The sequence below is a fragment of the Cannabis sativa genome, chromosome 6 (genome assembly GCF_029168945.1).
Source record: "Cannabis sativa cultivar Pink pepper isolate KNU-18-1 chromosome 6, ASM2916894v1, whole genome shotgun sequence".
Classification (NCBI taxonomy): Eukaryota; Viridiplantae; Streptophyta; class Magnoliopsida; order Rosales; family Cannabaceae; genus Cannabis; species Cannabis sativa.
Window position 1 is genome coordinate 1,976,753 of NC_083606.1, and position 134,157 is coordinate 2,110,909.

At 31.1% G+C, this 134,157-nt stretch overlaps 16 protein-coding genes and 2 non-coding genes across 21 annotated transcripts; 8 read left to right on the forward strand and 10 right to left on the reverse strand.

Moving 5' to 3' along the window:
• Positions 1–269: 269 nt before the first annotated feature.
• Positions 270–2,873, reverse strand: LOC115725247 (two-pore potassium channel 1). 2 transcript variants are annotated; one of them, XM_030654697.2, is made up of 3 exons: positions 2,725–2,873; positions 693–1,616; positions 270–575 (listed from the first exon to the last, which is right to left on the reverse strand). In XM_030654697.2, exons 2-3 carry the CDS (start codon positions 1,604–1,606, stop codon positions 401–403), a joined length of 1,089 nt encoding a protein of 362 aa, XP_030510557.2. In that variant the 5' UTR covers positions 1,607–1,616; positions 2,725–2,873; the 3' UTR covers positions 270–400. The 2 variants fall into 2 exon arrangements, with proteins under 2 accessions (XP_030510557.2, XP_060973724.1); XM_061117741.1 differs by having other exon boundaries at positions 693–1,655; positions 2,721–2,855.
• A 1,592-nt stretch (positions 2,874–4,465) lies between these two features.
• On the reverse strand, positions 4,466–10,062 carry LOC115725588 (two-pore potassium channel 1). The gene is made up of 3 exons (XM_030655164.2): positions 9,732–10,062; positions 7,853–8,791; positions 4,466–4,872 (listed from the first exon to the last, which is right to left on the reverse strand). The coding sequence occupies exons 2-3, from the start codon at positions 8,779–8,781 to the stop codon at positions 4,698–4,700; spliced, it is 1,104 nt and encodes a 367-aa protein (XP_030511024.2). The 5' UTR covers positions 8,782–8,791; positions 9,732–10,062; the 3' UTR covers positions 4,466–4,697.
• A 5,760-nt stretch (positions 10,063–15,822) lies between these two features.
• On the reverse strand, positions 15,823–20,315 carry LOC115725447 (uncharacterized). The gene is given in 7 exon segments (XM_030654974.2): positions 15,823–16,220; positions 16,700–16,898; positions 16,991–17,068; positions 17,167–18,511; positions 18,513–18,555; positions 19,504–19,607; positions 20,080–20,315. Coding segments are annotated over 5 exon segments (1,713 nt in total). The 5' UTR covers positions 18,533–18,555; positions 19,504–19,607; positions 20,080–20,315; the 3' UTR covers positions 15,823–16,149.
• Positions 20,316–21,295: 980 nt separating this feature from the next.
• Positions 21,296–24,663, forward strand: LOC115724758 (meiotic recombination protein SPO11-1). 2 transcript variants are annotated; one of them, XM_030654100.2, is made up of 15 exons: positions 21,296–21,488; positions 21,606–21,705; positions 21,813–21,886; positions 21,991–22,092; positions 22,288–22,361; positions 22,587–22,603; positions 22,924–22,993; positions 23,084–23,120; positions 23,225–23,272; positions 23,360–23,418; positions 23,494–23,525; positions 23,620–23,725; positions 23,825–23,945; positions 24,022–24,085; positions 24,173–24,663. In XM_030654100.2, exons 1-15 carry the CDS (start codon positions 21,410–21,412, stop codon positions 24,297–24,299), a joined length of 1,110 nt encoding a protein of 369 aa, XP_030509960.2. In that variant the 5' UTR covers positions 21,296–21,409; the 3' UTR covers positions 24,300–24,663. The 2 variants fall into 2 exon arrangements, with proteins under 2 accessions (XP_030509960.2, XP_060972810.1); XM_061116827.1 differs by having other exon boundaries at positions 24,155–24,306.
• Positions 24,664–30,451: 5,788 nt separating this feature from the next.
• LOC115694727 (uncharacterized) lies at positions 30,452–31,539 on the reverse strand. The gene has a single exon (XM_030621815.2). It carries the CDS (start codon positions 31,430–31,432, stop codon positions 30,632–30,634), a length of 801 nt encoding a protein of 266 aa, XP_030477675.2. The 5' UTR covers positions 31,433–31,539; the 3' UTR covers positions 30,452–30,631.
• A 9,046-nt stretch (positions 31,540–40,585) lies between these two features.
• Positions 40,586–41,017, reverse strand: LOC115725657 (uncharacterized). Its single transcript, XM_030655242.2, has one exon. It carries the CDS (start codon positions 40,948–40,950, stop codon positions 40,687–40,689), a length of 264 nt encoding a protein of 87 aa, XP_030511102.1. The 5' UTR covers positions 40,951–41,017; the 3' UTR covers positions 40,586–40,686.
• Positions 41,018–42,842: 1,825 nt separating this feature from the next.
• Positions 42,843–42,914, reverse strand: TRNAD-GUC (transfer RNA aspartic acid (anticodon GUC)). The gene has a single exon. It is a non-coding gene; the product is annotated as a tRNA-Asp (tRNA).
• Positions 42,915–44,250: 1,336 nt separating this feature from the next.
• On the reverse strand, positions 44,251–49,410 carry LOC115724624 (dnaJ protein ERDJ2A). 2 transcript variants are annotated; one of them, XM_030653953.2, is made up of 11 exons: positions 49,198–49,410; positions 48,802–49,008; positions 48,580–48,675; positions 47,730–47,850; positions 47,525–47,631; positions 47,180–47,397; positions 46,911–47,088; positions 46,710–46,829; positions 46,231–46,317; positions 45,908–46,018; positions 44,251–45,347 (listed from the first exon to the last, which is right to left on the reverse strand). In XM_030653953.2, the coding sequence occupies exons 2-11, from the start codon at positions 48,985–48,987 to the stop codon at positions 44,505–44,507; spliced, it is 2,067 nt and encodes a 688-aa protein (XP_030509813.1). In that variant the 5' UTR covers positions 48,988–49,008; positions 49,198–49,410; the 3' UTR covers positions 44,251–44,504. The 2 variants fall into 2 exon arrangements, with proteins under 2 accessions (XP_030509813.1, XP_030509814.1); XM_030653954.2 differs by having other exon boundaries at positions 48,802–49,059; positions 49,198–49,406.
• Positions 49,411–55,890: 6,480 nt separating this feature from the next.
• LOC115695167 (uncharacterized) lies at positions 55,891–57,081 on the reverse strand. Its single transcript, XM_030622258.2, has one exon. The coding sequence runs from the start codon at positions 57,079–57,081 to the stop codon at positions 55,891–55,893; it is 1,191 nt and encodes a 396-aa protein (XP_030478118.2).
• A 475-nt stretch (positions 57,082–57,556) lies between these two features.
• Positions 57,557–61,155, forward strand: LOC115694747 (mitochondrial import inner membrane translocase subunit TIM50). Its single transcript, XM_030621840.2, has 10 exons — positions 57,557–57,941; positions 58,413–58,504; positions 58,797–58,833; positions 59,091–59,152; positions 59,252–59,365; positions 59,609–59,713; positions 59,806–59,904; positions 60,127–60,283; positions 60,390–60,492; positions 60,711–61,155. The coding sequence occupies exons 1-10, from the start codon at positions 57,683–57,685 to the stop codon at positions 60,754–60,756; spliced, it is 1,074 nt and encodes a 357-aa protein (XP_030477700.1). The 5' UTR covers positions 57,557–57,682; the 3' UTR covers positions 60,757–61,155.
• Positions 61,156–66,135: 4,980 nt separating this feature from the next.
• On the forward strand, positions 66,136–68,783 carry LOC115695724 (zinc transporter 11). Its single transcript, XM_030622795.2, has 2 exons — positions 66,136–66,751; positions 68,075–68,783. The coding sequence occupies exons 1-2, from the start codon at positions 66,268–66,270 to the stop codon at positions 68,617–68,619; spliced, it is 1,029 nt and encodes a 342-aa protein (XP_030478655.2). The 5' UTR covers positions 66,136–66,267; the 3' UTR covers positions 68,620–68,783.
• A 2,252-nt stretch (positions 68,784–71,035) lies between these two features.
• LOC115725204 (zinc transporter 11-like) lies at positions 71,036–73,983 on the forward strand. Its single transcript, XM_061116828.1, has 3 exons — positions 71,036–72,604; positions 72,735–72,805; positions 73,264–73,983. The coding sequence occupies exons 1-3, from the start codon at positions 72,064–72,066 to the stop codon at positions 73,819–73,821; spliced, it is 1,170 nt and encodes a 389-aa protein (XP_060972811.1). The 5' UTR covers positions 71,036–72,063; the 3' UTR covers positions 73,822–73,983.
• A 7,344-nt stretch (positions 73,984–81,327) lies between these two features.
• LOC133038981 (mitogen-activated protein kinase kinase kinase 20-like) lies at positions 81,328–81,939 on the forward strand. The gene has a single exon (XM_061117710.1). The coding sequence runs from the start codon at positions 81,328–81,330 to the stop codon at positions 81,937–81,939; it is 612 nt and encodes a 203-aa protein (XP_060973693.1).
• A 7,416-nt stretch (positions 81,940–89,355) lies between these two features.
• On the forward strand, positions 89,356–92,654 carry LOC115725205 (receptor-like protein 35). The gene is made up of 2 exons (XM_030654643.2): positions 89,356–92,327; positions 92,431–92,654. Exon 1 carries the CDS (start codon positions 89,931–89,933, stop codon positions 92,277–92,279), a length of 2,349 nt encoding a protein of 782 aa, XP_030510503.2. The 5' UTR covers positions 89,356–89,930; the 3' UTR covers positions 92,280–92,327; positions 92,431–92,654.
• Positions 92,655–95,465: 2,811 nt separating this feature from the next.
• LOC115724614 (cytochrome P450 71D9) lies at positions 95,466–98,058 on the reverse strand. The gene is made up of 2 exons (XM_030653938.2): positions 97,068–98,058; positions 95,466–96,199 (listed from the first exon to the last, which is right to left on the reverse strand). The coding sequence occupies exons 1-2, from the start codon at positions 97,968–97,970 to the stop codon at positions 95,573–95,575; spliced, it is 1,530 nt and encodes a 509-aa protein (XP_030509798.2). The 5' UTR covers positions 97,971–98,058; the 3' UTR covers positions 95,466–95,572.
• Positions 98,059–109,931: 11,873 nt separating this feature from the next.
• Positions 109,932–110,935, forward strand: LOC133039034 (uncharacterized). The gene is made up of 2 exons (XM_061117848.1): positions 109,932–110,364; positions 110,471–110,935. The coding sequence occupies exons 1-2, from the start codon at positions 109,983–109,985 to the stop codon at positions 110,503–110,505; spliced, it is 417 nt and encodes a 138-aa protein (XP_060973831.1). The 5' UTR covers positions 109,932–109,982; the 3' UTR covers positions 110,506–110,935.
• A 2,754-nt stretch (positions 110,936–113,689) lies between these two features.
• Positions 113,690–113,796, reverse strand: LOC115715513 (small nucleolar RNA R71). Its single transcript, XR_004011381.2, has one exon. It is a non-coding gene; the product is annotated as a small nucleolar RNA R71 (small nucleolar RNA).
• Positions 113,797–126,704: 12,908 nt separating this feature from the next.
• Positions 126,705–130,337, forward strand: LOC115694719 (receptor-like protein 7). Its single transcript, XM_030621809.2, has 2 exons — positions 126,705–129,854; positions 129,961–130,337. The coding sequence occupies exon 1, from the start codon at positions 126,813–126,815 to the stop codon at positions 129,804–129,806; it is 2,994 nt and encodes a 997-aa protein (XP_030477669.2). The 5' UTR covers positions 126,705–126,812; the 3' UTR covers positions 129,807–129,854; positions 129,961–130,337.
• Positions 130,338–134,157: the final 3,820 nt, after the last annotated feature.

Sequence of the window (134,157 nt, forward strand, 5' to 3'; positions counted from 1 at the left end):
TATATGATTTTTTCTGTTATGTAATGTAATACTGTGATTACCTTAATACAAAAAGCATTATCTGTAGTAGTCTAGTAACCTAACAATAGTTTTCTCTTGTATTTGAGTTCATTGTTGACCAACAATAATAAAGATTTGTATATCATTCTTTTACTAATAAACCATTAGTGGGAATAATTCAGGCTTCTAAAGCTCCAAAAACACTTTAACAACTTACCACAATCTCAGCTTTAGAACACCAACATAACTATGGTACTGCAAAATAATTATAAATCTTAATTCAAAATTTATAACTTTAATGTACAAAACACTTGTCCTCATGTTACCACTCAATCAATATGTACATTATTATATAGATATATTGAGATTTTTAACAAATGAAGAATGAAATCAAAACAAGTTAATTGTTATTTGTGTGATGAGGTGGTGAGGATTGAGCTAGATTTATATCACAGGCTGACAAAGTTCCTGATTGATCAACATCAAGCTCATCAAACTCCTCCATTATTTGTGACACATCATCTTGACTGATCTTTCCCATCTCTTTCAATTTATATATCACAAACTCTGCAGCCCTGCAAGGAATATCAAACAATTTTGAGTTTGTAAGCAGCATAAACCCAATAATTTTATAACCGAACAAGAAGCTAAGAAAATGTCATACAAAAAGAGAACATCAGAGCTTAGCTTACCCGACGATACCATCATCATCAAGATCAGCAGCCTCTAAGTCTACATTAGTCATCCGACGAGTAAGAACCAAATGAACCAAAGCCCTCTGTCTACTCTCAGTGAAAAGTTCAGCAATGTATAGAAAAAACTGAGCCAAGCAAATGGTACTTATCAAGATCCAAAATATCGCGAACACACGCCCTCCTTTAGTTGAAAAGCTCTTATCTCCATACCCCAAAGTTGTAATGGTAGAACACACACAATAAAATGCATCCACAGGAGCCAATTTCTCAACAGTGATTAGAAAAACTGTTCCACAAGTCATAAGCACCAGAAGAGCTATAAACACCAGAATACATTTGTATTTCGTTCGGTTAGTCTGAGCCTCTTTTAGAACCTCAGCCTGATCTTTTCTTCTCATGTTCAATGTTTTCACAAGCAAAGTTTCTTGCTTTTCAACCAAATAGTCTGCTGCTTTACTAAGTGTCAAACCAACTAAAGCCATTCCAGTGAAAACAAACGCGCAAGCAAGTAGCTTTGCAGCATTGCTGCTCGGTACCAAGTCACCATATCCAACAGTGGTCATTGTGACAATGCAGAAGTAAACAGCATCAAGAACTCCATCAGTCTTCTTTCCATCGAGCTGGTTTCTCACGACGTAGAAGAAAATCGTTCCTACACCTAAGTAGAAACACAGGAAGATGATGACTTTGAAGAAACTTGGGGGTCCAATCAAGAACATGAAATTGGATTTTGGAATTGAGTCTGTTGTTGTGCCTAGCCTATCTAAGGGAACAAAATCCACCATAGGCGCGCTTTTACAACGCCTAAATCTTTTTCTCTTTGGTGTGTCTGTTCTCCTCCTTGATTGGGAATTAGGAATGGAATCAATTTGTTGTTGAAGCAAGGGTTCTTTTACATCATTACTAGCCATTTTGATGGTCCTAGAATTGAAGATCCGTTGTAAGAAAATATATATATTTCTAGTAAGTATCTATGGACTCTTCAATTCAACTACTTTGAATGATCAAAACACTAATCATGTATAGCTGTTTATGCAATTAACAAATCAATTGAAAGCCAATTCAACAAATAATTGAACACAAAGAGTTATTTGTATATGCATGTACACATAAAGTAAAATTTCACATAGTATTATACAAAAATTAGATATAAATCATAATTTAGTATTAATACTTATTGAGCCATATATAAGAACATGGGCTACTCCACTCATTGCCAATTGGTTTTGAGATGGAACCACATGATTCTCAATATGGTATCAGAGCCATATCCCTTGCGGGCAAGTGATTCCATTCGATCCGTACCTATACAGATAGTGACCATGCCACTCTGATACGGTTTAAGATTGGGTGAGCGAAAAAAATAGCCTGAGGGGGAATATTGAGCCATATATAAGAACATGGGCTACTCCACCCATTGCCAATTGGTTTTAAGATGGAACTTCGTGATTCTCAACAATACTATACAATACAATACAATACGAACTAATTCAATTCAGCTTACCAAACGAACCCAAAATTTCATCTTTTGATAACAAAACCATAACTCCCACCAATGATTATCTCATAATTCAAGATCTATGTCAATTTGAGCCCAAGTTTGGATCCAAAATCATCAAATTCCAAATTCTCATCTTAAATCTAAGAGAAAAAAACAATATTTTTATTTCTTCAGCCACCATAAAAACCATCATGGTCTCCAACTCCAAACTTCTTTATTTCTATTTTTGCTAAAATTCTTTCACTTAAAAAAAGATGGGTTTTATATATCAACTGAAATAACTGGATGTAATTCAACATATCATTAAATTTATTCACACATTAAAAAAACAAAAATAAAGTTTCAAACTTTAATTGAGTAATGAAACCATAAGAGTAAAAGAGAAAACCCCAGATGAGAAAAATGGTTAATAAAGCTGTAAATCGATTAGTATTAAAGTAAAAATTAAACTAAATCCATTAAAAAGAAAAAGTTGCAGAAAATTAAAGAGTGAGTTAGTGAGTGAGTGAGCGAGTTAGGTGTACTTACGAGTCAAAGCAGATTTGAATCTGAATAATTAAGAAGTGTAGAAAGAAAATTGAACAGAGAAAACTTGCAGGAAAAAATGAAATAATGAACTCGAATGATCCAAAAACTCATATGTAGCGTTGTCTTTTATATGATTACTCCAATAATTTATTATTATTATTATTAATGTTAAGGTAAAAAGTCAAGAGTTGGGTAAACAAAGCACAATTTCATTATGTGACACGTGTCAAAATGTCGGCCATGACAGTGTATTGGTATGGTTATATAACTGTTTTTCTATTATCTTAGAATATAATAATATTGTGGAAAGTGGGAACCCAAGTAAATCAGATTTGGTCAATTTTTTTTAATAAAAATATATTTTAGATAAGAATATTTCCAGCTAAATCTTCTTCTTTCACATATATTTTAATGTAAGAATGAAATCTTATTAATTCTGGGAAAAAAATGAGGCATTAATTATTTATTCCTCTTATTTTTTGTTAGAGTCTTACATTTGGACCTATTTTGCCTTATAATTGAGCTTAATAATATACATGAATTATTACACAAAAATATGACAAATTGACAATTATTAAAAACAATGAGAATAGTTTTTTTTTTGACAATTATTAAGAGAGAGAGAGAGAGAAAGAGAAATAAATTAGTAAGTGGTGGTGTATATTACTATTGGTGGGTTTCATGTAAGTATTTATGTTATTAATTAGTAATTGAACATAAATCACTATAAAAATATGATAATTAAAATTGATTAATTATGATGATTTGTTTTTTTTTTTTTTTCAAAATAAAAAATAACCATTTTATTAACCTTCAATTTCAATTAACAAATAAGGTAACAACTTAGTTGGAACATTTCTTAAATTAAAATTACGATCAGAAAGTAAATTAGAAGCTCTTGCGAAATCATGAGGAACTTTGTTCGTGGAACGTTTAATAAAGACTAAAGCAACATGCTTCAATTTAACAAGCAAAGAAATACAATCTTAAATAACTGAACCAAACATAGAATTCATTTGAAATGGGCTCCTAATAGCTTGTATAACCACCAAGCAATCAGATTCCAAGGTTGAGTTCTACCATCCATTCTCTTTGATCCAACTAAGGGCTTCTCGAACCCCTATTGCCTCAGCCAACTCCGGACGAACCACGCCATTAAAAAGCTTCAAGCGTCCCTCTATTAAAAGGTCACAATTGTCTCTTGAAACCAAACCAATCCCATATTTATGATCACTTCCAAACACCACTACATCTACGATAATCTTGATGCTACCACACGGGGGACGCATCACTGCTCAGCCCCATTCTCGGCCAACAAACCTGACTGAGATGACTCCAATTTGGAATTATGAACAGATTTCCAATGGCCAAGAAATGAAACAGCAAAAGCATAGATGTTTGATGCGATGGGAGTTTTATGATTCCAAATTAACTTTCTCATTTCGAGTACCGTATATTACCCAACAAAGAGTTGTGACCAAGCATCTTACTCTTTTAGCTAATCTAGACCTAATTTTGCTTATTTAAATTAGTGAACAAATCTTCTCTTTAAAACAAAACAAAAAAGAAGAAGAAGAAATTTAACATTAGAATTACTTATTTAAAAATAAAAACAAAAAAAAAAATCATAAAAAGCATCTTATGAGAAAAACAAAAATAAAAAAGCAAACCCCACAAATGACCCCACTTAATATGTTGTTATTTAAGGCAATATCATTAACATACTTAAGAGAAGATAAGATATGATGACTTTAGATGACTTAATAAATAATAATATTTATGTACATAATAAACTTTCAAAAAATATTAAAAAATCATCATTACTACTTAGTACAAAAATAAGATATCATATATTGAATTATTTCAAATATTTTAATTTAATATTTGAATAACCACTAACCACTCATAAAACATAACTAGTTCTTCTTTCTCTTTCTAATGTTACATTGTGAAAAAAACCCTAATTAATGATATTATTTTGGAATACAAGGGTGTGGAGGAGATAACTGAGCCAAAGTTATATCAGAATGTGTCAAAGTTCCATTTTGATCAATATCAAGATCATTAAATTCAACCATGATTAGTGATATATCTTCTGGACTTATCTTACCCATTTCTTTAAGCTTGTATAGTATAAACTCCGCAGCTCTGTACATGTAAAACAAGAAATATTAATAATAATAATAATAATAATAATAATAATAATAATAAAAGATTGTAAAAAATATCATCAATAATAGAATTATACCACTTTACTATTACCATCTAGTTTGCTTAAATAACTAATTATGACTAGTTAGACACCAATGATTGTTAATAATAAAAATTAGAATTATTTTATAAATACACAAAAATAATAAAAAAAAATATAAAAATACTGTTGTATGAAATATTTAATATTTTTATGATTTTTATGATTTTATTTACAGAAAATACAATCTTTTAATATATTTTATGTTATAACTAATTATGACTAGTTAGACACCAATGATTGTTAATAATAAAAATTAGAATTATTTTATAAATACACAAAAATAATAAAAAAAATTATAAAAATACTGTTGTATAAAATATTTAATATTTTTATGATTTTTATGATTTTATTTACAGAAAATACAATCTTTTAATATATTTTATGTTATACTCCTATAAATTTATTGTTAAATTTTTTATTATTTGTATGTTATTTTTTGTTATTGTTTGAATGTTATTTTCAATTACTTTGATGTAGTTTTTGATGTAGTTTTTTTTGTTGTTTTTATAGAACACTATAAAAATGTAAAAAAAAAAAAAAATTGAACATAAATGTAAAAATTTTATATAAAATAGTGTTTTATGTAATTATTCCTAAAATATAAGATGATTATTATTATGATAAAGCTAGCCCTAAATATTAAGGGTAATATGCAAAAAAAAAAAAAAGTGGTATTTTTATAAAAAATTTGTATACAAAATAATATTTTTGAAATTTAAGATTTTTTTGCTTGAAATTGAAAATGAAATTTTTATAAAATTTAGGGCCCTTTAAAGTGGGGACCCTAAGGATTGAATGATTGATACATGTGATAAACTATGCAACTTGTGTGGAAGAAAAATGAGAGGAAAGTCTCAATCATATATGATAAATAATTATATATATATAATTGGCAAACAACAAACATTTTACACTTTCATCTAATTTTAATATATTTTTACAAAAAGACCTCTGTATAAAATTCGAATAAACAGTTGAACCCTATTTAAAAAATTATTGTAATAACTTTAAAAAAAAAATCCAAATAATTATATCAAATTATTACTATCTTTACCTAACTAGAAGTTTTCTTTTCTTTTTTTCTTTTCACAAAAAATATATATATTTCTTATATTTTCTGTCACTATCATGTCCCCCACCTCATTCTAAATAATTAAAACTAAAATAATACAAGTGAGATAGATTAGAAATAATAAATAATTTTATTCTTCTTTTACACTAACTTGTGTTTATTTTAAGCTTAATTTTGAACATAACACCATTACCAAAATTAGGGGTGGGCATCATCCAATCCAATCCAATTGAACCGAACCGATCCAATCCAATCCAATTACAAAAAGTTGGATATCCAATTACAATTGGATTGGATTGGATGCTAAAAGTTGGATTCTAATTGGATTGGATCGGTTATTGGATATCAATCTCAAAATCCAATTAAAAACCGATCCAATCCAATTACATTTATATATATTAAAAAGTTATTTATATAATAAAACATATTGAAAAATGTAATAAATATTTATTATATTTTTATTAGATTTTTTTTGTATGTTGAATTAGTAACACTTGATTGTTTAGTGTATTTATTTTCATGATGTTTTGTTTTATTTCATTACTTAGAAATGTTGTTGTTTTATAATTATTTAAAATTTTTAGCTACAATACACTTGTAAGAATAGTATATTTATGAAGTATTAAACTTTAATAAAAAGTGATACTTATTTTGTTAAGTATTTTTCTTTATATTTTTAAGCTAATATTGAAATTTAAGTGTGTAATTGGATAAAACCGATCCAATCCAATTAGTAATTGGATTGGATTGGATTGGATTTTGAGGTCTAATTGGATTGGATCGGATGATGATTTTTCAAATCCAATTACTAATTGGATTGGATCGGATGAGGAAAAAAATGTTGGATTGGATCGGATGCCCACCCCTAACCAAAACACTCTCTAATAGAAATGATTTAGCTAATACCAACATTACATCAATGTTAGTTAAACTTTTTTTTTCTTTTTTCACCAAAATGTTATATATCAAGATTGAAAGAAAAGAAAAAACTTGAAACAAAAATGAAAACAAAATAACTCTTAATTTTTGTCTCAACATCATGTCCCACCTCTTTCTAAATAATTAAAACAACAATAATGTAAGTGAGATAGTCTAGATATAACAAATTCATACCAAAAACACTTTCTAGCTATACCAATATAACTTTCCCGCTTCAAACCTCTATTAAACACCTTACCACTAATTAATGACTCTTATACACGAGTACATCACTCTGCTATTTCTTGAAAAAATGACTAGAAGCAGCTAAAATAACGTACTTATACTGTACATAAGAGCTAGAAAGATACCCTTGAAACGGTTTCGTTACAACCAACTTATAAAACACATAAAAATTAGTGTAATCTTACCAAGTAAAGAATAGAAGTGATTTAGCTAATACCTACATTACTATGTTTGACATATCAATGTTAAATTATTCTTTAAGTTAGCTCATTTTTTTACCAAAATTTATGCTTATTTAAGATTTTGCTCTTTGAACTATGACATATGTATTACTATGCTCCTAAATTTTTTAGCCTGTTAAAAATGATTCCTAAACTATTTACAGTATTATAAATTGGTCATTCTGTTAAATTTTGTTGGCAAACAGAATAATGACATGACTATTTAAGCAATCGTCACCTCATAATTCAGGAACCAATTTACAATATTATAAATATTTCAACAACTATTTTTAACGGGCTAAAAAATTCGAAAAGCACAATAATACATAGTTTATAGTTCGGAGTGGAAAAACCATAATCAAGATAAAATGAAACAAAAATAACTCAAAAGCAAAGATTTTGGTTTGAATAACATACCCAACAGAGCCATCATCATCAAGATCAGCAGCTTCCAAGTCAAAATTAGTCATTGGACGATTAAGAACCATATCCACCAAAGCCTTTTGTCTAATCTCAGTGTTAAACTCAGCAATATAAAGAAAAAACTGAGCTAAACAAATAGTACTTATCAAAATCCAAAAGATTGCAAAAACTCTTCCACCTTGAGTTGAGAAGCTCACATCACCATACCCCAAAGTTGTAATTGTACAACAAACACAATAAAATGCATCAACAAAATCCATATTCTCAACACTTGTAAGAAACACAACACCAATAGTTATAATCACCAAAAGAACAATTGAGATCATAATGCATTTGTATTTTGTTCTGTTGTTCTTAGCTTCTTCTATGACTTGTAATTGGTTTGTGTTGTTTTTGCTCTTGTTTAATGCTTTCACTACCAACAATTCTTGCTTCTCAACAAGGTAATTTGCAGCCTTACTTAGTGTCAAACCGACTAGAGCCATCCCCGTGAAGACAAAGGCGCAAGCTAGTAATTTCGAGGCTTTGCTATTCGGTACTAAGTCACCATAACCAACTGTTGTCATTGTCACAATGCAGAAGTAAATTGCATCAAGAACACCATTTGTTTTCTTTCCTTTGAGTTGGTTTCTGAATAGGTAGAAACATGTTGTGCCTAAACCGAAATAGAATGTCAGGAATATAATCACTTTGCCAAAACTCGGGCGAATGCTTCTAATGATGGATTTGGTTGAGAATGGATTGTTTGATGATGTTGTTGTAGCAGAAGACTTTGCTGTCGACATAAGATTTTCGATTGGAACAAAGTCTTCTGTGTTTGGCGCGCTTCTGCAGCGTCGAAATCTCTTTTTTTGTGGAACATTTCGGGTTTTTGGAAGATCAGATAGCTCTGTAAAGAAGTTTTTGCTTGCTACCTTAGACATCAGATCAGTCCTGTGAAGGAGTGAAAAATCAGTTTGTGTAAGTGTTGGAAAAATCATTATTTTGATCAAAACTTTGTTAAAGGCATTGAAGACATAACAATTGAGAGTGGATTCAAGACAAATTTGGAAGAAAGTTTGTACTTTTTGATAATCAGATCTTTTTACCAATAACAAAAGTTTATCAAAGATTGTGTTCATGTTTCTTCATGTAAAGTTTCAAGTTTTTCTTCCTAAACCCATATGTTAGAAATAATTACCAATATGGAAATATATGAATCTTCTTTCTTTTTCAGCTAATTTAAGAAGTAGAAAAAAAAATTATATGGGGTTTTTACCTAACTTCTAAGAGTGAATGGAAACTTTAAGTAGCCAATGATACTATGATTGTGAGCAAGAAAACCCCAGCTAAAAAGTTAATTATATTTTGACATAATTATATTAAAGACAGAAAGGGGAAGAAAAAAAAAATTAAACTTTTTAGTAGCCAATGAAAACCATGAATGTGAACAAGAAAAACCCAGAAAAGAAAAAGCAGAAGAATATATAAAAATGCAAACTTTAAGTGGTTGATGAATCTATGATTATGAACAAGAAGACCCCAGCTAAAAAGAACACTATATTATACTTTGACATTTCTAATTAAAGACAGAAAAAGGGTAGAGGAAAAACTTGAACTTTTAGTAACCAATGAAAACCATGAATGTGAACAAGAGAATCCCAGAAAAGAAAAACTGAAGAATATCTAAAAATGCAAACTTTAAGTAGCTAATGAAATCATGAATGTGAATAAGAAAAACCCAGAAAAGAAAAAACAGAAGAATATGTAAAAATGCTAACTTTAAGTTGCTAATGAAACCATGAATGAAGCTCAAAAACACATCTTGCATAAGTGAAATTCAACTAAATAATAAAAAAAAAAAGTTATAGACTGTAAAAAATCAAACACTTACTTAAAAATATCAGTCTTTATGCTCCAAAAAAGTGTCTGAAATTGAAGAGAAAAATGAGACTGAAATTTTTTCAGGGAAAAATGATATATTTAGTCCAGAAAGATTTATAGAACCATATCTAGCTTTTGTATGCTCCCTATGTAAATAAATAAATAAAAATAGTGGTATTGTTCTATTCTTAGGTGAGTAGAGTAGATCTACTGCTACAACAATACTGTATTATATATAATAATAATATCACATAAATATGGTTCTCATTTTTTCTTTGCTTTTTTTAATATAAAGTATGGAGAATGGTGTTTGGAATGGAAAGGCAAACATGAATTTATATATGGCACGTGGTAGCCAGCCAGCTATGACAAAAATAAGGCAAACAAAGCACAAGGTGAAAGTGGTTCCCACTTGACCAAAACCCCATCAATGGAATATAATAGAAATGTAATCATGTAAATGGCTATGGCTTTCAAGTACTCACTACTCACCACAACCACACACCAAAACCGCCAAATTTGAAGTAAAATGTGATAGAAAAAAATCATGGTACGGATTTGGAACTCTCTTCATTTTCTTCTTCTCGGCTTCAACAATGGCGGATTGAGAGAGCTTCGTCTCTAGTTCGTTTGTATTCAATTTTGGAGTTTTGATTTTGTGTGAAATTTACTAAACTAAAAATGTGAAATAGTAAAAATTTATGGTCGTTTATGGTTGTAATTTTACTAGTAAAATTTTTACAACTTTAATTATATGAATGTGAACAAGGAAAACCCATGAAAAAGCAAGGTTTAAGTAGCCAATGAAAACCATGAATGTGGTCAAGAAAAGGCTAGCTAAACAAATAATAGAAAATAAACACGAGTGAATTAATGGAACTTAAAAACACATATGTAATGCATATTGAGATTGAGTAAAATTCTACTAGTTTAGTCTAGTCTAGTTTAGGGTAGTGTACACTACTAATTGGAATTTTGAAAAGAAAGACAAATAAGGCTGCTGCATGCACAAACAAAGCACAACGTGGTTCTTGCACCTAACTCTATAAATGGCTATGGTTCAACCATTCAAGTACTTACCACCACCACACATACCCACTTATTATAATATAGGGTACTTTTATTGTGTACCTCTAAAAGAAAAATGCTAAAAGACCAGGTCAAGTACCTTTTTACGTGTTAATATCGTTATTAGTCTAATTAAGTATCGGATCTCATACAATTTAATATAATAGCTTTTAGGGAGTATCACTAGCCAATCGCAAGGTGACACGTCTGAAAAGTCACTACAAGAAATGTCACTTTTGCCAGCACATTTTTGTGCTGGCAAAAGTTGGTATTGCGCTGGTAAAATAGAATTTACCTATGATGTGTTGGCAAAAGGGGGTTGGCAAATCAATGTTGGTATTAGAACTTTTGCCAACATAAAATGAAAAGCGCAGGCAAAAAAGACTTTTTCCAGTGCATAAATGTGCCGGTAAAAGTTAGATTTTAGCCACTGCAAATGTACGCTGGTAAAACTTTGATCTCTTTGCCAGCGCAGTTTGCGAAATGCGCTGGTAAAAGTTACTTTTACCAGCGCAGTAGCGAACTGTGCTGGTAAAAGTGACATTTCTTGTAGTGGGCGCTAGACACCACTGATGCCCAATAACAATCCTCTAAAATTAGGTACTTCTACAGTGCACATATACTGATGTACTCTCTTCGTGTTTTTGACATTCAGAATGTTTTAATCTTAGCTATTTTTATAGACTATGGACTTTGAAATATTTTAATTTTTACTTTTATTCTTGTGATTCATGAATATGAAATTTGATGAACATGTTGTTTGTTACTTGGATTGATTTTTGTACTTTGGTTTAAAATTTAAATTAATGTTTCTTTTCTTTTTTTAATTGAAAGAATAAGTTGTTATATTATAAGGTAAATACTATTTTGAATCTTGTATATTGCAAAAGTTATTAATTGGACTCTCTGTTTTGTTAAATGACAAAATAAACTCTATATTTTCCAAAATGGTAAAAATAGGACCCTGAACTCAATTTTCAATAATTTTATTTTTTAATATAACTAACTTTAAGATAATTTATACCACGAAAAGATACAATAAATATAACTAGATTTGTCATAATATTTATAAATGAGATTATTATTAAGTTTTATTTTGATAAAAAAAATTAATTCATGGACCTATTTGTACATTTTTGGAAAATACAAGATATATTTTGTCATTAAATAAAACAGATGGTCCAATTGGTAACTTTTACAAAATACAGGATTCAAAATAGTATTTACCCTATATTATAAATGCTTCATTTAATAAATAAATAAAGCAAAAGAAATAATTATTTGACCATATAAAATTTGATTTTTGTTAAGGAGTTAATTGGGTCAACCCCTGGACTTGGTCAACCCGGTAAACTTGTGACTTGTCAATTTGCCAACCCGACTTTATCTCGGATTCAGGTTCAGGTCCATTTTTTTTTACCTAAAATGCGCAAACCCAAAACCTATAAACTCGAAATTCAATCAACTTGCTTGATGTTCAGCCCTATAATTATGTAGGGATATGATTTTGTCCCGTGATGTACTTTCACGGAATGTATTCCGTGGTACATTAAATGGGTCTCAGGGTACATTAAATGAGTGTTAGGGTACGATTCTACTTTTAATCTTAATTACCCCTAGATCAATCTCAGCTGTCAGATCAAATAACTTCCTCATCTGACGGCTGTCGTACATCACGGATTACAATCCGTAAAAGTACAATAACGGGACAAAATCATATCCCTTTAAAGATAACAAAATCAATTTTAGTAACAAATATAGTATAATTTTTTTCATGGTGCTTTAAGAAAGATTTTTTAGATTTTTTTTAATAATATAAAATAAAGGAAGTTATTAGTTGAATGTAACTGAACTTTTAATACCGTTAATACATATTGCTTTATTAATAAGTGAGTGGGGTCATAATATTTTGTTTGTGGATGCAAATTTCAAGGATGCATTTAATGTCTGGTTAATTAAAGACAAATTATGTCAATGTTTTACAACTATAATTTGTATTTAATTTCAACAATGGTCTACTCTCACCTTAAAATATCTATATTTTCAACTTTTATAATAAAATTTATTGACTAAATTTGAACTTAGAATATTAAATATTTATAGTTTCAAATCCAAGTATCAGTTCAATATTATTAAAATATTAAATTAGAGGTGGTCTCAAAGCAAGATTATTAATAGAAAAAATCTTTTTAAGAGAGGTCAACATATTTTTGAATTTGTTTGTAAGAGCATAGACATACAAATAAATGATGTAAAAATAATATGTAGCCCGCTTTATTAAAAATTTATTTTGATAGTGTGTCAAATTGTGGTGCAAATATCTTACACAACAAAAAGTAATTTAAATTTAGATCACAATATAGCATGATGCAAAATTTGCATTACAATAAATGTTATGATTTTATATTTACCATTATCTCATTTTTAAAATTTTATTATTAAAATTTAGTTAATATACTCATTTATATTAAATAATTTTCATAATTATTATTTTATTATTAAATTTTATATTTATTATTGTATGATTATTATTATTTTATATTTTTAATAAATTATTAGATAAACAATAACTAACATATTAAATTTTATATCAAAATTTTCAATTATGTATTGGAGCATAATAGTAAAAATTAATGCAAAAATGTCACAAAATTATTATTTGTACCAAATATAAATAAAGTGATCAACTTTTGCATCTCCTATTGGAAATGGTTTAACATACAGGTAAGTGTGTCGTTTATTATTTTGTGAAAATTTATAACAAACTAAGGTGGCGTTTGGTAACACTTTTTTAATTAATTTTCTGTTTTTAAAAGTGAAAAAGTAAAAATATTTTTCAAAAACATGTTCTATAAAACTGTTTTTACTTTTCAATTTTATAATTAGAAATCAAAACTTTAAAAACAAAAAAAAAATCACTTTCAATATTTTTTTAAACAGTTTTTTTTTTCTTGATCAATCTTTTGGATAACGACAGACCCGGACCCAAATCCCCTCCCCACGGCCTTGGCGCTGAATCCGGCTTCTGACTTGAACCCGAATCCAACTCCGGACCTAGACCCGACTTAAATAAAATCAAAAAATAAAAATAAAAATGAACTTTATAGAACACACTTTTGTTTTCTGTTTTTAAAATTGAAAAACAAAAATGGTTACAGAACGCATTTTTATTTTTCAAAAATAAATTTTTTAAAAACAAAAATTTTACTTTCATTTTGTGATTAAAAAATTAAAAAACATAAGTGTTGCCAAACGGCACCTAAACTTTTAACAAATAAAATCATATTTTACCTCCAACTTAAAGTTTTATTCCAATTTCAATTAACCATATAGATATGCCTTTGAAAAAAAAAATTGAAAGGAAATAAGCTAAAGATGACATTTGAAGGTGCCATTCCATTCCAATAAGAATAAAACAAAACCTTCCATATCATGTTGTAGCTTTTTCACAATAATGAACTTGAATTGTTTCGACAAGAAAGAAAAGAATGATGTGAAGTGATCTTTTGAAATATCTTTAGAGGTGTGAAAAAAAAAACATAATTTTAGAATTATAGAACACAATATTTACCAGAATATACTCAAATGAAGTTGTAATAGTACCATAAAAATTAAGTTGAACATTAAGCAAGTGTGTGTGGGTTATAAAAATGGGATAATTTCACAAATGCACAAAAATAACAAAAAAAAAACAACAAAAATACGGTTTTACGGAATTTTAAATATTTTTACGATTTTTTTTTTATTTTATTTACATAAAAATACGGTCTTTTTATGTTAAAATTTTGTTCTGTTGTTAATTTTTTGTTATCTGTAGGTTATTTTTTGATATTTTTTTTGTTGTTATTTTGATGTTATTTTGATGTTACTTTTATGTTATTTTCTTGTTGATTTTATGTTGTTTTCATGTTATTTTTTAGAAAACTGTAAAAATGTAAAAAAAAATATTCTTTGAACGTAAAAATGTAAATATTTTACAAAAAATGGTATCTTATGTAATTATTTCTATAAAAATCTCAATTTTAAGGATAAAAGAAATACCCACCATATTATTTCTTACCAACAAGTTGATAATAAAGAGATATAATTTTAGGACTTGTTTGGAACGTATTGTATTGTATTATATTGAATTGGATTATATTAATTATTTCAGAAAAGAAAATCGACAAGGAAAGATAAGAGATACAACAATAATTCATACTCTAAATTTACTATAATTCTATAAATATAAATATATGCCAAGGTCGATTTTTAGGTGAGGAGAATCAAACTTTAGAAATTTTAAGAGCTCTAAAAGTGTTTAACACTTCACCGGAGTGCTAAAATTATCGTGTTAATAAAACTATGAATGTCAACAAGAAATAATAAAGAATATATAAAAAAAAAATGCAAACTTTAAAATATGAACAAGAAAAGACCATAAATGTAAAACCATAAATAAAAATTACAAAAATACAAGTATTAAGTAGTTCATGAAACCATGAATGTGGTCAAGATCGTTTTCTTATTTTTTTTTTTTTTTAAAAAATATTTTATATTTTATTTTAATATTAACAAACAACATTAACCTAAAATTTTTCTTATATACTTGAGTTTCTAATTTTTTTAAAATTTGATAAAACATAATAAAAAGTACTGTAAATTATTTTTATCAAATGCATATAAATTTATATTTAAAAAAAAATTAAAAATATATATAAAATAAGTTATTTTTGCATATAATTATAATAAACTAAATTATAATATTATCATTATCATTATCATAGATCTTAACAGCTTACAGTACATTAAAATTTATAATTTACTACACTCGGCTCAGTTTTTTTCCACAGCTTCACTATTGCTTTTTCTCACAAAGACAAATCAATCGTTTCTCACAAAGACTACAATCGTTTTTTCTCACAAGACAAATTTACAATCGTTTTTCCCACGTGCCAAACTGGCCCATAGTTTGATTTTATGCAGTTGTACAATATTTGTTTGGTTTTGAGGAGAACCCTTCTAATTCTCAAGCTTTTGTTCATATCAATATCTATACTTAAATAAATTATATCACTTTGCAAAAAGGATGTTGTCTGAACAATGTTGATTCAAAATACACTTTTGCTTGGACCACAAGGTAGAAAATATCACCCTAATTCAAAAAAGAACTGATGATTTACTCTCAAAATCCTTTTAACAAATGTGTAGCATCCTAATTTTGGAGATTATTAAAAGACCAAAAAAAACCTATGAACATTCAACAGCTCAAATTACTCAAATTCCAGATCAGTCTATCATTTACCAACTGTATAATGCTATTCACAGGTTCCCATATGAACTAACCTACCTCAAATCCTTTTATGAGGAAGATTCTCATCTCAACATGGTATGGTTACCTCATCCTTTCCGTAGATACGTTGAAGTTCCCGAGTCGCGGCTTGATATGATGCTGAGAGCAGAGAAGAAGAAACAATATAAGATATTTCTTAACCAGCATTAACAATAGAAAATGGTCTGGATATTCATTCATTTGGGTGTGTTTGGAACACCATCATATTGTATTGTATAGTATAATATTAAATTGTGTTTTATTATCATGTTTTTGTATAAGACTAAGAAATTTTGATTAACATCAAAAATACTATACAATTTAATACGGTTTGAACGGACTCTGCATTTGGTTAGAGGTAATGAAATGGAAAGGTAAAGAAACAATATTTATTTCATTTTTTTGTTTGATTGCATTTTGAATTATTGGTATGAAAGACTATTCTAATCTAAGATGATACAAAATTTAATAACTTTTTGATCATTTTTTTATTTTTTATATGTATTTTAAATTTTATTTCATTCCATTTCTATTCCTATTACAGTTTAACTAGTCACTGTATGAAAAGTCTAATTCCATCTAAGATCATAATTATGTACCTTTCCACACACGAAAATTCTTTTGATTAATAGGAGACCCTGTCACCTTTTGAATTGCATCAAACAGCATGTCTTGAGGAGTGTTCTTCAGCTCTTGAACTACTGCATAAATGGTCTTTCCATTGTTAAAGTAAATGTGATTATTAGGGTGTTTGGTCTTGCAACCAGCATGACGCTCAAACTCATATGCGTTGAGAGCCTGCATCACACAATTCAATTCCACCGCAACACATGAATCTCAAATCAAACATGACCTCGTCAATTAGTAAAGACAACACATAATGTGCTTACTTTTGCATCTTTTGTTTGGTTGCAGTCATTGCAGGAACATAAATACCCAGTTCCTCTTATAACTCCCTCGAGATTTTTCTGCCAAAATATTAGTAAGAAAATTGATCAGCTGAGCATACTGCATATACCTAATCGAAATTAATAGAGACAATGAGCATGTACGAAGAAAAACTTACCTCCCGTGACCACGAAACATACTTCACAGTAACCCCATCAAACATACCAGTTGATAACAGACTTTTCACATTTGAAGGAAAGTTGTTAGGAGGTGCCTTCTTAACAGTCTTTGGCTCCTTAATCTTTGGAATGGCATCAATTTGAGAATCAGCTTTTGGAATTCCATTTACATTTGAATCCACATTAGCCTCAACCGAAATCTTCTGCCCAGATACTTCCAAAGTCTGAGATGAGTTCTGATTACTCATCAACAAATCATAACTGCTAATGATACCACCAGAGGAATTAGTCCCAGGTTCATCATGAAAACCTCCAAAAGATATGGTAGTGCTTTCTCCCTTGTTGTAGTTCTGACCCATCGAGAGATTGCTAGAGTCTCCTTTATCGTAGCTAGGACCACCCATTGCTAGAACATTTGAATCAGACTTATAGGTTGGACAGTTTGATATCATACTATTATTATCCCTCATATAGGAGGGGGCCATTTGGATAAAATTATTGTTTGATTTACCATAGGTTGCACCAATGGAAATAAGATCTTCATGACCCTTGGTATAAGAGGTACCTAATGATATGATATTATTATCTCCTTTTTCATATGATTGGTTCATTGATATGAAATTTCCCTCCCTCTTGTCGTAGGGCTGACCCATCGATAGGAGACCATTATCACTTTTTCCGTAATTATGGCCCATTGATATGAAATTGCCATCCCCCTTCTGACCTACTGAAATGAAGTTCTCATCTCCTTTGCTGTAAGTAGGTCCAGCTGCGATACTGCCATCTTCATGATTATAAGTTGGACCTAGGGAAATGGCGTTTTCAACACTCTTGCTATAAGAGTTACCCATTGAATTGGTACTACTCTCTACCCTGGTGTATGAATTCCCCATAGATGTGGTCAATGTGTTGTCATGTTCCCTAACTTCATTGACTTTAACTTTACGAATCCCACCAAAATTGAGACATGATGAGGGATCGTCAATGGTATGAGACATTGACAAACCCACTGATGGACTGCTTCCATATTGATTATCAAAACTCTTTCTTCCCGAATTCATATTTCCATTACCAATAGATTGAATGTTCCTATCAACCAAATTTACATTCCGCATTTGTTCATATCCAAAGAGTCGGTCAGTAAATTGCCCTGGAACTGACTGAAAACCAGAAGTGTTATCCCAAGGAGAAACACTCATATGTGAAACTCCTGAAACAGGTCTACCGTTAACATCCTCCATTGCATGCTTCTTGTTGAAAACTTGTGGTCCATTGGCATCCATAAACCATTGACCCCGTTTTGGCTCAATTCTAGAAGGATTATCATAACCCATCTCGCCATCAACATCCAGCATCTCGATGCATACAAACGTTTTTAGGAAAAAAGACTGAAATAGAGTTTATCAGGAAAAGGTATTGACAATCTTAAACATGCAAATAGAAGTATTAAATCACCTCAGCCAAATTAATAGCATTTTTCAAAAATTAAATACTATATAAAAAAAACAATATTTTGGTTAATAATTATATATAAATGAGAATGAAACAAAATGTGCATATCAAACATCGAAAGCAACTAATGGTAAATAGAAATCAAAATGTGCATATCCAATTCAAAGTATATGTTACTTGTCTTGGGTTATAGGTAGGTATGATTCCCGATTCCATTAATGTGAAAATATCAAATACTATTGCATTTACCTCAACCACGAGTACCCATAGAAGAATATGAACTATCTCCAATAATATGATAGAACTTTAATTGATATCTAAACTTTTTAAATAAATTCATCTCAGTTTGCAGGATCCAATTCAAATGTTAAAAATTAATAGTTAAAAATCATAGGTAGGGTAAGAGTTGTTTCCAAAACTATCCTCAATGAAATGAATGACTATGCAGGAAGGTAGAAGGCATACTAAGGAAGCATAAAATTAAACAGTTTCTTTCTTCAACGAGGTATTCGTATTATTAAAATGACTTTTTTCATGGACTTGATGTCCATCTAACCACAAAAATCTATCACCGATAAATGTAGCTCCTTGCAAGCCACTGATATACCCACAGAACATGATTATAATCCAATGATAAATGTGTTCATGTTGTAAAAGCTAGCCGCTGATAACATGTATAAACATTTAAGTCGAAGCATTCACAATATCATCCACGGATAATCATGTACCAATAAATGTATTCATACTGTAAATGCTTCTACTAGCCACGATATGCATTTCAACTCAAACATTCTAGATTCTCAAATCATTTCATTTAAGTGAATTGAGAAAACAGATCAACCTAAAGGTATAAAGACTGCAACCTATTAAGAAGTTCAGCTCACCTTTTAAGTCGATAAAGTGATGTGAGCCAATTACTTAATCATCAGCTTTCTTCATGTAAAGCAAAGAGTGACTGTTACAACATTACCAGCTGAATCAACCTAATCTGATAAGAATTGAATCCATTCAGAACCAAAACTTTCTCTACAAACAAACATGAAACTTAATAAAAGAAAACCTTTCAATATTAGATCATTCCTTTCATTCAATAATCTCAGATAAAATCCATTTCTTTTTTCCTAATGAATAACTCAAAATGATGATATTAAGCAACACAATGAATCATCATCAAACAACAGAGAAAAATGAAAATTACAAAAAACTTCGCCTCAAGTTTCTTTATTTTTTCTACTTTCCAACAACATGCAACAAACAAAAATGTTCCAAAACTAGCTTTTCTATATCTTTTCAGTCTTTTTTTCTCAGGAAACAAACGCATTACCAGAAAAAAAAAAAAAAATCAGTGATCTCAAATTAAATATACTCAGTCAGCTCAAAACTCTAACATTTTGCTCAACTTTCTTCAATTTCCCAACACACACACATATATATATATAGAGAGAGAGAGAGAGAGATACCGGAAGGGGAAGACACCAAACTGAACGACGGCAAACGAAACCTTCACCTTGAGATAGCGGACATGGGAGTGGCCGAACTCGAAACACTAAAGGCAGGGCGAGCTAGAGAGGGCGATCGTTTGAAGGTGGATCGAGTTCGGGAGCAGAGTGGAGGGTGGATCGAGTTGCTATGCTACGATTTGGGGGTCGGGGGTTTTGGGTGAGGCTACTGTTTGCTTCTGTCTCTGTTTCATTTATGCTAAAAATATTACACTCAATAAATATTATTATATAAATTCTTATTATAATTATTTTTTAATTCTTGATTTTTTTTAATTTTTTTTTAATGGTGTGTTTATTATAGTTACAATATTATTTTTTAAAATTTTGAATTGTTTATAGTATTAATGAGACAAATTTTAATATGTACCGATAATATATAGTTGACAATTAGATTGTTGAATTTAAAGACTTCCATTTAATTTTATTAACTGTCTAACATGAATGAAAATTCAGAAAGTACGAGTTGGTCAAGTAATACATGTCAAAGTTTGAATAAAAAAAATACTAATTAGATTTTTTTTTCTTACATCTTGTAAAAAAAAAACCCTTAATCTATTTGATGATATAAATAGGATTTACCCTTAAATTATAAACTTTGTAGAGTTTTTTGCCCTATAAAATTTTTTATTGCAAAAATTTCTCCTAAAATATATAAATTGTTCCAAATATTTCCTTTTAGTTATTTTATGTTCATTTTTTTATTTAATTTGTTGATTTAACATTAACATGACAATACTATTAATAAATTAGGAATATGTGCATGCACTTATTAAAGCAATGTTTCTATGTTTAATTCTAATAAATTATATTTTGGGTAGTTTAATAAAATGTTAAGTTTTTATACTACAATTATTCTTGTGACACATGACCACATAAACAAATGGTTTCAAGAAGATAACTAAAAAGGATATTGCACCAAAAAATCTATAGAAGAATTTAAATGCAATAAAGTAAACTATATAAAGATTTTAATGTAATAAAGTGAATTATATAAAATATTTATGCTGTAAATATTTCACAATTTTATAATTTGAACAAATTTTAGCAACAAAATAATTAAAGTGGAAATGATATGAAATATGTTTTTCTTTCTCCTTCTACAAGTTTGATAAAATTAGAACTTTAATTTTGCGTATGATTTTTTCTATTTAATATTTTTAAGTAAATGGTCAGGCCACGTGTCAAAACGACTTAAAAGGGGCGGGAAGAGTCTCAAAACGACGTCGTATCACTGAAACACCAACCATTTCCGAACAAAGCTTTGGTTGGAAAATTCATAAACCCAAAAATGGAGGGAAAATATCGGAGAAGAAGAAGCTCACAACCAAAACCAGAACCAGGCGATTCGGTGAAGAACAATATCAAAGGTAATTCCTCTTCAGCTTTGAGCATTGAGTTCCAATCACCTCTAATTTCATTCATTCAATTCATTCCCTTCGATCAATTTGTATATATATATGTTTTATTTTTTTTGTCATCTCCAGAATTTACTCGAGCTATAGTTGAAGATCTTTGCAAAGGACGGTCTCCTGTAATTTCAATCGATCGTTTCAGTAGCTACTGCACCAATTCAGATTCTATCTGGTTCAGTTTTTCTCTCTCTCTAATGTTTTAGTTACCAAATAGGGTTAAGATTTAGTTGTTTTTGTTGTTTTTGGTAGTTATGGAGTGTTTAATATTGACAAATGCAGTTGTTGTAGCTCTGATTTTCCTAATGGGAGGGAAATTCTTACATTTAAGAGGGAAAACCAAGTGCATAGAATTGGTGGGTTGTGTTTATTTTTTTTATTTGAATCATTAAGACTTTGAATTGTGTTTATATATAATATGTTTGATGATTGGTATCTGCCTTTTTTGGTCCTCTTTCAGATGTTCTGCTGAGGGTTCTGTTGATTGTGCAGAAGCTTTTGCAAGAAAACAAACATGGTTCTAAAAGAGATATATATTACATGCACCCAGCTGTATTTTCAGGTGAGTTTTTTTCTTGAATTTCAGTTCAGATTTTGGTTATAAATGTATTCTTGATGTTTCATGTGATGATGTGAAATTCACACTTTTCAAAGTCTGAAAGCTGAATTTGTCTTCTTGGAAGATGTTGATTACTGTTTCCAATTGATGTTCACCGGGCTCTTAAAGTAATCCTCAATGCTAATTTTTGCAATACAGATCAGTCAGTTGTAGACCGGGCAATCAATGATATATGCATCCTTATGCAGTGCAGTAGACACAATTTAAATGTGGTGGGTACGCTTCATACATTTCATTTACAAACATGAGACAATTTATCAAGTTTCTGTGTCAAATAATAGAGGATTAATCAAGATAGTCAATCAAATGAAGAGACATTGTCTTTTTTTCTGTAATTCAAATGTAGTTTCAGCGACACTTCTTAGGCTGCATGCATGAGCTGCTTTTTTAAGCTACATTCAGCTTCTGAGATTCTTCACTTTCCATCATTATTGCAGGTTTCTGTTGGAAAGGGGTATGCACCTGAGCTCACGTCATGGCATAAGTTAATGTCTTCATTTTTAATCATATTCTAAATGGAAAATTTTGAATTTTGTTTTCGGATATGCAATTTTTGGTCTGTAATCTGATGTTTCCTTCTCATGTTAATTACCTTCATTGTAGCCATTAAAATGCATTGTGACCACATATCTAATGTTTTCACTTTCTTGGAGTGAAGCTAAATCGTAGAAGAAATAATGTTGTATCTTTTCCTCAGTTAATTTGCCATTACTATAGGCATGCATTAGGGGTAGTTACCCATCAGTCTTTAACTAGCTAACATTCTTGTTATAGGTTTGTGATGGGATGGCTAAGATTCTCAGAATCTGAAAAGATATTTGATTGCATAAATAGGCCAAGCACGGTAAGAATGGAGGATATACTTATGCTCTGGAATATATCTTCTTCTTTCCTCTGTATTTGAGTTCTATCTCTGCCTTTGGGTTACTTACAGGCTCACCCAATTCCTGTTCACGTTGAAGAAGTTAAAGGTATCTAGACCTTTGAGAAACATGATTTAGATAATAACTTAGTTCAATGTCTTTTGATAAAATTTGCTCAAAGAGATAGAAATTTCCTTTACTCTGTCTTGCAGATGTAGTTAGTATTGCCAAATACATTCTTGTTGTGGAGAAAGAATCAGGTACCTTAGTTGTTTAGCCATCCAAGTTGCTTGGATTACTAGATGCATTTCTATCAACTAAACTTGTATTGTTATATATTGGCCTAGTGTTCCAACGATTGGCAAATGACCAATTCTGCAACAAAAACCGTTGCATTGTTATCACGGTAAGAGTACCTGTCATATGAATCTTAAACATACTTTAGATATGTGGCCATTACACCTCTTTGTTTTCATTACAGGGACGAGGTTATCCTGATATTCCTACGAGAAGGTACCAATTCCATTCTTTTCTAAATAAGCTAAGATGAATATTTTTGTACTTTCAGCTATATTGATTTCTCCTAATCTGTAAAAACTTTGACCAGGTTTTTGCGTCTTCTTATTGATACTTTGCATCTCCCCGCATATTGTTTGGTAGATTGTGATCCTTACGGGTTTGACATTTTGTGTACATATCGATTTGGCTCTATGGTTAGGCATCTTGACACTGAATTATCTACTTTCCATGCTTGCTTGTACATAATTGTTAGTTTTCTCATCTAATCTAAACTCACTCTTCTGTTATTTAAGCAAATGGCATACGATTCAAAAAATTTAAGGGTCCCAGAAATAAAATGGATTGGAGTTTTTCCTTCAGATTTTGACAAGTATTGTATTCCAAACCAGTGTTTTCTTCCTTTGACACCAGAAGGTGAGAAATGGACTGGTCTTTAATAAATCTTAATCTTCCAGTTGTGATCTTAACCGATGAGTTATAACTTTTTCAGACAAAAGGAAAACTGAATCCATGTTACTCAGATGCTATTTACAAAGAGAGGTGCCGCAATGGAGGTAAACCTCCTTGTGCTTTTTCGATGCTAACCTTTTTTGGCTGGCTATGATTGGTATAATGTACAATAGTTTCTTTTAACTTGAAAGAGTGGAGCTAGAGGTGATGCTGCAAAGAGGAGTGAAGTTCGAGATAGAAGCATTATCTGTTCGCGCCTTATCTTTTTTATCAGAGGAGTACCTACCATCTAAAATTCAAGGTGGACTCTATATCTAATCTAATCTCTTGAAAAATGGCCTGTCTGCATAAGTGTTACATTAGCAAAGTTTAATGATTCAAATAACACTATTGGGAATCCGCCCAAGAGGCATGGAGTTTGAGTCTTTCCTTCTTAAATTCGAGTTTTAGAGATTTATAGGTATTAACAAAACAAAAAACAGGATTGGGAGCACTGTAATTAATCGAAAGTAAAATAAAACATTATGGTTATTATTTTCATTATTGTTAACATTAGATAATATGAGGTTTTGCCTCATCTATTGGAATAGTATCCACAGGCTCTCTATTGTAAATCTCACTGTAATTTAACATTGAAGAATCTATGATGTGTGGATTTAAAAATTTATTACTCTTCATGTTTCAATATTGCTCTGTTAATATTAAATAGCTTTTCACTTTAGATGGAAGCAACAATAGTTGGCTAACATAATAGAAATGCTCTTTATAGTTTTCAAACATATAGGAATGAAATTTTGTGTTTATATTCTAAAAGGTGATCGGTTTTAAAACTCCATTGATTTGGTTCTGAAAAATGTAGAACTGAAACTGTACATAGGCAAATCTATTTAAGTTTTAGATTTTGTTTGGTAGAAAGGAAAAGTTGGAGGAAAGAAAATAGAGAAGAGAAAAAGTGAAAGAAAATGGTAAAAATAGAAGGTGAAATATAGGGTGGGACCTACCAATATTAGGGATTCTACTAATCTTTGTTCAAATTAATCTCTTTTTTCAGGTGATTGCTTCCTAGATTGAATCAAGAGAGTTACTTAGATAGATAAACATACAATACAATTATTAAAACTTTATCAAAAATTGACTTGGCCATACCTCTCTTCATCTTAATGGTCAATTATAAGACAAGGAAATCTCACAATTATCATTTAAAAAAAAAAAAGAAAAACTTTCTTTGATTGATAATGTGGAATACCCTTAGCTAGTTTGATTTATAATTTAGCTTTGTATGAAAATAGTATGTGGAAAAAGTTACAAAACTAAAAGAAAAATGAATTTTTAAGAACATATGAAGAACTCAATAATGTATAATGACTATGATTAATCACTATCAATATACTCTATAAAAATTAATCATTGGAAGCTCTATTATAAATAATAAAGGAGCAAGTTCCTAGAAGAAACCACACTTTGAATAGTCTTAATCAAACTCATAGTATAATTAACAAAACAATAGAGTGATTATTTGGTGGATACCATAAGATTTATGAGATTGAAGATCTTTTTATTTTATAGGAGGTGGCAGATTTTTGGTCTCATAAAATGTTCATCAAGTTATTTGGTGTTTGTATTTTGTTGCTTTACAATTATGTATTTGATTATTATTTCATTCATAAATTGAGCATTCAAATCATATAGTGAAAAATTCCAAGATTGTTGTATACATTATGGGGTCCAAAACCAAATTATTAAAAAGCTTAAGTCTTTTTAATGATTTTATGTTCGTACAACTATTGTACATTTTATTTTATTCTCTTAATTGGCTAACCATAGAATGCATGTATACATATATATAATCTATATAAATACACTTATATATATATATATATATAGAGACCCCACTTCCCATTTGATTGCAAAAAACCACATTATTTTGAAGAATCCAAAAATGAATCCATGTTAGCTGCTTTCCTTATCGATCTCAAAGTATACAATCATTCAACTCATAATTATTTTTTTAAAAAAAACTCAATCATTCAGTCTTGGCCACGTGCACATACAAATGTTTTTGCTTGGAACAATCTTGTTCTCTTGTTCTTTGATCTCATCTTTATTATATAGATATAGATATAAATATATATATATATATATATATATATATACTTTAATATTGTGTCTGTGGTTATGTACAACCTCACTAATGATTTCTTCCACTTGAAGACATGAAGAATAAACATGGATTTATAAGTACATTGTAATTCTAATACTTAGAAATGATGTTTAGAAAGTAAGACTCGATTGGATATTGTTGAATTAATAATATTGTAAGTTAAGAAACATGGAGAAATAAATTAATTGATCATTTTTGCCAATAATAAATTAATAATATAGAGTTATAATTTTTTTTTTAATGAGATAAGAGATTTTTGTTTTTTGGAATGAAATGAATATAAGAGATTGGATGGGATAAAATTAAATTAAAATTTTGATCATATTATCAAATTTATTCAATCTAATCTTACATTACTCGATTTTATTATTAGAGAATTTGTTGTCGTGATCAATGGCGGAGCTAGACTGAAATTCAGGGAAAAGAAATATTTTTTTTTTTTATTATTTCTTACATATAATTTTAAAAAAAAAAATCAAAAAAATTTGGGAGACCATGGCATCCTCCAACTCCCTAGCTTCTTAGTGTTCGTGATATATGCATTTATTTATGAGCATTGTTTTTGGGCACAAGTGGTGTCTAGCACCTCTAGACATGTCATCTTGCGATTGAGTATCGATACTCCCTAAAAGTTATTATATTAAACTATATGAGACCCGATACTTAGTTGGACCATTAACGATATTGATACGTAAGAATGTGTTAGGCACTACTAGTGTCCTTTAACATTTTTCTTCATTTATTTATCGATTTTCTTTTCAGAAAAATAGGACAATCAATTAATAAAAATAGTTTAGATTTTAAATCAATCTAGTATGTTGACAAATTAAGAGAATTTGTGACAGACAAAGTTTAGTGATTCGTAAAGAGAAAGACTAGGTAAGTTGTGCAATCCTAGATCGTTTGAAAAAATAGGACAATCAATTAATAAATCAATCTAGTATGCTGACAAATTAAGAGAATTTGTGACAGTCAAAGTTTAGTAATTCGTAAAGAGAAAGACTAGGTAAGTTGTGTAATCCCACATCGTTTGAAAAATGTCAAGTGATGATTCTAAGACTGTATAAATATAGGATTACATAATCAAAGAAGACTTAAATGGATTGATGAGTACTACTTCCCTTAATAAGATATATTTTTTTTTTTTTGATAGCTCATTACTTAAGAACTTGTGCTTTTGAGAGACATATTTAATAATTGTGTTATATTTTGAATTTTCGACACGTTTAATAATCATTTCATGTCACAATCGTGGTGGCATGTTTAATAATCGTGTTAAGATGATAACATGAATAATTTATCATAGATTTCATAATTTTTTTCCTTTAATTATCCTATTTGTTTTGTACCATGACACATTAATCGTGTTATTGTGTCTATATTTGAGTTATTAATATGTTTCACAATTGTGTTACATTTGTATTTATCTTTGATATCGTGTATCATAATTGTGTTGACATAACAAAACTATAACACGAATTACTAACCCTATTGAATATCAATGGCATGAATTAGTAAAACTCTAGCATTTCTCTCCAATTAGTTTAAATATTAATACATGTAGACAGAAGCTAGCTAGGAGAACAAACAAATCTACTTAATTTATTGAGTGTGATTTTTCACTTTGAGGAGGACCCATTTCAGAGAGAATCATAAATATAATGTGAATCCATATGAAGAGAGAAAGTGAAAACGAAAGCTTATGATGTTTCAACCACATGAGTGTAAAGCTTTCCACTCATTTTTACTATCACAACATTACAATATTAAAAGTCCTTTTCACTAGAGAAAACCAAAGTTTCTATACTTTGTTTTCAACAATAGTAGATCCATATACATACATATATAGGTACATGATTTTGTCTCGTGATGTACTTTCACGGAATGTATTCCGTGATGTACGACAGCCATTAGATGGGGGAGTTATTTGATCTGAGGGCTGTGGTTTGTCTAGGGGTAATTAGGGTTAAAAAATGGTAACGTACTCTGAGACACATCTAATGTACCCTGAGACCCATCTAATGTACCACGGAATACATTCCATGAAAGTAGATCACGGGACAAAATCATGTCCTTACATATATATATATATATATATATATAAAAAAGATAGGGAACATATGCTCTTTTAGTATATTTCCTATTTTTACAATATATTATTTTGTATTGTACGTTTTCTATAATAGTTATCGAGTGTCAAAATTAAAGCAGAAGAAAATGATCTCGATATGCTGTAATTTAAATTATTTTTATTTTTACAGTATATCCTGATCTCGATATTATATGTAATATATTTAAATTACAGTATATATATTTAAGGTAATACTAAAAAAAATTACTACTTTAATAACAATTTTTTACTCACAATATAAATTTTTTTATGACTAAATGTAATTTTTAGTCACAATAAAAAATTACTTGTGACTAAAATATAGTATTTATATACAAGTTGTCACTAATTTAATTTTATTCACAACAAATATTGTGACTAAAAATACATTAAGAATTGTAACTAAAAATATACTTAATCACAATAAATTGCAATTTTTGTGACGGGACCTTTTCGTAACAACATAAGAATAATGATTTATAATTAGTTACAACTTTTTTACTTTTAGATACAAGTTTTGTTGGGACTAAAAGTAAATTTTTTGTGGTGTAACATATTATATGATCTAAATATTGGAGATCAGATTATTATTTTATACAGACTTAAATTATAAAAAACCGCAACAATCGTTATTAACATAATATATTAGAATTATACATTGTTGTAAACATAAGAAACCAAATATATTAATAAAATACCTAAAAAGACATGTAATTTACTCTCAACTAATAGCTCAATACAATAGAAGAATAGGAGAGCAAAGTATTTATTTATTGTTTTTTTTTTTCAAGTAGAAAGGAGAATTAGTCATTGAATGAATATTCCATATGTGATCACTAAAATGAAATTTGTCAGTTTTTATTATTTTTATTCCAAATAAAAGTTAGTGATGAATTTGATTCCATAGGGATCTTTCTGATTTAATTAATGTATTGCTGTTTTTGGGTGAAGTGCTGTTTCAAACAAGTGAAATTCTTGTCACATCTAGCTATATTATCTCATATTTGCTCCCCACTATATATGGATGAGAATATATATCTACATCTATATAAATATATTTATATATTATATATTTATGCATGCATGTAGAGAGGTGTATTTTTTTTAATATATCACTATATAATAATAATAATGTTTACTTTCTAGTTTATAAATTCTATTTCTAATTTTAATATGTGATTTGATTTCATTCATTATTAAATAAATTTTGATCTAATAATGTAATTTAAAAATAAAAAAAAAAACTACAAAAATATGTATATTTTTTATAATATGTTATTATATTAAACAGAGAGTACTTATAATATAATAGATATTAGAGGTGGTGGTAATATAAACAATCAATGTTTACCGAAAGAACATATTTAACTAACATGTGGGGAGCAGTATTCGTAAATTTATAAACATGAGAAATTTGCACTCTAAAGAAATTAGACACTAAAAAAGAAATATCTACTAACAAACAATGAAAATTCGAGACAGTCTTATTGAATATAAAAAGTGTAATCTAGTTAGATTTTTTATTTACATAATTATATAGCCATGAATTAATTAACTTATATCTATCTAAAAATTAGGTAGATTTTCATAGTGAATGAGTTCATCAGGGTCAGTAACTCATGGGGTGGCATACCCACATGCACTTTTGTTATGTTTTGAAATTGAATTATATAATATATATAATAATTCCAACCCTTTATTAAATTATTATAAATCAATCAATATTAGCTCCATATACCAAACAAATGAAGTTATTATAATCAATTTTTGTCATAGCACACAATTGTAGGTCCATCTACCACATTTAGATTCATTTTAATAAGCATCATTTTCATGTATGGGGACTCCTCATTATATGTCCATGTTACAATCATTGATAATTACTATCTCTCTATTTCATAATTTTATTATATAACTATTAAGTACTTAATTTCTAATTGGTTGACTTGATATTAGAGTCATCAGATTTTCCAATCAACTAACCTCTCACTATATAGTTTTACTATTTTGATGTTCTCATGAATTGTACGGACACCAATTGTTTTTCATGCCTTAGCACAATCCAAATCATTTGAAGTGAAAGTATCATCATCATCATCATCATAATTATATACCAAAAGGTCTAAAATAAGAAGAAGAAGAATATAATATATATATTTATATATATATATATATATACTATAATTATTAAGAGATTATACATTAATTACACAACTTTATAATTTACTCATCAAAATTACAAGGCTAGAAGTAGAAAATTCCTAGAGCTCATAACAAAGACATAATAATAAATATGAACACTATGAGAGAAAAGACTACTTGATTATATATCTACTCTTAATTACTACACTACTTTTACATATTTATATATATAAAAACTTAAACCATAATCAAGTGTTGTTGTGCTTCAATTCTTAACTCTTCTTTCATTCTTCTAATAAACTCATCAAACTTCTTGTTTAGTTCTTCTGTGCTAAGCTTTCCATTTCCCAATTCTTCTTCTTCTTCATCATCTTCATCTTCTGACCAACTAAATTCTTCTTCTTTTTCTTGAACTTGTACTAGTGAAGTTTCTTCTTCTTCTTCTTCTTTTTGATTATTCGAAACGGGGAATTCGCTTTCTTGTTCTTCATTCTTATGATCTTCCAAGATAGTTTTCACCTCTTCTTTGATGACAACATTCTCATCTTCATGATCATGATGATCATCCTTAATAGTCTCCAAAACCACAAGTACTTCTTTTGTTGGTGATGATGATGATGATGACATCAAATGAGATTGATCATCATGATGATGAGAATAAACATTATGATTATTCTTGGAATAATAACAAGATTGATCATGACCATCATGATCTTGAGGAGTATTGTTATTAGACAAAGACAAAGTTTTGATCAAGCCAGAATATTTGGCAAGAAAAACCAAGAGTCCATTGCATAGTAGAAAGATGCAATTTTTATCAATGGTATGAGTGAAAAGTTGGTAAGGAAATGTTGAAAGGTAGAAATTGAGAGAGTGAAGAAAAGAGAAGAAAGATGATTTAGAAAAGAAAAAAGAGAAGAGTAAAGAGAGTGAGATAATATTAACCATCTTTATTAGAGATTGAACATCTCTTAACTTTGCCAAGCTATGCATCTTATTTTGGCCCTTATTAATAATATTAGTACTAATTCTCTCCATTTTTTTTGGCTCTTAAGTGAAGAAAAAAGGGTATGAAATAGAAAAGAGTTTCAAGAGAGCTTTGAAGGGTTGTTTAACTTGTTTGTTGAGCATATATTAAACTATATGAAGAGCTTCACACACTTATATAGTACACCAAATTGAAAGACATGTAATGATGTGTATTGGGGTTTGGTTGTTTTTACCAAACTATCCTTGACCAACATGCAATAATATAATATATATGTATAATAAATATTAAAAAAGGAGAAAAGGGTATCTATTAAATATACTTAATAAATGGTGTTCCATTGATATACGTAGTGGGCTTTTGGGAATCTTTGTGATAAAGTCAAGTTTGCCCATTTGAGTAGAATTAATAGAAGAGAAGTATAGTAATAGTATGACATTGCCTTATTGACTATGTTGTACTTTAGAGCTGTCTTTTTATTTTTATTTTTTTTTGAAATATTAGGTAATAGTTATCTTAATGTGTGTGTTATATCAATTTGAGGTTGATTGTTCTTCTTTTGGCTTTATATGTATAATTGATACGTGGCAATTTCTTATGACATTGCTCTAAAGAAGAGGGACTTTAAAGGGTATATAGTAGTAGAGAAGTTCCATAATTGACCAATAATATATAGACTTTATAGTATAAATATGTGAGTTTCAATGGATATATATACATACATATCTACCATATATAATTTGGTCTTAAGATCTCATAATTAGGATTTATGTTCTTTTTAAGTGATGAGCTGTGACCCCTTTTAAGTTTTAAGAACTACATATGTTTTTACATGTAAAGTTTTTGTTATTTGTACTTTAGTCCTTATAAATTTAAATATTTTTCAATGATCTTTATTTTTGCCTCCCCTTTGTCCCTTGTTGCTGGCTCTTTCATATTTTAAAAAATATGTTGAGATTACACAATTTTTATGGGTAGGTAAAAGATATGCCATATCTCATATGTATGTGAGGATTTTGTGTATAAAAGCATGTGTTTTTATTATATAATAAAATTCTTAATTTTTCATATTATATAATAATGACTTCTCTAATTGATCACATAAATAAAAATTCAAAATTTAAAACCGGCCATGTGATATTTGTCAAACACTATATATTTCCCCACAAGTTAATATATTTATACATAGTAATTAATCATAGTAGGCATAAAATGGTGTTAGATTAAGTGATATAATGATTTGGTGTGTTATCATATAATTGGTTGTAGTTATTATAGGTAGCCGACTAATTTTGTGTTAAGCATTCCATGTGGCAAAATCCAAACCACAAAATTGACTACTTAATAATAAGACTACTTAACAATAACCTATCATATGAAACATAATTTGAATTTAGTGAAGAGCATTTTATAGTTTTGGACTAAAACATAACAAAAAAAAGAAAAATTAAAGGAGAAAGTCAATAATTCATTTTTCCCATACAATATTTTTTTTTTGGTAATTTTAAAAAATCTTCAAAAAAAAAAAATAGTTTACTGCTATATTTTAACACAATTCAAAAAATAAATAGCATACTAATAATGTTCTAAAAAGTAATAAGTCAATTTTGATACATTTTAAAAGTTATGTCTAGCTTTTTATAAAATATATAACAAGTTAAATTTTACACTAGGGGTGAACATTCAGGCAGGTATTGAGTTTCAAGAATGTTTGGGTTTAGGTCAGGCCCATTCCTGGGTTAAGGCGTGTTAAGCCCGTGTTTAGGGCCCACTCAAACCCAATATTCAAAATTTTTATACAGTATATTTTTTTGCATTGAAAAAAATAGTATTTTTTATAATTTTTTGTAAAAAGAGGCTCAATAATACTCACATTTTACTTTAGATAAAACATACACTCAACAAATTTTTTGAGCCCATTATTACTCAGGGTCGGCCCTGGTTCAGGTATTTGATTTCAGGCATGGGAAAAGCATTATCGAATCTTGCGGATGGAACTTGGACATGCGAAACTCGGATGGGTATGGAGCACGCCCAGACATGGCCTAAATTCAACACTCAAACCCGATCATATATGTAACCAAGTACACCCAAACCTACCCTTTTATTTTGCCTTTGTTTTTTTTTCTCTGAGTTTCTCGAAGCGGGTGCTAGGGTTGGGCAGATATAACGAGTTTCGGGCAATATGTGTAGTCCTATTTTACATTTCATCAAGAAAAGAATTAAAACATTTTGTTTATAATACATATCACGAATTATTGTAAATTCCACATTTATTTTACTATATTGTTAATGCCGATTTTGAAAAATAGTGGGTCATAAGAGAAAAGATATTTGTAGACCCTTATTTAGAGAAAAATATAGTATTTTTCAAAATTAATAAAAAAAAATGTATAATTTTAAAAGAAAATTTTTTATAGGCCCCTGAACTAGGTGGACTCTAGACACAAGCCTAACTCGCCTAAACATTGCCATTGCCATAATTGTACTTATCATTTAGTATAATTTATTTATATTAAATGAATATTAATAAATATTAGAGTTAGGCACAAGCCTAGTTCGTCTATCATTTAATATTAATAAATATTAAATGAATATTATAATTGTTATTAACTTTTGATTTTGTACTTATATATAGATTGGAGCACAAATTCAACTACAATTTACACCATTGATTGAAAATAATCTTACTCTATATATGTCACTTGGCAAAACGTATACAAAATCTCAACTGAAAAAATAACCACTTCATTTCCAATACCTTATTTTACTCAACAAACACAAAGCATGAAACATTACATTCACGGAAGGTTATACACAAAACATGTCACATATTTTCTCTTCAAAATTTTCAAATTTAAATCTATATATAATAAGATCATTAACCAAACCAAAATTTAAGTACCACATTTTCATATAAACCATTCTAGCTATCAAATTAATGAAGATGACAATGAAGAAAGTTTCACAAACACTACACTTAGCATTGCTCATTTTGGCCATAGCCAACATTATGGCCTCATTAGAGGGCATCAAGAGTTGTGACATGACAAGTTTCCAACCATGTGCCCTAGAGATTATGGGCATGATACTCTCTAATGCACCAATAAGCTCATCTTGTTGTGAAGCCATGATTGGCATGGTTAATACCACTTGTGATACCATTGTTCCTTCTAATTGGTTTGCTCAAGCCCTACAATTTTGCTCTAGCGCCCCAATAGTGCCACCGTTCCCACCGTTGCCACCATCCTCACACCATCCTTCTGGCGATTGTCGTAGAGGAATAGTTCATCTCTTTCCTTGTTATAGGCAAATCGAGGCTAATTTTCATGGATTAGGTCAGATAAGCTCGAGTTGTTGTCATACTATTGTTCGAGTGTCTCAAGCATGTAACACTACAATATCTTCATCTTCATCATCTTCGTCTTCACATTCTTATATTGATCGTCTTGTTAAGTATTGTAAGACTTAATAGTAACTATTATGTTATAATTTTTAGGTTGGTAATTTTTTGTTATATTATTTTATAATATAATAATAAAGTAGATTAAAATGTGATAAATATATGTGAATAATATATATTAAGTGTATGGTAAATAAATGTGTAAACTATGATTTTATAACCTACACTTTTGTAACCTACATGTTGTAACTTGGAGAGGAGTTACAATTTGTTGTCACTTGTAACTCATGTGTTGATCACACATTATTAGTGTAATAAAAGGGTTGTTACACAATTTGATGATAGGATTCAAATGGTATGAAATATAGTTGTTACAAACTATATTAATACTCATTTATATGAGAGAAATGAGTGTTGTGTATTTTGAATTCTAAGTGATCACCTATACATTATAAAAAGAGGTCTTTGGTGCTCATTTGTAAGATATGTCAAGTTTTCTATCAAGAAAGCACTTTGCTAGAAAACCTTAAGGCTTGATAATTCCCAAAGCTATTTCCTAGAGAGTTCCCTTAGTGCTTAGAGATAGGGGGAAATAAGCTTTTGGACAAAGGTGTAATACCTTGTTCAAGTCATGGTGATCCCCACTAATCTACACTCAAGGTTGTGAGTGAGTATTTATATATATACATATATTATTCTCTTGTTATATATATATTATATTACATGTGTTGTAATCTTCTCTTCTACCTTTTATATATATGTGATATATATAGTGTATATATATGTATTGTAACATATATTTAATCAATCTCTTATTTTAGTCCTTGTATTATTTTACAATAGAGTTGTAATAAATCTTGATTTTCTTCCATTGTTATAAAAGCTCTAATAATCAAAAGCTTATTTCTTTTCAATGGAAGAGGTGATAAATCAAGATTGTGAGAATACAAGGATAAGAGATTTTTATGTTGTATATTATGTGATTTACTATATTTTATATGATAGTAATATATATAATATATATGAGTTATATATATGTGACATATATGAGATATAATATAATATACATATATATTGCGAGATTAAATATGTAGAAATACTTATTTTCTATGTATTTATATGAGATATTATATATATTATATATTATGTGTATATAATATATATCATGCATGTATATTAAAGTGTATATATGTTATATATGTGTGAGGTATGTAACATATATAGTTGTGTAATTAATGTATATATTATGTGTGTATGATATATATGTATATTATAGTATATATGTTATATATATATGAGATATGTAACATATATATTGTGAATTTAATATTGATCTCATGTGTATGTTACATATAAGATGTTGATTAGTAACATACATATTATATTAATGTATGAGTTATATAGTATGATAATAATGTTGATAGTAATAATATAATATTGTTTATTGCTATTGATGTGGAAATTATTATCATCTATTTTGTGAATAAAGAATATTTTAAATTCTTTTTCAATTTGATAGTGAACATCTCACTTTATGATATAATAAAAGATGGCTTTTGAGAAGTTACATCTTTTATTCGGTTATAAGAGATAAGCATCTCATATTTGAGATAAGAAAAAGTGGACTATGAGAGTTACACTTTTATTGGACTTGCATTGTCATAAGCAAGAACAAATGGATTAAAAGTGAATCCAAACTTGTGAAATGAGCCATAAATTGGAAGAGCAATTTTGGACTCAAAAGTAAATGAATCAATGTGGATTCAAAAATAGTGAAAAGATAACAAAATTGGAGAAGCAATTTTGAATCTTAAATGATCAAAGTTGTGAACAAAATTGATGAGAATTTTGTTAATTTTGGTATAATTTTGGGCTAATGTCAATAAGGAGATAACCTTAAAATTATGAGTAAAAATAATCACATTATTTTATGAGTAGTAATGTGAGTTTGATATTTTAATTTTGTTGAGAAAACTAAAAATATCAAATGGTATTTTTAAAGTGGCCTTAAAGAGTCATTTGAAGAGGAAAATACACAAAAGTGATATTTTATATACACTTTATGGTAAAAATGTGGGGGTGAGCCACAAATTTAATCAAAATGTGTTGAGACATTATTGATTAATTTATTTGATTTTGAATTCAAATTCTAAATCAAATTTGGCTATGTGCATATGTAAAATTTTGACATATTTTGGTGTCAAAATTTAGTGAAAATAATTTCAAGAAGGAAATTAATTAAAAGAGTTATAGAGACAAAGTGGTCTTCTATATTTTAAAATCAAGATATTATCTTGATAAGTCAAATGTGAAAGTGTGGGGGTGCACACTCCAATATGAGAATTTGAGACATGCTTGATGTCTTTAAATAAAGTGCAATTTAGACATGTTTGGTGTCTAAATTAGTGTTTAATATTGATATGTTTGGTATCAAAATTATTGAGAATTTGAGTTGTGTGAAAATTAATCTTTTATGATTGAATTTTCAAAGCTTAAGTACTTAAGGAGAAAAGTGGTCACAAAGTGAACACTATATTTTGGCATGCATGATTCACATGGAATCAATAGTGAGAGGTTATAACAAATCGCTTAATCTCCGTACAAGATTAAAGCATGAATTTTCGAGGGATGGGACCTAAACTCCCTTAGTGTTTCTCTCATTGATGGTAACCTATCTTAACACTAGTAAACATCTAGTCTTAAGTTCAATAGGTAATAACAAGTCAATAGAGTGAATATTGTACTCAATTGTCCCATCTATGGATGAGTACATGTTGTGAAAATTGAGGGTTAAAACCGAAAGGTTTTTTAATGGAGCTTAAGCTTAAGAAAACTCACTTAAGCTTAAGAAGTGTCTAACGAGTGGTGAGACACTAAAAATCCACCTATATGGACTAGAGGTGGTGCCGCCTCTTATGAGAATTGGGAGTATTCTCTAGAGAGTCCATGAATTGGAATTTTGCACATGGCCATTAACGGTGCAAGAGCGAGACATGCGGTCTCAAGTGAGCATTAGCGAGGGTGTGTGTGTTATCACCGGTTTGTATTAAAGGGATAGTGGTTCAATGCTACGGCAACCAAAATTTCATCAAACTTTGTGGTAACTACACTAAGGTAAAATTCAAGTCGAAAGACATTTTACCTAATGCACCTAAGCAAGACTTCTTTAAAAGTGTATATTTATTCAATCAAAGTGGGGGAATGTTATATTTTGATATAATATTTTGATTGATTAAATAAATGTTACAAGTGTGTTACAAGTGTGTCACACATTTTAATCTAGTGGGGGATTGTTATATTATTTTATAATATAATAATAAAGTAGATTAAAATGTGATAAATATATGTGAATAATATATATTAAGTGTATGGTAAATAAATGTGTAAACTATGATTTTATAACCTACACTTTTGTAACCTACATGTTGTAACTTGGAGAGGAGTTACAATTTGTTGTCACTTGTAACTCATGTGTTGATCACACATTATTAGTGTAATAAAAGGGTTGTTACACAATTTGATGATAGGATTCAAATGGTATGAAATATAGTTGTTACAAACTATATTAATACTCATTTATATGAGAGAAATGAGTGTTGTGTATTTTGAATTCTAAGTGATCACCTATACATTATAAAAAGAGGTCTTTGGTGCTCATTTGTAAGATATGTCAAGTTTTCTATCAAGAAAGCACTTTGCTAGAAAACCTTAAGGCTTGATAATTCCCAAAGCTATTTCCTAGAGAGTTCCCTTAGTGCTTAGAGATAGGGGGAAATAAGCTTTTGGACAAAGGTGTAATACCTTGTTCAAGTCATGTTGATCCCCACTAATCTACACTCAAGGTTGTGAGTGAGTATTTATATATATACATATATTATTCTCTTGTTATATATATATTATATTACATGTGTTGTAATCTTCTCTTCTACCTTTTATATATATGTGATATATATAGTGTATATATATGTATTGTAACATATATTTAATCAATCTCCTATTTTAGTCCTTGTATTATTTTACAATAGAGTTGTAATAAATCTTGATTTTCTTCTATTGTTATAAAATCTCTAACATTTTTTAGTATGGAATAAACTGTCCACAATGCTAGTGAGGCTTTTGTTTTTGTTTTTTTTTTTATAAATTTTTCTTTTATTAATGATGTTTCTAATTATTATTATCTTCAATCAATTACTCATTATGCTAATATATATATATCTATAATATTTTTTAATATTCCAAATAATTGATACTTAAGAATTATTTGGTATTATTGTCACAAATAGAAAATAATTACTTAAGCTTGAAAATTTTGCACTCCAAAAATTTTTAGCATTTTTTTTTTAATTTAGTGAAATCTTTATGCTTTTTTGATAACAAAATAGTTATGGTTTTTTTTTACACTCATATTATATTTATGAGAATTGTTATTGGGTATATCAGCTCAATAGCACTTTCTATAGATAGTGCCTTACGATTAGTTAGTGATATTTTCTAAAAGTTATTTTAATAATTTATATGTGACATGAATACTTAATTATACTAATAGTAATATGACACAGATGAAGGTATTAGATACCAGTAGTATCTTTTAGCATTTTTCTTATTGAGTATTATTATTAGACACTAATAGTACTCAACATTTTTTATAAGTAACAATCATTCACGATTAATTATGAAATGATATTCACTAGAACTCTAATAGAGTTATTGATTATAGTAAATAGTTATGTTTTAACTTATTAATTTTGTGATAATAAGATGCCACATGGCAAAATGTACATAAAAGCTAATATATAAGTCCTTGATATCTATGATCATTTTTAAGTTTACAGGTAATAAAACTAAAACTTTTTAAGTTTAATTATTAATCATCATGCACTAAAAGACTCCCTTTACCACGTAACATTTTTCATATATATAGACGATTCTAGAAAATTATAGAGATGATTTTGGTTTAGATTGTTTTTTCTTTATTGATTTATTTATCCTTTATTATTTTTATTCCTATTTTACTTTATAATATTCTTTATAAGATACCCTCAAAATTCAAACTTTTATGTAATACTATACTTTTAAGTGGGCACAACCTAAACTTTGTTTCTCTGATCAACAACAAACCATAAAAAAACTCTTAACACAATCAAAAAAAAAAAAAAAAAAACTCTTAAAAATTTCTTTTTCATATTCTTTTTTTCTTTCCAAATAAGAAATAATATTCTTCTTTTAACTCTCTTTTGAACAAACAATTGCTCATCACCAAATAAATAAAAGAAAAGAGAAAAAAATATAACAACAATAACGGTTATTTGCGGCAAATCCCCATATATTTTAATTTTTATATTTAACCTCTTATTTTTTAGTGGCAAAACTCCTTTGTATTTACCTTTTTCTACAAATTTGAATTGTTAGCTTATTATTACTTTTAAATATAAATTAAATTATTATTATATTGACTTCAAAATTTTATTTTAACTCATGTACATACTACACAATAGTTATCTATTTTGATATTCAATATTTAAGTATATAAAAATAAAAACATAAAAAAATTTACCTCAATTACTCAAACAATAATAATAATTATTTGAATTTTCAGATTGTTAAAGTAGTTCCAAGTCCAACCATATATATTGATAAAAATTATTTATAAAAAATAAAATAAAAAAAAAAGTCTAAAAGGATGCTTGAAAATTAAATAAAGCACAAAGATTAATAAATTTTATATATAAAAAATCATAATTAAATGAAAAAAATAAAATAAAATAGAAATCATATAAACAAAAAATCTAGAACAAAAAACTTATTAGAATAACTTTTATTTTATTTATTCTAATAAACAAGAGTAATACATGCATAATTACATGCTTAAAGAAGATTATTAGTGACAAAGTAACTAATTAATTAAAATTGATGTGGCCATAAGAAAGCTCCCATAGCAAAGTTTCTCTTATCATCAAGAGAACCCTTAAGAGTGATACCATATTCTTTTAAGAGCAAATCCAATCTCCATTCTTCCATTTTCTCATAATCTTCTTTCTTGTAATTTGGATAGTGAAGAGGCAATTGGAACCCATTTGGGTATTCTTCTTTACTATTTAATACCACTTCTGGACTTTTTCCCATCACTTGTGTAAATCCAAAATTCAATAACCACTTTAGTGGCATTTTTTCTAAAGAAAGAAAAGAAGAAGAAGAAGAAATGAATTTTTTTTATTTTGTATAAGGAAAGCTATTGTGGTATACAAGTATATTTATAGGGTTTCAATATGTGTAATTTAATGTTGTATGAAAATATCTTTGTATCATGTTGGTTGGGGGGTTTTAAATGTTGTTTGTTGTTAGTCATTTTTTGATAGTTGAAATATAACTAGTTTGCATTAAATTAAGTTGGATAGTTGGATCATCCTCATTTGTTTGGCTCTTAATTGAACACTTGTTCTTTCAAAAACAAAACAAAAAAAGAAAGTTAGTTGGAGTTGGAGAGATTTTTGTTTTTGTTTTCTTTCCATCGAGTAATTAGAATTGAGTTTAAGAATCATTAGGGATTTTTACAAAAATACTAGATTTTGGGTAAAAATTTACAATTTTACTGTCATACAGAATTTTTATAAAAATACTATCTTTTTATAAAACAACCGTAAAACAACAAAACAGAACAATTAAAACAACAGTAGAACAACTAAAACATAACCGTGAAACAACCGTAAAAACTTAACATAGTACACAGCATAAAACTTGCACAATATTTTTGAAAACAAATTTACTCCACAGTAAAAAAATAAAAAGATTAAAAATTTCAGTATGTAATGTAAAAACCCCTTAAATTTAATGTGTTTGTTTAACTAATGTGGCGTTCGATAATACTTTTGTTTTTAAATTTTTTAATCACAAAAATAAAAGTAAAATTTTTGTTTTTAATAAAATTTTATTTTTGAAAAAACAAAAATGTATTCTATGACCATTTTTGTTTTTCAATTTTAAAAACAAAGAATAAAAATGTGTTCTGTAAATTTCATTTTTATTTTTATTTGTTAATTTTATATAAGTTGAGATATGGGGCCGGGTCCGAGAATTTACAGGGAGTGTTCCCCCGCCCCCATCCCTATTAAGGATTTTAATCTCTATTCTCATCTCATTCCGGTTATTCCGTATTAGGGACGGCGCGAAATTCCCTAATGGGACAAGAATAGGGCGAAAAATCCCTTAGTGTAAAAAAAAAATATTTTAAAAAATTTAAATGTATAAAATTATTAAATTATATAAAAATTAAAATATTACACATTATTTATTGTTAAATATACTAATTATTATAGAAAAAAAAAACACAACTTTAAAAGTTATAAAAATAACACTAATATACTAAAAGAATTACAAACACATATTATAAATTATAAAATACTAATAAAAATATAATTAATAAATTAAACAGGTCTGTCAGGGTGGAGAGTGTCATCTCCGTTCCCGCCTCGTTTAATATTCAGAGACAAAAATAATTTTCGTCCCCATTCCATTTAAGGAGAATCCCTGCTGGTCCCAACTCCATGAAAAAAAATAAGAAAATTTACATGGTATACTAACTTTTGCTAATTTTTTACAAAAATACTGCCAGGCGATATTTTTTACTTTTTTAATTTTTTTTTTATAAGTTTCATACTGCAGTATACTGTATTAAATTTTTATTGCTGTTCTACTGGTGTTTTGTAGTTGTTCTACTGCTGTTTTGAGTTGTTCTGTTTTGTGTTCTAATGGTGTTTTATAAAAACACAGTATTTTTAAAAAAGATTTCCGTGTGACAGTATTTTTGTAAAAATTAACTTAAATTCCAGTATTTTTGTAAGTTTCCTAAAAAATAAGCAATGCTATGTAAACTTATTCAATATATTACGGTAAATAAATATATGTAATTTTGCCTATTGGGGATTATTTATCTGGCTAAGAAAAGAAACTCAGAATAAAAATGCACCTTATTTTTTGGTAAATATATTCTATTAACCACAAGATGAGTTAAATAATTGAAATAATAATAAAAAGAAGAAAATGAAAAACCACAAAAAATTCGCCGTTGCCGGGGATCGAACCCGGGTCACCCGCGTGACAGGCGGGAATACTTACCACTATACTACAACGACCTTCTTGTTAAGGTTCCCCTATTATTATTCCATATACTAAAATAAAGATCTTATACATATTAATTAATTAATACCTTCATCAATTTTATGGATTTTTTTATAGATATGATATATATTGCATTATTGACCTTTTGTTTCATTTTATGTTCTACTATTTAATTTTGTACATTCAAATAATAGCTGTAACATGTAATTTTCATCATTTATTCCATTTAATACAGAAATATTTTAAGGCTAATTAGTAATTTTTCTCCCTGAACTTTGACATGTACTAAATCGTGCCCCTGAACTTTTTTGGCCGTTAAAAATTCCTCCTGAACTATTGAGATTGTTAAATTTAAGGACTTTTATCTAATTTTAGTAAAAAAATTCTAACATGGATGAAAGTTCAAGGGACATGATTTAGTACATATCAAAGTTTGAGGGACATGATTTGGTAGATATCAAAGTCTGGGGAGCATGGTTTAGTACATGAAACAGTAAAATTGAATGAAATTGGACAAAAGTCCTTAAATTTAACAATTTCAATAGTTCGGAAGGAATTTTTAACGGCCAAAAAAGTTCAGGGGGCACGATTTACTACATGTCAAAGTTCAGGGGGAAAAATTACTAATTAGTCATATTTTAATAATTTGTGACATAAATACTTAAGTTTAATTTTTAATTATTTTTTCTCAGAAAAAAAAACTTTCGATTATAAATAAATACTAAATTTAATTTTGGCGTTAATAATACTTAAGTTATATTTCTGGAACTTCCATAAATACTTGAACGTCAAATATTATCAGTATCCACGTGTTATTTTCTTATTAGTCTATTTAAACTAATTATTTTTTAAAAAATAAAAATTTAATAATCTAAACCAATCAATAATTGTCACGTCTCAATTTATTTAACAATTTACATCTAAGTACATACAGAAGTTTCAAAATTATAACTTAAGTATTAACAAATTACACTATATACTTTTATAAAAGTTGAACATATATATATATATGTATTAAATTTTTCTTTAATTTTAACAAAATTTTCATCATTGGAAAAGGATGGCATTAAAGTTGAACAAATATATATAAAAATATAGTTTTTTTCTTTTAAAAATACTAAGAATATAATAAGATGTTGGTGATATATTTGAGTTGTTCCTTTAAAGCAAAGCACATATATAACAAAGAGGCTAGTTTAGTAAATTGATCTGTTTCCCCTCTAATATGTCATCTTCCTTTCATACAATATAACCATAATCTTGACATAATTTTTAGGTAAAAACCTTTTTTGATTTGATATTGTGAATTGTGTGATAATGGTTTAGTCTGTCCCATAACACATATGACACTATTAGCAATGTTAAATTTGTTTATTATAATCCAAATTCTCACCCTTCAAATTGAATTAAGGAAAATTCAATCTAACTATCAAACATTTTTCTAATTGGCTTAAAGTAGAATCACCTCCAAAAATAAACCTTTTTTTTTCAGTACCTTGACTAGTAAAATGAGAAAATCCTATGAAACATTCTTTCTTGTGTTGTGGTTTCCTATTTTTGTTTCTTTTTCACCCGAATAAGAGGTTTCTGATTGTTTGTGTTCATCACTCCTCGTCTGAGCCTGAACTTTCTGAGCTCGATCCTTGTTTTTGGGAAGTTCCATTGGCAGCGGGGCCTTTGTTCTTCTTCGTATCTTTTTGTTGCTCGTCGGCCTCATCTTCACTGTACTCGCTCTCATAGTCATCATCGTATTCTTCCTCTTCATTTTCTTCTTCCTCTTCAATCCCATCTTCTGTAAATGGTCCCTCTTCGGTTACAATACTACCCCTAGTGCCAGCTCGAGTGCGCTTCAAAACCTTTACCTTCAAGGCTGTCTTTGTGTCACAACCGATCCAAGAATCGCACAAGCAATAACAAGTCAAGTTATAGTTTCCTTCAGCTGGTGCCTGGAACTTGCCCATTACCAATCTTGACCCGCTTTTCACTTTCTCAACTGCTTCTCTAACTGCAGCACCAGTCTCCTTAACATTTGCTCCCGAACCCTCCTTTGTCTCCTCGATGGCCTTAGAAGCACCAGCGATAGCTGCAGCTTCATCCATGAAACTAACCTTTTGAGAAAACCATACGCTATTGGAGACAGTGTCGGCCAGCAAAAACCAGAAGTTTTCTTCCTTGTGAAATGGGAAGTAGGGTGCATGTGGAAGGGCACCGATAAGGCCATTAGCACGTTTTTGTGATATCCAAGATTGGATTGTGACAATGTCGCCTTCTTGAATACCATCTTCACCTTCAGTCTCGCAGTTCACTTCGACTGTTACAGAAGGCATCATTTCTAAAACCATCTCAACATCTTGTACTTCTGCTGATGAGAAACCAGCGATTTGAGTAAGCAGGTCGGCTCGTTCTTGCATGGTCATATCTTGAAGTTCTTGGAATGTTCTCACCTTCTACAAAAATGAAGAAACAAATAGTGGTTAAACAAAAATCGCTTCATTTTACTTTCGGTCGCAGAGTTGAAATCCAACCACTAATCATATATCCAGCCATAACGACTAAGCAAGTCAATATTCATTGTGTTTATAATTTTGCAAAACCATTTTCAACAAATATACAAGCTTGTGTAAGCTTTCATAAAAATATATGATTTCAAATCAAATCCAATAGGGAAAGAAAAATGGCAATAACAATATTTGTTACAACCTAGGCAATATGAAAGGCCGCTCATTCTAAGACATTGCATACAGCAGAAGACGAAAAAACCCTCCTAGAAAACTCTAAGATGACATCTAGGAAGTATAAAGGCTGCTCATTCTAAGGCATTGTATAAACCATATGAAACAAAAACACCTTCCCAGAAAACTATTACAACTACAAGTACCAATCACTTGTAGGGCCCGAGGAGACAATATAATTCTGGCAAGTTATTTAGTTGAGACTTCAGAGACAGCAATATAGCTCACAAACTACACTTAGAAAGGATCCCAGAAATATAATTTTATTGAAGTACCTTGCGAGATATTTTCTTTATGACAGATTCACTAAAATGTGGTAGCTGCAGGAATGGTGCAATTCCTTCACTCGATCCTCCAATAGATTTCCTTGCACTAAGAGGAACAGCCTGCATAACAGTTATTGTATAAAATAGTGTTTTAAAATTATTAAGAAAATGAATGAGAGCAAAAAAAAACCAAGTTTGAAAGCAATATCAACTGGAACAAGAATATCGTGTTTACCAATTTTTAGGATGTAAAATAAAAGCTTTAACACATCCAACTCTTAACTTAAAAGCATATGCATTAATCGAGCACTTAAAATTAAAATTTGCATAACCTGAATGATACACTGAGAAAGCTCAACAACTCCGATTGCAGGCCTTAGCCACCCATGCCCCTGAGTGGTGCGTGGTATGATTGCCATCTAGATGAGTTACAGACAAAATTAGCGGAATGACTTAGAAACATGAATCACAGTAGATGATAGACAAAACATGCAACAAGTTAAACAACATCCAAACAGCAAAGAAAATTCACTGAACATTGATGAATAACCATGCCTAAAAGAAAGCTGACAAGAAATGATATATGATGGACAGTCACAATAAACAATCTGAAAGAAAATATGGATTTAATAAGGGACTTTGTAGATACTGTTTAGAAATCAAGCAGTTACTGGATTAAAAGCATGCTAGAATGAATTGAACCTCGATTCAGACTGCCAATTACAGGCATAAAATACTTCATTCTATTTGTACAACATCAACAACAGATATAGAGATAAAAAGTAAGAATGCATAGAATTATAGAGATCACCTTCATTAGCTCTTCAAGGAGGCGAGGTGCAAGTTCTAGCACATGTCTGAAATCGGCATGCAAAGATGGAGATAAAGAAGCTGATTCCCGAGTCAAATGAGCTTGAATCAACAATTCCGTCTGAATTACAAAAGCACAAGATAATTGTCACGAAGGAAAATACTCTTGCAATGATTTAATCAAAATCACGAGATAAACTACCTTAACAAGAGCTGGGTGTTGCTTCCAAAACTTTGCCTGCTCTTGCTTGATGTTCTTCAGGTCCAAATTTAACTCACTTCGAACTAGCATAAAAATCTTCTGAAGGGGCTCATTATCGGTTCTACGAACTGGAATTTCCATATATTCAGCAGCCTTTATGAATACATCCATAACTTTGCTGAACGGGCGATAATCTCAAAAGTATCAGAAAACAATTAAAACAAAGACAGCTTATGCGTGATAAAAAGGATATCTAAGAAACTGAATACCTTGGAGCCAATGAAGGTTTCATGAAGTAATAATAAGTAGATAATGTATGATGCATCACGTAATTGCCAGTATATTTTGACGATTGTGAAAGATACACAACTGCTACCACCAAAGGCAAGAGAATACAAAGACCAACGATCCAGAGTAAAAGTATTCCACCAGAAGATCCATCTATGTCTAGCAGGAATTGTGGGAGAGCTATGCCCATTTGAAAACCCTGTACGAAAAATAAAACAACCATAGCTTACACAACACGAGTGGCCAATATAGTTTACGGAATTTCCCACTACATAAGAAAACATGTATGGAGCTACTTCCTACTCATTCCGAGCATTGTACATTACCTGTCTGCCATCTGGATGGCCATATTTTTCATAGTTTTCGCGAGACGTTGGATCAGTTAGAGCCTGATAAGCTTTGGATATGTACTCCACAAAATATTTGTGAGCCTCTACAATATTAAAAACAATGGAAGAGCATTAGAAAACGCATATTATCGATAAAGGCCACAGATAGAAGCTGCAAAAACTAAAAAAAAAAACCTTCAACCTGGATCTGGATTTTTATCAGGATGGTATTGAATAGAGAGTCTCCTATATGCCTTCTTTATTTCTGAATCTGTAACCCCAGGTTCCAATCCAAGAATACTGAATGGCTCAAAAACTTGAATCTGATACAAAAATCATTATAAGCTCATTATAAGGTTTCAACAAAAATATTCACATAGCAAGTAAATATGATCATTTAACATTCAAAGTATTGCAAAATGAGCACAAATTGCAACAATTATCGAGATGAAAATTCAACTATTCCTAAACTATTATGAATTTCGACAACAAGAATTGTGACTATTATAAAATCTCATTGTAAGGTTTCACAAAATAAGCTTCGCAAAGCAAGTAAATATGATCATTTAACAATCAAAACTACTGCAAAATGCCACAAATTTCGACTATTATCAAGCTGAAAATTCAACTATTTCTAAACTATTATGAATTTCAACAACAAGAATTGTGACTATTATAAAATCTCATTGTAAGTTTTCACAAAAAAAAAAAGCTTCACAAAGCATGTAAATATGATCATTTAACAATCAAAACTACTGCAAAATGCCACAAATTTCGACTATTATCAAGCTGAAAATTCAACTATTTCCAAACTATTATGAATTTCAATGACAAGAACCATGACTACTTTAAACTACTTGTTCAAATTCAGCTAAAAATATCCACCTCACTGCTCATATCATCATTTAACATTCAAACTACTACAAAATGAGCACAAATTTCACCAATAATGAAGCTGAAAAATCAACTATTTCTAAACTATTATGAATTTCAACAACAAGAACTATGACTACTTTAAACAACTTGTTAAAATTCAGCTAAAAATATCTTACCTCACTGCTCATATTTTTGATATAATAAATCAACATAATCATAACAATCCAAAGCAGGAGCAGAGTCAAGTTACTCCAAGTTGAGAAATTTGAGATCTGCAAATATGAAATCAAAACAAACCATACATATTCAGAACAAAATATAACTTACGAATCAAAAACAACTGAATTTATCATATAATTACACAAATTCAAATAAGAACCAAATCTCAATCTCATCACCTTCTTAAATATGGACTTGCGGTACTTGCCTGAATGAGAGCATTCAGAACATTGACAATGGATAGTTTTAGCTTTCTTAGAGGCAGCACTACACAACTTCATTATCGTATAAGGCACCAAAGGCAAAGCCATGATTGTTAAAATAAATATTGGGAACAAAGCACTGTTTTCCTCAGAGACCGCCATGTCTAAACTTCAATCTCCCCCCTACACAAAAAGAACACAAATTTACACACTTTGAAGGTAGAGAAAGCAACCCTGTAGAGAGAAGAAGAAAGAAATTCAATGGATTGTTAATCTCATCTTCATGCATTAAAGAAAAAGCACAGCCATTGAAAAATGATACATAATCGAAATTGAGGAAATTGGAATATTGTAGGGGTTAATGGATTTGACCTTGAATTTGGATCTGATTGTTGAATGGATTTTCGGAAATCGTAGTTTGAAATCTGGGTTACCCAGAACAAGAAGAAGAAGAAAACGAATCGGGAGAGTTAGGGAAGAAGAAATACACAAGATTTTTATTTTATTTTATTTATTTATTTATTATTATTTGTTTGGGGAAGAGAGAAAGAGAGTTTTATTTTTTTTATTTTTTTTTTCAAATAGTTAATGAAAAAAAAGATTTTTGTGCTGGTTAAGTTTTGTGTTTAATTTTCAGCAAAAAAAAAAGTTTTGTGTTTAATTTCTTTAAGGGTAAATATTAATTGAGTTCATACTTATATGGTACCTTGTGATTTGTAAGAATACATATTTACTACCTTCTATTTTAGATAATGATTAATTACTACTCTCTATTTACAAAAGTTACATACTTTTATACCCTGGTTGGGTTTAAATTTATAAAATTCCTAAATTTACCCTAATTTTAATATTTTTTTTTGTATTATATTGTTTTATTATTAGATAAAAAATAATAAGATAAAATTAAATAATACATTTTTTTTGTAAGAATTAAGTAATACAGCTAAAAAAAATTAAAAAAAATATGAATTTAAAGTTATCTTCAACCTCTCATATGCTTATCTCCATCCCTTCACTTACCTTCCCGGTGTTGGATCAACCTCAAAGCCTTAAAATTTGGAAGCTCCCATCGTACTTGTATCAGACACTATCAGATCGACTTAGAAAAAAACCACAAAATACAGAGAATGTCTTCATTCATGTTCTCTCTATTTGGGATCTGCGTTCGTACTCTTTATTAGTGGCAGTAGTCTCTTCGTTCACGGTTGAGGAAGGGATTAGCAAGGTATCGGCCGAATTGAAATGGAGTCTGTAAGTGTCGTTATTTTGTGACAGATTATTTTAGTACAATGTCTAGTCATATCTGGAGTTTCAGTTTGTTATATCTGCACTTGCGTACTGTTAAGTTAGTGTGAGTCTGTTATGACTTATCGTTAGGTGTTAGTTAGTGCCAGGTGGACTGTTTTGTTAGGTATAAATAGTCGGTTTCATTCTGTAAACATATTATCCATTAAAAAATCGAAATAGTTGGTTAATTCAGTTTTCATCGTGGGAGTTAGAGTGGTATCTTGCTGTTCTTGTTGTTGTTTCTGCATGTCTGATTGTACAGCTTGAAGATGGTCATCTATGGCAGAAAGATCAGAGCCTGAAGTTACTGAGTTCAAACTGAAGGGAGTTCAGTGTCAACTTCGTCATTAGATCTGAAGGGATTTCAGGTTGAAGAAGTGTCGAAGACGAACTCAGTTGGTGCACAAGGGATTGTGCACTTGCAATCAAGATTCTTAATTGTTGTTGGTAATTCATTACTAATTGCTGTAAAGTTTGTATTAAATTTCTTTAGAGAGAACTGGAAATTGTAATACGAAACTCTTGAGAATTAGTAGATGAGATTACCCTGGTTCCGGGAACCCAAGCACTAGTCGGCTGAGATGCGTTCTCAGTGCAGATGAAGCTTGTAAATCTTTGTGTGCTTTACTGCTTTATTCTCAATTCAAGTCTAAACTTCAAATGTTGAAATCAATCTACTCAATGATAATCAACTCGGTAATCTGAATCATTAAAATCAACAAGTAGTACTTTCAGAGTCCTCTCAGTGGATCGGATTGGCGTTGTTTCGATCATATGGTGGCGATGGTCGCGATCTTGGATCCTGTAGTGGGGGTTTTCAGTGAGAACAAGTGAGAGGGAAAGAGCAAGGAAGAAATAGAGAGAAGTTAGAGAGTTTTGAAGTGAGGGAAGTATTTTAGGGTGTACATAAAAATTAGCCTATTCCACCAATATTAGGTAGCTTAAGTTTTAGTTATTAATTTTAACTTACTATATGCATATAAAGTCAAGATTTATATTGATTATTTAAAAATAATATCCAATCCGATCTGATCACAATTGGATATCCAATATTTGACGATCAGTTGTAATTAAATTGATTGATTATCATTTAATTGGATTGATTTATATACAACCCTAATTTTGATAGTAAATATAAATGAGCATAAAGAAATTAAGTGTATTAATAATTTTTTTTTTGGTAAATACTATTTTGGACTTTGTGTTTTATAAAAGTTACATATTAGACTCTCTATTTTGTTAAATGACAAAATATGCCATGTATTTTCTGAAATGGTACAAATAAGACACTAAATTAATTTTTTGTCAAAATAAAACTTAATAATAATTCGACCCAGAGGTGTTATGACAAAACTAGTTAAATTTTCAGCATTTGTTCGTGCTAAGAATTATCTTTAAATTAGTTATATTAAAAAAATTATTGAAAAATTGAACTTAAAGTCCTATTTGTACCATTTAAAAAATACAAGGTATATTTTATTATTTAATAAAACAGAGAGTCCAATCTATAACTTTTACAAAACACAAGATCCAAAATAAAATTTACATTTTTCTTTTCTTTTCTAAAAAGGGAATATACTCATTTAATACCTTGTGTTTTCATAAAAAACATATTTGGTACATTGTGTTTTTAATAATACTTAATTGATACCTCATATTTTTTTTTTTTTTTTCTTTTTTGAAATGAAATAGCAACTTCATTGAATTAAAAGCATTCTGAATACAAGAGAGCCTTAAGATCGGCCCATACATTGTGATAAAAAATGCTACAACCAGAGGAAAATCGAGCATGCCTAGCAACAGCATGAGCAACTCGATTGGCTGATCGTTTAATAAATCTTATTTTAACACTAGGTAGAGAAGACAACAAATGACAACAATCCTGAATAACCAGGCCGAAAATGGATGACATTCTCTGACTGTTTCGGATTGCTTGAACAGTGAGAAGACTATCAGTCTCAAGCTCTACGTTGTGCCAATTGGTGCTCTTAATCCAACTAAGAGCTTCCTTAATTCCCAGAGCCTCCACAACCTCAGGCGAATAAGAGCCTGCTTTGGAGCATGTCTTTGCTTCAATAAGATGACCCAAACTATCTCTAGCAACTATACCGAACCCGTAAGAGTTCTCATGATGAAAAAGAGCAGCGTCCACATTAATCTTGATGTGATTTGTAGGAGGTTTAGACCAAAGCTCGGCCCCATCGTCACTATTATAGAGAGATAGTGTTGATAAGGCAAAAGGATTTTGAGCTTTTCGCCAGTGATCAAGTGTGGTGGAGGCTGAAGCTAAAACATCATTAATAGTACAATTGCGTTTCTTCCAAACAACTTGGTTTCGAGATTTCCATAAGGCCCAAGTAATCATTGAAGCACGACAAACTTGTTCCGTATCACAAACTCGCATCAGGTTCTCAAGCCAATTACCGAAACTAGAAGGGGCTGCAACATTGAGAGGCCAACCGAAACTAGCCCAGCAGGCTTTGGCAAAGTCGCAGGTTATGAGCAGGTGAATGGCAGTTTCTGGATGTGCTTTACATACCGGACATTGGCTTGAAATAGGGACATGCTTGGTGACGAGATTGACACATGTGGGGAGAGAATCTGAGATGACACGCCACAGGAAATTCAGCACCTTTGGTGGGATTTTCAGGTGCCAAAGCTGTCTCCAAAAACCAGAGTTGTCGGGTTGAGGAGTTGCTGCTGGTTTGTGTTGCTGGAGCAGGGAATAGGCACTGCGCACGGTGTAGCAACCTTTATGGTCTGCTGTCCAAGACCAGAAGTCAGCCCCTGCAGAACTACTCAAAGGTATACCGAGAATAACATTAGCCTCATGTGAAGGAAATAAATCAAGCACAACTTCTTCATCCCAGCTTCGTTCATTGACCTTGAAAAGAGAATTCACAAAGGTATTTTGAAGACTTGGGTGGCTAGACACAAGGCACTTAGTATGTTGATTCGGTAGCCAAGGAGTACCGAGGATTTTTGTGCTTAGTCCATCACCAATTGTACGAATAGCTCCAAGACGAACCACATTTTGGGCGCCCCAAATACTACGCCAAACAAAGCTTGGATTATTACCAAGTTCGGCTGATAGAAAATCAGTTTGAGGAAAATATTTTGCTTTGTAAACTCTAGCTGCAAGAGAATTTGGGTTACACAGAAGACGCCAACCTTGTTTAGCAAGCATGGCAAGGTTAAAGTCGTGTAAGTGTCGAAACCCCATTCCTCCTTCTTCTTTGGGCTTAGCAAGCCTATCCCAAGACATCCAGATGATACCTCGACCATTGCTATTATTAGATTTCCACCAAAAACTAGCCATTATTTTTTCGATCTCCTTGCAAGTGCCAAGGGGAAGTAAAAACACGCTCATAGCGTAGGTGGGCAATGATTGAATGACAGTTTTGAGAAGGATTTCCTTACCTGCTCGAGATAAAAATCTTCCATCCCAACTATTCACCCTAGTAATGACTTTGTTTTTTATGAAGCCGAGGATAGCATTTTTGTTGCGTCCAATGATGTTGGGGAGACCAAGGTAAAGACTACCTTCAGTAGCTTCATCCATATGAAGGGTAGAACATATTCGATGCCGAGTTGTGTTATCCGTATTGGGACTGAAAAAAATTGAAGATTTAGAGGGATTAACCTTTTGGCCAGAGGCGTTTTCAAACATAGCAAGAAGATTGTTGATACTAGTGGCTGCATTCTCACTAGCCTGACAGAAGAAATAGCTATCGTCTGCAAACAACATGTGAGTGATTGGAGGAGCCCGATTTGCTACGCGACAGCCTTGTAAGATTCTATCAGACTCAAACTTTTGGATGAGGGCGGAGAGTCCTTCAGCACACATAATAAACAGGTAGGTCGATAGAGGGTCTCCTTGACGAATGCCACGAGAAGGTGTAATAGATTCCAGAATGTGACCACCATGAACAACCTTGTAGCGCACCGTTGAAACACAAGCCATAATCAACTCAACCCAACTACTAGCAAATCCCATTCGAATCATAACCTCTCTTAAAAAGCTCCATTCCACTCTGTCGTATGCCTTGCTCATATCAAGCTTGAGCGCCATAAACCCTTTCTTGCCTTTTCTCTTGCGCTTCAAGTAATGCATCACCTCAAAGGCTATCATTATGTTGTCAGATATAAGACGCCCCGGTATGAAGGCGCTTTGGGTTTCAGAGATGATATGGTCAATGAGATCCCGCATGCGATTAGCTAGCACTTTAGAGATGATCTTATATAGGACATTACATAGTGAGATTGGTCTAAGATCACTCATAGCAACAAAGTTCTTCTTCTTTGGAATCAAGACAAGATGTGTATCATTTAGACCAGCAGGGAGTATTCCAGAGAAAAAGAAATCTTTTACTAATTGTATAACATCAGTACCCACAACTTGCCAATGATGTTGAAAGAAACCAGGACACATACCATCGGGACCAGGTGCTTTGTCAGGATGCATAGAGAACACAGCAGACTTAACTTCTTCATCACCAATCGGTTGTAGCAGTGCTTCATTATGAAAAGCAGTAACCGAAACTCTGATATTGTCTATAATCTGCTGAGCCGAAGTGTTGGATGATTGGAATAGATTAAGAAAGTAGTCATTGATCACTGTATCAAGGCCGGTTGACCAATTCTTCCAAGAGCCATTTGAGTCTTGCAATTGTTGAATTAAATTTGATCTTTTCCTGGCACTAGCAGTGGCATGGAAATATTTATTATTTTTATCACCCGAATGAAGCCAATATTGCTTTGATCTCTGTTTCCAGTACACTTCTTGTTGAGCAAGGATCTCAAAATAATTGGTTTTTTCTTGCACAAAATTTTCCATATCAGTAGCAGAGGATGAGCTCTTCAGTTCAACAAGCAATTTCTTACTCTTGGAAAGTCGCGACTTGAAGTTACCAGTAATGGATCGCCCCCAACTTGCCAACTGCTTTAAACACAGTTCAATCTTTTCCATGAGTTGAAGATGAGGGCTGGACTGCCATATATCAGCAACAATTTGAGCACAAAGAGGCTCTCTATTCCAGGAATTTTCGTAACGATAGAGCCCCATTAAGTTCCCATTGATCATGGTTTCGGGTTCTAGAAAAATAGGGGAATGATCGGAAGAAGAAAAAGCCAAATTAGAGAGGCTTACCTCATTAAATAAATTCAGCCATTGTTGAGTAGCCATAGCTCTATCAAGTCGAATCTCCACTGCTCGGTTAGTGCCTCGGCTGCGTTCCCATGTAAATTGATAACCTCGAAGCTCTAAATCAATGAGATGACAGTCCGAAATAGCATCCTGAAAACCAGTGATGAGTGTTGCAGGATAAGGTCTTCCCCCTTTCTTATCTTCTTGACTGATTATATTATTGAAGTCTCCTATCACACACCAAGGGAGACTTGAGTCAGCAGCCATAGATCGAAGATGATTCCATGTGTGATGTCGCAAATTCCTGTTGGGTTCGCCGTAAAAACCAGTAAGTCTCCACTTCACCATCCCAGGAATCCTAACTTCAATATCGATGTGATTATTGGAGTAGTTATTGAGATGAGCCTCCTCAGAAATACGCCAAAGCATAGCCAGCCCTCCCTTCCTACCGTTCACATCGACAGAGAAACATCCCTCAAAGCCTATCTTTATTCTGAACCGCTCCACCACTTCTTTGTTACACAGAGTTTCACAGAGAAATAAAAACTTGGGTTTCTTTTGGACACAAATGTCAAAAAGGAATTGTTGGGCCCGTGGGTTCCCAAGCCCACGGCAATTCCAACTAATGGTACTCATAGCTCTTGGTGGGCTTGGAAACCAAGACCCACCATATCTACGTTTTTTGAAATTACCACTTGAGTTGAGTGATCTACGATTTTACCATCCTCTGTTTCCATTAAGTCTTTTGTCATAGAAGCTGGCCCAACATGTGTAGAAGTCACCAAACGTTTCCTTTTTAAATCAGAGATTTCAATTATCTCCTCACTATTGAAATCTGCTGAGTTGTCATTGACCAACACAACATGCTCTTTTAAGGTTGATTGCTGATTCCCATAATCACGTGATTTTGATTGACTATCATGAGGATCACAATTACCTGAATTGGTGCCCCTAAAATCCGTAGGAGCATTAACAGAGGGAGATGCTGATGTCGACTGCTTCGCTGGAGCATGACCGCCCTTGCCTGACCGGAGCCATGGAGAGGCTGTCAAAAAACTTTGTCGTCTCGTCGGAGCCTTCATCTCTATGCTGTATGGTTTCACTATGTTCTCAATCGGGGTATCATATATCTTCTCACAGAAACGTTCAGCATGTCCCATGACACCGCAGATGAAACAAAATGTCGGAACTCTTTCGTATTTGAAGTAAGCATAAAAAGCTTCTCCATTGCGGCTGCGGATCTTCATTCGTCTTTTCAATGGAGCATTAACATTAACTCGAACTCGAACCCGAAGGTAATCACGCCACACGCCTTGAAAATTGTTAGGATCGGACTCCACGTACTGACCGATATAGCGAGCCGCTTCCCTTATTGCCCATTCAGTTTTGAATCCAGTTCGCAGATCGTGGATTTGAACCCACATGTCTAACGTGTTTATGTCAATCGTTCTAGGATTTCCACCTGGTTCAAGCCTTTCAATGAGTAGTTGTTTACGATCATACGTCCAAGGACTGCCATCAATCACCCTTTTGATATCTATCTCATGATAGAACTGAAAAAGAAACCTGTTTTGATCCAGAATCTTAATGAAAATACCTCTTCCAGGCTTCCATAAGTCAGCAATAATATTTTGGAATATCTGGAAATCAGAGACTTTTCCAGACAGCATTCGACCCACTAGGCACCATCTGTCATCAAAATTCAGTTCTTCTTCCTCGTCGCAATCGTCAGCCAGGGAGACTTCGTGTTCTTCCTCATCTTCTAGACATATATCAGCCCATCTTTTGGTCAAAGCATGATCTTCTTTGCTAGAGGAGGCCATAACAAAACTTTGGAACCAGTAATCAACGCTTCAACACACAAAACAAAATCACTCTACAGGGAGGGACAAAACACTCTCTACAGGGAGAGACTTAGATTATACCTCATATTTTTTAATTGTACATATTTAGTACTCTAAAGTAAAATTCAATAAATACAATTTTATCAATTTAACCAAATAGATATCAGTTATATGTAATCAAATAATTAAATTTGAAATCAGAAAATCATAAATTTTAGATAGTTTGATTGTATTGATAAAATTTTATCAAAAAAATTTGTAATTAGAGTACCAAATATATATGCTTTTTAAATACAAGGTACTAAATAAGTATTATTAAAAATACAGATACTTAATTTATATTTAGATAAAACACATCATAAAAAATAAAAAAAAAAATAATAAAAGAAATTCTTTTAAGCCGGCGTCCAAACAGGAAACAAGGTCATCATAAACCGACATCCAAACACACACCTTAATAATAGAATTAGTCTCAACCAAACAGACCCCTAATTTGATTCTCTTCTTCATTCTCTGCAAAACCCTACTTCAACCCCAAAAACCCAATTAACAGAAATTCCTTTTCACAAAATCTCTTCCAATGTCTTCCGTACTACTCCGTTCTCGTCTCACCAATTTGATATCAAAGCGTAATCGACGCCTCCTCAGTTCCGATGTGGCCTCTAATCCCCCCAAGGAGCCACTCATCGCTGCCCAAGCTCTCGCCTCCGATCAACCCCCGCCACCCGGTACTCCGGAATCTTCTAACGCCTCCACTAGCAAGTCATTGAGCTTTCTCAAGTATTCTCTTATTGCAGCTATTACCGGAGCTACTGCCGCCACTGGTTACGTTTCTTACGGTATGCGATTTAAAAAAAAATGATTCTTTTTTGAATGATTTGAATTTGGTTTTGAGTTTTGAGATTTGGGTTTCTTTCAATTGATGAAATTTAGTGTGGTGGAAGATCAAAGCTTAGGTATTTAGGTATTTAGTGTATTGGCTATCTTTGCTTTATATGGTATGAGTATATGAACACACTGAAGTGTTGGATTTGAATTTGGTTGTTTTTACTTGATCAGGGATGCTAAAAGCTTAGGCTTTTGTTTTATTGACTACATTGTTGCTAATGGGTTTCTTTTATGTATTTGAATGTTTTAATTTTTCTGTGAAATGTACCATTCAACTGTTTTTGGTTTCTAATTGTGAAATATGTGCTCATTGGACCTAGTTAAACTTGAGCTACAATGTTGCTAATGATGAATTATTCATTTTTTTTTTTTGGGTGAAAGCAAGAATGTGAAAAGTGATAACTTTTTTCTTCCTTTGGCAGCTTACTCTGTGGGTGAAATAGAGGAAAAGACAAAGTCTCTCCGAGCTGCACCTCTGCGTAACAACTTACCAGATGATGCCTCTTCAATTGATGTAAGTGTGTGGGTGTGAGATTGTGTTTTTATCTTTTTCTGGTTAAAATTTAATTACTTAATTTGCAAAATGAAAATGTCTTTACACATAGTTTAAGATCTCGGCATTCTTGTGCTCAACAAGAAGACTTTGGTAGTTTGTTGGTGATATGAGATATGTTGTTTGTTCATTGGTCTGCTTATTGTGATCTTATGTTGCCTGCATTCGATGTGCTATCTGATCATTTTCATCTTTTCTAATCTGTAAGGACGTATCCGTAACTTAACATTTTTCATATCAATATTTTTTGCAGAAATTCAAGAATTTGCTCTACACTTCTGCAATGACTGGTGTGTACTTTCTGCCAATAGTTATATTTTTAATTTAATGCATGGAAACTACAATTCTTATGTAATGAATTCCTAAAGTTTCATTCTTTAGTGACCCATCATTTTAGGATGCATTACCTCATGAAGTCAATGTTAGCAGAACATAATGTTTGAACTATTTAGTTTTAAATTAAGCTAACTACCTAAGTTAGTTTAGCTCATAAATTTTTCAGATTTTTTTATTTGCTGATACATATTTATTTGTTTTTGATCTTCAGTGCCTGCTAAAGCATCTGAACTTTACTTGGACGCAAGGAAAATGATTGAAGAACAAGTTCAGGTAGGTCCCTTTCATCCATGATCTTCTGCTACTTAAGATCTTGTTCTTCTCATTTCACTATCTTTATGTGTTTACCCCAAATTCTCTGTTGCGTTGTAGGGTTACACCGAACCATATGCTGAGAAGCTTCTTCCTGACTTGCATCCCATGGAGCAACATGTCTTTACACTAGTTCTGGATCTTCAAGAAACACTACTTTACTCTTATTGGACGGTAAGGCTAGGAATGAAAAGTAGTGACAACGCTAGTTTCTTAAAATATCAAGTTTTGAACTTACCAGACCGGCAACATTGGCTAATATCTCTTACAAGCTCTTTTTTAGTAATATGTTATTTTTGCATCTCTCTTGGCAAGTCTTCTTTAATTTTTGGCCGTAGTTTCATTCTTATACTCATATTTTTTCCTATTTTATCTTCAAATTGCGGACTAACTTTGTTTTTGACTTTGCTTGTGAAGAGAGAAAAGGGCTGGCAGACAATAAAAAGACCTGGAGTTGATGCCTTCTTGGAACATCTAGCTCAATATTTTGAAATTGTTGTGTTTTCCGACTATTCAAATATGGTAATTAAAAATATTTACGCCCTTTGCCTGATTCGTATTATCTTAAATGTTAATACTCACCAACATTATATGAATTGTCTTGGCAAGTGCAGTATGTAGATCCTGTTATGGAGAGATTGGATACCAAGCATTGTGTGCGATATAGGCTAGGAAAGGCTGCTACTAAGTATCAGAACGGAACACATTACAGGGTATGTTGTGGTTGCTGCTAACTTGTATTGTTCGCTTTATTAAAAATCTTTCAGCATGTACGGAATTTTCTTTCTAAACTATATGTCTGGGAAGGTGAATGGCATGTTGCTAATGTTTGATATACAAAGCAAGAAAAGTGTTCGGTTTCCAAAATTAAATTAAAATTATCTGTTTCAATTTGAAGGAAAAGTGCGGTTATAAATACTAGTTTTCTTTTGCAGGATCTTTCAAAACTAAACAGGGATCCTGGAAAGGTTATCTATCTGAGTGCCCATGCCCGAGAAAACAGCCTTCAGCCTGAGAATGGTGCTGTAATAAAGCCATTTAAGCTTGAAAATGATGACACAGCCCTTCTGGACTTCATACCATTTCTTGAATGTGAGTATATACAATTTTCGTTATATGGTAGAACAACGGCTTATTATCCAAATTGCTATGTTCGAGTACAGTTAATGATGCATCCTCATAATGGGTTTCTATACAGTTGTTGCCCGTAATCCTCCAGCTGATATAAGAAAAGTCTTAGCATCTTACGAAGGCCATGATATTCCAGAGGAATTCATTCGACGATCGAAAGAGCATCGGAGGTAATTATTATGACGTGTCTAAAACTAAGAAATTAAAGAAGCCAACACTGCTTAATCTTTCTTTTGAAAAAGATATTGAACTTGTCATTACTAACACTTCTGCTATTATTTTACCAATTCATATTTACCAATTTCGTAACATAAGAAGGTTTAGATTAAAGCAATTGTATAAAGTCCTCTGCATATTTTTGTTGACACCGAACTTTTTCTTATCACAGGCGGATGCAAGAACAGAAGCAACAAGGACGGTTGTGGAGACGTTGAGAGAGAAGTCACAGCTCGGCTCAGCTATGTAAGAAAGAAAAAGCAACCTCTGAAGCTCAAACTACACAGTTTCTTCATTCCGGGGTTTGTGAAAATATGGAGATTGGAGAGTGAAAACAGTATTTATATAAGTTGTGAAGCCAAGATAGATATGTTGTTGCCTTTAAGGAGGCAATTCAGTAACAAAATTTTGAATCCATAATAATTCTTTTTTACTGCACCATTGAAAATGATACTGACCATGAGAGTTTGCAATTTCTCTCTTTTCGGGTTCTTATTTTTTTTCTTCTTCTTTAGATGGAAATCAGAAATTTTTGCTAACAGTGACGGAAATTTCTTTCAAATCATGCTCTGCTACTCTCAGATCATTATGTTATGAATATGAATATGTTTTGGCAACTCTCATGAGAATAATTATTGATATGTATGTACCAATATGAATGTTGGATAAAGATGATTATGTTCATAAATTATTCCAGTGTTTGGTACATATGATTTGTGGGATTAGTTCTTTCAAATCCATACTGATTCAGTCTGTTAGAATTTCAACTGTCATAAGTTAGTCTTTGATCTTTGTAAGGATGCCTTATTCTGTTGGATAATTTTTTTTGCTTGCTCGGGGGACGGAGACGGAATTTCCTGCGAGATTTGAGTGTTCGATCTCCATTAATCTTGTGTTCGAATCTGTATAAATTGTGTGAACTTTTATGCTTAGTTTTGTTGAATTGTGTTCTTAGTTTTTCAACTCTGGTATTCTATGTTGTTTCATTTGAGGTTCTGAACTAGAAGAATCTTTCTTTATTTCCTAAATGATATGAGTCATTATCTTTTATTTTGTAAAGTAAACAACATATAAGTAAATCACTACCCCATACATTAAAAAAAAATCTTAGGAACCTAGAAAGATTAATATCATTTTTAGAAAAAAAATATCTATTTCTATATAAAGTGTGTCTATATAACCGAATTCTTAGTTTATGAGAAATTCGTGGGTGACTTTTATTTATATTAAAAATAAAATAATTTATTATTAAAAATAAAATGGTTTATGAGAAATTCATGGATCATTTCTTATTTATATATAATAAAATAAATCCCATTAAATCCAAAAAAAAAAAACATCATTAAATAAAAACAAAAAAATGACTCAACATCAAATCTTCAATTACACAGCATGTAAATTACTCAACATCAAATCTTCAACTACACAATACATGTAATTACTCAAACATCACATCTTTCAATTATAAAAAAAAAATGACTTTTTAAGAGGGAAAATATGGTTGTCTAATAGAGCTAAAACAATATGTTTCCAGTGTGAAATGACTCAACATCAAATCTTCAATTACACAGCATGTAAATTACTCAACATCAAATCTTCAACTACACAATACATGTAATTACTCAAACATCACATCTTTCAATTATAAAAAAAAAATGACTTTTTAAGAGGGAAAATATGGTTGTCTAATAGAGCTAAAACAATATGTTTCCAGTGTGAAATGACTCAACATCAAATCTTCAATTACACAGCATGTAAATTACTCAACATCAAATCTTCAACTACACAATACATGTAATTACTCAAACATCACATCTTTCAATTATAAAAAAAATGACTTTTTAGGAGGGAAAATATGGTTGTCTAATAGAGCTAAAACAATATGTTTCCAATGTGATGAAAAATTAAAGCAACAATTTTGTTAATATCAAAGAGTTTGTAAAATCCGAAAGAGTTTGGGCACAAAGAAATGATGTTTCTTTTTCTTACTCTTTTTAGAATCAATATATGAATAATAATTTGAATTAATCTTATAATCTTAACTTTTTAATTCAATCAATAATTATTTGTCACGTAATTATTAAGTCTTTTCCCTTTAATTTTCCTTTTGTTGATGATGCTAATTTATTCATATTTTGATTTTTACAATTTTTGTGTTCAGACTATTAAGGTAGTGTTCTCCTAGGGGATCTAACGAGTTTCGCCCCTTCGCTAATGGCCTCTAAAAGTTCAAATTCCAATATTGTATAAATCTTCAATTTGTTCTATTTCTTATATTAACTGAAATTTTGCTATTTTTTTTTTTAATTTACAACTTGATTGTTTATATCTTATTAGGGACATTCATGGAAATTAGGGTTTCTTTGAAATATACAATTAATGAGCATTACTTTTTTATCATAGTGTGTTTTCCATGGCTGAAAACCTCAATAATCTCTATCATTGATATCAAATAAAATAAAATTATCATGAAGTATACATTATGGTTATTTAATGAGTAATTAGTGTGTTGAAATTGGCAAGCTGATATTTAGAATTGTTTATAATTGAATCGCTACTTTGTCAAAATTAATATTAAGTATATTTATATGTTTATAGGTTTATCTATTTTCTCTTAGATCAATCATGCTCATATAGCAAAAAAATCATACTCATATAGACATGTTATTTTCATTTTGTAATTTAGATCTTCTTAGTCATTATTTAGTTCACTTAAACCTTTTCCGATTATGATAACTGAAATTTTGTTTCTTTTAGGTACTCCATTACAAAGATCTGTATTACATGTATTATTTATTTTTGACTATGAGGAGGTGGATTTCTTTATTGGGAAACATATAGCGTGACAAATTATTGTTCATATATTGAATAATTATTTTTAATTAATGAGATTCATATATATAACTTTGTACATTGAATTCTTTATTCAAATAATTATTTTTGATTTTTACGTGATTATTTATTGTTCATATATCTAGAATCCTATTTGATTAAAGTTAAAATTATAAGATTAATTAATTTGTGATTTCTTCCTATACACATAATAATAATAATCTCACCGAATAACTAATAACATTTTTTCTTTAATTTTTAATTGTATAACTTTCAAATAACATAGAAAAAATTAGCATAAAATTTAGTATACGTGCCTCGCACGTAGCTTTTTGCTAGTATATATATATATATATTTATATAGTACAAAAGGGGTCTTTCGGTATTTCTAATAGTTTCGGCACTCAGGAGTGTGTTATTTTATTTTATTATTATTTTCGTGTAGGTTGTAATTATTTAAGTTTATTTGTGAATTTTTAACGAATTTTGAATAATTTATTGTGTTGAAAATGAGATTAATATATTTTCTTATGCATGTAATAAATAATTTTTTTTTTATATTTTATATTTTCGATGTTATATATTATTTGAAAGTTTTTAATAATTTACTTGTCTCCCAAATGTCAAAACAATAAAACTTAATAAAATAAAGTACTAAATATAATTATTTAGTAATTACACAGTTAATCGAAATCAAAGACTACCAAATACAAGAACACTATTTTGAATGATAATTTCAACCTTTTGCAAAAGCTCACAATTATAGTCTAATTGTCATTATTATGTAGCTTGTATAATTTATTGTCGTTTGTGTTCATGTATGAAAACGACAACATTTTTAAAAGAACAAGAAAAAACTATGGGAAAGTGAATTAATATTACTTCAAAGAGAGAGAGAGAGAAATGTTATATTACTTCAAGAAATAATAATAATAATAATAATAATAATAATAATAATAATAATAATAATAATAATAATAATAATAATAATAATAATAATAATAGAAAATATAAATATCTTATTGTGTGCAAAAGAAATGTGTTACCTAATACTAGATGGTTGTTTGTTAGGCCAATAAAAATAAAATAAATGTTAAACCAAACTTGAAGGCAAAGGCAAAAGACCATACTTTTTTCTATACCAATTTTTCAAAGTGTGAATTAATCTTTTATTTTGTATATTAATTGAACCATCTCTTTTGCCCTTAGTTATTCCGAACTCGAATTATTTGTCACCACGTAAGTAATCAAGACTTGTAAAAAACTATTTTACAAAAGAGTATTACTAAAAAGATTGCACCATTCTCAGTGTCATACCGATATTAGTAATATTATGTTCTATATAACTTAAGAAAAGAACTTTTAAACAATATTACTAACCAATTGTGGTGTGCTACTTATAGAAAGTTCTAGATACCATTGATACCCAATAACAATATTTTTTACAAAACCGTAATTATTCACGTGATAATACATGGCTCCCGATACTCAGGGCCGACCCTAAGCATAGGCAGGCTAGATCCGCACTTAGGGCCCACTCATTTTAGGGGCCCAAATAATAAAACATTTTTTAAAAATTATACATATATTTTAAAAATATTATTTATCTTTATAGTAAGGGTTCAATTTTTTTTTTTTTTTTGCTTAAGGTCCATTTTAACTCAGGACCAGTCCTACTGATACTTATTTCTACGGATATGGAACCCTAGTTTTAATTTTTAGCCTAATTTTTATATTAATTTATTATGATTGGTTTGTAGTTGGACTAGCCTTAGAGTACTTTTAGTTGTGACTTGTCAACGTGTGGGATCAAGTGTGACTAATATACTCTAATCCTAACCATTCATTATTTGATGCATCATTTTCATGGTGGAATAAGTAAAAAGAATGTAAGACGTGTCTAATGTGGCACACTATTTTGATACTAACATCAACTCCTTCTTCATTAATCATCATATCTCAAATTCCAATAGGATAAACTCTAACTTGATTCTACCTTTTACACTACACTGCAAAAAATTTAAAAGAGACAAGTCAATTTCTTACAATTTTTTCAACGAGAAATATGATTTTTTTTTTTTTCATATGAACTAAAATTAATTTTTATAATTTATTAGAAGTTTTTTAATAATTACAATAAATATCACCATAAAAGATTTTCTTTTAAATGATAGTATGTATTTTTAAAAATAAGGAGTATTTATGATCTTATGAAAACTGAGTGAATTATTAATTTTTTTTTATTTTTAATATTAATTATTAAAAACATATTATTTTTCATATAATTACTAACTATTTTATCAAAAAAAAAAATTAAATTTTTATGTATAATTACACTACTTAGTACTTACACACAGTTATTCTAAAAATCTCTCAAACAGTTAGAAAAATAAAATAAAATAGGAAGTTGTATAACCCACACTTTTGACAAAATAATTAATTTTGAGAGCTTATTAATTAATATAATGACTGATTTTAAAAGAAGAAACATTTATATATACGTAATATGATAATTTTTTTTCAACTAATTATATTTATTGAAACTAAATCTCATTATTTTACATGTTCTTTTTTAATAAAAAAACAAACTTTATTTATAGTAATTTTTACTGTCTTCAACCAGAAATATTTCCAATAATATCATACAATTACAGTTTACAGAATATTAATTAACTAATTTTCTTTCATATATTTTTTTTTTCTAAAAAAAAAAACTAAATTGCATAGTACAAACAACAATGTAAATTAACATAAAATTTCTAAGTTTTTGTAGTACAGAAAATTGACCACTTTTGTCATCATTATCGTACTACTCTCAAAAACCAAACTCAAAACCTTAAATATTCATTTCATTCATTCACTCAGCTAATTTAAGCCAAACCTTCCAAATTCCCAAAATGCCCCGCTTAACAACTCTTCTCCTTCTCTCTCTTCTCTTTCTCATTTTCACCACCGCCGTCTTGGCCCACGGCGGCCACCACGACGGCGACGGCGGAGATGATGATGATGATGGTGATGTTGACTCAAAAGGGTCTGTTAATCTTCATTCAAGGCCTTTGATTTTGGCCAAAGTTTGGTGCTTGATTTTGATATTTATTGGGACATTTCTAGCCGGTTTGTCCCCTTATTTTTTGAAATGGAACGAGGGCTTTTTGGTAATTGGCACACAATTTGCCGGTGGGGTTTTTTTAGGGACTGCTCTTATGCATTTCTTAAGTGATGCTAATGAGACTTTTGGGGATTTGACTAAGAAGAAATATCCATTTGCTTTTATGCTTGCTTGTTTTGGATATTTGTTAACTATGCTAGCAGATTGTGTTGTTTCTCATGTTTATTCTAAGCAAAATCATCAAGATATTGATAAGGAATATCAACAACAAGGTAATTTTTAATTTGATTTCTGTTAATTATTTTTTATTTCTTGGAGATTAGTATTGGAAAAATGGGAATTTGTTTGTTTGGGTTTAATTTAATGGGGTGTTTGAGAAAAGGATTGCTTGCATAATAGTTTCTTGTAGTCTCTTTTTTGATTAATTTTTGGAGATTAGTATTTTTTTTTATGGGATAGTATTTTTTTGTTTGGTAGACTGGGAAAATGTGATTTTGTTCATTTGGGTTTAATTTAATGGGGTATTTGAGAAAAGGGTTGCTTGCGAATTAGTTTATTTTTTTTTTTCTATTTTTAAATTTATTTTAATTATTTTTGGAGATTAGTAATTTTTTGTTTGGTAGATTGGAAAAATGTGATTTTGGTCATCTGGGTTTAATTTAATGGGGTATTTGAGAAAAGGGTTGCTTGCAAAAGAGTTTCTTTTTTTCTCTTTTTAAATTTATTTTGATTATTTTTGGAGATTAGTAATTTTTTGTTTGGTAGATTGGAAAAATGTGATTTTGGTCATCTGGGTTTAATTTAATGGGGTATTTGAGAAAAGGGTTGCTTGCAAAATTGTTTCTTTTTGTCTCTTTTTAAATTACTTTTGATAATTTAGAAAGAAAAAGAAAGTGAGAAATTGAGATTTTGTTAATTTGGGTTTTGATTAATGGCTCATTTGTCAAAAAGGGTAATCCACAAAATCAGGGCCGGCCCTGAAGAAATGTGGGCCTAAGACGATATAAAATTTTGGGCCCTTAATAAATAAAAAAAGTTTAAATAATATTTATGTATTTAATTAATTTTTTTTTTTTTTTGCTTTAGTTATTAAGTTTATAAATAATTTTATTTTCAACAAAAACTTAATACTAAAATATGGATTTCTGTGGTTTCGAACTCATGTCCCCCACTGCCAAGGAAAACATAAACCTTATCAATTTATAGGCTGCCACTATGCTGGACCTAATTTAGCTAAAAAGAATGTTTCTTTTAAATTAATATAGTAGTTAAATAATGAGGTCTCAAAATTTTAAATGGGCCCCTAGAAAGAGTGGGCCCTAGGCACGGGCCTAGCCCGCCTATGCCTAGGGCCGGGCCTGCACAAAATATATAATATTTAATCACTTTTCATATTGACTTAATTTTAATATTTCTTTAGAGAGTGTCTTTAAAAAAACAGAGTTTTTTTACAATTTTTCTTTTGTTATTGGATTGCATAAACTTGACACTCTCAATTTGGAGACTTTTGAAGGCCAATTCACAAAATTATTATTAAAAAAGGTTTATTTTTACTATTCATTCACTAAATTACTTCTAATTATCCTTCATTTCAGATAGTATTGAGCATGGAACAAAGAACAACAATCATCATACAAACCCAGCAACAAGTGTAGCATCAATTGATTCATTATCAGACAGTATTTTGCTAATTGTAGCCCTATGTTTCCACTCAATTTTCGAAGGAATCGCCATTGGAGTAGCCGAGACCAAATCCGATGCTTGGAAAGCCTTATGGACAATCTCTTTACACAAAATATTTGCAGCCATAGCAATGGGAATAGCCCTACTCCGAATGATCCCAAACCGACCGTTGTTGTCATGCGCTGCCTACGCATTTGCCTTCGCCATTTCCAGCCCGGTCGGGGTTGGAATCGGAATCATCATTGATGCCACTACACAAGGCAATGTGGCTGATTGGATCTTTGGAATTTCAATGGGAATTGCTTGTGGGGTTTTTGTTTATGTCTCAATTAACCATCTTTTAGCCAAAGGCTACACACCCAATAAGCCTGTTGGTGTTGATAAGTCTCATATTAAATTTTTGGCTGTGTTGGTTGGTGTTGGGGTCATTGCTATTGTCATGATTTGGGATACATAATAATAAATAAGTATTTGGTGGTTGGTTAGACAATTAGTTAGTTAATTGCACTAAAAGATGATCCAACTAACTTTTTGGTGGGTCCATTAAGTGGTTTTGTTTGGATTTTAGAATGTTGTAAACTAGGCTTTGGTGTTTCAATACTAAAAAAATCTCTTAAAGAAGACTTCTTTAATTAGTTTACAATAATTTAATACGAGAAAACTATAAATTTTATGGGTTTTTATATATATATATATTTTTTGTAAAAATATAGTTTTTTGTTTTTTTTTTCAAAAAGGTTATTTTATGAGAAAATTAAAAAAAAAAATTGAAAAATATGAGAAAATCAAATAAGGGTAATTAAGTACCCTTTGTTATTTTTTTTTCCATATTTTTTTAACTTTTTTTTTTTTTAAAAAAAAATTTCTATAATTTTTTTTTTCCAAATTAGTTATATTTTTACAAATTTATACTTTAAAATTTATAAAAAGCCAAATTTTATCTCTTAAAATGTTCAACGTTATTATAAGGTACCTTACCTTGACACTATTTATTAATTTGTGCGATTAATTAGTATCGAGTCTTATCTCATACTAATCACTTCACTTGTCTATACTTATTTATAAGTTTTAAGTGATCTTTCAATATATGTTGTTGTCAAAGTTTGTTTAATTACTTTTTTCTTTGACTTTGTTGTTACAAAGAGTATCTCTATTTATAATTAGTAAAAGTACTTGCGCGAAGTTATATAATAAAGTAAATACAAATTTTAGTCGTATATTTTAAAAGTTATTGGTCGTTAAATACTAAAATTATAATTTAATTATTATATATTACAAAATAAAAATATAATTATACATTGAGTTTAATTATAATAAAATGTTTCTATACCCTAATTTTAAAACTCTCTCTTTAAATGGACAAAAATAGTGTTCAAAGATTAATAGCTTATTAAGATAAATAATTTCTCATTTTCTCAAAGTTGTATAACATTATAGTCTTTTTTTTTAATAAAGTAAACAAATTTTCATATTAAATTACACTAATAATAATATGTGATATTATAAAGAGAATTGTTAAAAAATACTACTAGTGTCTAGCACCTTCTCCAGTATCTGATCTCATATAATTTAAGAAAATAATTTTTAGAAAATATCAATAACCAACTGTATGGTACTACTTAAAAAGTGTTGAACACTATCAATGCCCAATAACAATACTCTATTATAAAGCGGGCCATTTGACACTATTGGTGTCTAATAATTTGAATATTTTTATTAGAGAATTGCTAAAAGACATCACTGGTGCCTAACACATTTTTTGGTGTCATACCACTATTGGTGAAATTATATATCAAGTCCTATATAATTTTAAAAAACAAATTTTAGACAATATCGCTAACCAATCATAGGACGCCACTTATAAAAAGTGTTCGACACCACTGATACCCAATAACAATCATCTTTTATTATTATCGAATGAAAGGTCCATCTTTTATTATTATCGAATGAAAGGTCCTACTTTGTTGAGATAGGTTTTTATCCGTTAGGAATAGTCAAAGATGAAATGTGAGTCCATTTTGTTGAGTAGTGAGTACAAATATTCAAAACTGAAAATTACATGCTTCAATGCAAAATAGACAAAATATTAGACTAGAGGCAACTTGGGCATAATACATTATACATCATGTACCATCAATCAATATTAAGTATACTCGTATTTTTCTAGTCATTATTTGCTTCAAATTTCGTTGAAATTTAAGAGTTTAGAAGACACAAACATTACCTTTTCAAAAAAAAAAAAAGACACAAACATTAAGGTGGCGTTTGGTAACACTTTTTTAATCAGTTTTCTGTTTTTAAAAGTAGAAAAATGAATATTTTTCAAAAACATGTTCTATAAAACTGTTTTTACTTTTCAATTTTATAATTAGAAATCAAAATTTTAAAAACTAAAAAAATTACTTTCAATATTTTTTTAAACAGTTTTTTTTCTGAATCAATCTTTTAGATTACGACAAGATCCGGACCCAAATCACCTCCCTACGGCCTTGGCGCTAAACCCAGCTTTTGACTTGAACCCAAATCCGACCCCGGACCTAGACCCGACTTAAATAAAATCAAAAAATAAAAATAAAAATAAACTTTACAGAACGCATTTTTGTTTTTCAAAAATAAATTTTTTAAAAACAAAAATTTTACTTTTATTTTGTAATTAAAAAATTAAAAAACAAAAGTGTTACCAAACGGCACCTAAGAAAATCAAATTTGCATGAGTCAAGGTGAAAGAGTACTTACGGTATCTTTTAGTATAGTATTGCTAACTAGTTATAAGTCGCGCGCCATTTTATAGTTAACTTGACACCATCATCTTATTATAGTTAACTTGATACCTTGGTATTATAGGACATGCATCGTCTAATAATAGTACTGTCTAACAACAACAAGGCATAATGTTATTGTCTGGAGAAGGTCAAGTGTGATGATTCTAAGACTGTGTAGGTATGAGACTACACAGTTGAAGAGAACTTAAATGAATTGATTAGTACTACCTATATTAACAAGGTGTATCTTGTTTTCTGGTAGCCCATCACGAAAGAACTCCACGGTTAAACGTGCTTGACCTGGAGTAATTTCAAGATGGGTATGCGAGTGAGGACAAAACACGCTGGAAAAATATTCCATGAAGCAACCAAAATGACGTACTCGTGTACAAGAGCTATCATTCTATGGGTGTAAGGGCCCAATGGAGGCTTAAAGTGGGGACGTTACATATTCTGTATGCCCCTGTTTTCTGTCAATTATTGTGCTCGGTTTGAAAATATTGTCATTGCTAATTGTTTAATTGTTTAAAGTTTCATTTATTTGATTCTGCACTTTTAGTCGTAATTTTCCCACATGTACTTATAAATTTATAAGGTACAAATAAAATTTCCTAATTTATTAATATACGATGATATTTAAAAATAGAAACTAATATGTAAAAAACCTAGAAGATATACATAATAAAATATCAAAATTGTTCATTTAAAGTTTAAACAAATATTTTTTACTATAAAATTGATTAAATTAAACAACTTAATATTGTTATTACTGATAATTTTTTAAATTATCTCAAAGTTAGTTAACTCATACTTTTTCTTTTCTTCTTTTCAGGAATTAAACTATCAAACAACTAGACATAAAAGTAGCATTAAATTAAGCTAAAAATTAACTCATGTTATTGTTGTGACCAAGTCTTATAATAATTTTAATTGGTTGCATATTCTAACAAATATTTCAACATATAATTTCCGAAAATAAAAGAATATTTGGTATATAGAAACAAACAAAGCCAATTTTAGAAAATTCAAACTTTTGTAGTGACAAAAGCACTACTATATACAACAATTAACTACAATTAATATATCATTAACTACACTAAACCAAAATCACAACCAAACCCTAAAATAGTTTAAACAAAATGTCCCATACATTATGCATGCATGCATATTCTTCTTACTATAATATTATCCATACGTACGTACTCAAAATAATAATAATAATAATGCTTCGTTCATTAACCCTTCTTTTTCTTTTTCTCCTCTTCCTCACCATAGTCGTGGCCTTTCGCCACAACGATGAGGAAAGTAGCGAGAACAATGAAACAGAAGAACAGGCATCGTCGACAACTTCTCTTTATTTAAAGTTTTTGATGTTGGCCAAACTAAAGTGTCTGATTGTCATCTTTGTTGGGACTTTCTTCGCGGGCGTGTCCCCATATTTTTTCAAATGGGATGAGGGTTTTCTTGTTCTCGGTACGCAATTCTCAGGAGGGGTTTTTCTTGGAACGGCCTTTACACATTTCCTAGTAGAAGCAAACGAGACTTTTAAAGAATTGATCGAAAGAAAGTATCCATATGCTTATATGATCGCGTGTATTGGTTATTTGTTGACTATGTTTGCAGACTCTATTGTTTTTCATGTGTGTTCGAAACAAGATGATGATGATATTGAGTATCTTGGTATTTATATATATATCTATGTTTATAGTAAATTATTTTGTTTTGATGAAAAAAATTGGTTTTTTTTTTTTGTTAGGTTAATTTGTGTTTAAAGTTTCTATCTTTTTTTGTGTGTTCTATATTATTACAGGTAATTGTGATGTTGAGAATGAAAAGATGAGTCAAATTGGTGGAATAACTACTCTACAAACTCAGTTACACGTATGTTATAAAACAATAAGGATTAATTAGTTATTAGAAGAATTTTGGTTTTCATTGTTTGCAATTTTGTTATTGATGAAAAAATTGTTTTTGTTTTTGTTTTAGAGATTACTAATAAGTGAATTCAATAAAAAATTCAAATAATACAAAATTATTGTAAACTTATTTGATCAAATTATAAATTTTGTTATATCAGAAACTAAACATAATAGATCAAAATAAATGAATAGAAGTAAAAATGAAAGATATTGAGTTTTAAAATTGTAAGAATTAAATTTTATGATTACTATTTTAACAAAATTAATTAATTTTAAGTTTTCTAGCTATAAGGATGTTTGGTATTTTCATACATATAGAAATATTGGCTTTCTTATTTTTTACAGGAAATAAAAAATTATAATGAGTTAATGTTTATCAATAAATTTTACTAATTAATGCTTGTTAATTTTCATGTGTAGTTTCAACAAAGCCATGAGAGTTATAGTAACAACAACCATTGTACATCAAATCTAGCTGCAAGTGTTACAAGAGTGAAGTCATTTGAGGGAAATGTTTTGTTGATTATTGTGTTATGTTTCCATTCAATCTTCGAGGGAATCGCCATTGGAGTAGCCGAGACCATATTCGATGCTTGGAAAGCCTTGTGGACAATCACTTTACACAAAATATTTGCAGCCATAGCCATGGGAATAGCCCTAATTCGGATGATCCCCAACCGCTCTCTGATCTCATGCTCGGTCCATGCCTTTGCCTTTGCGATTTCGAGTCCATTTGGGGTTGGAGTAGGACTCATCCTTGATGCCATTGCACAAGGTCATGTGGTTGATTGGATCTTTGCCATTTCTATGGCTTTGGCTAGTGGTATCTTCATTTATGTCTCAATAAACCATCTTTTAATCAAAGGCTACACACCTCTTGATAAGAATAATTTTAGTGTAAATAAATCTCATTACAAGTTTTTGGCTGTGCTGTTTGGTATTGGGGTGATTGATGTTGTGATGATATGGGATAATTGAACTCACACCATATAAAATTGTTCTTGTATATATACAAAAAGAAACCCTACTTTTGGTGGGTTAGGTTGTTTCTCTTGTACTAGATGATGTTGTAAATTAGAATATTGGATTTTAATTTTTATTATTAATGCAAAAATATTTTAAATTGTTCAAGATGAGAAATATATAGGCTCAATCCTGGACTAAGGGCAGGTTAGGCCCGTGCTTAGGACTCACCTAATCGTAGGGCCAAAAAAAATTGTTTGTGTTATTTGGTGCTTTACACTTTTCATAAGTGGTGCCTCACGATTGGTTAACGATATTTCCTAAAAGTTATTTTTTTAAATTATATAGGATTATTCGATATTATTAATTACATCAATAACAGTATGACACTGAAAAAAATGCTAAACACTAATAATATTTTTTAACAATTCTCCTTTGTAAAATGTATTTAAGGCCAAATATATAACACATAATGAAGCCCACCTACCCTACCCAACTAATTATATTATCCATCACAGCATAAAACAATAAATAATTTTAGCATTATATATAACTACTCATAATTTGTAAAAGTCACACTAACAGAAATATATTAGTAAGGACACATTTTTCTTTTAAAAAGTTTTTTGCGCTTAAACTCTCCTAATTGTTATTTTACTTGTACTTATTAACTATCCAAATTTAAATTTTGGTAGCTAAACCTACCAAACTTTACTTTTGTTAGTAAATTTAGTTTTCCAATTAATGTCCCAAAACCCATGTTGGGCCAAATATCGAACCAACCATTGGGCCCAATCGGACCCCATCAAAAAAATATCCCAAACCTATTTTTGGACCCCCATCAGACACCCATCGAGCCCTAATCGGGCCCAATCGGACTTTCATCCCTGTCATCCTACATTCACTATGTATCGGACCACCATCGGGTGGGCATTGGACCCCATCGGACCAGGCGAAAATAATGCAGAAACCAGAAAAAATACAATATTCATAGACAACAAGCATTTCAACATACAAAATAGCAAAATAACAGCAACAACCCATCGATCAAGCATCAAAACAACATTCTAAACTAAATACAACAACAACAAACAAGATTAAAAAAAATTACCCATTGATGCTTCATATATGGGGAGCTTGTAATGTTGGAGCTGTTAGACTTTTATTTGGGCTTACATTAAATTTTATTGGTTTTATTAAAACTTGGGTTGATTGGATAGTTCTTTGCTGTGTTAGCCCATGTTGTTGGTGATCAATTGTTAATGGGCTTAGCATCTGTGTGTAAAGTCTAGGTGAAGCAGAAGTGTGGGCTTTTCTAGTTGACTGAAGCCTTTGATGAGCGAGCCCACCAACTAGGGTTTTGTAGCTAAGTCCCCTCCCTAACTCTATAAATACATATTGTCTCATCACAATTGTATACCTTTTGATAATCAGATAAATAAACTGCTTCTGATTTAGAGATCTAGGGAGGAAGACTTAGTTGATAGTATTGCACTATCAAAGTGGAGTAACTGTTGTGGATCAAACAGAGATAATTGCTATGGATCAATCAGGTACACATACCTAATTATTATATCTTATTATTGTGTTCTATGTTATATACAAATAGATCTTGGGTTTATTATTAATTTTTCTAATATGTGGTATCAGATTGCCTATTGTATATGATTTAGAACCTATAATTAGTATAATTAATTTTTATATGTTAATTATCCAAAAATTACATATCAATTTCGTTATTATTTTATGTTCAATTTTTTGTTTATAAATCTTAAAACTTTAGGAGTTTTATTGATCGTTAAATTCTCTTTTAATTGATATATTATATGCATGAAATCATTATGTATATTATGAGAATTTTAAGTTTAAAATTTTAGGGTTTATATAATTACATTATGAAATTATAATTTGTGTTTTTTGATTTTATTGTTATTGATATAAAATTGATTATAGATATCTCATTATCAATTGTTTATCAATGTTCTTACACAATTTTTTTCGTGTTTCAATCGAGAATTGATATCACAATCATTTTTTTTTAGTTCTTAATTTTCGGATGGATTTTTGCCATGAAATCTAGAGATTTAAACCTTTATACCCGAAATTGATACCATATATTGATGAGAAATCGATTCCCGATCAAAACCCCTAGCTTTCCCGTTGTTTTCGTCGATTTTTGGCAGTTTTTTTTCGTCTCCGACCCGACCGCCTGGAACCGGGTCGTGCGACCCACTTTCAGACCCGGTTCAAGCTTGAAGATGAAGTCTGCCAGCAAAGCCCACTCTCGGCAGCGGCGCGTGGGGGCGCGTGCGCTGCCGTCTGACGTCGTTTTTTGACGATTCTTTTTTCCAGCGTTATTAGAATTTAATTTCTGATTTTTCTATGATTTTTAAATAATTTTTTTGACTCCGTTTAATAATTATTATTATTTTAATAATAATTATGCAGTTAAAAAATTATTAAAAATAATTTTTTATGATTTTTCGAAATCTGTCGATCATAGAAAATTTTTTGGGTTTCTTCTCGTTCCATAAGACATAGTCACTCTCTTATTTGATTTATCTTGACTATGTAGTCTCCACCAATTTTCTTATATTCACCTCTTTTAATTATTTGTTGTTCTAAAGTTATAAAACTTGATTGTTTGATACAAAAATAATGTGTTATGGTGGACACTTTATTTTTTGATTATCAATATAATAAAAGCAATTATATATCTCTTTTGGAAATTTGGTTTAAAATTATTCATTTTCAATGATTGTTTTATCACCAAATTTCACATGTTGAAGAAAATATTACATCTTTTGGTTGACTATATGTGTAATTACTTGCCCAAAGGTAGTATTTACATATATTAGTTAACATTCCATGAAGTGAGTTAATATTAAATGTATATATTTTAATTATTTGCTCAAAGGTAATAATTTAAATATATAAATTTATTATTATTTTTTGTTTGAATTAATACATATTTTTAAGAAATTTATTTGCCCAAAGGTAATAAAATTTTTAAATGATATGTATTTTTTCTTTGTTGTTAACTTCATGAAGGTAGATCATGTGTGTGTTATATTCTCACCCTAAAGGGGAGTTTATAATGACCAGTTGACTCTACAATATTTTCTAATGCATTGCTCATATTGCTTATTCAAGTTTTAATTTTTTGAATTTTGCGGTCTCCTTTCTACGAACAACAATAACCTTTTCATCTGAATTCTGAATGCTTCCAACTTTAAGACATGAAAACGAGATGTGAAAATTACTTTAGGCATAATAGATTTGGACTTATGCCTTCGAGAAGAAAAATCTGCTGATCTTATTCTAATATCAGAATTGTTGCCAAAAAATTCTTCATGCACATTGGAAAAATTCAAATCATCTTAGTCTCATTGCTATGAACCGTTTAATTCCTGAACATCTTTTGGTGGTTTTCCAAACACCACAAATGCTAATGAATATTTCAAAGAAGTGGAAAACTATTTAACACTAGTGAAATCACTGCAGTTGGACATCTTTTGGATGCTATGACAATTATTCAGTATGATAAATCAAAGGAGTGAGAGGTTTCATTTTCAAAATTACTAAAGTTCAGTACAAGTTGAAAGATCATAATATTTCTCTTCCTGACTCTTACATCATTCATCGAGCTTTTCATACATCTTCTCACTATGGTTCTCAACTCAAGCCCAACAAAGGATAAAGAAAATATGAAAATAAGCAACCACAACCAGGGGCTAAGGGATCTCAGAAAGCTAAGTGAGAGGGAGTCAATGCTTACAGTGGGCACTTATATTGGAGATGATGTCATCTATGTTGCCACATTTATTCTTGAATTACAGTTTAGTGTTCAGATTGTTTTGAACAGTACTTTCTTGATTCAGTTTCGCTTCCGCGTTTAGTTAAACAATGATTTTCTTTTCGTTTTACCAATTATAGTGTTAACATTATGTTTGACTCCAAATAATTGGAAATTGTTTTTACTCTGATATTCTTTTCAAATTATAATTGACTTCCTTAGCTTCCTTTTTTCAATATTGTGAATATTGTGGATAAGAAATCTTATATTAAGATAACATCCTTATTATTATGGCACGATAGATCGGGTCATATTTATAAAGAAAGAATTGATCGATTCCTTCTAGCTAAAATTCTTCCTCCTGTTGATGTTTCTGGTTGGAATACTTGTGTTGATTGTACTCGTGGAAAATTGACTAAAACAAGAAAGAAGACTGCAAACCGCAGTCAATCTTTATTGGAAATTATCCACACTGACATCAGTGGTCCTTATTCCACCACATTGTGCAGAAACAAGTATTTTATCACTTTTATCGATGATTTTTCTCGTTATGGATTCACCTATTTAATTAAAGAAAAATCGGACGCTTTTGATAAATTCAAAATCTTTCGAAATGTTCTTGAGAAATAATTGGGCAGAGTCATAAAATTTGTTCATTTTGATCGCGGAGGAGAATATTCTGGTTGTTATAAAGAATCTAAACAACACATGAGGCCTTTTGCTGAATATTTTCCAGAAAATTGTGTAGTTTCTCAATACAATATGTCAGGTTCACTGAGCAAAATGGCGTTGTTGAAAGGAGAAATCACACTCTCATGGATATGGTGAGAAGCATGATGAGTAGAACAAATCTTCCAGAGTTTTTATGGGGTAAAGCACTTATGACTGCAACTTATATTTTAAATCGTGTTCCCAGTAAATCTGTTCCCAAGACCCCTTTTGAGTTGTGGACTGGGCGAAAGCCTAGTCTGAATCATCTTCGTGTATGGGGTTGTCCAGCTGAAGTAAGGATTTATGTTCCTAATTTGAAACATTAGATCCGACTACAGTTTGTTGTTATTTCATTGGTTATCCAATGCGATCAAAAGGCTTTCGCTTTTACTGTCCTACTCGTGGTACGCGAATTGTTGAATCGCAGACTGCTAAATTTTTAGAATTTAATGTTGCTGAAAATATTCCTTCAACATCTCTTGAAACGGGGGAGTTATCTAAAGGAATTTTTATTCCTATGTCTTTTTCAAGAGATGATGATAATAGCAGTCTTATTCTTACTCTAGTTGATAACACTCCCATTACTGATGAATATATTGCTCCTAATATCTAAGATGACGAGGGTCCTATTATTGATGAGGAACCTATTATTGAAGAAGGTTTTGTTGTTGATGAGGGTCAGAGGAATCCAATTGCGGAATATGTCATTCAAAATGATGATCAACAAATAGAGGTTATTCCAGAAGTACCTCCTCTATGGAGATCTCAGAGACAAAAGAAGTCAACAAAGTGTCATGACAATTTTATTTACCTTGGAGAAGGTGAATGTGATCTTGCTCATTTTGTGGAACCTCTCACTTATAGTGAAGCACCTAATTGTCCACATTCTTCAAAATGGATAGAAGCTATGGATGATGAGTTTAAGTTCATGGACAAAAATAATGTATGGGAGTTTGTTCTATTACCTGATGGTTTTAAACCAATAGGTTGTAAGTGGATTTTAAAGGCTAAAAGGGATAAAAAGGGACAAATTGAAAGGTTTAAAGCGTGTTTAGTGGCTAAAGGCTTTACTCAAAGAGAAGGTATTGATTACACTCAAAATTTTCTCACCTGTTTCCACTAAAGATTCATTCAGAATTATTATGGATTTAGTTGTGCACTCTGATTCAGAGTTGCATCAAATAATTGTTAAAACTATTGTTCTGAATGGAGAATTGAGTGAGCAAGTTTATATGTCTCAACCTAAAGGCTTCGAGGAAAATAGAAATGATAATTTAGTTTGCAAATTGAAGTTTGATAAGGTTGTGACACTGTTGGGTTTCATCGAGAACAAGTTTGACTAGTGTATTTATATGAAGATCAGTGGGAGTTATCATATTTTTCTTGTTCTTTATGTAGACGATATTTTACTTGCCAGCAGTGATTTGTCATTACTAAATGAGACCAAAAAATTTTATTGTCTTCCAATTTTGATATGAAAGATCTTGGAGAGGCATTCTATGTTTTGGGGATTGAGATCCATCGTGACAGGAATCGAAAAGTTCTTGGCTTATCTCAAGAAGCTTACATTAATCGTGTGCTCAAAAGGTATAACATGGATTTGTGTAAAGCTGGTTTCGTTCCTATTCTGAAAGGGACAAATTTACTAAGCAACATTGTCCTAAGAACGACTTAAAAAGAGAATCAATGAAGAATATCCCATATGCAAGTGCAGTAGGGAGTTTGATGTATGCTTAGGTTTGCACTAGACCTAATATTGCTTTCACGGTTAATGTTCTTAGGAGATATTTATCTGATCCTGGCCATGATCATTGGGTTGCAGCCAAGAAAGTTTTTGAGATATTTGCAAAGAACAAAGAGTTTTATGTTTGTGTATAAGCATGTCGACAATCTCCAAGTTGTTGGTTATTCAGATTCAGATTTTGGTGGTTATGTAGATGATTTAAAGTCAACTTCTGGCTATATTTTCACTTTTATTGGTGCTGCTATTTCTTAGATAAAGTGTTAAATAGACTTTAATCATATCATCTACTATATATGTTGAGTTTGTCGTATGTTATGAGGCATCTTTTCTTAGAAGGTTAATTGTAAGTGAATTGAGAGTTCAGAGAGTTTAGCCGCAAATTACTCTTTTTTAAATCTTATCGTCCATAAAATGTCTAGGTCTGCCCTGTCTTAGAAATCAGGGTCGGGTTCATTAAGCAGCTTCGGTCATAAGACCGAGGAAGAAGATGAGTTCTCGAGTTGTAGATTCTAGGTTTTATGGCTCTGGTCGTGCGATGAAGGTTAATTAGTTCTTCACGAACCCAAGTAAGAAACTTTCGCGAACTCAGTATGTATTTGGAAGTTTTAAAATTTTATACCCATAAGATACTAAATATCTAATTTTTGTAAATAAGAGGTACTAATTAATTATTATTAAAATAAAGAGTACCAAGTATATATTTTGACAAAATCCAGAGTATAAAATGAATATTTACCTTATGTTATACTATATTATCGATTTCACTACAAATCTAACTATTCATTCCATGTACATTTTGTTGTTGGAAATTGTGTTACCATACTTTAAAAGTAGTGTAATTATGTAATATAGACTTAAATATTTTGGACTTAATTACAAATATAGTCCCACATGAAAATCATACCGAAACACAACATATTTATTTTTTTATAAGAAACAATAAACTAATTATTAAAACCAAAAACTACAAATATCTTATAATATAATTGAAAGAAAAATCTGCTAACTAATAATAAATTACTATAAAAAAAATCTCAAATTTGCTACCAAGTATAAAATTATATATATTTAAATTTAAATTGTACCTTTCCTATTTTACTTAAGATAGTGTTTTCATTATATATATAGACTTAGTGTTGTTGAAAAAAATAAAAATAACGTGAGTATTGTAGATACAGACTCGCTTAAGCTTTGTAAAAAAAATGTGAATTTGTAGAAAATGATTAAGAAGAAGAGTGGAAGAGAAAAAGAAAAAAAGAATTTGTTAAAAATGATACAAAGAAGACATGGAAGATGGGGATGGATGAGGGGTAGGTTGTTCAGAGTTGGAACTTCTGATTCTGTTTTCGAAGCGATTATCCCCGGCAAAGCTGATTCTAAACCACTACAATTCAAAGACTACTCATCACTTTTGGTCATAAAATCTGCTCATTATGGTTCCTATTACGCTGAGCTCATAATGGAAAAGGAAGAGTTTGTTTATACATCTCTGGGGTCGAATCCTCACATCCTTAAGTTCTACGGCCACGATTATACCTTTTCCAAAGATCATGATGGTGGAAACTATGGCAGAGTCAGTTATAACCTGTTTTATAAAAATGTCTTAGGTGGATCACTGAGTGATTTCATCGAGAGAACAAGAGTTAGGTTGCGTGAGCCTCAAGCAAGAGCACATACTCGCTCTATTCTTAAAGGGTTGGAGTTCATACACCAAAAGAGTTTTGTCCACTGCAACCTAAAACCATCCAACATTTTACTGATTCATTGTGATGATAATCCTTATGGCGTGGATGGTTTGGTTGCCAAGATTGCTGATTTTGGTCTTTCTAAGAGAATTAATGATGATTTCGAGAGTGGAAATGAAGTGACAGGTAGTCCGTAGAATCTGTCTCTTGAGAATGTGTGTGAAGAAACTCAAGACCAAGCCTCTAAAATTTGGGCTCTTGGGTATGTTGTTCTTGAGATGTTAACTGGAAATCTGTCGTGGGATGAGAATTTAGGGGAAGAAGAGTTGTACAACAAGATTTCTATTGAAACACCTTTTATACCATCTTGCCTTACTCCCATTGCTAAAGATTTTTTACTCAAGTGCTTCACCAGAGACCCTAATCAAAGACCTTCTGCTCAAATATTGCTGGATCATCCATTTGCTTTGAAAACAAAAGAAGAGGATTCCAAAGAAGAAGACCCAGAAGAAGAGGATTCCGAAGAAGAAGATCCAGAAGAAGAGGATTTTGTAAAAGATCCTGAAGAAGACCTAGAGGAAGAAGACTCAGAGGAAGATCTCGAAGAAGATCCACAAGAAGAACCAAAAGAAAGATCAGGCATTGGCACAACCTACACTAACAAGTAAAAGACAAATTGTAAAGTGAGAAAAAAAGATAAAAGAATTTACTTAAAGTTATCCCAAGCATTATCAAAAGAAAACATTTATAGAATTGAAGAATGAAAAGAGAGTGAGATGAGCTGAGATACCTAAGTTTATAATTATTTTTTTAAGGAATTTAGAAAATAAATTAAAATTGCGGTATCTTTACATGTTAGATTAATTATATTTTAATTTTGCTTTAAGTGAGGTGACTTGTCATTCATCTAATGCATCAGTATTTGTTTATTTTTGTATGCTCTAGTGCTCTATCAAATATGATCATGTCTTTCAAATTCTATATATATTTTCTTTAATAATAATTATCCAATAAACCATCTTTGTATTAATATGTGATGTAAAATAAATGATATATTTTTAGGATTTTTTTTTTTAATTTTACATTTCAAATAGGTTTTTTTTTTCACTGAAATTTATATATCAACTGAAGCAACCTAAATTACAATCTAAATCTACATAGCAACTCGCATAAAAAATTACCGGAGCAACTTAAACCGTAAAAATAAAAAGAAAAGATTAAAGAATAGTATACGAACTAATTTCTCTGTACTTTTTCTAAGAAATAATTGGTTACTCTAACATGTTTTTTTAATATTATTTTATTTTTCTTATGAATAATTTTTTGAAAAAAAGTATATCTATTCTATAGAAAATGTGGCTATGTAACAGATATGAGCTAATTTAAGATGCCACAAAAATAAAGAATCATGCTCAATCATATAAGTGGAACTAGATGCTTTATTATTGCTAACATTGAAAGTTACATCATTGGTGCACAATTTCACCATTCCCTCACAAGAGTATCCCTTGCACGGAATTCACCTCACTAAGAGTAGCAATGGTATTCTTCTCGATAGCATTTACTTTGGGTCCCTTAAAGTTTTTTCTATGTTTACAATCCTTAGCATAGTGTCTAAGTTTGCCACACACAATACATGGACCTTTTCCACCTTTGAATTGGTTTGGTTTAGACTTTGGATCCAAGATATTACCTTTTTTGGTTTCTGCCTTATTCTTATTAAGAACTTTGGAAGTTGCATTTGCTTTGGAAGTCTCTTCATTAGACCCCTCCACAAGCTTATCCCTACATATCGATTCCTCCTCGATTCGAATATGTTTTTGGATTTCTTCCAAAGAGTAATCCTCATTTTTTGAAGGATTCTCTTCCTATAATTCTTCCAAGATGGTGGCAATTTTGCCACTATTGCACTAACTTGGAATGCCTCGGGAAGTTCAATTTTGAGCACTTTCAATTTATTAACAATAACTTGTAACTCATGAATTTGAGGTAAAAGAGATTTACCATCAAGAAATTTTAAATCAAAATATTGAGAAATTAAAATTTCTTGGTACCTTCCTCCTCGGCCTTGAATTTCTTTTGAAGGTGATCCCAAATTTCTTTGGCATCTTTAGTGTCGGTGTATAGGTCATAAAGCCTATCCGAGAGTGAGTTGAGGATGTGTCCTCTACATAGAAGATTGTCATCTTCTCTCTTCTTCCTTTGTGCCTTGACCTCATCGGTATCCTTGTCGGTAGGTGCGGGTAAGGGCTCCAAGGTGGACTCAAGAATATAAGAGCAATCTTGAGTGTGGTTAGGAGGAACCTCACCTTGTCTTGCCACCTAGTGAAATTGGTACCATCAAAGTAGTCCAATCTTACCAAGTCTTGGTTCATCATCTTGATTGTTTCTCCTTCCATTGAAAACAATAAGCTTTTTGATTGTTAGGAAAATATGAGATATCAATAGAAGAATAACAATAAGATGAACAAAGAGACCAAGAAAATTACAACTTTATAAAAAAATTACAAGGACTAGATTAAATAAAAGTTACAATCCCAAAGCACAATATACAAATAAAAGAGAAAGAAAGAATGAGGACAAAGTTACAACTCAAAACAAAATATACACATAAATGTAAAAGCAATAAAAGAAAATATATATATATATAATAAAGAGATATATATGTATGATATATAGTAGAAATATATTGTGTATATATATTATATAGAAGAGATATAATATATGAATATATAATAAAGAGGAGAAGAGAGCAGAAAATAAATAGAAAATAGAGAATGAAGAAGAACATAAGTAAGCAAAGGGGGATCACCAAAGGCTTGAACAAGGTTTAAGCACTTTGTCCAAAAAGCTTATTTCCCCCTATAAAAAACACATAGTGAATAGAATGGAAATGCTTTTGGGAATAAACAAGCCTCTCAATATTTTCTAGCTTAGTGTTTAGAAGATAGAAAATTGTTGTTGTCTACAAGTAAACCAAATACCTCTATTTATAGTGTTTTGAGGATCACATTTGAAAATTAAATTCTTTGATTACATGGCTGTTACGAACACATTAATTTGTATTTAATGAGATAAAAATGTTAGACAAGAGAGCTAGAAACATGCTTAATTAATTTATATACGTTTATGAACGTTTCAAAAATCTGGTTCCAGATGTTCGAAAACAACCATAAAACAACATAAAAATAACTATTAAACAACTGCTTTCAGAGAACTCAAAATGTAACTCCTCCCGAGTAAAAAATTTTCCCAACGTCCCAATACCCATTTAAATGATATAATTGAGTATTGTAACAGTTTCTAACACTTAGAAACTTATCCCATTAATTCCATAACTCCCAAATGTGATAACTCACATAATTACATATTTATCAATTGTGATCCTTAGGTTACAATCTATTTCACATTTGTAACTCCTCATATGTTACAATTTTTATGTGTATTATTAAACTATATATAATATAATACAACCTTCAACACATAATATATATTAATCTCATATTAATATATAATATGCCATATGTAACGTCCCCGCTTCAAGCCTCCATTGGGCCCATACACCCACGGACTAATGGCTCTTATACACGAGTACGCCACTCTGGCTGCTTCCTGGATTGGGACTGACCCTACAGACCAACACGAGTGTTTTCAGCGTGCTTTGTCCTCACTCACACGCATCCAGGGAAAACTTCCCAGGAGGTCACCTATCCTTGAAATTGCTCCAGGCCAAGCACGCTTAACTGTGGAGTTCTTTCAAGATGGGCTACCGAAAAACAAGATGCACCTTGTTGATATAGGTAGTACCAATCAATCCATTTAAGCTCTCTTCAACTGTGTAGTCCCATACCTACACAGTCTCAGAATCATCCCACTTGACCTTCCCCAGGCGGTGTGGGATTGTACAGCTTACCCAGTATTTCCCCTTACGGATCACGGGACTATTGACTGTCACAATCACCCCCCTTACGGGGTCCGACGTCCTCGTCGACCACACTTCCGGCTGGGTCAAGGCTTTGATACCATTTGTAACGTCCCCGCTTCAAGCCTCCATTGGGCCCATACACCCACGGACTAATGGCTCTTATACACGAGTACGCCACTCTGGCTGCTTCCTGGATTGATGATTGACCCTACAGACCAACACGAGTGTTTTCAGCGTGCTTTGTCCTCACTCACACGCATCCAGGAAAAACTTCCCAGGAGGTCACCCATCCTTGAAATTGCTCCAGGCCAAGCACGCTTAACTGTGGAGTTCTTTCAAGATGGGCTACCGAAAAACAAGATGCACCCTGTTGATATAGGTAGTACCAATCAATCCATTTAAGCTCTCTTCAACTGTGTAGTCCCATACCTACACAGTCTCAGAATCATCCCACTTGACCTTCCCCAGGCGGTGTGGGATTGTACAGCTTACCCAGTATTTCCCCTTACGGATCACGGGACTATTGACTGTCACAATCACCCCCCTTACGGGGTCCGACGTCCTCGTCGACCACACTTCCGGCTGGGTCAAGGCTTTGATACCATTTGTAACGTCCCCGCTTCAAGCCTCCATTGGGCCCATACACCCACGGACTAATGGCTCTTATACACGAGTACGCCACTCTGGCTGCTTCCTGGATTGATGATTGACCCTACAGACCAACACGAGTGTTTTCAGCGTGCTTTGTCCTCACTCACACGCATCCAGGAAAAACTTCCCAGGAGGTCACCCATCCTTGAAATTGCTCCAGGCCAAGCACGCTTAACTGTGGAGTTCTTTCAAGATGGGCTACCGAAAAACAAGATGCACCCTGTTGATATAGGTAGTACCAATCAATCCATTTAAGCTCTCTTCAACTGTGTAGTCCCATACCTACACAGTCTCAGAATCATCCCACTTGACCTTCCCCAGGCGGTGTGGGATTGTACAACTTACCCGGTATTTCCCTTTACGGATCACAGGACTATTGACTGTCACACCATATTTTAATCTTCATTATATATTTATTAAAAAACAAATATATAACATAAATAGATATTTAAATACAGATATTTAAATAGATATTTTAATCCAGATTGAAGAATTGCATCAGACCAAATGGCGGTGAGCGAAAGAAAACGGAGTTTAAAATCGGATCCCTTTCTCTGAAAAGTGAAAATATCCATTCCAATATATTCTTCATGAACAACCTCCATTGTAAGCGTCGTTGATAAATCGTTTTTCAACTTCGTTTCTGACTTTGAGTTTGATCTTGATTAAAGTTTGTATCATTTGCATCTAATTCACAATTTACGCTTGTATTTCCCCAAAAGAACACAACGATTGACCTTGAAATCAAAATCAAATGTAACGAAATCAAATGTAATTACAATGGTGATTGATTTCCTAGACAAAGAACCAAATCTTTCTGAAGTGAGGGTGAGTGAGCTTTTTTCCATAATGAGAATGAAGAACCAATACAAGCCAACCAAACGCTATGAACCTTAAACTTTTTTTTTTTTTTTACTTTTGGTATATATATCGACTGATCCTTAAAAATTAAATATGTATATAAATCCAAGAATTTGTAACAATAACCCAATAAACTTAATGACATACCATGGGATTTTGAGACGTTCTGGAAGAGGCTATTGTTGTTCGAGTGGATCGACTGGGATTTTGAGACGTTCTAGAAGAGGCCATTGTTGTTCGAGTGGCTTCATGGGCATCCACCAATGAATTGGATTACAATTTTGGGTGTGTTATTAGGGCTTACAATCGATTGGGAGTGGGAACGGCTTTGTGTGGTGGCGTAAAATTTATTGCAGTTATTGCTCTTATCTACACGATTGCGTTTGATAATCAAATTAGGATTTGTTTTATTTTTATTTTATTATATATAAATAATATTTTATTATTTTATTAAATATAAATAAAAAGTTACCATGAATTTCTCATAAACCAAGAATTCAGTTATATAGGCACACTTTATATAGAATAGATAGATATATATATATATATATATATATATATGATACTCTCATTATCAATTAATTTTAAAATAGAACCTCAATATTGTAACTCAACTAGATCACATTTTATTTATAGCATTTATATAAATCATAAACATACCTTAATTGGTTCTACAATGCTTGAATCACTATAACCTTCCAACAATCCAAAAAAAACATATGATAGTATGGACAAAAAAGATTATAGAGAGCAACCCTATCATCCTATCTCGTACCACCCATATTATATATCTTTTATATATATATATAGGATATATCTATGGTAGGAATATTAGTGGGAAATTTAAATTTATACGCATATATTTGGTGTATATTAAATTTTTGAACACAAGCTTACTAAAATTAAATAAGGACTTTTTTTTATAAATGTACAACAAAAACAACATAATTACAAAAATATGCAAAAAAAAAAAAAATTATTTTAAAAACTTATACATTTTGAAAACTTATTACATGAAACCATACATTTTAATAATTAAATAATAAAATATATTTATTAAAGCTTAAAATAAACAATTTCGTAAATTTAATTAAATAGTTTTATAAAAATAAACAAGTTAAATATTTTTTTATTAAAAAATAAATGTTTATTATTTATTTTAGTATGAATTATTATAATTTAATAAGATTTTTTTTAATAAAATACAATATCAAAATTATAAACATTAATGTATATAAATATAAATCAATACTTAAAATTATTAAAAATAAACATGACATATAAAGTGATATAATAAACATATGTGAATATTATTATTGCATTTATTAAATTAGTATGTTTAATAAATAGAAAACAAAATAATATATATATATACAAAGTATTTTATATTATTAGTATGTTTATTATAATTATAAACATAACCAATTTATTGTAATTTAAGAAAATATAAAATTATTTAAGTTAACTAAATTTAATAAATATTCATTGAAAATATCTCTAATATATAATTTAAATTTTATAATAATCAATGCAAAATAAGTCATTTTCCATGGATGCCAGCTTGATTACATATGCACCACACAAAGAATTTTCTAACCCAAAATATAAGGTAAAGGGATATTTCATATGTATAATACCATGAATTGTAAACTATATTTTGCTACCACTAGCAATTAATGATATGACTCTTTGAAAAGTTTGAACGAAAAGAGTTATCAAAATTTGTGGCCACAACTTATGACTCAAAATAAGCTTTTAATTTATATGGACCAATATGTAAGCTTCAAAGAATTTTCCAACCCAAAATATGAGTTGAAGAATGTTCATCATATTTGTATAAACAGTGTTTTTGCATATAATAATCTTACTCCTTTTAAAAATTATAATTAAAATACGACTGTAATATTTTATAGTAATAGATTGAAAATTTAATAGAATAGAGTACATAATTACAGTAACAAAACAAAAACATAAACAAATTGTGTGAAATTTTAAATTTCACACAAGAATTGTTACCGCAAATTTCCCTACTTTAAAATTACACTAATTTCAAATAAAATATATAAGACTCGGCTGCTATACTAAAATGCATAAAATTGATTGATAAGCACATATATGCATGGATGAGTAGTATTTATGAAATTAGTATAAATACACTCAAACTCAACTACATAATTATAGCTCAGAGATAATAATATATATAAGAGATCCAAGATGATGAGTTACTATTGGATTGTTGTACTAATATTCCTAAGTCATTCATTAACCACCCATTCATCATCTCTTTTTTCACCTTTTAATAATCATCCTCACTTTCACTTGTGTAATACTTACGACAGCTCTGCTTTGCTCCAATTCATCAACTCATTTTCCATTGAATTTCCTCAAGATCTCTCTTGGAAGAATGGAACTGATTGTTGTTTTTGGGATGGAGTGTCATGTGATCAACAATCTGGTCATGTCATTGGCCTTGATTTAACTCATACCTATCTTAAAGGCCCTCTTCACTCCAACAACACCCTTTTCTCACTTCACCATCTTTAAACTTTAATCCTTGATTACAGTAATTTCTATGGATCTCCAATTCCATCTGAGTTTGGCACCTCCTTTCCAAACTTGACAGAGCTTAGCCTCTCTGCTGCCAATTTTAGCGGTTACATCCCTGTCCAATTATCTCATCTCTCTAAACTCACTCATCTCACTGTTGATTCATATGGTGATGATGATATTATTCAGCTGGAGACTTATGTGATGAAAAGAATGCTTCAAAACTTCACAAATCTCAGGGAACTTTTTCTATTCAATGTCAACATGTCTAATGTTGAACTAGTTACTTCTTTCACCAATATATCATCTTTTTTAGAGCTTCTTTATTTGGACTTTTGTGGATTGCAAGGGAAATTTCCAGAAAATGTCTTTCGCTTACCAAACCTCCAACAACTCAGTTTAAGGAACAACTATGATGTTATTGGTTCCATGCCTACATCTAATTGGAGCACTCCACTCTGGTACTTACATCTTTTCAACACCAAAATCTCTGAAATGTTGACCAACCTAACTCAATTACTACAACTCACTTCATTAAGCCTTAGTTACAACAATTTTGGTGGCCAAATCCCATTGCATTATCTCAATCTTCACCAATTCATTTATTTGGATCTTTCTGGAAACAATTTCGTTGGTGAGATTCCAGAATTTTCAAAAACATCAAACTCCTCCCAAACCCCACTACCTACCCATTTAGAATCCCTTCACTTATCTGATAACTTGCTCAGTGGACCAATACCTTCTTGGATATATTCTCTTCCACTTTTAAGTGATTTATCCTTGTCTAATAATAACCTTACTGGCCCAATTAAAGATTTTAAGTCAAAATCTCTTCAATTTCTTTCCTTAGGTTCCAATAAACTGAAGGGCGAGATTCCAAACTCAATCTTCCAACAAGAAAATCTTTCATTGCTAGATCTCTCATACAACAATTTGGATGGTGTTGTGGAGCTAAGCAAGTTTTCAAAGTTAACTAATCTTCAGAGTCTTGATCTTTCTTTTAACAATTTCATTGTGCACTCAAATAACTTCACCAATAATATTCCTTTTCCTCAACTTCAACGATTGGGTTTGGCCTCTTGCAATATTAGTGCATTTCCTCATTTTCTAAAAGGCATGAAAAACCTACAACGCTTACAACTTTCCCACAACCAAATTCAAGGAAGAATTCCTAAATGGCTATGGAATAATATTGGAACAAGTTTGTCGGATTTGAACATTTCTCACAACTTCCTCACACATGTAGAGCAAGTTCCATGTAAGAACTTACAATCCTTAGATCTTCGTTCTAACATGATTCATGGGCATCTTCCAATTGTTCCACCCTCATTGATTTTTTTTTTCATCTCAAAAAATAATCTATATGGAGAAATATCTTCTACATATTGCAATTTGAGTGGCTTGCAAATCCTTGACATCTCAAATAATAACATTCAAGGAAAAATTCCTTCATGCCTTGCAAATTTATCCTCTCTCTCCGTGCTAGACTTCCATAAGAATAATTTTAGTGGAGAAATCCCTCAAGGCATGTTTAAAAATTTAACTAATTTGAGGAGTTTGCACCTTAGTGGAAATCATCTAGAAGGATCCATACCGCGCTCTTTGCGCAATTGTCAAAGCTTAGAAGTGTTAGATGTGGGCAGTAACAAGATAACTGCTACATTCCCTTATTGGTTGGAAGAGCTTCCAAAGCTTCAAGTTCTTGTTTTGAAATCAAATAGATTCCATGGCTTCATGGGAGCACCTAAGATTAAATATCCCTTTCCCAAGTTGCAAATTTTGGATATCTCAAACAATGAATTCAGTGGTCGTCTACCAACAAAGTATTTTAGAAGTTTCAAAGCTATGATGGGGGAATATGTAACCAGTCGTAACTTGACACACATTGGAGATATGTATTACCAAGATTCTGTAATTGTGGTAATGAAAGGTTTTGAGCGAGAACTGGAAAAGATCATAAGTATTTTCGCAACAATTGATTTTTCAAGAAACAACTTTGAAGGAGAGATTCCAGAGTCGATTGGAAAGTTAAAATCACTAAAAGGGCTCAACTTTAGTCAAAATAGACTACATGGTTCCATTCCGATGTCATTGATTAATTTAAGTAATCTCGAAGGGTTAGATCTCTCTTCGAATGACTTGAGTGGAGAAATTCCAAGCAAAATGGCCGATTTGACGCAACTTTCTTACTTGAACCTTTCATACAACAAATTAGAAGGACAAATACCTCGTGGAAACCAATTTGATACATTCAACAATGATTCATACGAAGGAAACATAAAATTATGTGGGTTTCCTTTGTCTAAATCATGTAACACGGAGATGAAACGAGAAGATGATCATGGCGAGGAGCATACTGATCACATAATATTAGATTGGAAAATTGTGATGGCGGGGTATGGATGTGGTCTAATAATTGGAATATCTTTGGGATACGTAGTTCTTTACGGTGAAAGGTTTGATTATTGGTTACATAAGAAGATCATAGGACGACAACAACAAAAGATTGAGCAGCGCCGCAAAAGAAATTCTCGTTTACGAAGAAGAAGCTAAAATATCAAATCAGCTAGCTCGTGGTCAAAGAAAGTGAAGTAACTTTTGGTAAGCTTAGTGACATTGCAATATCTTTTTACATTTTAGATTAGTTATATTTTAACCAATCATCTAATACATTGTTTGTTTGTTTGTTTTTGGATTTTACAAGGAGAAGGAGGCTCATGATCAGCCATGCCTTTCAAGCTCTGTGTGTTTTCTTTAATAATAATAAAAGAATAAAATTATCTTTGTATTAATATACGTGATACAAAATGAAACTTCCCCTTATATTAATTCCAATAACTAAATTTTGAATGTTATAGTGTACTTATATTAGAAATGGAGTGTATTCTTTTAATAATAATATATAATAGTGGGAGACTAGTTTGTTTATTAAATTGAGTCAAACATTTACCAAAATACTATCATTGACTCAAAGTCTTGCTTTTTATTTTTATTTATTTATTTTTATGGAACTAAAGTTATAATAATCAAGTGGGAGATTAGTGCTTAATTAATTGTATCCTATATGTAACAACTAGCTACTACAATAAATAAACTCAATTAATTACACCAAACTATTATACATCAAAAAAACTAGTTTCAGCACCAAAACAAAGAAAGAAAATATGAGTTACTTTTGGTTTCTCCTTTTGCTTATTGTACATTTTCATTTGCGTACTTCTCAAATAATTTCTAATCATTTGTGTAATTCTGCTCAAAGCTCTGCTTTACTCAAATTCATAAACTCGTTTTTGAAAGTTACAAATCATCGATCTCTCTGGCAATGAATTCAGTGGTCCTTTACCAACAAAGACTTTTGAAAGTTTCAAAGCTATGATGGACAAATATTCAAGCGGTCGTAACTTGACACACATTGGAGAAAGTTATTACCAAGATTCTGTAATTGTTGTAATGAAAGGTTTTGAGCGTGTACTAGAAAGGATCATAAGTATTTTCATAACAATTGATTTTTCTAGAAACAATTTCGAAGGAGAGATTCCAGAGTCAATTGGAAAGCTAAAATCACTCAAAGGGCTCAACTTTAGTCAAATTAAATTAAAGGGGTCCATTCCAATGTCATTGATTGATTTAAGTAATCTCAAAAGGTTAGATCTTTCTTCGAATGACTTAAGTGGAAAAATTCTAAGTGAAATGACTGATTTGACACAACTTTCATACTTAGACCTTTCGTATAACAAATTAGAAGGGCCAATACCTCTTGGGAACCAATTCGAAACATTCAATAATGATTCATACGAAGGAAACTTAAAATTATGTGGGTTTCTTTTGTCTAAATCATGCAACACGAGGGTGCAACAACGAGATGGTGATCATGGAGAGGAGCATACCAATCGCATAATATTAGATTGGAAAATTGTGATGTTGGGATATGGATGTGGTCTAATAATTGGAATATCTTTGGGATACATAGTTATTTATAGCGAAAAGTTTGATTATTGGCTATATAAAAATACAAGAGGAATACAATATAGAATCGAGCAACGTCGCAAAAGAAAATCTCTCTTACAAACTATATTAAATAGCAAATCAACTAGCTCGTGATCAGGAAAAATGGGGTGATTTTTGGTAAGCTTACAAAATAAATTAAACTTATAATATCTTTACATTTTAAATTAATTGAATTCTAATTTTGTTTTAATCAAAATCAATCGATCTAATGTATTATTATTTGATTGTTTGTTTGTTTTGTATGTTATTTATACTATACTTATACAGGAGGCTCATGGTTTGCCACATCTTTCAAGTCTTTTGTTTATTTTATTATTCATAATAATAATAAAAATTCTTGTTTTGTATTAATAAGTACAATTCCATATATATAAATGAATTTTTCTGTATTAAAATGAAAATATTAGGAAACACAATTGTTTTGATGTAAGCAATATTAATAAATTCAATGCAAACATAACACTCATTTGTTTTGCCCTCTAATTCAAATAATCATCATATTATTATGTTGTAGCAATTAAATTTTTTAAGCTCTACATCTACTTCTTTATTGTTATATTAGTTTATATAATATAAAATTTTGATTAAATAATGAAGTGTGATAAATTATTAATTTTATTATTATTATGAAGTTACAAAATGTGTAGATAATGATCACAAAATAGGAGTTACAAATATTTTAATTTGATGATCACATAATTATGTAACTCTCATCTCTTTATTACGATTAAATTAGTAACAAAAGTTACTAATTGTGTTTGGAGGTAAATGTATGATAGCGCTATTGAAAATTTAGTTATTGAAGACTTGATTCTAGTAACTAGTAACTAATTACTATTTTTTCGGCATCTCATTGTGTTCGTTTTTTTTGAATGTTTGAGATATTTTAAAGAGTTGAGAAAAACCTTTAAATCACCTAATTAAATTCATGAATGCCCCCATACAACTGGTAACATCAAATTTTATATAAATTTAGATTATAAAAAAAAGAGTATTAGCGTTAATTATTTATGTTAATATTTTATATATAACATATATAATTGAAAATTCTCCTATTTTTATTTCTTTTTGTCTTTTTAAAAAACTTCATAAAATATATATATATATATATTTATATATATATTTTCTTTTTTCTGAAAAGCAAAAGACAGATCTTTATAAATTTGAACACTAAAAGTTGAAAATTCCACTAAAAGAACTTCTAGTCAGCTGAATATGATATCTTACAATGTATGGCGTATTATTAATTATTAAGTAAATGTAAAAGACTTGTAAAAATAATTAAGTTATATATCACTTTCAATACATAGTAGAGAGTAGGGACCTTCCCTTTGATGCTAGTGAAGTTCTGGCTTTCCACTTTCTTTTTCCTTATCTTTAAAATGTTTCTCTTTCGGTGAATATGAAATGAGCATTGTTATTGGGTACTAGTGATGCCAAACACTTTCTTAAAACTTATTTTTAAAGTTATATGAGACTCGCTATTTAATTACAATATGACAGTAAGGAAGGTGCTAAACACCAATAGTATCCTTTAGCAAGTCTCATATGAAATGTATGTTTTCCTTTTTAAATAAATAAATATAAGACTAACAAATGTAATTATTTATTATGCACTAATTAATTAATCAATCTATGTTTTAATTAATCAAAACAAAGAAAAATACTAATCTAATTATAGTACCATGTATATTCTCAAAAATAAATAAATAAATAAATAAGACAGAGATATAATAAATATTAAACAAGTCTTTATATGTAATATAATATTTTATTTTATCACATCACATGAAAAGTAGTACATAACTATATGTTAAACTACACAACAATTAATTTTGCTATTTTGTATTCCTTGAAGGTTGATAAGCAATAGGAATCAAGTGTAGATTATTTTTTCTTTGAAGGGTTCCACCAAAAGACTCAATCATGTCCAAATCTTGATGTTTCATTCCATTAGGAAGTATCCAATCAAAATGGTATAACAACAAAGCAAGAGAAAATTCAACACTAATAAGACCAAAAGACATGCCAACACATATTCTCCTTCCACCACCAAATGGAATAAATTCAAAGTTGTTACCTTTAAAGTCAATAGAATTATCTAAGAACCTCTCTGGTTTAAAAATCTCAGGTTCAGTCCAATATTCAGGATCTCTTCCAATTGCCCATACATTAACTAAGGTTTGAGTTTTTGTAGGTATCTCATAACCATTAATCTCACACTTGACTTGATTTATTCTTGGTAATAACAAAGGAAAAGTAGGATGTAATCTCATGGACTCTTTAACAACTGATTTTAAGTACTTCATTTCTCCAAGTCCACTCTCATCAACTATTCCTTTTCTATTAAATACTTCTCTAACCTCTTCTTGTGCCTTTTTCATTGTTGTTGGATTTTTCATCATTTCTGACATTGCCCATTCAACAGTTGTAGATGATGTTTCAGTTCCAGCAGCAAAGATGTCCTAAAATTTATTATCATTAATTAATTACACAAAATTGAAAAGATAGAAAAAAACAAAAAAATGTGATGAAAAATATGCATGATTCTATTATCTTACATTCATTATAAAATGACACTAGCATATAAAAAACAATTATATCTTTAGTGATAATTTTTTAGTCATAATATAAATTTTTTGTGGCTAAATGTGACTTTTAGTCACAATAAAAAATTACTTGTTACTAAAATATAGTATTTAGATACGATTTGTTACTAATTTAGTTTCAGTCACAACAAATATTGTAACTAAAAGTAATACCTTTTAGTGACAACATAAAAATAATGATTTATAATTAATCACAACTTTTCTACTTTAAGTTATAAGTTGTTGTGAGTACTAAAAGTAATATTTTTTGCAGTGTTGTAAAAGAAAAAAAATAAAAAGACTTTCAAAATTGGAAATTTTATTACAATCACAAAAATATGAATAACAATTTAAATATTATTCAATAGCATGTAATAATTTTTTATTGAGTATGTAAATATTGTTTGTAAAATTATAACATATAGTAACAAACATGAAAAACATTAGTCATAAAATTATATATTATAGATCAAAAATGCGATATTTACAATCATACCCTTCTGTATTTTTGTAAAAAGAAAAATTCATGTACCCTATTTTTATTTTTTTATTTTTTTTGCAAAATTTAAAGCAATTTTAAAATTCCCCCAAAAAATAATCATTTAGTAACAATCTTTAGACAAAAGATAAATTTTGCTAATTAATTGTCAAAACATAATAATGAAATTTTCCTAACTAAAAATAAGATAATTATTATAGTGAATGTGAAAATGTATGTAAATGAATAATAAAACGTAACACTTACAAAGATTATTGCATAAAGGTTTTGACTTGTCAAGGAAAATCCAAGATCACAATTATTATGAAACCTTAGAAGAACATCAACAAAATCTTCATCTATTACTTCACCATCACCTTTCTCTGTTGTTTTTTTCTCCATGTGTTCTTGAATGATTTCTTCAAATATCACGGCTGCCCTTTGTTTGAGACTCTCGAGCTTAGGCCTAGAACGGCTAATTTGGTAAAATAATTTAACCGAAGGAAACAAATCCGAAAGTGTAAACCCTAACGATATCTGAGTAGCTTCCATCAACACGGACAAGAACTCTTTGTTGTGAATTCTTGTCCTACCACACGCTGCACGCGAAATAATACCATACATCAACATGTTAAGTCTCTTATTGAGATTAATAACACTTCCAACATTAGATGAAATTGATTCTATGAAATTAAACATCTCTTTCTCTCTAACGGGTTTGAAAGACTGAACTCTTGTAGCGCTTAAAAGCTCTTGCGTGAAAATCTTTCGCAATTGCCTCCAATAATCACCATATGGAGCAAAAGCAAGATCTGTTGAATCATAGAAGATTATTTTCGAAAAAAGAATGGAGGGTCTTGATGCAAAAGCCATATCATGGACTCTCATGACTTGTTTGGCATATTGTGGTGATGAGATTACTATGGTTGGAATTTCTCCAATTCTTAAGTATATCAATGGTCCATGTTTCTTGGCTAAATCACTTAGTTTTTGATAAACTAAAGGGGTAAAAATAAGTTGGTGAATGTTTCCCAAAATAGGTAATTTCCATGGTCCTGGAGGGAGTTTTGAATGTGATGAGGTTATGGTTTGTGTGAGTAATTTTGTTACCATAAACACAAAGATGAAAGAGAAGAAAAGGAATTGGAGAGATTGTAGTTGGATCTCCATGTAGAAATTATTAAGTGATTGTTGAGTTGAGTAAGCTATAGCTTTGTCCTTTAAAGTATATTAAAGCTAATATTTTGTCATCTTACTTCAATTATTTTTCCCTTTTATTAATGAAAAAAGATGAATAGATCAAAGTAGTTGGTAGAAAAAGAAAGAAACGTGTTCATCATAGATTGTTGGAAAATGATGTCATTGATTAAGTAATCTTAATATTATTTTTGTGTTGTATTCTAAGTGGCTTAAGTGTGAGTAATTTAAATTTTGGGATTCTCACTTTTAAAAATATTTTAAAAAAATATTAAAAAGAGAATTGAACTCACATTATTATGTAATGTGTGATACATTCCAACCAACTAAACTATAAATATTTATTGTCTATAATATACTTAATTTTACTTAAATTAAAGTCTAATGAAATCTTTTATTTTTTATTTTTGGACTTTAGAAAGTGTGAGTCCTAGACACGAACCTAGCTTACCTATGTTTAGAGTCGGTAAACCCGACCCTAGGCTAAGGCAGGCTAAGGCTAAAGCAGACTAGGCCCGTACCTAGGGCCCACTCAAACAGAAGTCTAAATTCTTTATATAGTATAAGTCTTACTACCATAATGACACTAGTAATTAGATAACTATTACTTTAGTATGATATTAAACTTATTAAGAAGAAATAAACTTATATATGTGTTTTGTTTTATATAATAGTAAGTATTATACTTAATAATAATTAAACAAATATATTTTCGAATGCGCTCTATAAATATTTTTTTTTTCCTTGTAAAAAAGAAAGAAAGAGAATACAAGAGGAAATCACTTTATAATGATTTGTCTTTTCTCTTGTCATGTTGTGCAAGTGGCTCATTTTGGTCAATTAGGGGCATATTCTTCGATGCTAGAATTAAGTGTTTTACAAAACTCAAAAATATTATGTGGATATTGCTATTAAGGCACTAATATTATAATAATATGACATGGTGTTGATTTTTTATATTATTTATTAAATTAAAATAAATAAGATTTAATATTAAATGATATATGCTATCTCTTGTGGTGTGTACCTTTAGCATTTCTAATTAAGCATTTCTCATTATATATATTGTGACTAATAGGTTGTATTATTTTGGAGGACTGTACCAATATAAATTTTTAGGAAAATTATATAGAAAAATATTAGGGGAATTATTTCATATACTATTTTTTTAATTTTTTTTTTTCAAATTTACGGTTTGGGTTTCTAACGTGGTTGCAGCGCTAGTTGCAATAGGAGTTTCTATGTACAATTCCGTAAAAATATAAAAGAAAAAAAAAACTGTTTTAAAGTGTAAAAATAAAAAAGTCCCAAAATATTATTAGGGGTGTGTATAAATCAATCTAAACTAATGTTAAGTGACCGATCCAATTATAATCGACCGTTAAATATTAGATATCTAATTGTGATCGGATCGGATTGGATATTATTTTTGAATATCCAATTGGATTAGATTGGATTGAATGTTGGATGTGGTGTCCAAAAATCTAATACATTCAACATCCAATTCAACTAATTAATTTTTTTCATTTAGTTTCGATAATTAATTTTAATTTTATATTGTTATACGTAAAAAAATATATATGTATATATGAAAATTAATATTATTTATTATTATTTTAATCTAATAAATACTGGATCTAAAATATTGGATAGATTCGATCCGATCTAAAAAATACTAGGTCTAAAATATTAGATAAACTTGAATTAAATCAATATATATTGTTAATACAGAATTTCGTTAACAACAATGAGGCTCTTCAAAATGAAATTAAATGAGCTCGAAGGAATTACTTTTATAATAAATAATAATAAATAAGGCAAGATAATTTTTACGTGATTTTGTAGCTAAATCTACATAGTACGAGTTGATATTATTTGTGAGTTCTGAATCTTTACAATATACAAGATAATTAATAATAAATGTAAGAAATACTGAGTTTCTTCACTTATTCTTTCAGAGTGATCTCTTGGAAAAGATTCGCCCCCTATATCGTAGGTCAAGCTATAAAAAGTTACGTTGCATGGCTGAAAGATTATGTTACACCCGTTGGAAAATACTTGGTATATTTTAATTAGTTTACTTAACTTATTGTGTTTATTGATTAATGAAATTTCTAACTTTATTGCCTTTTTTTTTTCATATAGACGAAACCACAACCACCAAGTAACTTGAGAAGCAATCCATGAGGTGATACTCGTTACCCTTTGCACGAGCACTCTATATTTCTCCAGAGTAAGTGAAGAATGATTTTCTAACCTTTTGCATGTAGGATTCTTAGAGTATTTATAGTATATAGATGTTATAATCATTATCCTTTTTACCCTGATGGGGTCTTTACAAATAATATATTAATTTTGAACTTATTTGGTGAAGCCCGATCTATGAGGTGCCTTGTGTAGGTTGATGTGGATGCCACATCACGATACCAATTGTCAAAACTGTGTCCTATCTTCGTGGAAAATAAAGACACATTAATTGCTTGATTGTTAATTACTATTCTTTCATATTAGAAATATGTGATCCTCTGTCCGAGATTCTTGGGAGATAATTCCCGATCTCGTGGGATTTGGTAGTAAACAAGAACTACATTGGGCTTCCGGATGCATGGTGACATCTTTCGGCTACACAGTTTTATGTCTTCTAGATGTTGACCATACTGGATGGGATCTTGCATGTACGAGTTCTTCATTCTTCATAGAAGGATTAATAATTTATGGATTCAACCCAATTATCTTAATTGGGTCCACTGTTGGGCCTTAAGTATTTAAGTCGTATTTATTACAGGAATTCCATGTGTCCCTAGCTAACTGAAAACACGAATAACAAGAACCTTCAATGCAATCAAGAGTGTAATTTTGAATCTATAGTGGAGTCAGAAAGAATTAATAAGTTAAGAAATTTATTCATAAATTTCAAAAACTGCTTGGGAGCTTGGTTTCATAGGTTTATAGTCCCCAGACTATCTGGAATAATATTGCCTTATAGACTCAATTAATGGGTCTCTCAAATCAATTAGAATTCTAAAGAAGGCTATATCTTATTTGTGAACTTTACTAAGGAAATGACAACTTTCAGAAGATAAGTAAAGAGAGGGTTTATTTCTTAATTAAGACATTTTGTTGGTCTAATCAATAAATATATTTAAATAATAATTTTGTTTGATAATTATTTATAATTGTTCATTCATCATAATATATATATATATTTATATAAATTCACAGCATTATCATTGTAAAGTGTGCTAATCTACTTTTTTTTTATCTGTTTATTTTGTAGGTAGTTTTGGTCAAATTCGCTATTAAGATCAGATGTAGGGTGGTCTCAAGTTATTTTTTATTTAAATTTTCGAGTTTGATTGGTCTTATATAAGTCAATTTTTTTGTAATGACTCATATTCTAACCTTATATAAGTCCTTCTACTTTAATGATTGTCATAGTATGATTTAGATCACTCTCTCTAAAAAAAATGAGAATTACATGTTAATGTGATAATCAAATTAAAGAATTTTTTCTAGTGAGCTTAGGTATTTGTCCAACCTCCCATAAAAAAAAGATTTGCAACTCTTATTTTGTAATCATTATCTACTTTTGTAACTTTATAATGTATATAATTATAGACTAATTAACAAAATTAATAATTTGTCACTTAATTATAGATGTAGAACTTGAAAATTGCTGCAACATAATAAATGATTATTTTAATTAGAGGGCAAAACAAAATGAGTGATAAGTTTGCATTGAACTAATTATTTGGAATCATACATATTAATACAAGATAATTTTTTTTATTATTACTAATAAAATAAACAAAGGACTTGAAAGACATGGCAAAGTAACATATTAATACAAAACAAACAGACAAATAAAAATTAGATGCTCGATTAATTTTTGTTAAAAGTAAATTAAAATTTAGCTAATGTAAAATATAAATATATTTAAATTTTAATTTATAGCCTAAACTTACCAAATTAAAGTCACCCCACTTTGATCGATCACAAAATTTTATCGTGTTCTTCGTAGACGAGAATTTCTTTTGCGACGTTGCTCAATTTTTCGTTGTTGTCTTCCTCTAATCTTTTGATGTAGCCAATAATCAAACTATTTACTGTAAAGAAGTATGTATCCCACCGATATTCCAATTATTAGACCACATCCATATCCCATCATCACAATTTTCCAATCTAAAATTATGTGATTGGTATGCTCCTCATCATGATCATCATCTTGTTCCATTCCATGTTGCATGATTTAGACAAAGGAAACCCGCATAATTTTAAGTTTACTTCGTATGAATCATTGTTGAAGGTTTCAAATTGGTTTCCACGAGGTATTGCTCCTTCTAATTTGTTGTACGAAAGGTTCAAGTATGAAAGTTGCATCAAATTATTCATTTTGCTTGGAATTTCTCCACTTAAGTCATTTGAAGAGATATCTAAACCTTCGAGATTACTTAAATTAATCAATGACATAGGAATAGACCCCATTAGTTTATTTTGACTAAAGTTGAGCCCTTTTAGTGATTTTAACTTTCCAATTGACTTTGGAATCTCTCCTTCAAAATTGTTTCTTGAAAAATCAATTGCTACAAAAATACTTATGATCTTTTCTAGAACACGCTCAAAACTTTTCATTACAACAATTACAGAATCTTGGTAATAAATATCTCCAATGTGTGTCATGTTACCAGTGGTATGTTCATCCATCATTGCCGTGAAACTTTCAAAATACTTTGTTGGTAAACGACCAGTGAATTCATTGTCTGAGATATCCATGATTTGCAACTTTCCAAAGGGATATTTAACCTTAGGTGATCCTATGGAACCATGGAATCTATTTGATTTCAAAACAAGAACTTGAAGCTTTGGAAGCCCTTCTAACCAATAAGGAAATGTATCAGTTATCTTGTTAGTGCCTACATCCAAAACTTCCAAGCTTTGACAATTGCGTAAAGAGCGTGCTAGGGATCCTTCTAGATGATTTCCATTAAGGTGTAAACTCCTCAAATTAGTTAAATTTTTAAACATGTCACGAGGGATTTCCCCACTAAAATTATTCATATGCAAATCTAGCACGGAGAGAGAGAATTTATTTGCAAGGCATGAAGGAATTTTCCCATGAATTTTATTATTTGAGATATCAAGAATTTGTAACTCACTCAAGTTACAATATGTAGAAGGTATTTCTCCAAATAGATTATTGCTTGAGATGAAAAAAATGACCAATGAGGGTGGAACGATTGATGCCCATGAATCATGTTGGAGCGAAGATCTAATAATTGTAAGTTTCTCAAAGGAATTTCATCTACATGTGTCAAAAAATTGTGAGAAATGTTCAAATCAAACAATAAAGTGTTTGTTCCATTATTATTCCATAGCCATTGAGGAATCTTTCCTTGAATTTGATTGTGAGAAAGTTGCAAGGTATTTAGGCTTTTCATGCTTTTTAGAATATGAGGAAATGCACTAATATTACAAGAGGCCAAACTCAATTCACGAAGATGAGGAAAAGAATAGTTATTGGGAAAGTTATTGGTGTGCACAATGAAGTTGTTAAAAGAGAGATCATGTGACAGTCAGTAGTCCCGTGATCCGTAAGGGAAAACACCAGGTAAGCTGTGCAATCCCACACCGCCTGGGGAAGGTCAAGTGGGATGATTCTGAGACTGTGTAGGTATGGGACTACACAGTTGAAGAGAGCTTAAATGGATTGATTGGTATTACCTATATCAACAAGGTGCATCTTGTTTTTCGGTAGCCCATCTCAAAAGAACTCCACAGTTAAGCGTGCTTGGCCTGGAGCAATTTCAGGATGGGTGACCTCCTGGAAAGTTTTCCCAGGAAGCGTGCGAGTGAGGACAAAGTACTCTGGAAACACTTGTGTTGGTCTGTAGAGTCAGTCATCGATCCAGGAAGCAGCCAGAGTGGCGTACTCGTGTATAAGAGCCATTCATTCCGTGGGTGTAAGGACCCAATGGAGGCTTGAAGCGGGGACGTTACAGATCAAGCTTTTGAAGAATTTTTTGACATTGAGAACTTGCTTAGATCTACAACACCATCTAAATTGTTGTATGAGAGAAATAGTGATTCAAGCTTCTTTTGTTGAAAGATTGAGTTTGGAATCTCACCATTCAATTTATTGGAACTTAGGGAAAGGTATTGAAGTGATTTGGATTGAAATTCTTTAATTGGGCCAATAAATTTATTACCATCCAAGTATAAAGATGTTAAAATTGGAAGAGAATAAGAGAATAGATCCAAGAAGGTATTGGTCCACTAAGCAAGTTATTAGATAATGTGAGAGATTCTAAATAATTAGGTAGTGGGCTTTGGTTGGAGTTTGAAAATTCTAGGGTTTTAGCAAAAAAACTGTTGTAACTAATTTCTATAGTATTGAGTTGTACTAATTGATGGAGGTTAGTTAGGATTTCAGGAAAATTTCCTTTGAAACTACAATTGCTAAGATACAAAATCTCTAAAGACTTGGCAGTGTAGACAAGTACGATAAATCAATAGAGATTCTAGTGTTGGAAAGATGTAAATACCTTAGTGGAGTGCTCCAATTAAATGTAGGCATGGAACCAATAACCTCATCATTTAAATTGAGCTCTTGGAGTTTTGGTAAGCGAAAGACGTTTTCTGGGAATTTCCCTTGTAATCCACAATCATCGATATTAAGAAGCTTCAAAGAAGATGATACATTCTCGAAAGAAGTAACTAGTTCAACATTAGACATGTTGAAATTAGATAGAGAAAGTTCTATGAGATTGGTGAAGTTTTGAAGCATTCTTTTCAAGACATAAGTCTCCATAATAATATTTTTGTTAGCTTTCGAGGACGAATGAAATGTGAAATGAGTGAGTTTAGAGAGATGAGACAATTCCAAAGGAACATAACCGCTAAAATTGGCATCAAAGATGATAAATTGTTCCAAGTTGCGAAAACTACCAAATTGAGATGGAATTGGAGATCCATAAAAATCAATGAAGTTAAAGATTAAAGTTTGGAGATGAATAAGTGAGAAAAGTGTGTTATTTGAGTGAAGACGACCTTGAAGATAGCTAAAGCTCGTATCAAGGCCAATGACATGACCTGAAATTCGATCACATGACACTCCATCCCACGGACAACAATCTGTACCATTCTTCCAAGAGAAAGTACTTGAATTGTATTTCGATTTAATGGAAAATGGTTTGATGAATTGAAGCAAAGAAGAGCTTTCAGAAGAATGACACATGTGATGATTTTTATTAGAAGGTAAAGAATGAGATGATGAATGTGTTATTAGAGAAGTAGAAGAAAGAAATAGTACAACAATCCAAAGGAGAAACCAAAAGTAACCCATATTTTCTTTCATTAATTGTTTTGGTGCTTAAACTAGTTTGTTTGATGGATATATTTATGGTGTGTAATCGAGTTTATTTATAGTAGTAGCTAGCTGTTATTATTCAACATCCATTAACTTAATTATATCTACATTATATAATACAATACATAAATAAATTAGCACAAGTCACACACTATGATTATTATAACTTAATTTGGTTCCATAAAAAATAAATAATAAAAGTTAGACTTTGAGTCAATGATAGTATAATTTTGGTAAATGTGGACTCAATTTTTTATTATTATTATTATCAAAGATTAAAAAGCAATTGGTAATAGTACAATAAAATAATACAAAGCAAGCATTTGATTAAAGGCAGTGACACAAATAATAATACAATATATAAATAAGGTCTGTCGCCCACTAATTAACTATTATTATTATTATAACTTTGATTCCATAAAAATTAGAAATTAAAACTACACTTTTAGAGATACTGTGATAGTATTTTTTTTTTGTAAATGTGAACTCAATTTAATAAACAAACTAACCTCCCACTCTTATTATTTTAATTTAAACCATCACAGATTTAATTAACCTACAAATTCTAATATAACAAAACTCCAATACATGCATCTAATCTATAACCATAATATCTCTGTATTTTTTATTCCTATAATAAGCTTTTTTTTTTTTTTTTGAATGAATTCCTATAATAAGCTTTAATATACCTAAAAGAGAAAAAAAGTTCTTATAAAAAATATATTGTGCTTCGGTGATTGCCATGTGAGACTATTTTTAAGACATAAGTTTATCAAAAGAAACACACACAAAAAAAAAAAGGTTAGCTATTCAGCCAAAATTTGAATATTCACCAACATATATAGCATCTATAGTTTTTAAGTCTACATTACACTACTATTGAAAAGAATATTTCATGCATGCCATAATATGTGTAGCACAAAAAACATTATTCTATTTCATATTTTTAAAATATAAAGGTGATAAATTATTCTAAATTAAATACCCACCTTACAAAAAATAGTTACTTTTAGTGACAACCTTTTATTCATAATATAAATTTTTTGTGACTAAATGTGACTTTTAGTCACAACAAAACGTTATGTGTGATTAAAACATAATATTTATATACAAGTTGTCATTAAATTTAGTTTTAGTTGTGACCAAAAACATATTTAGTCACATTAAAATGTAATTTTTTTATGACTAATATGCATTTAGCCACAGACGTTTTACTCACAACATAATAAAGATAATTTATAACATTGAGTATTGATTCTCCAATGTTTGAATCACTATAACCTTCCAACCATCCAAAAAAAAATATGATAGTATGGACAAAAATGATTATCCATAGCAACCCCATCATCCTATCTCGTACCACCCATTATATATCTTTTATATATTAGAATATTTTTATTTATGGAAATTATTTTCTAATTAAGGAAATGATTTTCTATTTAAGGAAATAAATAAATAATTGATTTTCTGATAAATGAATATTTTATATTCATTAAATCTGGATAAAATCAATTATGTAATATTCTATATATGGTCAGATTTCTATATTCATTACCTGATTTGATTTCCTGAATTAATTGTCAAAATATTCTGACAATTAATGTGGCGCAGATACTGATGGAGTATCTCACCTATAAATATAGGGTCTCGGTCCCCGAGCTCCTCACTTATTCTGAATTCATTCAGCAAATTCCATCTAAAGAGAGTTGAGAGAGCGAGGAAGCCCGAACTCCAATACCGAAGCTATCGCAGGGATTGAAGCTCAAAGATCAATGGCTGGAGGTACATCGATCCTTTCATTGCATATATTATTGATATGATTACAGTTTATTTTCCGCATTTCATATCATTTGTATATGCTATATTACATACACAATATATATAGTCTAACAGTTGGTATCAGAGCGGATTTATCTCTGCCTTGATTTTATTTGAGTTTCATATATATATACATACATATACTGTTCATATATATATATATATATTTATTTGGTTCATTTCGTGGTGTATATATATATACTCATATTCATATAATTCCAAATATATATATATTTTTCATACGTATATATATATCTTTATTCTTATATATATTATATACATTTATATACTGTATATATATATATTTTTTCATTTTCACGTATATGTATATATGTTTATATATATATATATATTGTATATTATATATATGTTTTATCACATAATAATAATCATAATATTCATTTTTATTATGTGATATATACATGCATATATATATATATACATACATATATATATAAACACGATCGGTCCAAGTTTAATTTTTCCGTTTTTCATTTTTCGTTGTTTATTTCAAATTCTATATACATTACTATATTCGTATAGTATTATAGATCGATCTAAGCATTGAAAATCCATTGAAAAACTTAAAGATGGAAAAAATTTTCAGTTAAAACTTTTTCGGACCCGATTAATTTCGTGATATTAAAGTATATATTTTTTCGTGTTTTTGTGCATAAAATCTATGTGGATCTCTTTATTATTTGATTTAGAACCATTTAGATTTGAAAACACGCAATTTGGTAGTCGAAAACGCAATTTCCGATCGGGTTTGGGTCGGGTTCGACGGACCCGCGTGCAGAAAAACGGGTCAAAATCGACCCGATTTGGCTGAAGAAGACGACGCAAACGACATGTCGTTTGCCAAAAACGACGTGTCGTTTGCCCAAAATGACGTGTCGTTTGTCAAAAACGACGTGTCGTTTGAAAGCCTTCAGTTTAGCTGTCGTTGTTGAAAAACGACATGTTGTTTTTCACATTGTGGAAAACGACATGTCGTTTATAGTTTTATGCCTCAGCCCTGCATTGAGTAAAACGACGTGTCGTTTTTCTGTTAGGGAAAACGACGTGTCGTTTTCTTCTGCATTTTCAGCCCCTTCAATTTTGGTTAAACGACGTGTCGTTTTGCTTTTTGCAAAAACGACATGTCGTTTGGCAGTATGGATTTTTCAAAAAAAAAAAAAAGGGAAAAATTCCGAATTTTTTTATAAATTTTTATTTTTTTTTTGGAATATTAATTATTTTCCCATTTCAGTGTTAATTTAGTCAATAAATTGCATTTAGTTAATTTTCCATTTTTGTTTAATACATATATATAGTATAAATTGAAAATGGAAATTTGTTTAAATTTGGTAATTTATTACATGATTTATTTAGGCATGTAAAAATTGTGCTAATTTGTGCATTTAATTATATATTACCAAATTTATGCAATTTATTGTCTAAATTAATTTTGAAAAATCTGTCATTAATTTCATATTAAGGAATTAGCATTTAATTAATAATCATACATTAATTGTATTATTTTGTATTTATTTGACAAATTTATGTTTAATGCAATTAATTTGGATTTGTATGATTTAAATGCTATAGATAAATTCGTTTTATAGTGCTAGATATATTCAGAAATATTCAAACATTAAGATAGGTTGAATATTTTATTTAGCAATTAAGTTTCATAAAACTTCATAAAATTATTCATAAAATATTCATAAAACTTTATAAAATGAATAAAATATGAATAAAACGTAAGTAGTTTTGTGGTTTGACATAAGAAAACATGAACCTGAGACAAATGCTCATATCTAGAACGGTTTTTAATGATCTTCGGACGACCACACTAGGAGCACTAATCTCAGTGATTGTCTATTATGTTAATAACGAAATTACTTTTAGGTAGAGCCCAATACCTAATGTCTAAAGTGAAAATATAATTTTTTATAATTAGGGAGTAGCCACAGCATCTTTAATTATATAAAATTATATATTAATTAAAATTCACCTTAATGGACAAAACTTGTAATTGATTATTTGGATATAATAATTTTACCCCACAGGGATTTTATTATATTTTTATAATTAATTAGGATAATATATTAAGTTAAATTCTCTTAATTTACCCCACAGGGAGTTATGAGGATTTGAATTAATAGTGTTATCACAAATTTTAATTAAAGATAGATTTCATTCCTCCATTATTTCTAAATTAAATACTTCATTAAATCTATCATAAAGTTCATACAATTTTATTAGATTTAAAATTTAGCCCACAGGCAATTTTAGATTTAATAAAATTTTCATCTTCATCATGTTTCTACATTGGTAAAACATGAATTCATTAAAGCCTCAATTCTTTTAACATCTAAATTTTTTGTAATCCTATTCTTGCAGCTATTTCATCCACCTCTAAATATGCTGAAATCACTAGTGAAATCCCTGAGCTTAGGAGTGACAACTTCAAAATATGGAAGGAACGAGTTCTTCTCCACCTAGCTTGCACTGACATGGATTATGCAATAAGAAAAGATGAACCAGCTGCTATCACTGATACTAGCACTGCTGCTGAGATTGCACTACGTGAAAAGTGGGAGCAATCTAATCGTCTTTGCATCATGTTCATTATGTCCAGAATTCCTATGGGAATGCGTGGATCGGTGGAGCCACTTGAGAAGGTGAAAGACTTTATCAAAGTTATGGATGAGCAGTTTGACACTTCAAATAAATCCTTGTTCATCAACCTCATTCAAGAGTTCTCGTCCACAAAACTCACCGGTGTTAAAGGAGTTCGAGAACACATTTCTAAAATGAGGGACATCACTGCTCATTTGAAGAAACTCGACGTTATCATTCCTGATACCTTCCTGGTTCATTACATCCTTCACAATCTTCCTCCACAGTATGGGCCTTTCAAAATTTCCTACAACACACATAAAGAAAAATGGACTATCAATGAATTGATGACCATGTGTGTTCAAGAGGAAGCCAGGCTCCTACAGGAGCAAGGAGAAAGTGTTCACCTGACCACTCAACCTAAGAAACACAAGCCATTCAAGAAGAACAAAGGGAAAAAGCCCATGGCTCCCAAGGCTGCCATAAAGAAAGATTCCATCAAATGTTTCTTTTGTAAACAAAAGGGACATGCTAAAAGGGAGTGCAGCCAGTTCAAGAAATGGATGGATGACAAAGGTAATCCAATTTCCTTAGTATGTTATGAATCTAATATGGCTAATGTTAATCTTAACACATGGTGGATTGATTAGGTTCAACAATTCACATAACAAATTCCTTGCAGGATATTCAAAATCTAAGGAAGCCAGTGGCAAGTGAGCAAAGCATCTTATCTGGAAACAAGATGGGCTCACATGTGGAAGCTATTGGAACATGCAATTTAGTTTTAAGTAATGGTTTTATTTTAAAGTTAGAAAAGACCTTTTATGTACCAAGTTTCTCTAGAAACTTGATTTCAGTTTCAAGACTTATACCCTTTGGTTTTTCCTTTACATTTTCAGACAAATATTTCAATTTATATTATAAATCTGAATGTGTTGGAAATGGTATTTTGTCTGATGGTCTTTACTGCCTTAATTTACAAAATAATACCACTAATAATGTTATGCATGTTCGCGCTGGCACTAAAAGATGTGTTATGAAAGAGGATTCCTGTACATTGTGGCACCGGAGATTGGGACATATCTCCATTGATAGAATTAAAAGGTTGGTAAAAGATGGGGTACTCAATACCTTAGATTTTACTGACTTTGATACTTGTGTGGATTGCATTAAGGGAAAGCAAACCTCCAAGTCTGTCAAAACTGGTGTCCATAGGAGTTCTGAAATATTAGAAATCATACATACTGATATATGTAGTCCAGATATGGAGTCACATGGTCAGAAATACTTCATCTCATTCATAGATGATCACTCACGCTACATGTATATCTACTTACTTCATAATAAAAGTGAAGCATTAGATGTCTTTAAGATATTTAAAGCTGAAGTAGAGAAACAATGCAACAAGCAAATTAAGATAGTGAGATCAGATAGAGGAGGTGAGTATTATGGTAGATACACAGAAGATGGACAAGCACCTGGTGCATTTGCGAAGTTTCTTGAAGAAAATGGGATTGTTGCCCATTACACCTTGCCGTACACCGAGCAAAATGGTGTTGCAGAAAGAAGAAACCGAACATTAATGGACATGGTGCGGAGTATGCTTAGTAGCAACTCTAATCTTCCTAAATCCTTGTGGACTGAAGCATTAAAGACATCCGTGTACATATTAAACCGAGTTCCAACAAAGGCAGTCTCAAAAACTCCTTTTGAATTATGGAAAGGTTGGAAACCAAGTTTGAATCATGTACGCATTTGGGGATGTCCATCTGAAGTCAGAATATATAATCCACAAGAGAAGAAATTGGACCCAAGGACCATAAGCGGATTCTTTATAGGGTACGCTGAAAAGTCTAAAGGTTACAAGTTTTATTGTCCATCTCATAGCACAAGAATTGTGGAATCAAGGAATGCAAAATTTCTTGAGAATGCCTTCATCAGTGGGAGTGATCAATTGTTAGGTTATAATTAACCTATATTTCGGGTCTTTAAAGTTAGCATTATCTCGTCTATTGGTGTATTTTGGAGCAGTTTTACGCTTGATTTTCATTATTTCAGGTTCCCGGGGTGTTAAAGTTCGAATTCAGTCAAATGGCGAGAAACTGGGACAAACTTGGAAAAATTGGAAAATTTGGTTCTTGAAGCATCAGTAGTCGCGACCTCTGATGAGCCTGGTCGCGACCCTTTTTCCTGGTCGCGACCTAGGTCGCAACTTCGTAAGATTGGCAGAAACTCGGTTTTTCGAGTTTTGCCTGTAGTCGCGACCAGCTTAAATGCTAGTCGCGACTATGTACGGAAATCGCAAATTTGACCTAATTTTGATTTTTCACTTAATTGGAGGCTCACCACTTATCCCTATATAAGGAATACGACATTGAAGGTCAAAGGCAAGCAAAAACAGACCTAATAGTGGAGGCAAAGTGGAGAGAAAGCTATCTTGAAGACCCGGAGCGATACCACCTTCTAGTTTCTTTCTTTTACCCTTTTTATTCATCTTTATGTTTGTTTTTATTTCTGAATTAATCATGGATGTTTTTAGAGTTATTATGAACTAAATTTCCCTATAAGGGAGGATGATGATTGTTGTTTAAGTTTATGCCTAGTTAATAAATAATTGCCATTCCTTCATCTTATGTGTGAATACTATCTTTATTTGTGTTTAATTTCATGTGTAAGCTTGATCACCTTTTACATGCTCTATGATCCTAATTCGAAATCTGAAAAGTGAGAATTAGGAATGCTAAAATTTGGATAGTCTAGGTTTTGATGTAAAACGAGAGTATTTACATAGCCTAGTGACTAATAGATTATTGCTTAATGCTGATTTTGTGTTGATCTAATTAAGAAGTTAATTAGAGAACATATTATTTAGAACCTAAAAGATCTGAAAAGAGTTAGGTTAATTTATAATCTGTCTTTCACATTGAGATAAGGATAGCAATTAGGCATTAACCTAGGTAGCTTATCAACAGGATTCACCTCCCTAATCTCTCATCTTGATTAATCTTCGTTTATTTTCTCTTTAATTTCTGAGTTATTTACTTTTAAAATTGCAATTTATTATTTTACCAAATAGAATCATAATTATAATTTAGTAGTACTCAATCCAATTCCCTGTGGTTCGACCTCACTTGCGTGAGATACTACTTGATACGTACACTTGCGTAATAAACAGAAAAATTCGTAACAAGTTTTTGGCGCCGTTGCCGGGGAATTGTTTAAAGATTGATATTACACAAAATTATACTAACTTCTACTTTGGTATATTTTCTCTTGCTGATTTTTCTAACCTTTTTCTTGCAATATTTTCTTGATCTATTTCAGGAATCATAAGTGTATGCGCCGTCAAGGACAAGCAGTGATATTGCCAGTTGATCCCGAAATCGAGAAAACTTGTAGGAGAAACCGAAAGAACAAGAGGCAAGAGGGAGTTTTAGCAACTGCTGAAACTTCAGACATCATGGCTGCCAATGCTGCAAACAATGGAGGCAATAACGGTAACAATGGTGGCGCAGTAGAAGATCAAGCTAATGGCCGCAGCTTGAGAGATTACATTCTCCCTACTCTGACGGGAGTGCAGTCATGTATCAGGCCACCGGCAGTGGAGGCAAATAACTTTGAGATCAAACCTGCCATACTGCAGATGGTGCAATCTTCAGTTCAGTTTGGTGGCCTCCCTTCTGAAGATCCTAATCTGCATCTCTCTAATTTCATGGAACTTTGTGAAACCTTTAAAGTTAATGGAGTTAGTGATGATGCTATTCGACTGAGACTGTTCCCATTCTCTCTTAGAGAGCGAGCCAAGAGTTGGCTAAACTCCTTGCCACCCAACTCTATTGCCACCTGGAATGATCTGGCAACGAAATTCTTGTCAAAGTTCTTTCCTCCAGCCAAGTCTGCAAAGCTGAGAGGAGAAATTAATAACTTCTGCCAACAAGATAATGAATCTCTCCATGAGGCTTGGGAGAGGTTTAAAGATTTGATCAGAAAGTGCCCTCACCATGGTATAGAGAAGTGGATGCTGGTCCACAACTTCTACAATGGGTTGGTAGGAAATACAAGAACTTTAATAGATGCTGCAGCTGGAGGAGCCTTTATGAGGAAGAGTGCTAATGAGGCTTATGATCTATTAGAGGAGATGGCTCTAAACAATCAACAGTGGCCAACTGAGAGGAGTCAATCAAAGAAAGTAGCTGGTGTGTTAGAGGTCGATGCCATCACCAAGTTGACAGCACAGGTTGAGGCATTGACGAAGATAATTGCAGGGCAAGCTAAACAAGCCCAAGTTGTGTGTGAATTATGTGGGGGAAGCCATCACTTTTCAGAATGCCAAGCTGATGTGGATGATTTGCCAATGGATGAAGCTAAAGCCATTGGAAACTATTCACAGAACAACAATTATGGGTTCAACCAGGGTAACAACCGAAGAAACAGTGGGTTCTATCAGCAACGAAATCAGAACCAGAATCAGAATCAACAGTTTAATCAGCAACAAACCTCTGGTGGAAATTCTAGTTTACGAACGTATTCTTGCTTCAATTCATGACTGAAACTAGATCTTCAATCAAAGACCTGCAGACACAGATGGGCCAACTAGCAACTCAAGTAGCAACCCGTCCTCAAGGGAATTTGCCTAGCACAACTGAAGTAAACCCCAAGGAAAACTGCAAGGCAATTACCCTGAGAAGCGGTAAAAATTATGATGGTCCTGAATTGCCACAACTAGTGAATGGAGAAAAGGAGAATAAAGAGCAACCGATGTCGACCCCAACACCCACTCCAACGAAGGCTGCGATAGTCAACCACGGCCACGAGCGGTCTCCACCAATTAATATAGATCACCATGTGAAAATACCCTATCCTCGGAGGCTCGAAAGTCAAGTACGGACAAGCGGATTCACCAAATTCACTGGAAGTGTTCAAAAGACTTCACATTAACATTCCCTTTGCTTTGAAGCTTTAGAGCGATTCCAAGTTATGTGAAGTTTATGAAGGAAATCTGTCAAAGAAGAGAAAGATGGAGGACTATGAGACGGTGGCTCTAGCGAAGAGTGCGGTGCCATCCTACGAAGAAACTCCCTCCTAAACTCGAGAGATCCGGGGAGTTTTACTATTCCTTGTACTATAGGAAAAATTGAGGTAATAAATGCACTTTGTGACTTGGGAGCTAGCATTAACTTGATGCCTCTATCGGTGTTTAAAAGGCTGAGTTGGGTGAAGCAAAGCCAACAACAGTAACTCTCCAATTGGCAGACCGATCACTAGCCCATCCTAGAGGAGTCATTGAGGATGTGTTAGTTAAGGTTGATAAGTTCATCTTTCCAGTTGATTTCATCGTTTTGGATATGGAAGAAGATAGCAATGTCCCAATTATTCTTGGGAGACCATTCTTGGCAACTGGCCAAGCCTTAATCGATGTTCAGAAAGGTGAATTAAAGCTGAGAGTCCAAGGAGAAGAAGTGGTCTTTAATGTGCTAAAGGCTATGACGTACCCAAAGGCAAGTGATAACTGCTTCTTTATTGATTTGATTGATGAAATGGTGAGTGAGAAAAAGTTGCTAGATGATCCTCTTGAACTAAGTCTAACTGAAGATGAATTGACGGAGCAAGAAGGACAAGAGGTCATGGGGTATGTGAAGTGGCTCGACTCCTATGGGCCTTTGAACAGAAGATACTTTGAGGAATTGGGAGCAGTTCCAAAAGAGCTGAAGCCATCTACTGAAAATCCCCCAGAACTTGAATTGAAGGTGCTTCCTAGTCACTTGAGGTATGAGTTTTTGGGTCAAGATAAAAAGCTGCCAGTTATTGTTTCAGCTTCTCTCTCTGATGTGGAAACTGATAGACTTTTGAGGGTACTTCGGGCTCACAACAAGGCAATCGCTTGGACACTAGGAGATGTTAAAGGAATCAGTCTTTCAACAGTGATGCATCGAATTCTCATGGAAGACAATGCCAAACCAACTATTGATGCTCAAAGAAGACTCAACCCACCCATGAAAGAAGTAGTCAGAAAAGAAGTAGTTAAGTGGTTGGATGCTGGAGTTGCTTATCCTATTTCAGATAGTAAGTGGGTTAGCCCGGTGCAAGTGGTCCCGAAGAAAGGTGGAATGACAGTGATAAAGAATGAAAAGAATGAGTTGATTCCTACAAGAACAGTCACCGGTTGGAGGATCTGCATCGATTACAGGAAACTCAACAAGGCAATAAGAAAAGATCACTTCCCTTTGCCCTTCATCGATCAAATGCTAGACAGATTAGCGGGGCAAGAGTATTACTGTTTTCTTGATGGATATTCTGGGTACCACCAGATAGCTATAGCGCCTGAAGATCAGGAGAAGACTACTTTCACATGTCCTTATGGTACCTTTGCCTTCAGAAGAATGCCCTTCGGCTTGTGCAACGCCCCTGCCACTTTTCAAAGGTGTATGATGGCTATCTTTTCAGATTTGATTGAATCTTGTATTGAAATTTTTATGGATGATTTCTCAGTGTTTGGTTCTACCTTTGATCATTGCTTGGAAAATCTGGACAAAGTACTAACAAGGTGCGAGAAGTCTAACTTGGTGTTAAACTGGGAGAAGTGTCACTTTATGGTAACAGAAGGAATTGTTCTTGGGCACAAAATTTCAAAAGCAGGAATTGAGGTGGATAAGGCAAAGGTCTCAACAATAGAAAATTTGCCACCTCCAGGTTTCTGTAAAAGGAGTGAGGAGTTTCCTGGGACATGCTGGCTTCTACCGCAGATTTATCAAGGACTTCTCTAAAATCTCAAAACCTTTATCGAGCTTACTTGTAAATGGAGTTTCATTTGAGTTCGGAGAAGATTGTTTAAAAGCTTTCAAGATTTTAAAGGAGAAATTGATTACAGCACCGATAGTAACTTCACCAAATTGGGAACTGCCGTTTGAGTTGATGTGTGATGCTAGTGACTATGCCATTGGAGCGGTTCTGGGTCAAAGAGTTGACAGAGTATTCCACACAATCTACTATGCTAGTAGAACTCTGAATGACGCTCAATTAAACTACGCCACTACAGAGAAAGAAATGCTGGCAATAGTGTTTGCTTGTGACAAATTTCGGCCCTACCTAATTGGAAATAAGGTAATTGTTTACACAGATCATTCAGCAATCAAATACCTTATGACCAAGAAGGATGCAAAACCAAGACTGATTCGGTGGGTACTTTTACTTCAAGAGTTCGACTTAGAGATAAAAGATAAAAAAGGCACCGAGAACCTGGTAGCAGACCATTTGTCAAGATTAGAGCTGCAAGAGAGTCAGAATACAAAGGAGGTACAAATAAATGAGCAATTTCCTGATGAACAACTCTTTAGTGTGAGGGAAAACCTGATGGTACCTTGGTACGCTGATTATGTTAATTTCTTGGCTGCAAAAATAACTCCACCCGAGCTTTCGCGTCAACAATTGAAGAAATTCTTTTCTGAGGTGAAACATTACTATTGGGAAGAACCAATCCTCTACAAGCACTGCGCCGATCAGATCATAAGGAGATGTGTTCCTGAAGAGGAGATGTATTCTATCCTAAATCACTGTCATGCTTTACCATGTGGGGGACATTTTAGTGGGAATAGAACAGCTGCAAAAGTGTTGCAAAGTGGATTCTTTTGGCCAACGCTATTCAAGGATGCTACTACTTTTGTAAAGGCATATGATCGTTGTCAACGAACAGGTAATATCTCAAGAAGAAACGAGATGCCTTTAACAGGAATTTTAGAAGTTGAATTGTTTGATGTATGGGGAATAGACTTTATGGGTCCTTTTCCTTCATCCTTTAGCAATCAGTACATTCTTTTGGCTGTTGATTATGTGTCTAAATGGGTCGAAGCTTCAGCTACACCTCAAAATGATGGAAAGACAGTTCTCCGCTTCTTACAAAAGAACATTTTTACTCGGTTTGGTACTCCTCGAGCAATAGTAAGCGATGAAGGGAGCCATTTCTGTAACAAGCAGTTTGAAGCACTCCTCTCAAGATATGGTGTTCGACATCGAACTGCTTTACCATACCATCCCCAAAGTAATGGCCAAGCTGAAATCTCTAACCGAGAGATTAAGTTGATTCTGGAGAAAACAGTGCAAAGATCAAGGAAAGATTGGTCAAGGAAGTTGGATGACGCACTGTGGGCGTACAGAACAGCTTTCAAAACACCAATTGGCATGTCCCCATATCGGTTGGTGTTTGGAAAGGCTTGTCATTTACCGGTAGAGTTAGAGCATAGAGCTTTTTGGGCCATGAAGACTCTCAACATGGAACTAAAAGCTGCAGGGGAGAAAAAGATTACGAATTTGAATGAGTTAGATGAGTTTCGGAACGAAGCCTATGAAAACGCCAAGATATACAAAGAGAGAACTAAAAAGTGGCACGATAAAGGTCTAATACAGAAAGAGTTTCAACCAGGACAGCAAGTGCTACTCTTCAATTCAAGGCTGAAACTGTTTCCTGGAAAGCTGAAATCAAGATGGTCGGGACCATTTACGGTGGTCAAGATGTTTCCTTATGGAGCGGTGGAGTTAAAAGGTGAAAGTCCAACAACTTTCAAAGTCAATGGACAAAGGTTAAAGCTCTACTTGGGAGGTCAGCCAAGTCCGCCATGATCCTGGCGCCACTTTGAAGTCCAAGGCTCAGCGTCTAGCTGCATGACGATAAACACAGCGCTTCTGGGAGGCAGCCCAAGTATTATATTGTTTTGATTGTTTTGTTAGTATTTTCAAATTTTAGTTTAGTACCAGACATTATTTCTTTTTAATTGAATCGTGAAAAGCGTGAAAAAAAAAAAATTCGACCTGAAGCCCAGAAGTCGCGACTAGCATTAAGCCTAGTCGCGACCTATTTCTCAAGTCGCGACCTCAGTCGCGACTTGATGATTTTCCAGAAACGCCAAAATTTCCTCGATTAGCAAGTCGCGACTAGCCTGTGGCCAGGTCGCGACTTGCTGACGAAAAATTCTATAAATTCACACTTTCCCCCTCATTCAACCCTACACAAACCAAATTCAAATTTCAAATCCTCTCAGCCGACCCTACCCTCTTTTCCTCTCAAAAATTAAATTTTTCATCTTCAAACTTCAATCTTTTCATCTTTTCTCAAATTTCTTAAACCCAATCCAATCAAAAACCCAATTTCACTCAATAATCTACACATATCATCAAAACCCACACCAAAGAAAACCGAAAATCACCATTGTTGTCACCCTCAAACTCAAGCTTTCAAGAACATTCAACAATGAAGGTGGAGTAAAGCGTTTTCGGGTTGTAAGTACCACTTTCTTCATTCTTTCAAGAATTTGATTAATTATTTTTTTGAGTGATATAATTGTGTGTAAGGTAAAAATTGATAATATTGGGTTTATTATTATTGTATTGTGGTATTAAGTGGTTAGGAACATTGATTGAGTGAATTTTGTATTTTTGGGATAGAGGAAATTTAAGGGGAGGTGCTGCCCAATTTTTCTTAGAAAAAAAAAAGTTTCAGAAAAAAAAAAAATGGCACCAAAGAGGACAAGGAATGTTGAAGAAGGTTCGTCTTCGAACCCACCACCAACGGGTTTTGATAGAACCCGCTTTGGTAGTATCGAGGCTCACAATCGCTTCGTAAGGTTGAAGAATAGAGCCTATATTGAAGATAGGGGTATTGAATTCCCTGAAAATCCATTGAGACGCCAACCTCGGTTTGAGACAATCAGAGCGCAAATTGAAAGAATGAAGTGGGGAAGTTTTGTGGATACTCGGGGTCGGGCTAATGTTACTATGGCCTGTGAATTCCTTGCAAATTGGCCCGACCGTCGAAATGGGGAAGTGAAGGTTCGTGGAAAGAAGGTTCCCGCCACTGCTGACGCATTCAATGTGATGTTCTCAGTCCCAGATTACACTAGGGAGGAACAACGCCTCCGAATTATTGAGGAAGAAGAGCAATTTGACATGGTGGATGTCGCGGAGACAGTGGGATTTCCTGGGTTGAGGTTCCATGACAATGATGGTACCGAGGGGTCGCCCAATATTCTGTAACGGTGTGAGATTAACCCGGTGGCAAAAACATGGCTGTACTTTGTGAGTGCTCGGTTAGTGCCCAACAAGCATTTTTCCGATGTCCAAATGGATCGCCTTAAATATGTGTACGCCATAATGAAAGGGTACAACATTAACATTGGACAAGTCATACGGCAGAGCATTGACCAAATCGTGCAAGGAGCCACGGGAGGTGGTTTCGGTTTGGCAGGGGTTATCACAGAACTCTGCGGGGCATATGAAGTTCCACAGTTAGAGTTTGACAACACGGTGTTGCCACTTCGTAAGATGGACATCGCCTTTGTCAACAGGCTGAAAGAGCCACACCCCTATGGGCAGCCACCACCTGATGCACCGCAAGGGCGTAGGCGGCAACGTGAGCCTAGTGTTGAAGAAGAAGAAGAGGAGCAAACACTTCAATTGCCTGGGCCCATCGATCCCACAACACAATACACTCATGCACAGCTGAGTTACATAATTCAGCAGAACAACCACATGCAACAATATATGGTGCAAAGGAGTATCTATGATGAGGGACAAGTTCAGCAACTCAACTCTCTCATCAACAGAATGAACATTGGGATTGATGACCCGAACTACTTGGCACAACCTCCTCGGTTCTATCCCTATGACCAGCCGCCACCACCCAACCCTTTCTGAAAGGGTTTCAGGTAAGTTTCTTCTCTCTACATTGGGGACAATGTAATATTTAGTTTGGGGGGAGAGGCTTAAAATAAAAAAAAAAAAAAATCTGCACTTTAAATTCTGCATTTTAATTTTCTGTTTTAGTTTTTTTGTTTTAGTTAAGGAATGGCAATAAGCTTGATGATAGTTGTATGCTGCTGATTAGTGTGATGTGATCTGAAACTGCAGAATAACTGTGTGCTTGATTTTGTTAACTCTTTGGATTAGTTTGGATGCTTAGGAACCTGTGTCTTTATGCAAATACTCAAGTTGTGAAAACTGTTAAAACTGTTTTACTATGGTTTGTGGTAAGATTGACAGGATAGCTTAGAACTTGCATGGTTATTCTTTTGAGGCGAAATCCTTGGTAGTGTTCAATTGGAATATGATTTAGGCATTTGTTGGATAGTTTGAGCCTTTCAAGCCTCCCATAATAATGTTTATCCCTAGTTAACCCTATTGAGCCTAAACCTGTTATGTTTTTCACCCATTGATCCGAAAAAAATTTCAACCATACTATTGATTTTTCTTCACCATTATATGCATGATATCATAAGCTAAATAATTAGTTTGGGGGAGAGAAATATTTAGTGTGAGAAAATAGTTAGAGGGAGAAGAACTTGTAAGATTGAGAAAAGAGAAAAAATGTGTAATTCAATGTCACTGAAAAAATTCAGATGATGATGAAATATGAATGATGAAAAAAAAACACAATAAAAAGTAAGAATGTGTTTGAAAACAAATTCAGTGATGTTGGGAAAAATAATAGAGATATCTTCTCTCAATCTTGGTAGATGTGGGAACGCTATGGGGGATTAAAAAAAAAAAAAAAAAGTAAGAAGCTTGTGGGTTCTGTTTGTGTGCTTATGATATCTTGAGAAAAAAATTATCTTTTGTCTATCCCTGAATATCTGAGCCATACTACCTAAACCTTGAAAAGGCCTAATGATTCCAAAGAATACTGTCAACATTAGTGGAGAAAGGTAAGCATGCAAGCTTATAAGTTATCGGGTTGTGGAACTAATGGAAAGAGTAAAACCTTTATAACAATGTTTCATACTTGAGTAGATTGTTGCAGTTGTACATAGTGTTATTAATTGAGCATCCGAGTTAATTGTTAGAGTTAGTAAGAACAAAATTCTAGTTTATGCAAGGAAGGAAACAGAGCATGAGTCAGCAGTGTAGTGATTATCTGAAAGAGTAGTTAGTTTTTTTTATCTTACTCGGGGGCGAGTAAGAATCTAGTTTGGGGGAATTTGTTAGGTTATAATTAACCTATATTTCGGGTCTTTAAAGTTAGCATTATCTCGTCTATTGGTGTATTTTGGAGCAGTTTTACGCTTGATTTTCATTATTTCAGGTTCCCGGGGTGTTAAAGTTCGAATTCAGTCAAATGGCGAAAAACTGGGACAAACTTGGAAAAATTGGAAAATTTGGTTCCTGAAGCATCAGTAGTCGCGACCTCTGATGAGCCTGGTCGCGACCCTTTTTCCTGGTCGCGACCCAGGTCGCGACTTCGTAAGATTGGCAGAAACTCGGTTTTTCGAGTTTTGCCTGTAGTCGCGACCAGCTTAAATGCTAGTCGCGACTATGTACGGAAATCGCAGATTTGACCTAATTTTGATTTTCACTTAATTGGAGGCTCACCACTTATCCCTATATAAGGAATACGACATTGAAGGTCAAAGGCAAGCAAAAACAGACCTAATAGTGGAGGCAAAGTGGAGAGGAAGCCATCTTGAAGACCCGGAGCGATACCACCTTCTAGTTTCTTTGATTATCTCGTCAATCAAAGGACTTAGGTCCTGAGAAAGATCCTTCAGAACCTTCCACTTCAAAAGCAAGATTGATAATGGTTAACACTCCTGTAGTTCAAACGAATGTTCAACAACCATTACCAATCACTGAATATCCACAAGTTGGTAATGATAATCCAATAGATCTAGATGTTCAAGAGTTGCCTGCAACTGTTGAACAACCTGCTGAACCAGCTGCTGCTCCCCAAGAGCCTGTTGGTGAAGTCTTAAGAAGATCTACTAGACCTATCAAGCCAAAGATTTACAAAGACTATGTTGTGTATTTATTAGAATCTGATATTGGAATTGGAAATGATCCAGAAACGTTTTTACAAGCTATGAACAGTAGAGAATCAAAATTGTGGTACAATGCTATGGATGATGAACTGAATTCTATGAGGTGCAACAGAGTCTGGGAACTTGTAAAGTTGCCTAATGGGGCGAGAGCCATTGGCTGTAAATGGGTCTATAAAACTAAGAAAGACTCATTAGGCAACACTGAGAGGTACAAAGCGAGACTTGTTGCTAAAGGATTCACTCAAGAGGAAGGAATTGACTATACAGAGACTTTTTCTCCTGTATCAAAGAAAGATTCCCTCAGAGTTATCTTGGCATTAGTTGCTCATTTTGATTTAGAGCTGGAGCAGATGGATGTAAAAACTGCTTTTCTGAATGGTGATCTAGAGGAGGAGGTATACATGAAACAACTAGAAGGATTCTCCTCTAGTGAAGGTCAGGATTTGGTATGCAAGCTCAAGAAGTCCATCTATGGATTAAAACAAGCATCCCGTCAATGGTATTTAAAATTTCATGATGTCATCTCTTCCTTTGGATTTGAAGAGAATGTCATGGATCAATGCATATACCTGAAGGAAAGTGGGAGTAAAATTTGTTTTCTTGTTTTATATGTGGACGATATTCTTCTTGCATCCAATGATAAAGGGTTGCTACGTGAAGTGAAACAATTTCTTTCAAAGAACTTTGAGATGAAAGACATGGGTGAAGCATCCTATGTCATAGGCATTAAGATTCATAGAGATAGATACCGAGGTATCTTAGGTTTATCTCGAAGCCTACATCAACGAGTTTTAGAAAGATTTCATATGAAAGATTGTTCACCGAGCGTTGCTCCAATTATGAAGGGTGATAAATTAAATCTGAGCCAGTGCCCAAAGAATGATTTTGTAAGAGAACAAATGAAGAACATTCCTTATGCTTCTGCTGTCGGAAGCCTAATGTATGCTCGAGTGTGCACAAGACCCGACATTGCTTATTCCGTCGAATGTTAGGAAGATTTCGTAGTAACCGGGGATAGACCACTGGAAAACTGCAAAGAAAGTTATGAGGTATCTTCAGGGTACTAAGGATTACAAACTGATGTTCAAACGAACTGACAATCTAGAAGTAGTTGGCTACTCAGACTCAGATTTCGCTGGTTGCAGTGATTCACGTAAATCTACATCTGGTTACGTGTTTATGTTTCTTTGGTGGAGCTGTGTCTGGAGGAGTAACAAACAAACTTTGGTCGCTACTTCTACTATGGAGGCTGAGTTCGTTTCTTGTTTTGAGGCTACATCACATGGTGTATGGCTAAAGAGTTTCATTTCAGGCCTTAGAGTGGTTGATTCCATTGCAAGGCCGCTAAAGATGTTCTGTGACAATTCAGCTGCTGTTTTCATGGCTAAGAACAACAAAAGTGGAAGTCGAAGAAAGCACATCGACATTAAGTACTTAGCTATTAGAGAACGTGTTAAGGAAAATAAAGTGGTCATTCAACACATTAGCACTGAATTGATGATTGCCGATCCTATGACAAAAGGCTTGCCACCTCATAAATTCAAGGATCATGTAGAGAACATGGGACTTGGTTCCCTTATGTAATTTGTACAAATAAAGTTATTATTAATGAAACTCTTATTTTGATTTTTCTCATATTTATGCGCATCTTAATTTTACATTTGAGAAAAATTTCAGAGGACCTGAATAAACATAAGGTTTAGGGTTTATTCACTTAAGTACATTGCCACATAAAGTACATTGTTATATAATAAATATATTGTAATACATGGAAGATAATACTCGATTCATAATGAGGACATGTCGCTATGATTCGTATGTTTATTATATAATGAGGAACGTTGGGTTTGAATATTTTAGTTTAAATGCTGACCAAGTGGGAGAATATTAGAATATTTTTATTTATGGAAATTATTTTCTAATTAAGGAAATGATTTTCTATTTAAGGAAATAAATAAATAATTGATTTTCTGATAAATGAATATTTTATATTCATTAAATCTGGATAAAATCAATTATGTAATATTCTATATATGGTCAGATTTCTATATTCATTACCTGATTTGATTTCCTGAATTAATTGTCAAAATATTCTGACAATTAATGTGGCGTAGATACTGATGGAGTATCTCACCTATAAATATAGGGTCTCGGTCCCCGAGCTCCTCACTTATTCTGAATTCATTCAGCAAATTCCATCTAAAGAGAGTTGAGAAAGCGAGGAAGCCCGAACTCCAATACCGAAGCTATCGCAGGGATTGAAGCTCAAAGATCAATGAGGTACATCGATCCTTTCATTGCATATATTATTGATATGATTACAGTTTATTTTCCGCATTTCATATCATTTGTATATGCTATATTACATACACTATATATATAGTCTAACATTATATATATATAGAACATATCTATAGTAGGAATATTAGTGGAAAATTAAATTTATATGCATATATTTGGTGTATATTAATGTGCTCTTTGGTAATACTTTTGTTTTTTAAATTTTTAATCACAAAATGAAAGTAAAACTTTTGTTTTTAAAAAAATTATTTTTGAAAAACAAAAATGCATTATCTAATCACTTTTGTTTTTCAATTTTAAAAACAGAAAACAAAAGTGTGTTCTATAAAGTTCATTTTTATTTTTATTTTTTGATTTTATTTAAGTCGGGTCTAGGTCCGAGGTCGGATTCGGGTTCAAGTCAAAAGCTGAGTTCAACGCCAGGGCCGTTGGGAGGGGATTTGGGTCCGGGTCTGGTCGTAATCCAAAAGATTGATTAAGAAAAAGAAAACTGTTTAAAAAAATATTGAAAGTGATTTTTTTTTTTTTTTAAATTTTGATTTTTAATTATAAAATTGAAAAGTAAAAACAATTTTATAGAACATGTTTTTGAAAAATATTTTCACTTTTCTACTTTTAAAAACAAAAAACTAATTAAAAAAGTGTTACCAAACGACACCTAAATTTTTTAACACAAGCTTACTAAAATTAAATAATAACTTTTTTTCATAAATGTACAACAAAAATAACATAATTCTAAAAAGTGTGACAAAAAAAAATTATTTTAAAAACTTATTACATGAAACCATACATTTTAATCATTAAATAATAAAATATGTTTATTAAAATTCAAAATAAACAATTTCATAAAATTAATTAAACAGTTTTATAAAAAAAAAAACAAGTTAAATATTTTTTTATTAAAAAATAAATGTTTATTATCTATTTTAGTATGAATTATTATAATTTAATAAGATTTTTTTTAATAAAATACAATATCAAAATTATAAATATAAATCAATACTTAAAATTACTAAAAATAAACATGACACATAAAGTGATATAATAAACATGTTGCAGAATTAGTAAAGCAAGTTAAATGGGCTGTACAAAATAGAACTTTGTGTGTATTACCAAAAAAAAGTAAAGTAAAAAGATTTAGATTGGTTTCAAAACTTGTAAATAAAAAGTTGTGTAGATAATTTTAAGGCCTTGTTTGGTGCTTCTAGATGGTAAAAATGTGATTTGTGCAATGAATTTTTTGATTCATAAAAAAAAAATATTATTATTTTATTTATTAAATTAGTATGTTTAATAAATAGAAAACATATATATACAAAGTATTTTATATTATTAGTATGTTTATTATAATTGTAAACAGAAAAATTGACATAACTAATTTATTGTAATTTAAAAAATTAAAAAATTATTTCAGTTAACTAAATTGAATAAATATTCATTAAAAATATCTCTGATATATAATTTAAATTTTATAATAATCAAGGAGTCATTTTCCATGGATGCCAACTTGATTACATATGCACCACACAAAGAATTTTCTAACCCAAAATATAAGTTAAAGTGATATTTCATATGTATAATAACATGAATTGTAAACTATATTTTGCTACCACTAGCAATTAATGATATGACTCTTTGAAAAGTTTGAACGAAAAGAGTTATCAAATTTGTAGCCACAACTTAATTATGACTCAAAATAAGCTTTTAATTTATATGGACCAATATGTCAGTTTCAAAGAATTTTCCAACCCAAAATAAAATATGAGTTGAAGAATATTCATCATATTTGTATCATATTTATTCATCATATTTGATAAGCATATATATGCATGGATGAGTAGTATTTATGAAATTAGTATAAATAGACTCAAACTCAACTACATAATTATAGCTGAGAGATAATAATAATATATACGATCCAAGATGATGATGAGTTGCTATTGGATTGTTGTACTAATATTCCTAAGTCATTCCTTAACAACCCATTCATCATCTCTTTATTCACCTTCTAATAATCATTCTCACTTTCACTTGTGTAATACTCATGACACCTCTGCTTTGCTCCAATTCATCAACTCATTTTCCATTGAAATTCCTCAAGATCTAGACTTGAAGTCGATGATTCTCTCTTGGAAGAATGGAACTGATTGTTGTTTTTGGGATGGAGTCTCTTGTGATCAACAATCTGGTCATGTCATTGGCCTTGAGTTAACTTATACCTATCTTAAAGGCCCTCTTCACTCCAACAGCACCCTTTTCTCACTTCACCATCTCCAAACTTTAATCCTTGATGGCAGTAATGATTTCTATGGATCTCCAATTCCATCTGAGTTTGGCACGTCCTTTCCCAACTTGACAGAGCTTAGCCTCTCTTCTGCCAATTTTAGCGGTTACATCCCTGTCCAATTATCTCATCTCTCTAAACTCACTCATCTCACTGTTGATTCATATGATGGTGATGATAACGATATTATTCAGCTGGAGACTTATGTTTTGAAAAGAATGCTTCAAAACTTCACCAATCTCAGGGAACTTTCTCTATCTTATTTAAACATGTCTAATGTTGAACTAGTTACTTCTTTCACCAATATATCATCTTCTTTGGAGCTTCTTCTTCTTGATGATTGTGGATTGCAAGGGAAATTTCCAGAAAATGTCTTTCGCTTACCAAACCTCCAACAACTCATTTTATATAAGAACTATGATGTTATTGGTTCCATGCCTACATTTAATTGGAGCACTCCACTCAGGTACTTAGATCTTTCCTTCACTCAAATCTCTGTTGATTTACCGTACTTGTCTACAGCTGCCAAGTCTTTGCAGAGTTTAGGTCTTAGTAATTGTAGTTTTACAGGATCATCATCATCATATCCTGAAATGTTGACCAACCTAACTCAATTACTACAACTCACTATATTAGACCTTAGTTACAACAATTTTGGTGGCCAAATCCCATTGCATTATCTATTCAATATTCAGCACTTGATTTATTTGTATCTTTCTGGAAACAATTTCGTTGGTGAGATTCCAGAATTTTCAAAAACATCAAACTCCTCCCAAACCCCACTACCTAACCATTTAGAATCCCTTTACTTATCTGATAACTTGCTCAGTGGACCAATACCTTCTTGGATATATTCCCTTCCACTTTTAACTACTTTATTATTGTCCAATAATAACCTTACTGGTCCAATTAAAGAATTTCACTCAAAATCTCTTCAATACCTTTCCTTAGATTCCAATAAACTCAATGGAGAGATTCCAAACTCAATCTTCCAACAAGAAAATCTTAGATGGCTAGATCTCTCATACAACAATTTGGATGGTGTTGTGGAGCTAAGCAAGTTTTCAATGTCAAGTAATCTTGAGACTCTTCAGCTTTCTTTTAACAATTTCATTGTGCACTCAAATAACTTTTCCAACAATAATCCTTTTCCTTTGCTTGAATTTTTGAGTTTGGCCTCTTGCAATATTAGCGCATTTCCACATTTTCTAAAAAGCATGAAAAACCTACAAAGCTTACAACTTTCCCACAACAAAATTCAAGGAAGAATTCCTGAATGGCTATGGAATGATTTGAACATTTCTCACAACTTCCTCACACATGTAGAGCAAGTTCCATGTAAGTATTTACAATCCTTAGATCTTCGTTCTAACATGATTCATGGGCATCTTCCAATTGTTCCACCCTCATTGATTTTTTTTTTCATCTCAAAAAATAATCTATATGGAGAAATATCTTCTACATATTGCAATTTGAGTGGCTTGCAAATCCTTGACATCTCAAATAATAACATTCAAGGGAAAATTCCTTCATGCCTTGCAAATTTATCCTCTCTCTCCGTGCTAGACTTGCATAAGAATAATTTTAGTGGAGAAATCCCTCAAGACATGTTTAAAAATTTAACTAGTTTGAGGAGTTTGCACCTTAGTGGAAATCATCTAGAAGGATCCATACCGCGCTCTTTGCGCAATTGTCAAAGCTTAGAAGTGTTAGATGTGGGCAATAACAAGATAACTGGTATATTCCCTTATTGGTTGGAAGAGCTTCCAAAGCTTCAAGTTCTTGTTTTGAAATCAAATAGATTTCATGGTTCCATAGGAGCACCGAAGGTTAAATATCCTTTCCGCAAGATGCAAATCATGGATCTCTCAGACAATGAATTTACTGGTCGTCTACCAGTAAAGTATTTTGAAAGTTTCAAAGCTATGATGGGGGAATATGTAACTAGTCGTAACTTGACACACATTGGAGAAATGTATTACCAAGATTCTGTAATTGTGGTAATGAAAGGTTTTGAGCGAGAACTGGAAAAGATCATAAGTATTTTCGCAACAATTGATTTTTCAAGAAACAACTTTGAAGGAGAGATTCCAGAGTCGATTGGAAAGTTAAAATCACTAAAAGGGCTCAACTTTAGTCAAAATAGACTACAGGGCTCCATTCCGATGTCATTGATCAATTTAAGTAATCTTGAAGGGTTAGACCTCTCTTCGAATGACTTGACTGGAGAAATTCCAAGCAAAATGACTGATTTGACGCAACTTTCTTACTTGAACCTTTCATACAACAAATTAGAAGGACAAATACCCCGTGGAAACCAATTTGAAACATTCAACAATGATTCATACAAAGGAAACATAGAATTATGTGGGTTTCCTTTGTCTAAATCATGTAACACGGGGATAAAACGAGAAGATGATCATGGCGAGGAGCATACTGATCACATAATATTAAATTGGAAAATTGTGATGGTGGGGTATGGATGTGGTCTAATAATTGGAATATCTTTGGGATACGCAGTTCTTTACAGTGAAAGGTTTGATTATTGGTTACATAAAAAGATCATAGGACGACAACAACAAAAAATTGAGCAACGTCGCAAAAGAAATTCTCGTTTACGAAGAACAAGCTAAAATATCATATGAGCTAGCTTGTGATCAAAGAAAGTGAAGTAACTTTCGGTAAGCTTAGTGACATTGCAATATCTTTTTACATTTTAGATTAGTTATACTTTAATCAATCATCTAATACATCATTATTTGTTTGTTTGTTTTTGGATTTTTCAAGGAGAAGGAGGATCATGATCAGCCATGTCTTTCAAGTCCTATGTGTTTTCTTTAATAATATAAAAATAATAATAGAATAAAATTATCACTCTTGTATTTGTATAAATAGAGGTTCACCCCATTGGAATAAACAACTCAGAAATTCTCATTCACTTTCTCTTTCTCTCTTCATCTTCTTCTTCTTTCCTCTCATCTACTTTATATTATTTTATAACACGTTATCAGCACGAGTCTCTGCCCAAGTCCCAATGTAAGTATCTTGTTAAAGTTCTTGAATTGTTTCAAAGTCAAAATACACTAAATATATCTTTATATATATACTCCTCTGACTGAAACAATTTCAAGAATCATTTGATTTTTTTTTTCTTTTTATCTATATATCTATATATTATATATGTATGTATATATTTTTATATATTTATTATTGATTTCATATATATATATAATGTTTTTATCATTCATAATATTTACAATATATGTGTGCCTATGATATGATAGAGAAAATCTATATAAATTATACATATATCCAGAAGATTATGTATCATCGATAAAATATTGCATATATCCTAAAGATTATGCATCATCGATAAAATATTGCATATATCCTGAAGATTATGCGTCCTCGATAAAATATTGCATATATCCTGATGATTATGCGTCCTCAATAAAATCTTGCATATATCCTGAAGATTATGCAAACGTAATATTCATTATATAGTTGATGGATATATAATGAAAGAGATGAGTACATATTTATATATATGTTCTTGTATTCTTTGAGGACAATGAAAAGTAATCTAATATCGATATACATTTTGATAAACATTTCTTGAAGTAAATATTTTATATTTGTAAAAAAAAAATGATTGTATTTATGTGAATACAACTAAAGAATCATTAAAAATGATTATTATTGATGCAATTTTATAGTGGGTTTTGAATACCTAAAAAGAATATTAAGAAAATTGCATTGAAACATCAAAGTATAAGAATAACAGTGAGCATGACTAATGTTATTTAAATACATGAGACATGTATTTCTTGTTCATCATTCCCTGCAGAGAATGATACGAATTGAATTCAACTACTTTTAAAGATTGTTTGTATTAGTCATGTTACTATACATTGTTATTACTTGCAATGTTGGAAATTATTACATGTGACATATATTAAAGATCAAATTTTGGATACATCTTGGAGATTATGCAAAAATTGTATTCATATATTCTTTGAAATATTGTTAAAGAAATTGTTGAGTAATTTCTTTTTATATATGAACAAGTAATAAATTTTTAAGAAATTTATAATAATGTTCTACTTGTTCAACGTCATTCCCCGAAGTGAATGAAATGATTTTAAATAATCAATGACATTGTTTGCTACTCAAATATTTCCAGAAGAAATTGGAAACAACCAAAAGATGAAATACCACACACAATCAAAGTGCATGAAATCTATATATCATGTGTGGGATTGAATAATAGTAGTCGCGTACCTGTAGTATGGACACACTTATAATCAAGATAAAAGTATATTTGATTATTGAATAAGTGTGAATTGTACAAATTGATTGTACATTTAGAATATTTAAATATCATTCCCTTTAGAGAATGAATAGACATGAAATTCTATTTCAAAGAATATAAATTTCACATATATTGGTAATGCCATAAGCAAATTAATATATGCATATTTTATTATTTCTTGAAATCAATAGTTTCAAACTATTGTTAGTACAGGATATGTATATATATAGTTACTATATAATTCAGTTTGCATATTCCCAAAAGTGGATATATAATTTACTAATATTTGTTAGTGATCCCATATAATCAAAGTGATAAAGAATCACAAAATGATTATTTGAAAAGCTTCCTGAAGAAGTACTCTTACATACAATTACTTTGAGTAGTAAAATATCTTTGTATGTACCTAGATGTATAACTTTTATTTAGTTATGAAAGTAATAAGAGATGACTTATTATATGTACTGGTTGTACATTTAAATATATAATATATCAAGTCATGATAATTAGACTGATGAATAGTCTAAATAAATTAGACGACTTGTTAAAAAGATACCAGGAAAAATGAATGATATATTATGATTATATCTATTTGACCATTATAACAACATGATGAAGTTGTTATGTACATTTAATATAATACACATCATTAAATTGATGATAGTGATTCCTGAAGAAATATAAAATTTGATAAACATAATAGTGACTCCTGAAGAGTGTATATGTTTTGGAGAATAATATAATTATATTATTCGTGTATATAAAAATGAAAATTATAATGATTATGTTGTAATGAATTTACATTACCTTTGAAAGTTTCATTGAAATATAAATTATAGTGAACCTGAAGTTCATTAATTGAATTATTTTGACATGATAAATCATATGCAATAAATTGTCAAAGGATTTGACTAAATTTTGTTGAAGAACCAAAAGATTCTTCTCATTGTTAATTTATAAGGCTCAAAAGAAGAATGTGCATATATTTGCACATAGAAAATATTTAAATTATATTTCTTTAACAATCTTGAGCCATTGTTAGATTTTTATTGCATAGTTTCTTATCGATGTGATAAGATTATATGATCATGCATTTACAAAATGTGTAAATTTATGTATTTCTAATTATACACGTATGACTCATTCTTAGAAATGAATTAAGTTCATAAGTATTGAACTTGAAACTGAAGTTATTGAACCTGAAGTTCAATGTCATATAATATATATGAGTTTAAATAGATATTGATTCATTGTGATATATTGAAATCCCTACAGGTGTATTAATATTATTAGATATCACAATTTCTTAAAATTCTCTCGATCAGGGGGAGAGAAGCAGTTGGGATCGATGATAATTTTTGAAAAATGATCCTTGCACAAAGTATAAGAACGATATAGTTCAAAATAATGTATACCAACTGCAAATCAATATTACTCAAAGTTGAGATAGAATGAGTTGAAAACGCCTGAAGCGTAAATGAACAATATAGAAATTATTAGTAAATGTTCATTTGATTTGCCCTGAAGTTGTTAAATCTAGAGGTACTCATGGAGATACCTTAATGTTATAAAGTATTAAAATGAATACCGTGATGAAAACGATACTTGAAGAGACTCCCAAGAGAAGTTAGACATAACACATTTGATCATAATTGAATCCCTGAAGTGATTCTATATAGGTACCTATAAATTAAAGAGATCTCTATAAATTATGTCAATATAGGAGGAAATTATCATATAATAAAATTTTTGTCGACAATAAATATTGGATGCGTGCATATGCAATAAACTAACATGAGATAACAAGGATCATGGTATTAGATTTGTCGAGAATCATCGACATACATTTTATTTTTGGCCAAAATATTAAGACGCAGTCCAGGCAAGTTTACTCGCATAAAGTGAAGTAAGACCTGTAGGGTGTGCAAATAAATATTTCTAATGAGAAATTTACATATATGTATTTGTACATAATGAATTATTGTACAAAGTTTGCATAGACATGAGATTGATTGAAGTAAGGCTTAAATATTGAGAAAATATAATCATGATTTGATTATAGCCTGGAATATATTTTATGAGGATTTATAAGCGTCACATAAATATTGCAACAAAAAGTTATTCATTTGGAGCTCCTAATATAGTGAGAATTTGAAATAAGCCTTATCTAAAAATTCTAGAAGAATTTAATACATGTCTTAAGTGATATAAATTCTAAGTCGCGCGCACTATATGACAAAGATCTTTGTATGAAATAAAGACATGTAAGTAAATTATTGTTTGAAAAATACGTATGGTTGTCTATGCAGTATAAATACGTAAATTATACGTTGTGATAGACTCTTGAAGAGTTTTTGATTAATTGCAAAACAAACTTTTATTTCTTTTGTATATCGAGAAATATTAATTGTATAAAGTTTGTTCATTAGTATTGAAGTCCTGAAGTACTTCATATGTATTAAGAATTATAGATATATGATCATTTGATATGAAAATTAAGATCATACAACAAGATGGAACAAATATATGGTCTTGGAGTACCATCATTGTCACAAACGAAAATTTATATTATCATTAATGTGTTATGTTCATATCTACTTGAAATGTTAAATTTTAGTATGAACAAGATTGTATATACACATGAATGATACAATTAGTTGGATAAAGATTAA

Excerpts from the sequence above, each read along its gene's own strand:
- LOC115694719 (XM_030621809.2), top strand. The coding sequence starts at position 126,813 with ATGATGATGAGTTGCTATTGGATTGTTGTACTAATATTCCTAAGTCAT.
- LOC115695724 (XM_030622795.2), top strand. The coding sequence starts at position 66,268 with ATGCCCCGCTTAACAACTCTTCTCCTTCTCTCTCTTCTCTTTCTCATT. Across the intron at positions 66,752-68,074 it reads TAAGGAATATCAACAACAAG|ATAGTATTGAGCATGGAACA; the intron begins GTAATTTTTAAT and ends CCTTCATTTCAG.
- LOC133039034 (XM_061117848.1), top strand. The coding sequence starts at position 109,983 with ATGAGGGACATCACTGCTCATTTGAAGAAACTCGACGTTATCATTCCT. Across the intron at positions 110,365-110,470 it reads GAAATGGATGGATGACAAAG|GATATTCAAAATCTAAGGAA; the intron begins GTAATCCAATTT and ends AATTCCTTGCAG.
- LOC115725204 (XM_061116828.1), top strand. The coding sequence starts at position 72,064 with ATGTCCCATACATTATGCATGCATGCATATTCTTCTTACTATAATATT. Across the intron at positions 72,605-72,734 it reads TGATGATATTGAGTATCTTG|GTAATTGTGATGTTGAGAAT; the intron begins GTATTTATATAT and ends ATATTATTACAG. Across the intron at positions 72,806-73,263 it reads CTCTACAAACTCAGTTACAC|TTTCAACAAAGCCATGAGAG; the intron begins GTATGTTATAAA and ends TTTCATGTGTAG.
- LOC115725588 (XM_030655164.2), bottom strand. The coding sequence starts at position 8,781 with ATGTCTAAGGTAGCAAGCAAAAACTTCTTTACAGAGCTATCTGATCTT. Across the intron at positions 4,873-7,852 it reads GATGATGATGGCTCTGTTGG|AGCTGCGGAGTTTATACTAT; the intron begins GTATGTTATTCA and ends TTACATGTACAG.
- LOC115695167 (XM_030622258.2), bottom strand. The coding sequence starts at position 57,081 with ATGGCCTCCTCTAGCAAAGAAGATCATGCTTTGACCAAAAGATGGGCT.
- LOC115694747 (XM_030621840.2), top strand. The coding sequence starts at position 57,683 with ATGTCTTCCGTACTACTCCGTTCTCGTCTCACCAATTTGATATCAAAG. Across the intron at positions 58,505-58,796 it reads ATGATGCCTCTTCAATTGAT|AAATTCAAGAATTTGCTCTA; the intron begins GTAAGTGTGTGG and ends TATTTTTTGCAG. Across the intron at positions 59,714-59,805 it reads TTTCCGACTATTCAAATATG|TATGTAGATCCTGTTATGGA; the intron begins GTAATTAAAAAT and ends TGGCAAGTGCAG.
- LOC115724614 (XM_030653938.2), bottom strand. The coding sequence starts at position 97,970 with ATGGAGATCCAACTACAATCTCTCCAATTCCTTTTCTTCTCTTTCATC. Across the intron at positions 96,200-97,067 it reads ACCTTTATGCAATAATCTTT|GACATCTTTGCTGCTGGAAC; the intron begins GTAAGTGTTACG and ends AATAAATTTTAG.
- LOC115724624 (XM_030653953.2), bottom strand. The coding sequence starts at position 48,987 with ATGGCGGTCTCTGAGGAAAACAGTGCTTTGTTCCCAATATTTATTTTA. Across the intron at positions 47,851-48,579 it reads TCAAAAATATGAGCAGTGAG|ATTCAAGTTTTTGAGCCATT; the intron begins GTAAGATATTTT and ends TTTTTGTATCAG. Across the intron at positions 46,019-46,230 it reads TTTCTCAGTGTATCATTCAG|GCTGTTCCTCTTAGTGCAAG; the intron begins GTTATGCAAATT and ends ACTGTTATGCAG.
- LOC115725205 (XM_030654643.2), top strand. The coding sequence starts at position 89,931 with ATGAAAAGAATGCTTCAAAACTTCACAAATCTCAGGGAACTTTTTCTA.
- LOC115724758 (XM_030654100.2), top strand. The coding sequence starts at position 21,410 with ATGGAGGGAAAATATCGGAGAAGAAGAAGCTCACAACCAAAACCAGAA. Across the intron at positions 22,093-22,287 it reads GCACCCAGCTGTATTTTCAG|ATCAGTCAGTTGTAGACCGG; the intron begins GTGAGTTTTTTT and ends TTTGCAATACAG. Across the intron at positions 24,086-24,172 it reads AGAGAGGTGCCGCAATGGAG|AGTGGAGCTAGAGGTGATGC; the intron begins GTAAACCTCCTT and ends TTAACTTGAAAG.
- LOC133038981 (XM_061117710.1), top strand. The coding sequence starts at position 81,328 with ATGATACAAAGAAGACATGGAAGATGGGGATGGATGAGGGGTAGGTTG.
- LOC115725657 (XM_030655242.2), bottom strand. The coding sequence starts at position 40,950 with ATGCCACTAAAGTGGTTATTGAATTTTGGATTTACACAAGTGATGGGA.
- LOC115694727 (XM_030621815.2), bottom strand. The coding sequence starts at position 31,432 with ATGGAGAGAATTAGTACTAATATTATTAATAAGGGCCAAAATAAGATG.
- LOC115725247 (XM_030654697.2), bottom strand. The coding sequence starts at position 1,606 with ATGGCTAGTAATGATGTAAAAGAACCCTTGCTTCAACAACAAATTGAT. Across the intron at positions 576-692 it reads GATGATGATGGTATCGTCGG|GGCTGCAGAGTTTGTGATAT; the intron begins GTAAGCTAAGCT and ends TATTCCTTGCAG.